Below are 144,179 nucleotides of genomic sequence, written 5' to 3'. Positions count from 1 at the left end.
CAGATTGAGGAAAGGAGGGGGAGAGAGAGAGATAGAAACATCAATGATGAGAGAGTCATTGATCGGCTGCTTAGCCCGCAACCCGGGCATGTGCCCTGACCGGGAATCGAACCGCGGTCTCCTGGCTCCTAGGTCGATGCTCAACCACTGAGCCACATCACAGGACTGTTTTTGCTACTCTATTCAACATAGTATTGGAAGTCCTAGCCAGAGTAATTAGGCAATAAATAATAAATAAATAAATAAATAAATAAATAAATAAATAAATAAAAAAATAAAAATAAAAGGCATCCAAAACACAATAGAAGAAGTAAAATTATCTCTGTCTGCAGATGACATAATCATATATTTAGAAATCCTGAAAGACCTCACTGAAAACTGGTAGAACTAACAAACAAAATTGGTAAAGTTTCAGGATGTAATATCAACATACAAAAATCATTGTACTTTTATACATGAACAACAAACTATCTGGAGAAAAAATTTAAAAAACCCACAGTTTCATTTGCAATAGCATTAAAAAGAATTACATACTCCTGTTCTTGTGCCAGTACCAGACTGTTTTGATTACAATGGCTTTGTAGTATTTGATATCCGGTAATTGTGATCCTTCTTACTTTGTTTTTCTTTCTCAAGGTTGCTATGGCTATCCAGGGTCTTTTTTGGTTTCTTACACATTTTTGTAGTATTTGTTCTAGATCTGTGAAATATGCAATTGGTATTTAAACAGGGATTGCACTGAATCTATAGATTGCTTTGGATAGTATGGACATTTTAATGATGTTAATTCTTCCAATCCATGAACACAGTATATTCTTCCATTTGTTTGTATCTTCCTCTATTTCTTTTATCAGTGTCTTGTAGTTTTCCAAGTATACACCTTTTACCTCCTTGGTTAAGTTTATTACAAGGTATTTTATTTTATTTTTGTTGCAATGGTAAATGAGATTGTTTTTTTAGTTTCTCTTTCTGAGAGTTCATTATTGGTGTATAAAAATGCCATCAATTTCTGGGTCTTAATTTTGTATCTTGCTACTTTGCCAAATTCATTTCTTAAATCTAGAAGTTTTTTGGTGGAGTCTTTAGGGATTTCTATGTACAATATCATGTCATGTGAATAATGACAGTTTCACCTCTTCTTTTCCAATTTGGATGCCTTTTATTTATTTTTCTTGTCTGAGCACTGTAGCTAGGACTTCCAGTACTATATTGAATAAAAGTGGTGAAAGTTGACATCCCTGTCTTGTTCCTATTCTTAGAGGAAATGGTTTTAGTTTTTCCCATTGAGTATGATGTTGGCTGTAGGTTTGTCATAAATGGCCTTTATTATGTTAAGGTATGATCTCTCTGTTTCCACTTTGATGAGAGGTTTTATCAAAAATGGGTGCTGGATTTTGTTAAATGTCTTTTCTGCATCTATTGATATGATCATATGACTTTTATCTTTCAATTTGTTTATGTGATGTATCATGTTTATTGATTTGCAAATACCGTACCGGCCTTGAATTCCTGGGATAAATCCCACTTGGTCCTGGTGGATAATCTTTTTACTATATTTCTGAATCTGATTTGCTAATATTTTGTTGAGGATTTTGGTATCTATGTTCATCAGGGATATTGGCCTGCAATTTTCTTTCTTTGTAGTGTTGTTATCTGGTTTTGGAATTAAGATAATGTTGGCCTCAAAAAAAGAACTTGGAAGTCTTTCTTCCTCTTGAATTTTTTGGAATAGTTTGAGGAAGATAGGTGTTAGTTCTTTGAATGTTTGGTAAAACTCCTTCATAAAGCCATCAGACCAGGGCTTTTGTTTGCAAGAAGTTTTTTCTATTACTGCTTCAATTTCATCAGTTGTTATTGGTCAATTCAGGTTTTTTGATTCTTCCTAATTGAGTTTTAGAAGATTGTATTTTTCTAGGAATTTGTCTATTTCACCCAGGTTGTCCAGTTCATTGGCATATAATTGTTTGTAATATTTTCTAAAATTTTTTGTATTTCTGTTGGGTCAGTTGTTACTTCACCTCTTTCATTTCTAATTTTATTTATTTGGGCCCTCTCTCTTTGTTTCTTGATGAGTCTGGCTAAAGGTTCATCAATCTTGTTTATCTTTTCAAAGAATCAGCTCTTGGTTTCATTGATCTTTAGTATTTTTTTTTTTTATTCTCTATGTCATTTATTTCCACTCTGATGTTTATTGTTTCCCCCCTTCTACTTACTCTGAGCTTTTCTTGTTGTTCTCTTTCTAATTCTTTTAGTTGTAGGGTTAGATAGTTTATTAGAGATTTTTCTTGTTTCTTGAGGTAGGACTATAGTGCTATGAACTTCCCTCTTAGGACTGCTTTTGCTGTGTCCCATAGATTTTGGGTTGTTGTGTGTCCATTTTCATTTGTTTGCAGGAAGTTTTTAATTTCTTCCTTGGTTTCATTGGTAATCCAGTCATTGTTTAATAACATACTATTTAGCTTCCATGAGTTTGAATGTTTTTGAGTGTTTTGACTGTAGTTGATTTCTAGCTTCATGCCATTGTGATCCAAGAAGATGCTTGATATGATTTCAGTCTTCTTGAACTTATTGAGACTTATTTTGTGTCCCAACCTGTGGTCTATCCTTGAGAATGTCCCATGTGCACTTGAGAAGTATGTATATTCTGTAGCTTTGGGGTGAAATGTTTTATAAATGTCAATTAAATCCATCTGATCTATTTTATCATTTAGGGGCATTGTTTCCTTGTTGGTTTTTTTATCTGAAGGAACTGGCACAGAACAGAGAACCCAGAAATTGACTGAAGCCATTACACTCAACTAATATATGACAAATGAAGCAAGAGCATACAATGGAGTAAAGACAGTCTCTTCAATAAATGGTGTTGGGAAAATTGGACAGGTATATGCAAAAAAAATGAAACTAGACCATCAACTTACACCATATGCAAGAATAAACTCAAAATGGATAAAAGACTTAAATGTAAGTTGTGAAACCATAAAAACCCTAGAAGAAACTTAGGCAGCAGCATCTCAGAAATCTCTTGTAGCAATATGTTTGCCGTTATATATCGTAGGGCAAGGGAAACAAAGGAAAAAATAAACAAATGGGGCTACATCAAAATAAAAAGCTTCTGCACAGCAAAAGAAACCATCAACAGCCCAGCGGTGTAACTCAGCAGTTGAGCATTGACCTAGGATCCAGGAAATTGCAGTTCGATTCCTGGTCAGGGCACATGCCTGGGTTGTGGGCTCAATTCCCAGTCAGGGGCATGCAGGAGGGACATCACTGATGTGTCTATCACTTTCTCTCCCTCTCTCTTCCTCTCTCTGAAATCAATAAAGGTATATTAAAAAAAGAAAGAAACCATCAACAAAATGAAAAGGGAGCCCACTGTGTGGGAGAACATATTTGCCAATGATACATATGATAAGAGGTTAATATCCAAAATATATAAAGAACTCATACAACTTAACAAAAAGAAGACAAACATTCCAATTAAAAAATGGGCAAAGGATCTAAATAGACACTTCTCCACAGAGGACATACAGATGGTCAAGAGACTTATGAAAACATGCTCAAAGTCACTAATTATCAGAGAGATGCAAATTAAAATAACAATGAAGTATTATTTCACACCTGCCAGAATGGCTACTATCAACAAATGAACAATTGACGAGTGCTGGCAAGGTTGTGGAGAAAAGGGAACCCTAGTACACTGTTGGTGGGAATGCAGACTGGTGCAGCCACAATGGAAAACAGTGTGGAGTTTCCTAAAAAAAAGAAAATGAAAATGCTATTTGACCCAGTGATCCCACTTCTAGGAATATATCCTAAGAATCATGAAACACCCATAAGAAAGAATATATGCACCCCTATGTTCATAGTAGCACAATTTATAATAGCTAAGATCTGGAAACAGCCCAAGTGCCCATCAGTAGATGAGTGGATAAAAAAGCTGTGGGACATTTACACCAGGGAATACTATGGAACTGTAATGAAGAAGGATCTTTTATCCTTTGGGACAGCATGGAGGGACCTGGAGAGTATTATGCTAAGTGAAATGAGCCTGTCAGAGAAAGACATGTACCACACGATCTCACTCATATGTGGAATCTAATGAACAAAATAAACTGATGAACAAAATAGATCCAGAGAAATAGAAGCATGGAACAGACTGAGGCATCTCAGACAGAAGGTGAGGGTGGGGGAGATGGTAGGGAGAGATTAATCAAAGAATTTATATGTTTATAAGCATAACCCATGGACACAGACATTGGTATGGGGAAGGCCTGGGGGTGAGGTGGATGTGGGGTGGAGGGGATCAATGGGGGAAAAAGGGGACATCTGTAATACTTTCAACAATAAAGATAAATTGAAAAATAAAAATAAAATTGATGCCAAATCTGAAGGAACTCTAATGGCCAAAACAACCTTCAAAAAGGACAAAGTTAGAGGGCTCACACATCCTGATTTCAAAACTTAATACAAAGCTACAGTAATTAAAATGGTGTGGTACTGATATAAGACAGACTTAGAGACCAACTGGAATAGATTAGAGAGCCTAGAAATAAACCCTTGACTATATGGTAAAATGATCATTGACAAGGTGCCAAGAATATAAGATGGGGGAAGGATAGACTCTTCAATATATGGTACTGGGAAAATTGTATATCCACATTGAATAGAATGAAATTTGGCTCTCGTTTTATACTATACATAAATATCAACTCAAATGGGTAAAAAACTTAAACATAAAACTTGAAACTGTAAAACTTCTAGAAGAAAACATAGGAGAAAATCTTCTTTACATTGGTCTTGGCAATAATTTATTGAATTTGACACCAAAAGCAAAAGCAACAATAGCAGAAAAAGACAAGTGCAATTACATCAAACTAAAAAGGTTCTGCATAGCAAAGGGAACAATGAAATGAAAAGTCAACCAATGGAAATGAGAGAAAACATTTGCAAACCATATACCTGATAAAGGATTAATATCCAAAGTATTGCCTGGCTGTCTGGCTCAGTTGGTTGAGCACTGTCCTGTGCACTGAAAGGTTGCCGGTTTGATTACCACTTAGGACACATGCCGCGCTTGTGGGTTTGAACCCCAGTTGGGGTGTGTACAGGAGGCACACCAACCTATGTATTTTTCTCACATTGATGTTTCTCTCTCCCTCCCTCTCCTTTTCTCTCTAAAAAATATCCAAAATATATAAGAAATCCCCAAAATTCTATAGCAAAAAACCAAATAACCCAAATTTAAAATGGGCAAAGGATCTGAATAGACATTCATTAAAAGAAGACATATAAATGGCCAACAAGTATATGAAAAGGTGCTCAACATCACTACTCATTAGGGTAATGCAAATAAAACCCACAAAGAGATATTCACCTCACACCTGTTAGGATGGCTATACAAAAACATAAATTAAAAAAAGCAAGTTTTGGTGAGGATGTGGAGGAAAGGGATCCCCTGTACACTAATGGTGGGAATGTAAATTGGTACAGCAGCTGTGGAAAACAGTATAGAGTTGCCTTAAAAAATTTAAAAATAGAATTTTTGTATGATCCAGGAATCCCACTTCTGAATATATATATCCAAAGGAAATAAAATTCATGGATGAACCTTGAGGACATTATACTAAGTAAAATAAGCCACACACACACACACACACACACACACACACACAAATACTGTATGATCCTATTTTTATGAGAGAAGTAAAATACTTAAACTTATAGAAGCAGAGAGTGGATGGTGGTTGCCAGGGGATAAGTGGAGGGGGAATAAAAATGATGTTGTCAAAAGATATACAATTTCAGTTGTGCAAGAGGAATAAGTCCCAGAGATCTATTGTACAGCGTAGTGTCTATAGTTAACAATATTGTATTGTATACTTAAAAGTTTGCTAAGAAGGTAGTTCTTATGTTAAGTATTCTTATCACACACAACAAGTTACAAATTAAAAAAACAAAATGTGTAGAGGAAACTTTTGGAGGTGATTGATATGTTTACAGTATTGATTGTGGTCATGGTTTCATGAATGTACACTTATCTACAAACTCATCAAGTTGTATGCATTTGGTATATCAATCATACCATAATAAAGTGTGTTTATTATTTTTAAAAAAACCATTAAAAACCATCTTGAACCCACAAAAAAACAAAAAATCCGGGAATTCTTCCCAGGGGAAGAAGAGCATTATTTCTCAAATGGGGCAAAATTTGACCAGAGAAAAGGTAGGAAATAATAGGAAAGCAGGACTCAGACAATGTATCTTCTCTCCTTTCTTATTTTTTGAATGTTTGGGAGAAAATCTGTCAGTTCAGGAGAATGTAATTTAATAATAACAACAACAGCAACTACAATAACAATAGCTAATATTTATTGAGCTCTTTTATGGGCTAAGCAGTTCCTAAAGACTTCAGGTACATTGTCTTATTTCTCATGAAATTTTATTACATATTCATTTATTTATTTAAAATATTTGTCTCACATTTTCTATGTGCTAGACACTGTGCTAAGTGCTAGGGAAACCATGATAAATCAAATCATTATGGTCCCTGTTCCTGGAAATCATACGGTATAGTAGGAGAAACACACATTAAACTGATAAAAATAAATATTTATTGACATGTGATAAATGACATGAAAGTGTGACAGAATAATTGGGAGGGCCCTTCTGATAGAGTGGTCTGAGAAGGTCTCTTTTAGAAGGTGACATATGTAAGCTGAGGCTTAAAGCATAAGGCGGAGCGGGGCAGGCAGGCAGAAGGGTCTTACGGCAGAAGTGAATAACTACCGCAGAGAACTCTTTCCTTGAATGGAGGAGCTGAAAGAAGATTGGGGAAGTAAATAGAGATAGTGGTGGGAGAGTGATGAGAGCTGAGGCTGGAGATGGGCCAGATCATCCAGGGCCATAGAGATGCAGTTTCATTCTGAGTGCACAGGGAAATCTTGCCATGTTTTAAGCAGACAAGTGAAAGACCTGATTTATATTAAAAATATTACTCTGGCTGTCTTTTGGAGAATGGAATAAAGGGAGATAAGAGCAAAAGTTGGGGAGAGTTGTTCAGAGTTTACTGTAGCATTCCAGGTTAGAGATGATGATGATTACATAGATATAGGGCGGTGGTTGAAGATTTGCAAAGAAGTGGATAGCTTTAAGATATATAGTTGGAAGTAGAGTCCAAAGGGCCTGATGATAGAGAAGCTGAAGTCAAACTCAGGTTCCAGGTTTGAGTAATAGGGCTGATGGATTACCCTGCTCATTTTTCAGTCTAGGAGACCAAAGCTCCAAGAGCTTAGGTAGCATGTTCCAGGAGATATATCTAATACATGATTTGAGCATGAGTCCATCCAATTCCAAAGACAACACACATAACCAACATACTGTACTCTCCCAGTGAGTCACAATTCTGCTTTCTAAAAGGAGAGACGTGCTTGTCTTCTGAATTATAGTCTCTCTGGCAACCATAACTCCATTTGCTTAGTTGCCAAAGAGAAAGTCAAAATCCAGGTATGTTATCTGAAGTATGTCTTGTCCTGGAGCAGATCAGAAAATGTTATTGGGGTCATAGGCTGCAAATGATGTTATTCCTTAAAGGTTTGACCTAGGTAAGCAGATTTAAGTCTGAAGGACTGGAAGTGATAATCCTAGATATTCAAATTCAGTTTCTAGGCAGAAACCAACCTCTATTGTCTCCCATGGGATCAGGAGATGTGTCATTGCTGACTTCCTTTGAGACCTTTCAGCAACTTAGATGATGTTGTTCAGGACAGTTGCCCTGGAAGAGATGGGTTTACTTTAATGGGAAATGAAGTAGCTTAATAAGGACCAGAGCCCCAGGCCATCTCCCATGGCTACAGAGGAGGTCTGGAGAGCACTGGAAGGCAGATAGGGATATTGATAGCAAAGGGCAGAATTACACTGAAAAACAAGTAGGCTGCCCAGCCAGGCGTGGCTCAGAGGTTGGGCGTCGACCTAGGATCCAGGAGATAGAGGTTCGATTCCCGGTCAGGGCACATGCCCAGGTTGTGGGCTCGATCCCCAGTCAGGGGCATGCAGGAGGCAGCCAATTGATGATGACTCTCTCATCATTGCTGTTTCTGTCTCTCTCTCCCTCTCCCTTCCTCTCTCTGGAATCAATAAAGACATACTTAAAAAAAATTTAAAAAATAAATAAAAACCGAGTAGGCTAAAAACTCAGATACGTGTGGTAAGAAAACTTTTTGGATCTGTTTTGGTGATGTCCTGAGCTTTTCTGTATTCTGCTGGTATTTATTCATCTGTAAAATGGCTCCTTTTACTTTATTTGCAAAGTCATAGGTCTGATGAGAGAGGTAAGAATGTAAGAACATGGGGAAATCATGGGCTTACCTGTTTGGATTGATAAACTTTGGAGTAAATTGTGGTGAGATCATTGTTTTTCACAGGTTTTGGGATATCCATTTTCTGTAAAAAGTAACCATACCCATTTGGTTCACACAGACAAAGAGATACTCATGAAAAGATATATTCCCAGGAAAAGGCAATGTGACAAAGTTCTTTAGGGGGAAGGCCAAGGAGTGTTTAACAAGAGGAGCTGGAGACCAAACACCACCAGCTCTCAAACCTGTGAAAGTTTAGTGGCATTTTCTGAGCCCCAAACAGAAGCAAGCCCCAGCAAACCAGTGGGATCAAGAACCAAAGACAGAAGGGTGACTTTCTTGGCAAGTGTTGTGGAGAAAAGGAAACATTCTTGTCCTGAACTCAACTCTACTGTCTTTTGTCTCAGATCTTAACTGGCTATAACTGGAAGGTATTGCCTGCTCTATTTTGCCCCTGTAGTTCTAACTGCCTGGTCATCAAGTCATTGGGTTCTTCTCAAGCAGGGGGAATTGGTAGAGTAGGAGAAACTTCTGATGTTAAGAGTGACTCTGCTTGGAATACAAAGTATAACAATAACAGCAGAAGTCCCCTGTGCTCAGAGGTTTTGACATTTAAACTTACTTGAGGAATATTTAGGGTACTATCAAGACCTCTGAAACTCTCCAAAGTACAATTTTATGCTAAAGAAAAAGTTAAATTTGCAGAAGATTAGTTTCTTGGTTTGTTGAGAGTGATTCATTTTGTCTTCGAGAGGAAATGGGAAAGACAATAGAAATACTGCACAAGTAAAAGTTTCCCTTCGTGTTCCCTCTCTTCACGGAGCCTGCTTTGCAAACACCTGTGAAGGGATGTATGAGGGGACCAAAGATTTCTAGCTGGACTATTGCTTTCATCGGCTGGAGAATAATGAGTGCTCTGGGCCTGTTTTTCAGATGACATAGAAGCTGGCCTCCCAAGATGTACAGTGTCCTTTAGAAATGTGCCTCTTGCAGGTGGTGGGGAATTGTTGATGCCTGGCCAAGGCCATCTGGTTATGTTGCTAAAGGGGTGGGGGTGGGATTGAGGGCTGCTCCTGCATTTACTGTCCTCTCCTATGGAAGCGCTGCAAATTCCTGCTGCTCTTCTCCTCTTGAGAGACTGTTTCTAAGCACCCCTATTTCCCCTGCTACCAAACTGTCTCCTTTGGAAACTCTCAAACTGAGTTAAACTTTGATCCACTCAACAAGTATTTACTGAGCATCATGCTAAGACATAGGGGAAGAGAGAGGAAGACATGATTTTTACTTTCAGGCAGCTTACAATTAAGCTGAAGGGACCAGACTTACTGATGCATTAAGCAGTTAGAGAACAGTGTAAATAAGGGTATGAATAAACGTTCTATTGGGGCGAGATCAGTTGGGGCTGGAATGGTCCCGCATAGAACTTTGTAGCTCCTGGAGCTGCCTTCTCTCCTTAATCGTGAACATCATTTGGATTAGTCAGATGATTGTGGTGACAGTTAGCGAATGATGATGTAAAAATAATGCTAATGATGGAGTATAAAGCTGAAAGGACTCACCGTATTGGGATGAGTGACCTGAGCATACACAGAGAGTGGATCATACTCTGAGTTCCTCTGGGTATCTGCTGGAAACACAGGAAGGCACAGCCAGTTGCAGAAGCACTCTGGGTCTGCTCTCCTACCCCAGGGGACTTCCTGGCCCTAAAGATGCAGTTGTTCAAGGCATTGCCATTCCTTAGGGTTCATTCATTTTTGACAGTCTTTGTAATTCTGGATTGAACCAGAAACTTCTCAGCCATGTGATCTGTTTCTGACCTCGTCTCTTGGAGATACATGGTCTTGAGGTACCCTAAAGTTTCAGAGTCTCCCACTGAATTCACATGTAAGCAAGGAAGCTCCTAGCACCAAATAGTGCTGTATTCATAAGAGCTAGAGAACCTCACTGGCCAGGGTAATGGAGCTGGATTATTTCATGTACATGTTATTAAACTTTTCAGAGGTCCTTAAGGTGGGTTTGATTATATTAGAGATGAGCAACTGTAGGCTCAGAAAATTCAATTGACTTGGCACAAAATTACACAGAAAGTGATCCAATAAAGAACTTAAATACATGCCTTCTCACTCTAAATCTCATGCCCTGTCCTCTACACATGACATCATATATCTCTCCCCCATGAAATGAGACTCGGTACTAACTTGAGTTCAGAGTTTGCACTGCGGTGTCTCTATCACATGTTCTCTTTTGATTGTTTTTACTCAATTCCCAAACTCTGGATGAACAGAGTGATGGGGTCAGGCAGTTTGTCTTTGGGCCTTTGATGCTCTAATCCTATCCTTGCCCTGGACTTGCTGGGTGATAATAGACAGGCTATGAGCCTTTTCACTGGCACTTAGTTTTTCCATCAGCATGGTGGGGAATGACCCTAATCCCACTCCAAGAAATTGTGTCAGTGACAGATTCACATGCTTGTAAGGGCCCCTGTAGGTCACACAGAGGACAAACTTGCACAGTCACAGGTTCTCCCCTTGTGCCATCTCGTCCATCTGAGTAAAGACATTCTGATGCCATCTTCTCTCATTCTCCAGCCCTCTGACTGGCCCTCTTCTTCAATCTGGCTCTTCCCATCCATTTAATGATTGGAAGTTAAGAATCTAGAAACTCACCAGGACTCTGAGTTTGCTGAGTAGAAAAAAAATGTAAGGAACCTGAAAAATAAAATCAAGTAAATTGAAACTTGTGACTGTAATGAGAAAATCTTCCACCCACCCACCCCCATAGATGTCTCTCTAGAGAATGTGGTGGGAGGCAACCAGAAAGGGAAGGGCAGGCAGGCCCTGAGGCTGGGTCCTACCTTTCCCAGTAGGCCACCTTTCTCAGGAAGTTAGCAGGTGTGTAATCATACCCCAGGTGTTGTCCCAGTGGACTAGCTGAACCAGTGTTGGCATCCTTCCTCTCTTTACCTGTCTTCCTAAAGACAGGTACAGGGAACCCCAGACTCTAAATCTCTGAAACCTTGGAGAAGACACAAGTAGGAAGAAAGGCTACCTGTTCCTTTCTTCTTCCTAAAACGTAAGAACACAGCGATACAGATAAAAGGAATCACTATTATAATCCATAAGAAATTCAAGTATTGATTTTTTTCGTTAAAAGCACCTGAAAAGAAAAAAAAAAGAAGTTGCACTTAGGACACATTGAGTAACGTTCAGTTTTTTTCAGAGCCTATACTTAACTTTTTCTAGGCCACTTTTGGGGGTAGGGGGTGGGGTTCCTCTATACTCAGAAGCTCTGGTGCTCTGGGCAGGATTTCTGGAAGTGGGAGACAGGGCAGGGCAGAGCCAGGAGAAGGAAGCAATTCTGATTTCCCAAGGACTTTGCTCTTGGGCTCTGAGTGTGTCGGAGGAGGGTTGGGATTGGGGTTGGGGCTGGGGTGAGGGAGGAAGATGTGACCTCTGGGGGTAGTGAGAGGCACAGAGCACCAGAGAGTGTCTGTTTTCTCCCAGGATTTTTGGCTGCCTCCTACCGGGCTGTTGTTTTGGGAATCCTGTAGGTGATGTGGTCATGCCACACCCCACGGCCGCTCAAGGCTCTTAGAGAGACCTGAGACAGACTGTTACCTTTGCAGAGACTTTGGGCAGATAAAGAGGAAGATAAATTGCTGACAGGATTCTTAGCTATGCAAGTGTAGGTCTCTTCACTGGAAATACTGCGCCAAGAGATAGTGAGGTTTGCTCCCTCTAGAGGTGGGTTTCCTGTGACCTGCCACCTAAATGAGACATGGTCATTTGGATTCTCCACAGAGCAGGCCAAGTGGCTCTCACAGGTCCCATTCTCAAAGACTTGAGTGTGGTTAGCAACTCGTATGTTCGTCAGTCGTCCTGTGTGCAGAGAAAAGACCCAGATTAAGGACAAATGGCTTGGCTCAGCCCTCTGTTAAAAATATTCTTCTCCTCAATGTTTTTGTATTCTGCCTGACACTCTGCTGTATGTTATGATCTGTATACTCTGTAAATAACTTTCTTTACATTGCCTAACTGATGGGATCAAGATATGGGGTGACCAAATGATGAGGGACATCAGTATGAGACAGAGAAGCCAGTGGGAGAAATGAAAAGTGAAAGACTGAGGTTGCCACCAGCTAGTTGGGTGATTTGGGGCTGATCACCTTGCTTTTCTGCACTTCAGTTTATTCCTGGGGTCCTTTCTAGCCTTTAGTTTCTGCCCCTTGTGTAAAAACAATTTGGAGACTAAGCTGAGGGCCAGCCCTACCTTAGCCAGGTCAGAAACCAGAACCAGGCCCAAGAGCCCCATTTCTTCCATAATCAGAATTCCCTAGCTGGGGTGGAAGATGAAAGCTTATCTTTCTTGGGGAACTGTATTTCCCACAAGTCTACAGGAATCCTGGCCCTCATTGCATCGGATGCTGGCTCCAATGGTGACAAAGAGACCCTGATGTGAAATGTCATCAAGACAGAAAGGGACATGAAAACCAAAAAAGTAGGGAAGAAAAAAGAGAAGAAACTGAGAGAGCAAGCAAGTTATTCTGGGCAGCAAAGAAGTGCAATATATTCAGGCATTTTAGAACACATTTACTGCAGAAATTTCTGACAACAGAGACCAGAAAATATTGGCTAGTGAGATGTCAATAGCTATGAATCAATGGGGACATGGGAACAGTACAGAAAAGGTCACTGACCTATACTTGGCCTAAGGTGACCCAGTAAACAACAGAATGACTCCAACTGTCTGATTAGAAGAGACAAAGTAATGCTTTAAGTTTAGTTAACTGAATAGGGCTGGTGGAACCTATTTTGCCAGAATGGAGCTTTTATGTAACAGCAAGTGTTGAATTTGGAGTTAAGACCTACATTAGAATTATTATTTTGTTATTTAATGGCTATATGACCATGGCTACATTGTTAATTGCTTCAAGCCTCTGTAAAACTGGGCATGAATACCTGCTTCTTAGGTGAATTATGATGATTAAATAAGACAGTGCCCAGCAGAGCAATGGCAAATATTGGGCATGAATGTCACATCTCCCTCAGCCTTTGTTTATGGCTGACCTCAAAAAAATGCCTTATTACCTTTTTCCACTTGATGGATATGTATCTGCCTACTTGACATTTCTACTTGGATATAACATGTATTTCAAACTCAACATGTTCAAAGGAACTCCTGTTTTTCTCTCCAAAACCTGCTCCATCTGCAGCCTTCCCCACTTTAGTCAATAATGACTTCACCCAACAGCCAAGAATATCAGAATTCAGCCACTTCTCACTACTTCCCCTGATACCATCCTGGTCCAAGCCAGCATCATCTCTTGCTTGGATTGTTGCAGTGGCCTCCTTGTTGGTCCAGTGGTTTCTACCTTTGTCCCTTACAATCTATTTGCAACAGAGCAGCCAAGTCAAATCGTATTACTTCTTTGTAAAGCTCTCCAGTGGTTCTAAATCTCACTGAGATGTAGAAGCCAAAGTTCATATGCTGGCTCTCAGAGCCTTACATGAGTGATGTGGCCCTCAATTTTCTTACTGACCCTCATTTCCTATTACTCTCTCCCCCTCTGCTCCTTGATGTTCCTTGAACATGCCAGGCACAAGAGAGTGCATGTACTGGTGTTCTTTGTCCAGATACCTTCATGGCTTACTTCCTCACCTCCAACAGGTCTTGACTCAAATGTCATCTTCCCAGTGAGGCTTAGCATGAGCACCCTCATTAAAATTGCTCCCTGCTCCCTGTGGGCACTTCTGATGCTCCTATGCTGTTCTAATCTCTCTTTTCTCCACAACACTCATGGCTTTCTTACGTACTCTGCCATTTGTTTATACATTTCATATATTGTTTATTATCTCCTCTCATTCCCAACCAAGAATGTCAGCTCCATGAAGGCAGGGATCTTGGTCTGTTTTGCTCACTGATATATTTCAGGTGCCTAAAACAGTTTCTCGTCCATCGTCCATAGTCAACAAATATTGCTGACTCAATGAATAAACTTAACATGGCTTCAACATCTTTCTTAACAATGAACTCTAGGCAGTTAATCCCAATTAATCGATCTTGGTCTGTAAGACAAAATCTTTGCCATTCCTAGCCTGGTACATGAAGTAATTGGTCAATGTTTTACAAAACCTATATAGTTCATACCTTGAAATTCCTTTGTGCTATTGTAAAACATATTGGTGTGGCTCTTTGTGTACGTGCCTTTGAAGGAGAGTTACTTTAAAAGACCCTGAGAAGGGATGGACATTGAGCCTCAGGAGTGTGGTTATTGCAGAAGTCATGTTGGTCTTCTGAATGGTGGCAGAAGTACGTTGTCTCTACAAGCGCGATGGAGTGTGACATGGGGTCTGCTCTCAGACTTTCCACTGGATATGTCTCTTCTCTCCAGGGTCCTAGTACTGCCTTGAGAATCATTGATAACCCAGAGTGATCCTGCGTGTAGTGGGTTGAATGATGACCGCCCCCCCCCCCAAATATTCTAATTCCCAGAATCTTATTTGAAAAAAAGGTCTTTGCAGATGTAACCAGATTAGATAAGATGATCCTGGGTTATCTATCTGGATGGGCCCTAAATCCAATAAATGTCCTTATGAGAGAAAAGCAGAGAGATATTTGAGACAGAGAGGAGAAAACACAGGGAAGAGGTAATGTGACCATGGTTCTCCCAGGAAGATAAGCATTCCTGTCATTCATGGCATCACTGATTGCTAGAAGGATTTTTTTTCTTTTCTGACATTGATTCATAAACTGTGTTGTTATAGTTTCCATAATTTTATGTTGAGGACATGAGCTGCTTGGGGAAATTATTGTTTTGTTAATTAAACAACCTTGATAGAAAATACATTTCTCTTTTTTAGCCCATCTTTATAGGACATTTTCTACATAGACTATTGTTCTGTACATTGAACACTGGGTCAGATGAGCCTTTGTGTAAATGCAGGCATCATAGCACCTAGTTATATGGGAAGCTCTCCAACTTGCTATTTCTGTGATTGTAGGGGGTTGATCTAACTGACATTGTGCCTCAGGGGTAAAAATGGTACCTACCTCATGGAGCTTTTGTGAGGATTACATGACAAATACATGTAATGACATGGCAACAAAATCATAGATATTTCACTTCCATTAATCCCTCTACATTTGTAGTTGAAAGGGACCATTTTATGGTGTGAGGGGGAGTGAGGTGATTTTGGGCTGGCAGTCACATGACGTAGGTTCTAGTCTCAGTTCTGTCAACTAACTGGCTGTGTGATGCTATTGAGTTGCTCTACCACTGGACCTCAGCCTGGCTCCAAATGCCATATTCTTTACCACTAGGCTATAGCGCATATTTGCAGTCACATAGAATTGAAATATGTAATATTTCTTAGTATGTACATAATTAAACCCCAAACTTTGACTCACTGAAGATCTCCAGATTGTAATTGGAAATATTTTTGGAGTTGCTTGTAGTTATCTGGGCACGGTAAGGTCCTCTGTCTGCTATTGTCAGGTTGCTGATCTGCAAGGAGTAGAACTGGGTGACTTTCAGTCGATCTTTCCGTTTTGGATCAGTCACCTGGATTTGTGCTTTATTTGCCGGTATGAAAATGATAGATGTTCCATCATGAAGCCAAGTGATAGCTTGGATCTCCTCTTCTGCAAGAAGCTCCAGGGGAAGAGTTACTGACTCCCCCAGCACCCCTTTTACCAGCAATGATTTTTCTCTGGTTTGTGAAACTGTGTTCCCTGTAAACACAGAAAGGAAACTGATGTAACTTCCCCTGCACTCTTTCCTTGCAACTCTGCCAATCTGTTAGAGCTCTCTACTGAAGCCCGGAGATATGATGAAGAGGGAAAAGGTTAGGAAAACCTTTAAATGGACTATCAGAAAGGCTCCACCCCAACAAAATGTCTGGCACTCTTGGTTAATGGGCTGTTGGCCCCGATGATCCTGGCCTAGTATACTCTCCCATACTGGCTGGTTACCCTGGGCCATTCATGCTCTCTGACCCCAGCCTCTGAATTCTTTCTCCAAGCATGAGGTGGAGGGGTACAGGGAACTACATCAACTCCCTGCTGTATATTCCAAAACCACAAGTGTTCGCTGATAATGTATAATAAAGCTCAGCATTTACTGATTTTCTATGTGTCCAACAGAGTGGGCTTGTGAGATTTAGAGGACTAATAATTTACAGTTCTTTTTATACATTACTTCATTTGAGGCTGACAATTCCTGTGAGGTAGGTAGGATGGATGTTATTATCTCTACTTATAGATAAAGGAACTGAGGCACAGAGTAGTTAACTAGTAATTTCCCCAGGGTTATAGAATGAGTCAGGATTCACACTCAACTACTTTGACCCCAACTACTTTGTGCTCTTCTCAGGATATGAGAAGTTATCTTTTCTCCTCTCAAAAAGATTATAGTCTAGTAAAAGAGATACACAATAAAGTAATAAATATCATTTCAAAGGAACATATAATGGCCATATTTTCATGAGCTTATCTCAGAACCATTAATGTTTGAGCAAAAAAGGTGAAACAGTCACAAAGATTCTTAAAGATGCTTCCAGAGCATTCTTTGCCAAATACTTAGCACTTATTACACCCTTTTGTAGCCCTCTGTTTACTTGTTCGTCTAATCAATCATGCTTTAATAGTCTTTGCATGTCAGCACTGTGCCTGACACAAAGTAGTATCTGTTTGAGTGAATCAATAAAAAAATAACTATCACCGTGACCTCAGCCTTCTTGAGATCTCTTAATTCTCAGGAGAGGATCTGAGAAAGGGAAGAAATGTCTCTTGGAATCCTGACATTCAGCTTCTGGGTAAGCTCATTCTTTCTTAAATTGTCATGTGGATGCCAGGCACATGAACATTGCCATCATCAGTCCCACCCCCACCACATCTTTCCCATCAGCACTTTAACATTCTGTTATTAGTCATCTCCATCTTTCTTCCCTCTTGCAACCACATGAGTAAACATGACAAGCAAAACCTTGAGAGAAAGAAAAAAATCCAGGTGCAAATAGAATACAATGGTGTGATTCCATTTATTTGGAGTTATAAAACAGGCAAAACAAATTTATGCCGTTAGAAGTCAAGATAGCAGTTACCTTTGAGGAGGAAGGAGGGATGGCAAATAGGAGGGAGCATAAAGGGAGAACTCGGGGGTGCTAATAATGTTCTATTTCTTGACCTGTGTCTGTATACACAGATGTATTCATTTTAGACATTGAGCTGACACTTAGGATTTGCACAGTTTTCTCTCTGTATGTTAAATTTTAGTAAAATATATTAAAACAACAACAAAAACCAAACCAAACCAAAATAATTATCATGACCTATATGGACCGAAATGCTTCTCTTTTCTACCTAATATCCCATAACTGTTCCCTGTGTTCACTTTGCTCAAACTATGTAGGCTTGGCTACTCCTTGAGATGGCTGGAGCTGGTACACTTGCAATTCTTTCTACATGGAATGTGCTTCTCCCAGGTGTCCATGTGTCCCACTCTTTTTTTTTTTTTTTTTTAGTTGTTTGTTTGTTTTCTTTATCTTTATTGTTGAGAGTATTGCAGGTGTCCCATTTCCCCCCTCAACTGACCCCCTCCACTTCTCTCCCACCCCCTCCCCAGGCCTTCACCCTGTTATTGACTGTGTCCATGGGTTATGCATATATACATATGACTTCTTTGGTTAATCTCTTCCCACCCTCCAACCCCCTTCCCTCTTTCCTCTGAAATATGATCGACTGTTGCGTGTGTCAGTGTCTCTGGATCTATTTAGTTCGTCAGATTCTTTTGTTCATTAGCTTCTTGTTAAAGAAGACCCTTCAACATTTCCTGTAGTGCTGGTCTGGTGGTGATGAACTCCTTTAGCTCTTTCTTATCTGTGAAGCTCTTTATTTGACCTTCAATTCTAAATGATAACTTTGCTGGTAAGAGCAATCTTGGTTGTAGTTCCATGTTTTTCATCACTTTGCATATTTCTTGCCACTCCCTTCTGGCCTGCAAGGTTTCTGTTGAGAAATCAGCTGACAGTTGTATGGGAGCTCCCTTGTAGGTAACTAATTGCTTTTCTCTTGCTGCTTTTAAGATTCTCTCTTTGTCTTTAACCTTTGGCATTTTAATTATGATGTGTCTTGGTGTGGGCCTCTTTGGGTTCCTCTTGTTTGGGACCCTCTGTGCTTCCTGGACTTGTAAGTCGATTTCTTTCCCCAGGCAGGGGAAGTTTTCTGTAATTATTTTTTCAAATACGTTTTCAATTTCTTGCTCTCTTTCTTCCCCTTCTGGCACCCCAATAATATAAATGTTGGGCCTCTTGAAGTTGTCCCAGAGGCTCCTTATACTATCTTCATATTTGTGGATTCTTTTTTCTTTTTGCTCTTCTGGTTGGGTGTTTTTTGTTTCCTCATGTTCCAAATTGCTGATTTGATTCTCAGCGTCCTCTACTCTACTGTTGATTCCCTGTAAATTATTCTTCATTTCAGTTCATATAGCCTTCATTTCAAATTGGTACTTTATTATGTTATCGATTTTCTCAGTTATTTCCCTAATAGTCAGCTTAAACATCCTTATAAACAAAATTCTGAACTCTGTATCTGTTATCTTGCTTGGATCTATTTCATTTAGTTCCTGTTCTAGAGATTTCTTCTGTTCTTTCCTTTGTGACATGTTTTTTTGCCTCCGCATTTTGGCTGCTTCCTGGTGTTTGTTTCTATGTATTAGGTAGAGCTGATATGTCTCCTGGAATTTGTAGAGTGGCTTTATGTAGTAGGTGTCCTGTAGGGCCCAGTGGCTCAGCCTTCCCAGTCACCTGAGCTGGGCCTTCTAGGTGCTCCCCTGTGTGGGCTGTGTGCACTGTCCTGCTGTAGTTGAGCCTTGGCTGCTGTTGGTGTCACTGGGAGGAATTGACCTCCCAGCCAATCAGCTGCAACTACAGCCAAAGAGCTGCTGTGCTGGAGACACCCCTATGGAGCAGGATTTACTTCAGTGGAGCTTCGGTTCACCAAGTGCACCCCTTGAATGTGTCACTTGTGGATGTGGTAGGGTTGTAATCCAGCATGGTCGAGTCTGACCACCAGGTGCACTGTCTCTGGGGCCTCCTGGGAGACGCAAAGTCAGCCTCTGCCAGTGCCTTGCTCAGGGCCACCCAGCATGAGCTACACAGCAAACCGTAGTTGGCTGCTACTTGTGCTGGGCTTGGAGGTGTCCAGGAGAGGCCAAGGTATGAACCAATGAAGGCTGCCGCTAGTGCCAGGCCTGAGGCCACTTATCAAGCCGTATGGGGCACGCTGCTGCTTGTTTGAGAGATTTTAGGAAAATCCTAAGCATGAGGCTGGAGAGGCCACTTGCATAGAAAAGCCCCTGGAAATGGCCTGGATGAGCTGCAGGTGGGGAGTGGCGGTGTCACTGGGAATCATGGGGCGGGGCCAGAGGTGTGAGTCTGGTGCTGGCGATTCAAATATGGCACCTGCCTGCCAGCTGTGTGTGGGGAGGACTTGCCAAAGGAGCAATGTCCTCTGCCAGCCCTTCGGCTTGGGAGGAAGGTGCCCCTCAACCTCTTGCCCCGATTCTAGGCAGGTTAGTTCCTCCCCAAGTGTCCCAGGTCCTTTCAAGCTGCTGCCTGGCGCTGGGCTCAGAGGGAGTATGTCTGAGTGAGTCTGTGCGCGGGCCCTTTGAGAGGAGAGCCTGGGGCTCCCGCAGCCTCCGTGAACCTCAGCCACAGTCCCCGCTGGTTTCACAGCCCGGAGTTCTGGGGACTTCTCTTCGTGGCCCTGGAGCCCTGGGCTGGGGGCCTGATGTGGGGCTGGGATCCCTTCCTCCTCCCTCCTCTGGGAAACCTCCCCATCGGAGATGTCCTCCTGGGTTTAACCCGAGGCACCGGTGTGTGCCTGCGGCTGCTTCTCCAGAATTGAGCCCTAATCCGCCTGTGTCTCCGCCCCTCCTACCGGTCTCGGTGCTTCCTCAGTTCCCTGGTTGTGGGGCTTCTGTTCAGTCAGATTTCAGGAGGTTCTGAGTGATGGTGGTTCTGAATTTTAGCTGTAATTCTGATGTGGTTGCCGGAGGCGGCAGGTGCAGCTGTTACCTACGCTGCCAGCTTGTTTCTCCTGTCTCACTCTTTTGTCTCCATAGATCTTTAAGGCAAATATTCCCTCTCCGAGAGGCCTTCTGAAGCCACTCTTTCATCAGCAGCCTTTACCCCATACACTTAGCTACCTTTGAATTTTTTTCCCCTCTATAATACTTACTATCTAGCATACTTTATAGTTTGTATATTTGGTTTTTGAAATTCTTTTTTCCTTACACTAGAAAGTAAGCTCCATAAAAGCAAGAATTTTTGTTTATCTTGTCCATTGTTGTGAACACTTGTAAACAGTGCTTGGCACACAGTAGGTATGCATGTGTACTTGTTGAGTAAATGGACACATCTTCATTCCTTCTTTTGAAGGTTCTCTGTCTAGGATATTAAGGACCAATACCTCTTTGTAAGGAGTCCGACATACACTGTGGCCCAAGGACTCCCCAGGAACTGTTCCTCCCTCACCTAACAAATTCCTTTAAGGTTCCTTTGTTTTTATAGATTGCAATTATTTGTTTATTTAACAAGTCATTCATTCTAGTATTTTACTCAGTTCTATGCCAATTTAGTGAGTAAAGCCTTAGAAATTACGGAATTCAGACCATATTTCTTAGATTCCTTTATGTACCAGTTTCTGGGCTGAAGACTGGGAACACAAACATGAGTAAGACATACTGGCCTTCTGGCTCAGCATGTGGTAGAGGAGCCTGACTGGTAGACAGCAGTTATGGTGCAGGGAGTTAGGCCTTGGCCTGGGACAGAGCTTCCCTCCACATTGCCCTCAAACCACTGATTGTACCCTGCACATTCACTATTCTTTCTCTTTCTTATAAATTATGAGATTGTTAGCCACTTTTCTATTCCACAATCTTGAGGGTAGGAATTATGTTTGTTATTTCTGTTTTATTAGCACTTAGCACATTTTCTAGCTCCATAAATATTGACCTGATAGAGGTATGTGCTCCATCAGAGCACACATGGTGAGAATGATGTCAGGGAGAGTTGGGGGTTGTCAGGAAACACTTCACAGAGGAGATAACATTATAGCAGGGTTTTGAACAAAAACAAGAGGTTCTCCACTGCTTGATTATTTGTGATTCTTCCAAGAACACCCTGTTCCTTCTTTGTTCTCTTGTTTTCTTTGCCTGAAACACTCTTCTTCACCTTTTCCAAGAGGTGAGCTCCTATTGATCCTTCAAGGGTGAACTCAAATATCTGCTTCCCTCTGCTTGTATTTGTGAGAGGTCTGCATTGGTACAGGGGGAGGAGATAGGAGCTTGTGGTGGGAGAGTAAGAGAAGAGGAGGGGGAGAAGAAGATGATAGAATAGTTCTCTGCAGATCTAAGAGGAAAAAAGATTTGAGCCACTATGCTTAGGGAATGTAAAGGTCAGAAATTACTTTAAATGCTCAAAAGCTCCTCTGTGAGACTTTGGACACAAGGATAGCTGCTTTGGGGTGGGGCACAGGTGATGTGGCGTGGCCCAGAGGGCACAAGGAGGCCCTTTGCTCTGCCTGGAATCAGCGCTGATGCTTTGGGAATGTCCTGGGCCAGGGTCCTTGTCATGGATATTAATATTCTAGGAGTAGGCAGGACAGTGATGTTTACTCTAAGTGGCTCTGCTGGCAGCAGGTATGACGGACTGGAACCAAAAGAAGAGATTAAGAATTGGAAGGATGCTTCATGACTGCAACTGGAGGCTGCTTAGGTGGCCCATGGGAAGCAGTCTTTTGGGGACCCTAATAAGTCACCAAGGGACCACTTGGAGCATGGAGGTGGTGTAGAGGTCCTGCCCATTTTCTGATGAGGATGTCAAGTCGGAAGACGTTTGGGGTATGTTTGTTAACATGTTTTATTCATTGAATGATGTGCTTCTGGGAACATGAATAATGTTCATCTTCTTTATTGTCCCAGAACCTGACTCAGGGAACTCAGTGGATGCTAAGCAGACAGAGATTAGTATGTGAAGTATCTTAAATGGTTACTGAATAATTTTTTGAAAGGTATGAAGAAACATGGAGTATTTTTTAGAATTGGGAACGTTTAGAAAGGAGAGGAGAAAGGTAGGACTCCAACTGGAGGCTGCTGAGTTGATTTTCAAAAAGAGAGAAAAGTCAGAGAAACTTTCGGATTTCTAATCTAGGGGACTGTCTTAGGCCTGTCTATAGGAAAGAGGGATATAGTAGACTGTTTCAGCTCAGCATGAAACAAGTTCAGAAGGAGGGTTAGGGCTGATTTTTCAAGAGATTTAATAGAAAAGGAAAGGGAAACATAGCGCAAAATCTTGAAAATGACAAATGAAAATGAAAGTACAATATACCAAAACTTAAAGAATGCAATGAAACAGTGCTTAGAGAGAGATTTATAGCTGTACGTGTCTACATTAAAAAAGAAAGGCATCTCAAATCAGCAACCTAACTGTACCTAAAGGACCAAGTAAAAGAAGAACAAAATAAACCCTTAGCCCAAAGCCCAAAAGAAAGGAAATACCAAAGACTAGAGCAGAAAAACCCAAATAGAGATTGAAAACTAATAGAGAAAATCAACAAAACCAAAATTTAGTTCTTTTTAAAAGATTAACAAATTTGACATACATTTAACTAGATTAATTAGGAAAAAATAGAGAATACTAAAATTACTAAATAAGAAATGAAAGTGTGGACATTACTGCAGACCTTACAGAAACGAATAGGGATTATAAGAAAATACTATGAAATAGACAAATTCCTAGAAACAAACAAATTACCAAGACTGACTTAAGAATAAATAGAAAATCAGAGAGGACCTGTAATAAGTAAAGAGATTGAATCAATAATCAAAGATTTACTGGCAAAGAAAAGCCCAGGACCAAATGGCTTCACTAGTGAATTTTACCAATTATTTAAGGAATAATTAACACCAAACCTTCTCAAACTCTTCCCAAAAATAGGAGAGGAGAAAACACTTTGTAATTCACCCTATGAGTTCATCATTACCAAAGCCAAAGACATCCTCCTTCCCCCCCCAAAAGAAAACTACCCACCAATATCCTTTATGAATATTGATATAAAAATCCTCAACAAAATACTAACAAAATTAATCCAGGAGCATTTAAAAAGGCTTGTACATCGTGACCAAATGTAATTTATCCCAGGAATGCAAGAGTGGTTCAATATATGAAAATCAATCAATCAATGCAATATATCACATTAATAGAATTAAAGAAAAGAGACACATGATCATCTCAATCAATATACAAAAAGTACTTAACAAAATCCAAAACATTTTACACTTCAGAATCTAGGATTAGCAGGGAACTTCTTTACCTTGATAAAAGTCATTTTGAAAACCCACACCTAATATTCTACTTAAGGCTGAAAGGCTGAAAGCCTTCCACAAAAACCTGGAACAAGGCAACAGTGCCTGCTTTCACCACTTCTGTCCAACACTGTACTGGAAGTTCTAGCTAGAGCAATAAGGCAAGAAAAAGAAATAAAAGATATCTTAATCAAAAAGGAAGAAGTGATATTATTCTTATCTTATAGATAGAAAATCCTTAAGGATCCACACACAAAAAATCATCAGAGCTAATAAATGAATTTAGCAAAGTTGAAGAATAGAAGATCAATATACAAAAATCAGCTGTAGTCCTACACACAAGCAATGAACATATGAAAAGGAAATTAAAACAATTCCATTTATAGTAGCATCCAAAAAAAAAAAAAAATCTAGAAATAATTTAACCAAGGAGAGTCAAGATTTTACACCCCAAACTGTAAAACATTTCTAAAAGAAATTAAAGAAAAAAAATAAATGTAAAGACATCTTATGTTTATGGATTAGAAGACTTAATATTAAGATAGCAATACTACTCAAAGCAATCTACAGATACAGTACAATCTCTAACAAAATTCCAATGACTTTTATTATTTTTTTTCAGAAATGGAGACGTCAGTTCTCAAATTCATATGGAATTTCAAGGGGTCTCAAATAGCCAAAGCAATACTAAAAAATAAAAATAAAATTGGAGAACTCACACTTTTCAACTTCAAAATTTACATAGCCACAGTAGTCAAAATAGTGTGATGCTGATTATAAAGAGAGGTATATAGATGTCTATATGGAATTGAATTAAGAGTCCATAAATAAACCCATAAGTTTACAGGCAATTAATTTTTGACAACAGTGGCAAGATTATTCAACGGGGAAAGAAGTTGCTTCAACAAATGGTGCTGGGACAACTAGATTATTTACATGCAAAAGAATAAAGTTGGACCCCTAAATCACACCGATATAAAAAATAACTCAAAATGTTTCAAAGACCTAAATATGAGAGCTACAATTAGAAAACTCTTAGAAGAAAACATAGGTTTAAATTTTCACATCCTTGGATTTGGCAATAGATTTTTATACATGACACCAAAAGCACGAGCAACAAAAGAAAAAATAGGTAAATTGGACTTCACCAAAATTAAAAACTTTTGTTCATCAAAGGACATTCTCAAGAAAATGAAAAGACAATCTATAGAATGGGAGAAAATGCTTGTAAATCATATATCTAAAACGGTTTTAATATTTAAATTATTTAAAGAACTCTTATAACGTAACAACAAAAAGACAAAAAAATCCAATTAAACATAAGCAAAGGCCTTGCTTGAATAGACTTTTCTCCAAAGAAGGTATAAATTCACATGTCCAATAAACCCATGCAAAGATGCTCAACATTATTAGTCATTAGAGAAATGCAAATCAAAAATACAATGAGATACCTTCCCATCCATGAAAATGGTAGTAATGATAATAATCAGAAAATAATTGTTGGTAAGGATATGGAGGAATTTAGAACACCTGTACATTGCTGGTGGAAATGTAAACTGGTATAGCCACTGTGGAAAACTATTTAGTGATTCCTCAAAAAATTAAGCATAATATGATCCAGTAATTCCACTCCTAGGTATATGCCCAGAAGAATTGAAAATAGGTACTCAAACAAATACTTGTACACAAATCTTCATAGCAGCACTATTCACATAAGTGAAAAGGTGGAAACAATACAAATGTCCATCAATAGATGAATGGATAAATGAAATGCAGTAATACATACAACTGAATATTATTCAGTAATAAAAAAGAATGACTTACTGATAGGTGATACAACATGAACAGACCCCAAAAACATTGTACTAAGTGAAAGAAGTCAGTTAGAAAACGTCACAGATTGTATGATTTCATTTATATGAAATATGCAGAACAGGTAAACCAATAGAGACAGAAAGCAGACTGGTATCTTGGGGGGTTCTGAGGGGAGGGAGAAACATGGAGTGATTGAAATATTTTGGAGCGATGTAAGTGGTGGAGGCACAGCAATGTGAATTTACTAAATGTCACTCAGTTGTACACTTTAAAATTATTATTTTGTTTTTTGAATTCCACCTTAGTGAAAAACAAAGAAAAAAAAGTCGGCATGTGGACAGACGCAACTGAAACTAGATGTGGATTGAAACGGAAAGGCATGGGAGGCTTGAGGTTACCGTGGGCACAGGTGGCAGATCCTAGGAGGTGGGAAGCAGCAGCTGTCCTTGAGGATAATGACAGAATGTGAAACAGCCCTCCCTCTGCTGAGCGAGAATAAACACCAGAAAGCACGGCTGCTTGTTAAGCCGGTAACGCCGCTCAGGGGAACGAAAGTCAGTGCATTACAATCTCTTGGTAGAAGAGCCTGCACGCTTTTGACTCAAAACCTCAGAATCATTTGGCTAGCTCACATGTATTGGCTCTGCCTCCATGTCCAACCACTCTTCTTTCCTGGACAGCAGAATACCTGCCTGTATCTGCTTCTTGCAAACAAATTCAGAGAACTAGCTACCATTTTATATATATATATATGAAGACCTCATTGGTTTCAGAGAGAGGAAGGGAGAGGGAGAGAGAAAAACATCAATGATGAGAGAGTCATTGATTGGCTGCCTCCTGCTCACCCCCAACTGCGGATCGAGCCCGCAACCTGGGCATGTGCCCTGACTGGGAATCGAACCACAATCTCCTGGACCCTAGGCTGATGCTCAACCACTGAGTCACATGGGCCGGGCAGCTAGTTCTCATCCCCCCCCCTCCCCCCCGTAGCCCCAATGTGATGTAAGTCCCATGAAATCTAGAACCTTGCTAATCAAAATGTGGTCATGGAGTAGCATTAGGGTTACCTGGAAGCTTGTTATAAATGCAGAATCTTAGCCTCCATCCCAGATCAGTATTATAGTAAGATTCCCTAGTATTTTGTATTCATCTTAACAAGCTCCCATCTAGAAAGAATAACGCAGAAACGAATGAGACTTTTTCCCCCAGGGCACAATGATGTCTGATTCCAATTACACTTATTAAGATTATTTCTCAACACTGTTTATCTTTCCAGATGAATTTTCTAAAAGAATCAGGTTATGCTGTTTGACTCATTTGAGAGAGTGTGGGCTGGTGTGAGTCATCTTCCTTTATGCTTGTTTTTGAGATTGATTTTATTAAATTCACCGTCCTCTCCATGCCTGCTTCCTCTCGCCCCAACTTTTCCACCTTCTTTGTTTATCCTGTCTGAAACTGCACTGCTCTCACCCTGCACCGTCCGCTTTCCTTCTTATAACTTATCACTATAAAATATACCATTTCACTTATTTATCTTGTTTATATTCCTTCTCCCTTGCTAAAATGTTAACTCCATGAGGGCAGAAATTGTTACCTGCTTTGTATCTCCAGAAACTAGAACAGTGCCAGGCATCCAATGAATATTTATTGGATGACTTAATGAATTCACCTTTCCCTTCATTCCCACTGCCAGTTAATTCTCCATCCGTGGTGACTCTTGTCTGTCCATTTTTCTCTTGTGCTTCTGCCATGTTTGTTTAACTGTCATTGTTTCTCAGAACTATCACAAGGGCATGCCATCTGCTACCTAATGAAATTTGGCAAGTTATTTAAATTATCATAGTTCCTAAGTTCAGGCTCATAAGACTATCATGAGGCTTATGTACGTATACAATGCATGTATAGCACTTGGCCCAGTGCCTGGAGAACAGAATAGATACTCAGCGAATATTAGCTATTTCTGTCTCCTACCAGGAGCTAGTTCCAGAGTAGCTTCCCTGTCTTGTCTCCTGCCCCATATGTCCCTTAATCCTATATTTTGGCTCCAAAGGACCACTTCTGGTTACCCAAACATGACATACAACTTTATGTTTTACATGTAATGAACAGTAAGAAACAAGAAGCAGGCAGGGTGGGCTAATTCCTTTCTCTCTGCCATATAAAGTACTGCAGGACCACCTTGCCCCTGATCTGTATCAAAGGAAGAGAGAGTTGGAGAACTCTCTCTCTCTCTCTTTTAAAAAAAAAATTTTTTTATAGCAAACAGAAACAAAGAGGACTAGCTCTAGTGTTTTTTTGTTGGGCCTAGAAATTTTGGCTAAACTGATTCATAGATTTTCAACATTTTAGATGAGAATAGTGAGGCCCAGGAAGAAGAAGTAATGTACTTGATGTTACACAGCAAGACAGCAGCTGATTGGACAAAAGGATTTATTTTTCTAGTCTTAGGGCTTCTTATTCTACAACATGCTGGTGATAAACTCCAAAGAGTCTTGTCTTAGAAAAGCTCACTTTCCATGCCCCAAGAAACAATTCCCTTAGATGCAGACACAACTTTAGTTGGTAACTGAACCATTTAACATTCTAAATTGAGATGAGGTAGCAGCTTATCAAGTAGCACTGTGAGCCCCACCCAGATCCTCGGCAGAGAGACAGACACCCATATATAGGTGATTTAGAATGACCAAGCAGCACAAAACCAGGGAGCCACTCAGTGATTACATAGGTTTGTATAGGCACTTACCCAGACCGAGGCAAGAGACAAGCATGAGGAACTGCAATAACCAGATCATGCTCTTAGCGTTGGAGACTGGTGTTGGAGATTTCACAAAGTTCATTCTGTGGTAATTCGAAAGTGCTTCTTGAAACTTCCCCTTCCTGTGAGAGATATAGTAATGTGGTAGACAGTTAGACATGAGCATAGCGAGAATGGTGGTCTAGGTACAGGTTACCGGGACAGATGCCCAGCAGATGACAACTGTAGAGTCGCCCCCAGGGTGACCTTTCCTCCCTAGAAATAACATCTAGGCCTCAGTTATGTTTCAGATTTAGACCCAGAAAAGCAGCAAAACCAGACTAGTAACACCTCCAGGACCTCAGGATCGGCTGCACTGATTAATGATCTCCCTAGTGCTGACCAGTCAATCAGTGGAGATCCTCACCCTGAAAGGACACACCTGGAAAGCCGCTGAATATTCTTTTGAGATCTTCCCCTGGGACCTGCCCTAAAATCTCCACCCTTAAATCTCTTAGGACAGGACCCAGTGCCCTCTCCCTCCCCAGAGCATGCTCAGACCTTTCACTTTTACTTCCACTTCCCCCGGCACATTACCATCAGCTTCCTCCTCCCAAGCTCCAAGGGTCCTTCCTTTGCCTCTATAACTTGTTCCTCAGCCCATTTCTTCTATGAATTAGTTCTTCTATCTCTGTGATTTTTTGTTTGTTTGTTTGTTTATTTTTGTTTAAAATATGACAAATGTCCCTTTTTCTCCCCAATGACCCATTCCACCCTGTCCCACTCCCTTCCCCAGTCCCTCTCCACACCATTATCTGTGTCCTTGGGTTGTGCATATATGCATATAAATTCTTTGGTTTCTCTCTCCCCCTCCACCGACCTGCCCTGCTCCATCCCTCTGACATTCCTCAGTCTGATCCATGCTTCCATGTCATTGAATCTATTCTGTTCATCAGTATATTAAGTTTTTTAGATTTCACTTGTAAGTGAGATCATGTGATATTTGTCTTTCTCTGCCTGGCTTAGTTCGCTTAACATAATATTTTCCAGGTCCATCCATACTGTCCCAAAGGGTACGAGGTCCTTTTTTTAAGCTGTGTAGTATTCCCCGGTGTAAATGTCCCACATCTTTTTTATCCACTCATCTACTGATGGGCACTTGGACTGTTTCCAGATCTTAGCTATTGTAAATTGCGCTGCTATGAACATAGGGGTGCATATATTCTTTTGGATTAGTGTTTCATGATTCTTAGGATATATTCCTAGAAGTGGGATCACTGGGTCAAAAGGCAGCTCCGTTTTTAATTTTTTGAGGAAACTCCATACTGTTTTCCACAGTGGCTGCTCCAGTCTGCATTTCCACCAGCAGTGTACTAGGGCTCCTCTTTCTCCACATCCTCGCCAGCACATGTCATTTGTTGATTTGTTGGTGGTAGCCATTCTGACAGGTGTGAAGTAAGACCTCATTGTGGTTTTATTTATTTATTTGTTTGTTTGTTTATTTATTTATTTGTTTATTTTCATTTTCTCCAGGGGTATATGCTATTTATTTATTATTAAAAAAAATTTATCTTTATTGTTGAAAGCACTACAGGTGTCCCATTTTTCCCCCCAATTGACCCCCTCCACCTTGCTCCCACCCCCCCCAGACCTTCCCCCCTGTCATTGTCCATGTCTGTGGGTTATGCACATATGCATATAACTTCTTTGGTCAATCTCCTCCCATCCACCCCCTTTCCCTCTTCCTTCTGAAATATGATCGTCTGTTGCATGCGCGAATGTCTCTGGATCCACTTAGTATGTGAGATTCTTCTGTTCATTAGCTTCTTCTTAAAGAGGACCCTTCAACAATTCATGTAGTACTGGTCTGGTGGAGATGAACTCCTTTAGCTTTTCCTTGTCTGAGAAGCTCTTTATCTGACCTTCAATTCTAAATGATAGTTTTGCTGGGTAGAGTAATCTTGGTTGTAGGCTCTTGTTTTTCATCACTTTGAATATTTCTTGCCACTCCCTTCTGGCCTGCAAGGCTTCTGTTGAGAAATCAGCTGACAGTCGTATGGGTGCTCCCTTGTAGGTAACTAATTTCTTTTCTCTTGCTGCTTTTAAGATTCTCTTTGTCTTTAACCTTTGGCATTTTAATTGTGATCTGTCTTGCTGTGAGCCTCTCTGAGTTCCTCTTGTTTGGGACCCTCTGTACTTTCTGGACTTGTAAGTCTATTTTTTTCCCCAGGCAGGGGAAGTTTTCTGTAATTATTTTTTCAAATAGGTTTTCAATTTCTTGGTCTCTTTCTTCCCCTTCTGGCACCCCAATAATACAAATGTTGGGCTGCTTGAAGTTGTCCCAGAGGCTCCTTACATTATCTTTATATTTCTGGATTCTTTTTTCTTTTTCTTTTTTTTTTAAAAATATATATCTTTATTGATTTCAGAGAGAGGAAAGGAGAGGGAGAGAGAGAGATAGAAACATCAATGATGAGAGAGTCATCGATTGAGCCCACAACCCGGGCATGTGCCCCGACCGGGAATCGAACCCCGATCGCCTGGATCCTAGGTCGACGCTCAACTGCTGAGCCACGCCTGGCCAGGCTGGATTCTTTTTTCTTTTTGCTCTTCTGGTTGGGTGTTTTTTGTTTCCTCATGTTCCAAATTGCTGATTTCATTCTCAGCGCCCTCTACTCTACTGTTGATTCCCTGTAAATTATTCTTCATTTCAGTTCGTGTAGCCCTCATTTCTGATAGGTATTTTATTAGGTCATCAGTGGTCTCACTTGTTTTCATAATAGTCTTACTAATATCCTTGAGAATCCTTATAATCAAAATTCTGAACTCTGTATCTGTTGGCTTGCTTGGTTCTATTTCATTTAGTTCCTTTTCTGGAGATTTCTTCTGTTCTTTCCTTTGTGACATGTTTCTTTGCCTCCACATTTTGGCTGCATCCAGGTGTTTGTTTCTATGTATTAGGTAGAGCTGCTATGTCTTCTGGAATTTGTAGAGTTGCTTTGTGTAGTAGGTGTTCTGTAGGGTCCAGTGGCTCAGCCTCTTCAGTCACCTGAGCTGGGCCTTCTAGGTGCTCCCCTGTGTGGGCTATGTGCACTGTACTGTTGTAGTTGAGCCTTGGTTACTATTGGCATCACTGGGAGGGATTGACCCCCAGGCCAGTCAGCTGTGAGGACCAGCTGCAACTACAGCCAAAGAGCTGCTGTACTGGAGGCACCCCTATGGAGCAGGATTTACTTCAGTGGAGCTTTGGTGTTCACCAAGTGCGCTCTTTGAGTGTGTCACTTGTGGATGTGGTAGGGTTGTAATCCAGCATGGTCGAGTGTGGCCACCAGGTGCACTGTCTCTGGGGCCTTCCGGGAGGTTTGAAGTCAGCCTCTGCCAGTGCCTTGCCCAGGGCCACCCAGCATGAGCTACATAGCAAACTGTAGTTGGCTGCTACTTGTGCTGGGCTTGGAGGTGTCCAGAGAAGTCAAGCTATGAACCAAGGCAGGCAGCCACTACTGCCGGGCCTGGGACCCCTTATCAAACCATATGGGGCACAATGCTGCTTGTTTTAGAGACTTTAGGAAAGTCCTAAGCATAAGGCTGGAGAGGCCACTTGCATACAAAAGCCACTGGAAATGGCTTGGATGAGCTTGCAGGCCAGGGAGGGGCAGGGCCTCTGGGAATCACCAAGGCAGGGCAGGTAATTCAAATATGGCGCCTGCCTGCTGGCTGTGTGGGGGGAGGGCTTTCCAAAGGAGCAATGGCATCCACCAGCTCCTCTGCCTGGGAGAAAGCAACCCCTCCACCTCTCGCCCCAATTTCAGGCAGGTTAGTTCCTCCCCAAGTGTCCTAGGTTCCTTTCAAACTGATGCCTGGCACTGGGCTCAGAGGGAGCCCTTCTGAGTGAGTCCCTGTGCAGGCCGTTTAAGAGGAGCTGCCTGAAACTCCCACAGCCTCTTCAACCCTCAGCAACAGTCCCCGCTGGTTTCATAGCCCGAAGTTGTGGGAACGCCTCTTCCCGGCCCTGGAGCCCTGGGCTGGGGGCCTGATGTGGGGCTGCGCCCCTCACTCCTCTGGGAAACCTCCGCTGCTGAGATGTCCCTTCCGGGTTTAACCCGAGGCATCGGGGATGTCTCCAGGTTTCAGCCCTGACCCTCCCGCGTCCCTGCCCCTCTTACCGGTCTCGTTGCTCCTTCAGTTCCCTGGTTGTAGGGCTTCTGTTCAGCTATCTTTCAGGAGGTTCTAAGTGATGGTTTTTCTGTATTTTAGTTGTAATTTTGATGTGGTTGTGGGAGGTGGCAGGTACAGCTGCTGTGTACGCCGCCAGCTTGTTTTGCTCCGCCTCATTGTGGTTTTAGTTTGCATCTCTCTCATGATTATCGATGTTGAGCATTTTCTCATGTGTCTCTTGGCCATCTGTATGCCCTCTTTGAAGAAGTGTCTATTCAGGTCCTTTGCCCATTTTTTAATTTGGTTGTTTGTCTTCTTGCTGAATAGTATGTTCTCTGTACACTTTGGAAATTAGCCCCTTATCAGATACATCCTTGGCAAATATGTTTTCCCAGACCGTGGGATTTCTTTGTATTTTGAGGCTGTTTTCTATTGTTGTGCAGAAGCTTTTTAGTATGATGTAGTCCCATATGTTTATTTTTTCTTTTGTTTCTCTTGCCCTTGGAAATGTATCAGTGAAAATTCCACTTCATGGAATGTCTGTGACTTTACTGCCTATGTTTTCTTCCAGGATTTTTATGGTTTCTTGACTTACATTTAAGTCTTTTATCCACTTTAAGTTTATTTTTGTGTATGGAGTAAGTTGGAGTCTAGTTTCATTTTTTTTGCATGTACCTGTCCAATATTCCAAGCACCACTTATTGAAGAGACTGTCTTTCCTCCATTGTATGCTCTTGCCTCCTTTGTCAAATATTAATTGACCATTATGGCATGGTTCTATTTCTGGGTTCTCTGTTCTGCTCCATTGATCTATATGCCTGTTGTTGTACCAGTACCAGGCTGTTTTGATTACAATGGCTTTGTAGTACAGTTTGATGTCCGGTAATGTGATCTCTCCCACTCTGTTCTTTTTTCTCATGACGGCTGCAGCTATTTGGGGTCTTTTTGGGTTCCATATAAATTTTCAAAATGTTTGTTCTAGATCTGTGAAATATGCTGTTGGTATTTTAATAGGAATTGCATTGAATTTATAAATTGCTTTGGGTAGTATGGACATTTTAATGATATGAATTCTTCCAATCCATGAACATGGTATATTCTTCCACTTGTTTATATCTTCCTCTATTTCTTTTTTCAGTGTCCTGTAGTTTTCTGAGTATAGGCCTTTTACATCCTTGGTTAAGTTTATTCCTAGATATCTTAATTTTTTTAGTTGCAATGGTAAATGGTATTTTTTTTTTTAGTTTCTCTCTCTGAAAGTTTATTGTTCGTGTATAAGAATGCCATTGATTTCCGGATGTTGATTTTGTATCCAGCTACCTTGCCAAATTCGTTTATCAAATCTAGTAGGACTTTGATGGAGTCATTAGGATTTTCTATGTACAATATCATGTCATCTGCAAATAATGATATATACTTCCTTTTTTCCAATTTGGACACTTTTTATATTTTCTTCCTGTATGATGGCTGTGGCAAGGACTTCCAGTACTATGTTGAATAAGAGTGGTGAAAGCGGAATCCTTGTCTTATTCCTGTTTTTAAGGGAAATGGTTTTAGTTTTTGACCGTTGAGTATGATGTTGGCTATAGGTTTGTCATATATGGCCTTTATTATGTTGAGGTATGTTCCCTCTATTCCCACTTTGCTGTGAATTTTTATCGGAAAAGGGGGCTGGATTTTGCTGAATGCTTTGTCTGCATCTATTGGTATGATCATATAATTTTTGTCGTTCATTTTGTTTATGTGATGCATCACATTTATTGATTTGTGTATGTTATACCAGCCTTGCATCCCCAGAATAAATCCCACTTGGTCGTGGTGTATGATCTTTTATTTATTTATTTATTTATTTATTTATTTATTTATTTATTTATTTATTTATTTATTTTATTTTTTATTATTATTTTAAAAAATATATCTTTATTGCTTTCAGAGAGAGGAAAGGAGAGGGGGAGAGAGAGATAGAAACATCAGTGATGAGAGAGTCATTGATCAAGCCCGAAACCGGGCATGTGCCCTGACCAGGAATCGAACCCTGATCACCTGGATCCTAGGTCGACGCTCAACCGCTGAGCCACGCCCAGCCAGGCAAGTGTCTTGCTGGATCTGGTTTGCTAGTATTTTAGTGAGGATTTTAGCATCAATGTTCATCAGGGATATTGGCCTGTAATTTTTTTCTTTGTAGTGTCTTTATCTGGTTTGGGAATTAGGATGATGCTGGCGTCATAAAAAGAGTTTGGGAATTTTCCCTCCTCTTGAATTTTCTGGAATAGTTTGAATAGAATAGGTGTTAATTCTTCTTTGAATGTTTGGTAAAACTCACCTGTAAATCCATCTGGTCCAGGAATGTTGTTTGCTGGGAGTTTTTTGATTACTCCTTCAATTTCATTAGTTGTTATCCGCCTACTCAGGTTTTCTGCCTCTTCTTGATTCAGCTTTAGAAGATTCTATGCTTCTAGGAATTTGTCCAATTCACCCATGCTGTCCAGTTTGTTGGCAAATAGTTGCTCATAGTATTTTCTTATAATCCTTTGTATTTCTGTTGGGGTGGTTGTTATATCGCCTCTTTTATTTCTGATTTTATTTATTTGGGTCCTCTCTCTTTGTTTCTCAGTGAGTCTGGCTGGGGGTGCATCAATCTTATTTATCCTTTCAAAGAACCAGCTCTTGTTTCATTGATTTTTTTTGGTAGTGTTTTTTTTTTAGACTCTACGTCATTAATTTCTGCTCTGATCTTTATTATTTTCTTCCTTCTACTTCCTCGGGGCTTTTCTTGCTGTTCTCTTTCTAGTTCTTTTAGTTGTTGTGTTAGATGGTTCATTAGAGCTTTTTCTTATTTCTTGAGATAGGCCTGTAATGCTATGGATTTTCCTCTCAGGACTGCTTTCGATGTGTCCCACAGATTTTGGGTTGTTGTCTGTACATTTTTTCCCATGAGGTGTTTGATTTCTTCCTTGATTCATTGGTAATCCATTCTTTGTTTAATAGCCTGCTATTTAGCCTCCATGTGTTTGAATATTTTTGAGTTTTTTTTATAGAGGTTGATTTTTGATTTCATGGCATTGTGATCTGAGAAGATGCTTGATATGACTTCAGTCTTCTTGAATTTGTAGAGGCTTGCCTTGTGCCCTAACATGTGGTCTATTTTTGAGAATGTTCCATGTGCACTTGAGAAAAATGTGTATTCTGCTGCTTTGCGGTGAAATGTTCTGTAAATGTCAATTAAATCCATTAGATCTAGTGAATCATTTAAGGTCTGTGTTTCCCTGTTGATTTTTTGTTTTGATGATCTGTCCAATGCTGACAGTGGGGTGTTAAAGTCCCCCACTAGGACTGTGCTGCTGTCAATCTCCCCCTTAAAGTCCCCCAAGAAATTTCTTATATATTTAGGTGCTCCTGTATTGGGTGCATAAATGTTTATAAGAGTTATTTTTGTGTGTGTTGGATTGATCCCTTTAGTATTATGTAGTGACCATCTTTGTCTCTTGGTATGGTCTTTATTTTGAAGTCTCTTTTGTCAGAAATAAGTATTGCTACTCCAGCTTTTTTCCCCTTTCCATTTGCATGGACTATTTTTTCCATCCCTTCACTTTTAGCCTGATGAATCTTTTGCTCTCCTTTGGGTCTCTTGTAGGCAGCATATATTTGGGTCCTGTTTTCTTATCCATTCAGCTACACTATGTCTTTTGATTGGACCATTTATTCCATTTACATTTAAGGTTACTATTGATATCAACTTATTTAATGCCATTTTCCCCCTTAATGCTGATGTACCTTTTTCTCACTATTTCTTCTTTTTCTTAGAGCAGTCCTTTTAGCATTTCTTGCAATGCTGGTTTGGTGGTACTGAACTCCTCTAGCCTTTTTTTTTTTTTTTTTTTTGTCTGAGAAGCTCTTTATTTCACCTTCAATTTTAAATGCTAGCCTTGCTGAATAAAACAATCTTGGTTGCATGTTCTTGCTTTTCATTACTTTGAGAACTTCATGCCACTCCCTTCTGGCCTGAAGAGTTTCTGTTGAGAGATCCGATGTCAGCCTTATGGGGGTTCCTTTGTAGGTCACTGCTTGTCTCTCTCTTGTAGCCCTTAATATTCTCTCTTTGTCCTTGACATTTGCCATTTTAATTATGATGTGTCTTGGAGTGGGTCTCTTTGGGTCCTTCTTGTTTGGAACCCTCTGTGCCTTCTGAACTTGTGTGGCTTTCTCCCTTGCCAGTGTGGGGAAGTTTTCTGTCATTATTTCCTACACCAAGTTTTCTGTCCCTTGCTCTCTTTCCTCCCCCTCAGCACTCCTATAATGCAAATGTTATTTTGCTTCATGTTGTCCCAAAGCTCCCTTAGACTGTCCTCATGCTTTTTAAGTGTTTTTTCTTTTTGCTGCTCTGATTGAGTGATTTTTTTCTACCTTATCTTCTAAGTCACTTATTTTATCCTCTGCTTCACTGACCCTGCTTTTAATTCCTTGCAGTGTATTCTCGATATCAGACACAGCATTCTTTATTTCTGTCTGATTTTTGTTTATGTTATGTATCTCTTTTGTCATATTTTCACTAAATTCTTCAATGTTACCATCAAGTGCCTTGTTTTTCTCATTAATTTCCTTGAGCATCTTTGTAATCATAATTCTGAACTCTGTTGCTGATAACTTGCTTAACTCCATCTTATCAAAGTTTTTTTCTGGTGATTTTTCTTTAATTTGGGGGTTGTTTCTTTGTCTCCCCAGTTTGGTGGCTCTTAGTGTTTGTATCTATATATTAGATATATTTGCTGTCTCCATCTTATGGGGAGGGATTTTGTATTGTGAGTTCCCTGGAGCCCAGAGGTGTATTTTCCTTATACTTCTGAGCTCTTTGCTCTAGGTGTGTCCCTTTTGTGGGTGTCCCTTTTGTAGGTTGTTTGGGATCTCCTGTTATGGTTGGGCCTAGATTGTTGTTGACCTGTCCTTAGGAGGACTCTTCTCTCAGGTTGGCTAACTGTGTGTATCAGCCTCAACCACATCATGTGAGCTGTTGTATGGGTGCTGGCAAGGCAGGAAAATACACAATTAAACTTAAGGGGTATCTTCCAAAATATCTTGACAGTCACAATAAAAACAACTCAAGTGAAAATAGAACTGGGAGAGTGAAAGGAGAACACAAATGTTAAAGCAAAAAAAAAAAAAGTAAAAAAAGAGAGAAAGAGAAGTAAAGCTTAGAGAGAGAAAAGTATATTGTTCTTAATAGTGACAAAAATTTAGAAAATAATAGTAATAAACTAAAATGTAAAACGGAGAATCTTCTGGGAGATAATAGTGGCAGAGAAAAGATTCTGAAAGAAGGGTCAGCAAAAAATTAAGGGATAGAATAGGAATAGGATAATATTTGAAAATGAAAAAATAAACATACAGTAAACAGAATAATAGAAACTAACAACCTAACAAAAAGACAGGAAGACAGAAGGGAGGAAAAAGAAAGAAAGAAATAAAGAAAAGAAAAAGAGAGAAAAAAAATTATGCCAATGGATTGAGAGGAGAGAGAGAGATAAAGCCCAGGCAGGGAGGGAGTCCAATAAGAGGTTTGGGGGAACTATATAGAAAAGCAGTAAACTTGTTGGTTATAATGATAAAGTCCCAGAAATTAAGCAGGAATATCAAGAAAGTCTTGATAGTAGAAGCAAGGGTAAAATAAAACAAAACAGAGAAAGAAGACAAAAAACAAGCTAAGCAAAACAAAATTCTTTTTTTAAAAAAAGGAAAAGAAATGAAAAAATTTAAAAATTAAAAAAAAATTATTACAAAATTTAAAAAGAACACAATTTTATTCATCTTTCTCTTCTTCCTAAGGAAAAAGGAGCAAAAAAACCAAAACTGGAAAAAAAAAAGTCAATCATGTGAGTTTCGTCTGGGCAGCTTGTGTTGCGTGCGGCTCACTGTTCTGTGTGCTGATTTCTGGTCTCCTGGGAGGTGCTTGTGTGAGGAGCTGTTTGGGTTTGGCTCTGGTGTCCTTAGGTAGATGGTTGATCTGAGGTTCTCCGTGGGCCACCTCCTCTTGTCAGCTATTTTGAAACCTTGTGGTTGCCTGGTCTTACTCCAGAGTCTTCTGTAGAGTCTTTAGGGTGCAGGGTGGCGAGTGTAGCTCAGGGTATTGCTCCCCTTACTTGACGTTTTGCTGTCAGGCGCTCACTGTGAGGGGGTTAGTCTCTGCTCCACGGCCAGCTCCTCAGTCCCTACCCTACCCTCTGATTCTAGTTCCCCAGGCTCTTTCCTGCTGCAGTTTCAGATTGATTTCAGCCTGTTGCCTTTTCTGTGTGGGCCATTTCTGCAGCCTGGGCTCAGTGGGTTCAATTAAAAAACAGCCCAGTGAGCCCTTTGCCTGCCCAGCCCCCAGTGGGGTTTTCAGCATTTCCTCCAGTCCCCCAACAACAGCCCCTGAGAGTCTTATTCTTGTAAAGTCCTCCTGTGAGCTGTTCTCCCTTCCACCTTAGGACTGTGGCCTGCGGGGGTGTCTGGGGCCTCACTGAGTGGGACCAGACCCTTTCCTGTTGGGGGTGGTGCTCCTGGCTGCAGGAGAGGCAGGCATGCTCCTCCCCTCCCTTCCTGGATCTGGTTGGCTGGTCCCACCAGGCGCGCCCCTCAAACAGTCTACTGCGCAGACCCCAATCCCAGCCTCCGCTGGTCTGCCCACCCAGTGCATGCTGGAAGGTGGCAGCCAGCTCAGCGATAAAAAACTCAAAAACACACAAAGCAACTCACAGGCAGAGAGTCTGCCCCCCAATGTCCTGCCGCCTGCGCACCAAGGCACCCAGTGAGAGGGGACCCAAAGTCAGCTCCATGCAGCTCTCACACCACTGATGTCAGCAAAGCTGGGGCTGCTCCATGGGCCACCATGGCACCCCTCAGGGCTGGTCTCAAATCCCAGCCTCTTTGCACCAGGAGCTCAGGGCAGGAGGGCTCTCCTCCCCTTACCCGCACCACACAGATTCAATGCTTTCTGGGGCTCAACACAATGCCTTACAGGGAGGCAGAGGGTCCCTGTGTGTGCCTGCTCGATGCAGCCCTCTGGTCCTTTACTACTCAGGTACCACACTCTGTGGGACAGCCTTTCCTATGGTTAGCACCCTGAGCATTAGACACCAGTTGTGGCTGCCATCAGAAGCTTTGTTTCCCTAGGAAGGTGCCATCCCCTGGTGGACTCACCACTCCCCTGGGTCTCTTTGCCCTCTGTGAGGGATGCTCCTTCCCCTCTCCTCCTCTCTGGGTGTGAGATCCCTGCTTTTGGAGGCTGGTCCACACTCCTGAGGTGAGGGAACTTTGCAGCCTTCAAGCTCGGGGCTCGGAGCCCAGCACAGGCTTCAGGGGGGCTCCCCCTTTCTATAACCCCCTCTCTTACCAAACTCTATGATGTTTCTTCAGTGCTCCCTATTCACACTATGTCCACTCGGGTATGTTTCTTTGTTTTTTTCAAGCTGGCTACGTAGTATTTTAGGAGTAAATTGAGTGCATGGCCGAGAGCAGGGGCGCTCTGCTTCTTCTCACAGTGCCACCATCTTCCTTCTTTCTCTGTGATTTTATAAATAAATGTTTTCTTATATTTTAAGTCTTGGCTCTGAATTCTTTCCTAGCCAGAATTCAAGTACCGAGGTTGCTGAACCCAGGTCTAGTCTGATCCCACCAGTCTAACACCTGGTGCTGTTCCTGCAGTCCACAACAGTAAGAAGTTCTTTCTCTAACCAGCAGTCCTAATTTTATTATTATTCTACTTACTTTTTTTCTGAGCAAGCAAAGTACAAAAATCTTAAGTGTGCAATTATGAATTGAAATTTTTACTTTCCATCTATATGCTTTTTTCATATTTTTGTATTTTTTACTTTGGGAAAAATTGAAACCATACAACAATGGGTCTGGGCTGCCTGCCACCACTTGAGCAAATTAAGCAGAGACAGGGTTGAATCATATATGAGCGTTTATTCCAATAATGACAGCAGCATGGGAGAGCAGCAGGATCCTTCCACATAAGATCTGTTCTACTGCCCCCTACCCCATAACCCAGCTGCTTATATTGAGTAGAAGGACAAAGATTCCATGGGAAAGTAGGAATTACAGGCATGGGGAAGTAGGCAAGGTATAATGCTAACAGGTTATAGGCAATGTGGGCTGGGGGTCACAAAGAGTGGGCACTTCCGGGACTCCATTGTTCCCAGAACAAGGCTCTTAATCTTCCCATGATGATAAAAGGAGTATGGACCGAGTTCCAAAGTTAACTCCTATATCCTGGGGCATACAACTCTCAGCCACATTAGAATGTGCTTTCTCTAATCGAGGGATGGGGAAACTTTTTTTCTGCCAAGGGCCATTTGGATATTTATAACATCATTTATGGGCCATACAAAATTGTCAACTTAAAAATTAGCCTGCTATATTTGGTTAAACATTTAATTAACTCACCCCTAATGTGATGGCTGGAACTGCTTCTCTTTGGTGAGGCCTTGGCAGGGCCAGACCAAATGATTTGGGCCCACGGGCCACACATTCTATACCCCTGCTCTAATCAGAACAGAACAATCACGGTTAAGAGAGCATGATTAATATTGCTGCTTCTAACAAAATAACCTAAATTACATATTGTGATCGCATAACCTAAATTTTAGTGTTTTACCTATACAATTCAGTGGCATTAATTATATTCACAGTGCTGTACAACCACCAACATTATCAACTTCCAAAGTGTTTTCATTACCTGTGATATTATGATTTATAAGAAATATATATTTGGCCATTCAGATGACCAAAATATATTTCTCAAGTATACATGGTCTTTGTCCACAGTTCCTGGCTTATAGCTCCCAAAGCCTTGGAATTTCCTAAGCCATTAGAGCAAAAGAAGCATATTTTGTTTCACTGTTTGGTCTCTTCTCCTCATTGTAACCTGCAGAAACTTCATTTCTTCAATGTGGCCTTTTCTCCTTTCTTTCCTTTTGATTTAAATTTGCCTCATCCAGTCTGATAGCACCATGACTCACCTGCCTCCCTCTTTCACAGCACACCCAATTCCTTAATCATTAAGTCCTCAGCGCATCAGATTCTGGTCAGCATCAAACAGTCTTACCACTAAAGCCTCAGGCCTTTTGACCACAGAAACAGAGTTTCAGTCAAACTAAAGATAACATGTAGGTCTCAGTTATGATTCAACTCTAGACCCAGAAAAGCAGAATGATCCCACCAACCACAGACAGAATGACAGTTGGCTGATACCAGGAAGAGATGGGGGAATGACTGAGCATAGGGATCCTGGCAGCTGATCTCTCAACTCTCTCCCCAGAGCTACCAACCCCAGACTCTCCTCATGCAGCTCTAGTTTGCTCTGCTTTCCCTCCACCGGAGCCCAGGATGAGTGGCTGTGAGTAAATTTTGTGCACTGACCCTTTAAGTGGGTGCCTGCATTTCTAGCCATCTGTCCCTGGTGGATAGAAACCCTGCTGCTTTTCGTGGCCAGATGTTATGTGGGAGCCTTTCCTGGTTCTGATGCTCTGGGATGGGGAGCCCAGCTTGGGATTTAAACCCCACACTTCTCAGGGGGAACCCCCTGCAGCTGATACATCCCTCAGGAATTTCAGCTGCTGCCTGTGAGTGCCCGGCCAGCCCTCTAGCTCCTCTGCACTTCCTACCAGTCTCCGTGTGGCCTCCTCTGTATGTCCTTGGTGATAAGGCTTCTCTACAGCTAGTCTTTAGTTGTTTATTCAGGATGATTTTTCTTATACTTTAGTTATAATTCCAGTTTGGTCCTGGGAGGAGGTGAGTATAACGTCCACCTAATATGCAGCCATCATGGATCCTATTTCAACTTCCGAGAATATTAGTAAGTTTGAACATTGCTTTGCTGGTCTTTCTCTACTGGACTCAGGGAAATTGCAGGAACTAAGATGGGTCCTTAATAACTTTGCTAGTTTGTTTGTTTGATCTCATGACTAGGGGAAACTCAATGAGAAATCTTGTTTGTTAGTTTGTTTAAAACTATATTTGTTATTTGTTGAGTCTGTGTCTCCTTTTGTGGGGAGGGAGCCAACTCTGACTACATTTCAGCAAACCTTGAAGGAATGGGCATTGGAAGCTAGACCTGGTCTAAGTCAAGGTAGCTGTTCACCTCATCTTGACTGTACTGAGCGGACTTTGCGTTTACTCCCTTTGATGGGAGAAAAACCCAAGGTCTGGGGTATAGTGGGAAGTTTGGGCCGCCCAACCCCTCTTATTGTCTTGTCTGTTGTGCCTGACTTGTTGCCAGCCAAACTTAAGGATACAAGGGTCGCTGAATTGTTAAATCCTGTAACTGTTCTCTATTTGTTCCCTTTATCAAAACTGTCTAGTCCTCAGACTTATTTAAATTTGTTCCAGTTAAAAATAAGTAATTACTTTGATTGATAATAACATTAGTAACATAGGTAATTCCATCTCTGTACCCCAATGTAGCCCTCGGGATTATATTTTACAGAACTGAGGAACATTTAGTTATGAAACTATGAACAGAAAAAGAATGATTTTTTATGCAGAGTGGCATGACCACAGTATGCCTTAAATTCAGGGGAATACTGGCCAGAAGGTGGTTGTCTAAATTACACTACCACACACTATCTTACAGCTAGAACTATTTAGTAAAAGAGAAGAGAAATGGGATGCAATCCCCTGTGTCCAGGCATTCATGTTACTATATCAGAACTGACCTCTTCAAAGAAAACATAAAATTCTGGTACAAAAGATGGGAAAGCCTATTCAGCCAGAAACACCCTCAGATGAAGAGGATGATGCTTATGGGATACGATTAAATTCCGCAATGCCTCCTGCTCCTGTGGTGCTTGCTGCTCCATCCCCGTACAGGGATAATGAAGCTGAAGTGCAGGCAACACCCCCTTTAGGAGGGGCCCGAAGACTACTGTCAGCATAAGAAACATTCAAACCTATAGAGAATTTTTGTGAGTATTTGAGCCAAACTGCCGACAATTGCTGAGAAGCAAAATCTCAACAGATTGAGAGAATGCTCCAGAGAATGGCAGTTATGTACCTTATTTTATATATTACAATCAAAAGAGGAGACACAAGTGGGTTACATGAAATCCATTGGTAATAGATTAGGGAGGCGGGAGAAAGAAAAGTGGGGAAACCTTTGGGATTGGATGAAAAGTAAAATGATAGGCACATACACATAATTCAAGTTACTAATTTTTGCAGAGAAAATACAAGAATCCCCCCCCCCTTCATTTCCCCTTAATAATTAAGAAGACTGGAAAAGGGGAGGGAAGGTCCTAATTACCAAGCAGGAAGATCTGTGGAGACTCAATAAAAGCATCAAGGGCTGTGAATGAGCTGTGGAGCCAAAGAAAGTCTTAGCTCCAATCTAAGGAATTTAGCAACATGAGAGAGCCAAGCTGGTTTTTTATTTTCTTGTTTGTTTTTTATAAACTTAAAACTTTCAGGAACTTTTATAGCCTTTACAACATTTTACAAAACTTCTTATCCATTCAGAAATAACTATCCTTAGAACAACTCATTTTTTCCCCTTTTTCCTCAAAAATGAATCTCCATATTCATTCCTTCTATTACTAAAACCATATAATTAACTTCCAACCTAATTAGCATTTCTAATTTTCAGAAACCTCAATTTTTTTTAATCCTCACTGGGGATATTTTTTCCATAGCTTTTCAGAGAGAGTGGAAGGGAGAGAAACACAGAGAGAGAAACATCGATGTGAGAGACACATTGATTGGTTGCCTTCTGCACGCACCCAGACTGGGGTAGGGGATCAAGCCTGCAACCGAGGTACGCAACCTTGGCCGGAATCGAACCCGGGACCCTTCAGTCTGAGGGTTGATGCTCTAACCACTGAACCAAACCGGTTCAGGTGAAACCTCAATTTTTAATGATAACAAAAAAAGTTAGCAACCAGCATTCCCTAGATTGACTTTTATGAGCACATTTCATAACCTTTAGAAACATAGTTTCATCTACTGGCAAACACTTTCAAGAAACACACCTCCAACACAGCACTAGGCACTTAGCAACAGCTCAGGTTTAGCCACAGCCCCTCTGCAACAGTATTTTGTTATTTCAAAATAGTTAGATATTCAATAACTTTTATCCAAGTTTACTGATTTAGAAAGGAATAGCAGAAATAAGTTAAATTGATTTACTCAGATATGGCTAAGCTTTTGTTTGTCCGTTTGTTGTTTTACCTCAACAATTGGGTTGCCACCCAAATGTTGATGATGGACTGATAAAATCCATTCACCCACTTTCGGGCTGTTTCTTCCCATTTGGGTACATTTTTTTCTAGTTCACAGACAGCACTGGCTTAGGGTTGCCTCTGAGAGCCAAAAAGGCTTGGCCACATGGAACCTGCCCATTTCCCTTGGGAATGGTGACCAGGTCTAGCTGGAGCATCCGCTAAATAATTTCCTTTTGCTTCCATGGTGGCCGCTTGACAGTGTCCTGGAATTTTGCTAATTGCCAATCATGTAAACTTCTGTATAACATCTAATAATTCCACAACCCATTTTCCATTCTTTCTGGGCTGCCTTAGAAAATTAAGAAGCCTCGCTGCTTTCGCGACATCCTGAAGCTGTGAGCTACGCCAAGGGCATGGCTACCGTCAGTGTAAATATCGGCTGTTTGATTTTGGCCAGTTCACAAGCCCGAGTCAGAACAATTAGGCTTGTTGGGAAAATTATTCAGGTAAATAAGAACCTTCAGTTATGTCCACCATGGAAGTTATTGCATATTCACCTCAGTAACATTCCTGCTTATTTTTTAAAGATCCATCTATAAACCAAATTAAGTCAGTATTGTTAAGGAGTTTCCTATAAACCATTCCTAGGAATGAGAAGGTGGTCAGTAAGCAAAACATAATCGTGAATGTCTTTACCCTCCAGAGAAAGTAGCAAAGTTGCTGGGTTAAGACTGTTACATGGAGCTTAAGTGAAATTAGTTGCAGAAGACAAGAGCCAGGCGGCTGACAGCGGGTTGAATGTGATGAGAATTCAGTGGAGATCTAAGGGAATGAGGAATATAAGCTAAGGGGACCCCATCTTTTGTTTGTTTGCATAACGCGTCTGTAGCAGAAAGGACTGCCATGCAGGGAGGGAGCCCTTTGGCTTCGGAGCCTGGTTGCTGACTGTAATAGCCTGTAGGTCTACGATGATCTATATTTTTGAGTTACAATTTCTATAATTAAGGTGTCCCAGAGTGGAACCTTTAGATAATTCTTTAGAGATTTTATAGCTTGTTTCTGTTCGGCTTGCCGAGGAGAAACGCAGGAGGCCAGATGAGAAGGGAAAGGCAAGTTTATTGGGGCATCTGAATACACGTGGGCTGAGCTCCTAGTGGCATCAGCCCCGGTGGTTGGGAGGAAGTCTCTCTATGGGGTGTCGGGAGGGAACCCTGGCTCACGCACCGGGATTTTCTGAGCGGGAATGAGAGCTATGGAATGTAAGGAACAGGCCATTGCTTGAGAAACCCTGTCATACAGGGAGTGAAAGTTGTCAAACATAAGGAACAGAATGTGACTAGCGAAATGAGTTTACCTAAAGTTTACATTCTCATGTGGGGGGAGGGGGAGCCCTCAGGAACAGGAGGCTTTTGTCCAAAACTAAGAGTTTTCCTTCCAGGTCCCACTGGATCGGATCAGGTACATATACAGGCGGGGCCATTAATGAAAAATCTGGAACCCAACTGTGACAGTGTTCAGTCAAACCCAGGAATCCTCTAAGCTGCTTTCTTGGCTTTTTTATTTATTTTTGGAAGAGGAAGAGCTAGGATTCCTTTGAGGCTTTCGGGGTTAAAAAGTAGCCCATCTTTAGGTATTAGAACCAAAGTATTTCACCTGGGGTAGACAGAATCAGAGCTTGTTCTTTGATATCCATGTTCCTTCATAGCTGGCTGTTGTAATAGGTACATTGTGTCCTTTTGGGAGTCTAATAATTTTCTAGAGCATAAAACTAAATTGCCCACATGTAGGATTAGAGTGGAATATCTAGGACATTTAACATTATTTTATTTATGTTTTAAATCCTCCCCTGAGGATATTTTTTCATTGCTTTTCAGAAAGAGTAGGGGGGGGGGGAGAGAGAAACGTCAATGTGAGAGAGATACATCGATGGGCTGCCCCGCACATGCCCTGACCAGGGCCAGGGATCGAGCCTCTCGAACCACCAAGCCAAACCGGCCAGGGCTAACATTGTTTACATCAGTGTTTAGTATCTAAGACAATAGGTCGGACTCTTCGTGTATCCCCGGGGCATTACTGTCCAAGTAAACTTGTAATCTTCCCAGGTGAAAGCAGAGAGGCATTGACTGTCTTTTCCTACTGGAATGCTGAGAAAGGCACTACGTAGATCTGTTACTGAAAAATATCGTCACAGGAATGGCTGATAAGGTATGTGGATTTGGAACGTCTGGAGGTAACTAGCTTATTTATGGCTCTGAGATTTTGTACAAAACGCCATCTTTTTCCATTTGTTTTCTTTACTGTAAGGATAGGAAATTTAAAGGGGCTCAAACATAGAATTATAAGCCCCCTGTCTTTGGTAATTTCAAAACAAACCCCCCCCCCCACGTATTTTATTTACTTTTCTTTTTTGCTCAAACCCACCACCCTCCCTCTGGAGCTGTCAGCCTGCTCCGTCTCTGAGTCGGTCTCTGTTTTGCTTGGTGGTTCAGTTTGTTCATTAGACCCCACGTCTGAGTGCGATCACACGGTGTTTGTCTTTCTCTGCCTGGCTTATTCCACTGAGCGTCATGCTCCCCAGGTCCACCCATGCTGTCCCAAAGGGTAAGATCTCCTTCCTTTCTACGGCAGAGTAGTGTTCACGGTGTGACTGTCCCACAGCTGTTTCGTCCGCTCACCTGCTGATGGGCACTTGGGCTGCTTCCAGACACTGGCTCTTGTAAAGAGCGCTGCAATGAACACAGAGGTGCATATATTCTTTTGAATTAGTGTTTTGGGTTTCTTCAGATAAACTCCCAGAAGTGGAATCGCTGGGCCATAAGGCAGCTCCATTTTTAACTTTCTGAGGTAACTGCATGCTGCTTTCCACAGCGGCTGCCCCAGTCTGCATTCCCACCGACAGCGCACGAGGGCTCCCCTTTCTCCACACCCTCGCCAGCACTTATTTGTAGATTTATTGATGGCAGCCATTCTGAGGGGTGCGAGGTGATATCTCCTTGGGATTTCAATTTGCATCTCTCATGATTAGTGACACTGAGCATTTTTTCAGGTCTACTGGCCATATGTACGTCCCTTTTGGAGAAGCGTCTATTCAAGTCCTTTCCCCATTTTTAAATTTATTATTTATTGATTTTAGAGAGAGAGGAAGGGAGAGAGGAAGAGAGAGAGAGAAACATCACCTTATTGTTCCACTTATTTATACAATCACTGGTTGATTCTTATATGTGCCCTGACTGGGGATCGAACCCACCACCGTGGTGTATCAGGATGGTGCTCTAACCAACTGAACTACTCTTTTGCCTATTTTTCAATTGGATTGTTTGTCTTCCTGGTGTTGAGTTGTACAACTTCTTTATATATTTTGGAAATTAACCCCTTATCAGATGTATCATTGGCAAATATGTTCTCCCACACAGTGCGCTCCCTTTTCATTTTGTTGATGAAACGTTTCCTTTGCTGTGCAAAAATTCTTTAGTTTGATGTAGCCCCATCTGCTGCCGGAGGAGATACATGAGAAAAAATATTGCTACGAGAAGTGTCCGAGATTTTACTGTCTATGTAAAAACCACATTTTAAATCAACTTCTTTCTTTTTCTGAGAAGCATGAGCTGCAACGTTTCCTCATTTTCTTAGTTCCGTGCGAAGCCCAAGCTCTACTCCCCTGGCTTATCGGCACTTTCCACTAGAGGGCCCTGCCCCTGAGATTTCAACTTCAAATACCTTTCACAAAACTGATACATCTTTGGTATGATACAAAACCCTGTTCCATTGAAATAATTTTTAAAAAATTTTTCTTTTTTCTGTTAATCCTCAGTCAAGGATATTTTTTCCATTTATTTTTAAAGAGTGGAGGGAGGGAAGGAGGGAGAGGGAGAGAGAGAACAAGAGAGAGAGAAACATCCATGTACGAGAGACACATCGATTGGTTCCTCCTGTGCCGCAGGTACATGCCCTTGAGCGGGAATCAAACTCACCAGCCCTTCCGTGTGTGGGCCGATGCTCTAACCACTGAGCCACACCGGCCAGGGCTGAAAGAATATTTTTATGTTATAGACCTGTTAGTCACAATCTAGTTAGTCTGGAAAGTTGTGAAAGGGAAAATAAAATCACACTCATTATATTTATTTATTTTAATTTTATTAAATTTATTGGGGCTATATTGGCTAATAAAATTATATAGCTTTCAACTATACAGTTCTATAATACATCATTTGTATATTGTATTGTGTGTTCACCACCCAAAGTCAAGTCTCCTTTCATTAACATATGTTTGCACACTCATTTTACAGAAGGAGAATCTAATAGATCAGAAGATTCACAGGAAAGAAAAAGGAAGAGATCAGAACATTGGTGGTCCTACGTCCCAAAGGCCACGTTCAGAATTCCTTTGCCTTGGTTCCACCTCAGGCTTGTTTTCCTGGGAGACCTAACAAGGTCTGGCCTCTGATTCTTCCCCTCTCCCTCCTCCCCCTCCTCCCCCTCTTCCTCCTCCTGCCCCTCCGTCTCTCTTTCCTCCCTCCCCACTGGGGCATGAGGACATTAGGGATTGGGGTGAGTGAGCACACTGGGGAGAGGCAGGGGCAGTTAGACAATGAGGATATTCAAGAGGGATCCCTCACCCCACGTAAAGATGAGGAGTGCTTTTATTTTAGGAGAAACAGCCTGTTCAGTGTCACCTCTTCATGTTCTCGTACTTTATCACCAAACCTCTTTATTTCCTCCTTCGTGTCCGTCACCACAGTGACTGCCTTTCACCTCCTCACACCTGGTTCATTGCTTCAGTTGACCTCTTGGTTGGTCTAACTCTGAAAGTCTTCTCCCTCCAAAATGCCCTTACACTGGTGATAGCCTCTGCCATTTGCATCCTGATATTTAATATTTGCCATAATTTGATTCCACCTGTTGGCTTTTATCTATCAATACTTCCAATGAGTACCTTTTTTCAACAGTATTTACTGCTCACAAGCAGGGTACAAGGCACTGTGTTGCCTGGGGGTGGACACAGAGGCGAATAAATCTGTCACCTCTTACGTTCACCTCTTCATGATCATGATGTCATGGATCTTGTCCTTACGTAATGTATAATGCAGAGGGAAACAAATAATTGTCTATCCTGTAAGGCAGGATGGAATGAGTTATAGAGACAGAAGAACCAAAGGGGGGAAAGAAAGGAGTGCAGAAAGAGCCATAATTAATTTCACTTATAATATCAGGAAGAGCTTCATAGAGGAGCCGGGCATTAGAAGATGTGTGAATGGGTAAGGGGTGGAGCACACATTCTAGCTGAGGCGCTGTGCCACACACAGGCAAGGGACTGAGAACATGCATAGTGTACCTAGGGAGGTGCCCAAGATACAGCATGCAGGTCCAGGGCTCTGTGTCTGTCTGTCTGTTATGCTTTCCTCCAGTGGATGTGCTCTGTCTCTTTCATTGTCTGCCAAATCCCATTTATCTTTCAAGGCCCAGTTTCAGTCCTGCCTCCCCCATAATGTCTTTGCTGACTGTGTTAGCTTGTGCAACTCCTGGAAGTGTGTAGTTCAGGATTTAACTGTAGTGTCTATGCTGGAATTGGTTTCTCAGCTAGCCCAGGGCAGACATTATACTCATACTTGGGGGCCTTGCAGCCCCAACACAATGCTAAAGATAGTCTGGGCTAGATGGTTCTATGGGCCCATTCACTAGGACTAACACCCTCATTCTGCCTAAATGCAGCTTATTTCTACTGTCCAGCCTGGGGTTGTTCACGGGCATTTAGGATTTAGCTAGTTATGTTTGTTAACAAATAAGGGAGGCAATTCTTTAAATACTCACTTGAATGTTCCACTCAGACATGGCAGGGGAGGGGGAAGAGCACTTAACCTAGAGCTGAGCTTTATGAATCTCTAGGCAGAGCCTTGGGAGCTGGGGTGTTTCCAGTTTCATAATCTGCATTATCTCTCAAGTTCCCTCTGGAGAATGATCTTGCTTCTCTCAAGGTCTCTTGTTTCAACAGTTGAGTTACACTTAGTTCCCCTAAAGTGCCAGGAATAGAACTTGTCAAGTCGTTTTGAATAATGGGATACTGGGTATGGCTTCTTCTTGTTGCTGAGGATGCTTGGATTGTGTAATAGTCTGGTTCTGCAAGAAACAGAACTAATGAGAAATAGTTATAGTAAGACATTGGCTCATGTAGTATGGAGATTGAGAAATCCCAAGATCTGTAGTCGGCAAGCTATAGAGGTGATGGTATATAGTTCTAGTCTGGGTCCAAAGGCCTGAGAGCCAGGAGAGCTGATGGCGTATATTCCAGTTCAAGTCCAAGTCTAAACTCAGAAGAAGATGAATGTCCCATCTTTTTTTTTTTTTTTTAAATATATATCTCTATTAATTTCAGGGAGAGGAAGGGAGAAAGAGAGAGGAGATAGAAAGATGAGAGAGTCATTTATCGGCTGAAGCCCTCAACCCGGGCATGTGCCCCAACCGGGAATCGAACCCTGATCTCCTGGATCCTAGGTCGATGCTCAACCGCTGAGCCACACCCGGCTGGGCTGAATGTCCCATCTTGAAGAAAGTCAGGTAGAGAGAGAGAGAATAAATCTCCCTTACATCACATTTTTGTCCTAGTCAAGCTTTCAATGGATTTGGTGATGCCCACCCAGGAGAAACAGGATTAATCTGCTTCACTTCGCCTGCAATGTCAAATGTTAATGTCATCTAAAAACACCCTCGCAGACACACTTTGAGTAATGTTTAACCCATGGCTCCGTCAAGTAGACACATAAAGTTAACTATCACAGAGTGATACAGAAGGAAAGCTTGGTTGGAAAGAAAATCTTATGAGGCTTTTGAAATAGAGACTGAAGAAAAATGCTCCAGCACTCTAGTGCCTACAGAAGGAGCGCTTGCCAACACACCATCTGGGGAGTGTGTCTGCACTGCTGAGAGCCACAACGCTGACAGCTTCTCATGCCATACAGTCATGGATGGTTGCACTGGTCCAGCCAGTTGGGTTGTACTATGTACAAGGGTTCCGGGGCAGAGGGGGCAAGTGGAGGCTGAAATGCAGCCCACACTCTACTCACCAAGCCATGCACTTGGGCGAGGGGCTGCATCTGCCTTAGGGAAAGGGGGCCTTTGCTTAATTTGCCTAAGCCATGCACCAGGGCTCCTCAAGTATACTGGGTGTAAGCAGAGCATGCTAGGTGGTGTGCCACGGCTTATTACAGGTGTGCAAAATGCTGATCCTCTCTGTGTTTGGAGTTGCTGAGAAGGGTCATCACCTGTAATCATGAGAAGCCTCTAGCCACAGGCAGCCTCCAGACATGATCAATCTTGACTGTTTATCCCACTGTGCTGTAAAAATATTTTCTACATGGCTGTAAGGAAGATTAGGAAGCACCCTGCCAAGGGACTTGCCTTATCATTCATCCAGAAGGCAGCCATTTCAGAAAGGACACATGTCCATCTGTCCTTCTAAGCACCAGCTATGTCCAGGAGCAGAGTACTTCCTTTTTTTTCACAGAGGGATGTGGTGATTTTCCATATTCAGGTAAGATCTGGGCAGAGAAAGTCTGAGCATAGGGTATCTGCCATTATCTATGGTTGTAGTTTAGTTTCCATGGAGATAATGCCGTCTGGCACCTTAGATCACAAATTCATAGCTTGAAGTCCCAGGAGGTTTGCTGTCCTGAGTGCTGGGTTTCTCCATCTGTGCTCAAGAGGGACATGGAAGACACGTTAACAGAAAGGTGCTGCTGGGGAATTCCCGTTCCCACGTGGGTCACCCAACTTCTTCACCCAGAAAAAAAGCAGGAGGGAATGGGGGTACTTGCATTGCTTTTGATTATAAGCTTGAAGCAACATCCAGGCGCAAGCTACTTGCCTTCCTTCCTAGTTGAGCCCTAGTTCCTCCTGTACCCCAATAACTGTGCCTTCACCTGTACACAGTGGCGAGTCACCTCTGCCAGCATCTCATGTGCTCTAGTTCAGAACACTGCAGACAACCCTCCCACCGGCTTGCGGAGTCTTTGATTTTAAATTACATACCGACCAATGAATAATTGTCATTCAACTTGTCTAGAGGATTCACTTTGAGATTTATCAATCCAGGACTCCCTGATTAATTCCTCAAATCCAGTCCTTTACAATTGTACCTCCTCTGTTTCCTCCCACTTTCCTTCAGATCTTGGCTCAAGCATTCGCGCACCCTGCCCCTCGCTTCTTGCTTTTCTTCTGTCGTTCCTTCTCCTTCCCTTCTTTCCTCACTCTTCGCCTTCTCCTTCCTCCCCTCTCATGATCACTGAGGAAAAAAAGTCTTTTGTCTCTTTCTCCAGGACACTTGGCTTATCTTTACAATCAAGCTGTCCTATGCATTAAGTTCCTTTACAACCTTCCCACTTGTCCAGCTCACAGATGCCTTATAGAATCAGCTCTTAATTCTCATTTATGGATCCATTTACATTCCGTTTCAAGTTCCCAATATATCTTCCCACCATTCATTTATTATCATTATTTTCTCACTTCTCTAGACTCCTGGGTTCAAATTTATCTTTCATGGTTAGCTTCCCGTGTATTAGCTCAGCTACTAAGCAGGAACACTCACAAAACATTTGCTTCACCAAGAGACCCCAACGCTGTCCTGACTAGCAGAAATGAGGACCATTAGATAGTGACAACCCCTCAACAGATTCCCCAAACTGAAAGTCCTGTTAAAGAACAGGGTTTGCTGTTCCTCTGAATATTCCAGAGAAGGACACTGAAGCACAGGACTTGAGATTGTCACTAGACCACTACAAATGGTTGTGCAGGTTGTATACTATAAAACTCAGCTGAGGGAGCAAGTTGGAACTGAAATTCAGCCTGGGTTCTACTTGCCAGTCTGTTCACCTGGTGTGGGCCCACAGGGAGGCACCTGTTCTCTTATTTTCACACTGTGGGCTAACAGTGGCCCTAGGTATTGTAGAGGCTGGAGTTTTCACACTATGTTCAGGGGCTTTGGGGATCCTGCACTTAAAGGGTGGGGTCAGCAACCCAAGCAGGCCAGCCTGTGAATAACCTCTGACCTCAGGAGTAGTGCTCTGTGCATGTGTGGAAGGACCTTACACCTAACCTCAGCTGTTAGTCCTGAGAAGTCTAGAGAGGAATCCCAAGGGAACCAGCTGGCCCCTTGTTGAATGAACAGGGTATAATAGCAGAACTGTTGGAACAGATGAGACAACAGGGATAAAAAATCAGGAAGGATTTACCTTATTGGAGTACTGTGCTATGGAATAAATTGTGTTTTCTGACTTCTCCTTGGTGGGGAGCACCTGCAAAACACCCATCATTCACTTAGTAAGGGAACTCAGGCACAATGAATTCCCCTTCCTACTTCTACCCCTGCCCATCACCCCTCCCTAGTAGCATTTTCACTAGGTGGACTTCTCTCCAGGCCTCAGTTCTGCTTCCACCCAGCTTTGGAGAAGATCAGGGTCAGATGAGGGTGCGGTGGGACGGTGGGTAGTATTTTGGCAAAAACCTCTAGAAGAGGGATCTGCATGGCTGAGACTGGGTTTTGCTCAGTCAGGGTTTGAGCTTTCCGTAGGCTTTATGGACCCAGCTGCCTTATCAGGTCAATCCCAGAGCTAGTTCACCAGGCAGACCTCGGTAGCCCCCTTCCCTCCTTGTAGACTTCAGGGGAGCAGGCTGGAGGAGGCACACAGGAAGGTGATAACACGCAGAATACTGATTCTGGGTGGAGGTGAGGGAGAGGCAGGCAGGTAAAAGGCAGGTGGGAGGAGAAGGTGTGAGACAGAGTGACTCTGAGGCTGATAAAAGTAAGCTGCAGACACAGCCAGATAAGGTAATTGAGTTCAAGGCCACCTTTCTCAGTTCTGTGCCCTTGGAGCTCCCTTAGCAACCTGTTCACAAGTCAGCGGCCACGGAACAGCCCTCACCTCACACCAGGGGCTCTCTTGTGGCTTGTCTCCTGTAGAGGGTGCTTCATTCCTAATCACGACTCCCATCTAACCTTGAGCCAGGCCCCCACATGGAAGCTTAGGGCCTCAACCCTGGAGGCTGCCATAGGGTGACAACTGACCACATTCCTGTCCTTATATTGAGAATCACGGCACCATATCCTGGATATGGCATTTCTCAGTCGGATCTCCAGATTCTCGGCTGTGGCTTCTGTCTTGGCAGTAGCAAACAGGGGCCTGCCACTTGTGACTCCCTCTCCTGGGGGTGCTGGTGAGGATCCCCGAGTTGCATCAGCTCACCTTGGATGGGCCAATTTCATCGTAGATTCTGGACTCTGCTGGCTGAGTATCTTTGGAAACCATGGCATATGCGTATATTGTGTTCTTTGAGACAGCGTCTGTGTCACAAACAAAGATAGAAACACAACATGCAGAAGGTGGACGACTTTTTAGAGATTGTCTATTCTAATGTTTTCTTTTTACAATGAAGGAATCAAATCCCAGAGGTTAAATGGCTCCCATCCTCTTGAGATGGATGCTCGGGTGCTGGGACCATCTCTCCCTCTTCTAGGGGTTACATGTGGTAAGGGAGGACTCTGTTCTAGAGTCCACATTAGACTAAAGAGGCTCTCCTCAATCTCTGCATGGGCAGTCAAAATGGCTCTTCTACCCAGCGTCTTCTTAGTGTTTCTGGCGCTTAGCATTGACTGCCTTGCATAGCTAGTTGCATTTTAATGAGAGGGTCTTGGTTTTTCAACTAGATTGATTCTCTCTAGTTATACACTGTGTTGGATTCTTCTGGTACATACATTATTCTTACAGCCTCAAGGTTAAGCACATAGCGGATGCTCCACAAACATTTGTGGCTTCTCAATTGACTCACACCATCAAACATTTATTAAGCTCCCTCTATGTGCCAGACTATGTGTGAGGCTGTAGAGAAGCAAAGACAGGAGAGATATGTCCCTACTCTTAATAACTTATGGGCTGGTAGAAGCATTCATCCTAGTGTACCACTTTTCTTTGCTCCTAACATGGAACATTTTAGGGCCAGGTTGAAAAGATATGCCTAGAATTTAGGGTCTTCATGTTTCAGGGCACTAACATATCCACACATAACATGTCTGAGCTGAGCAATATCAGAAGGATCCAACATTTCAGAGTTTAGTCCTATCGAGCTCCTGCCTCACACTTGGCAAGTAAGCTAAACTGAGTGCTCTCTTTTCTCACTTGCAGATGAAAAAAGAGGCCATAAAGGATTGGAGACAGATGTCTTTTTTTGAGGAGCCCTGAAGATCACCTATGGCCTGAGTAGGTTGAGTGACTTCTAATCATGAGGCCAAGCTAGGGCCTATCAAGTACAAGCATGGTAGCTAACATTTACTGAGTACTTACTAAGTCCCAGGTACCAGGCCAAGTGTAGTTCCATTTAACCCATATATGCAGCAATCCTATTATTATGCATATTTTATAATTGAGAAAATTGAGACTTACAATGATAAAATAACTGGTAGCTGATAAGCGGTCAAGCTGGGACCTTCACCCCAGACTGTTTGCAGAGCACAAGCTTAGTCTTAACCACTCTGCTTGAATTCATCTCCTCCAATCCAGAGAAACTTATAGCTGAGAACTTACCAGGTTTCTTATTGAAGATCTTCAAGTAGGTACCTGAGGAGCCAGACCAAAGGAGAGTCAAGAACATGGAAGCAGAGGGGGAGCCTCTCTACGTCCAGGCTTGTTATGATTTGAGCAAAGGGAAGATTTTGGGTGGACATGGGGTTAGGAGGAATAGGATGGTGTGTAATGATCCCCTAGGGTGCTAAGGTCGAGCTTTCTGAATTGAGACTAGCACAAATACAGAAGGACTCAGAGGGATCTAGAAGAATCTAGTGACAACCATGGAATACAAAATTAGTACATGTTCCACAATGACTCTCCAAAGGTCACAGTAAAAAATATGATGGAATTGAAAGTGACCCTGAAGACCCTCTAGTCCAAACTTTATTTCACATGTGAGAACACTGAGCCAGAGAGGTAAAGATACATGTTTAATGAAGCACAGCTTATTAATGGAAGTGCTAGGCTTGAACCTAAGCTCTGGGCCCACTAGATACTGGTGAGCCCATGAACAGATTCTGAAGATCATTCAGGGTGATAACACACAGTCAGGGCCATCAGTCTTGTAGATTGTGTGGTGGTGGGGTGGGGATTGCAGAAACGTTGATTCCCTGGAGCAAAATACCTCTCCACACCACCTTGGATAAATGACTTCAGTCCTAGGAAGAAGGAAGGTGCATTTCCACATTGGGAAAATCCTACCTTGTCCTCTCTTGCACAAAAGGAACAAAAGCACTGAAGATAGAATGGCTATAAACAGAAAGAACACAGTCAGCCCACACAGCAATCCAGCATGGCGAGTATGGAGGCCCATTGCAATATCTGAAAATGGAAGATGCAGAGAGACAACTCTCAGAAAATAGGCCCAAGATGCTGGACAAGCTTGTCCACATTCAAGGTGCAGTGTCAGAATTGGGGGCCCTCCGGGGAGTACCAAAGCTTTGAGGGAAACTGCACTTTTTGCTATTGAAAGTCAGGGTTAGAAACTGAACCAGGGAACATCCCTCAGAAGGCTTTGGACTAGTTTCCAGGGCTCCCTGGGAAGAGGTGCCCTGGGGACCTGGCCTAGCATAAGGGAGACATATTCCCCTGGAGGATGAGGCCCGCATTCAGGCCCTACAGCTCTTCAGAGTGATTTGTAGGATGCAGGAGAGATGGAGAGAGCTGGTTACCTGCACAGAGCTGCTGGGCAGAGATGGAGTCAGAACTGTTGCTGACAGGGTTCCAGGCTGTACATGTGTAAGTCAGCTCTTGGTTGTTAGGAGTCTGGAAGATTTGAAGGACACTACCCTCTTCCCCCAGGGGACTCCAACTGTATGTCACATTTTTTTCTTCTTTCTCCACAGAGCATGTTAGTGTGACATTACAGGTACTATTCACATATGTCATTAAACTCTGAGTTATTTTCGGCTTCCCAAGCCTACCTATGAGGGGAAAACACATTAGCCAGTGGTAAACGGGAGCTGGCCTATACCAGTTTATGAGAGCCAATTACTATATTTTCAAAAATTTTTCAAATGTTTATTAAACACAGCCATCATGAAAAAGCAAAGTATAAAAACTTATAACAGCCCTGCCGGGCATGGCTCAGCGGTTGAGCGTTGACCTAGGATCCAGGCGGTCAGGTTTCGATTCCCGGTCAGGGCACATGCCCGGGTTGCAGGCTCAATCCCCAGTCGGGGGCGTGCAGGAGGCAGCCGATCTATGACTCTCTCATCATTGATGTTTCTATCTCTCTCTCTCCCTCTCCTTCCCTCTGTCTGAAATCAATAAAGATATATTAAAAAACAAACAAACAAAAACTTATACCAAAATAAGTCATATTAAAAACAAACCTAATACTCAAAACTCATCACTTTTTTTTTTTTTTTACAATTTACCATTATTTATGCTCTAGACACTATTTCTATCTATGTACGTCCTTTGTAATGATGTCAAAGTCTTTCCAACTCTGCATGTCTTAAAATTATTCATTTGTGACAACATGGATGGATCTTGAAGGTATAATGCTAATAAGTCAGACAGAAAGTATAATGCTAAGTCAGAAAAAAGACAAAAACCATGACTTCACTCATATGTGGAATATAAAACAGAAAGTAACAAACTATCAAAACAAAACAAAAATAGACTCAGACACAGAAGTCAGAATGGAAGTTACCAAAGGGGAAGAAGGGGAAGAGTAGGGCAAAGGGGGTCAAATATATTACAGAAGGAAACTAGACTTTGAGTTGTGAGCACACAATATTGTATATAGATGTTGTATTATAAAGGTATACACCTGAAACTTATGTAATGTTATTAACCAATGTCACCTGAATAAATTTAACTTGAAAAGTCAGCCATGGTGGAAGTATTTATACCACAGGAATTGGCAAATGCTACAAACTTGGACTTGATTTACTGCCTCGTTGATAGTTGCTCTAGACTTAAGAAAGCAATGGAGGAGAGGTTACTAAAGCAGATTAAACTTAAAAGTGTGCCCTGTCTATAGCCTTTACATTGTAAATAGCAACAAAACAAAATAAAAAAACAAATCAAAACAAACTAGAGAATATTCTTCCAGTATTTGAAAACCACTATCTAATTCAGCAAAGAAGTTGCTCATGTCATTGACAAACAAGTCAAGTTCTGATATATATGTTTTTTGGATTGCTTTTTCTTATTAGTTGACTTAAGTGAAAATATCAACCAATATTCATGTTGGTTCATTCATTGATTGCAATTATAGGTTGGATAGCGATATAAACATTTAGCAAAAATCAGTGAAAGCATTCTGTGAGAACAATTGGCTATATGGAGTTTACAATAAAGACCGTTATATATTTTATTATCATTTATGAAATTGTGTGCCACACATCCTTTATGTGAATAAAGCTTTACACACACACACACACATACAGTATATATGCACAAACACATCATGAGGAACCAGCTGAACATTTATCAGCATACTACTACATGAAACGATCTTTAAAAAAAAAAAAGGCTTTGTTTTCTGGTGTATGTGTGTTTTCTTTAAGTTTGTTGTTTTGTTTTAAAGTGCTCATGGTGAGAAGTTTAAAAAAACCTCTTTAAAAGTTTATTTACAAAAAATGTTTTCACTAAAGCAACCAAAAGGTAAACTGTAAAAGTTGTAGGCTGGTAAAGTGTTACTAAAGAGCAGTAATATTTAAGTTGAGGCAATAGCTAGATGTGAGGCTGGCAGAAGGAAAGGGAGGATCTTTTCTTTTACCAGGAGATAAAAAGTGGCCACATTCAGTGTTTAGTCCATTCCTGTCAAAGCTGCTTTGTTGGGGTTGGTTCCTTCCTCGACAGCTGTGTGAAGAAGGAAATAGAAGAATCAGGAGGAACTGGCATGTAACTTTCTAATTACTGTGGAGTTTATAAAGACAATACACTCAACAGGGCAACTATGTGCAGGAACCACTTGTCTGTACTTAGGAAGGAGGAGACCATGAGAAGTAAGAGGCTGTAAAGATTTTTTATTTCATCTTAACCAGAAACCGTGGTCCTAAGAGTCTCTTAGAGGGATCTCTTCCAGATTAGAATTAGTGATGACTTGGCAAAAACATTTCTAAACAAGTTTGGAGTTAAGACCTTGATTAACTATAGCAGCTATAGATACAGGTATGGGCCGTGCAAAATGAACGATATTGCGTGTGTGTCTGTGTGTGTGTGTGTTTAGAAACTTGATTTACAAGAATGTTTAAGCCTCTGCTTGCTATTTGCTTGTTTTTAGAAAGACGTGTGTGTGTGTGTGTCAAGGTGAAGAACAGAAGTGAAGAAGTGGATCCCATCTCCTTTTTTTCTCAGCAGGAACAGAGATGTTACCTGCACGAAGCTGCTTGGCAGAAAAGGTGTGGAAGCCACTGGAGACCTGGGTCAGGTCCAGGCTCCACTACACTCTAATTGTAGAATGGTGGAGAAGGTATGCGTTTTCACTGAGCTTTAGTTCCTTCCACTACAACATGAGGATAACAAAGTTCTCCTGCTAGGGCTGTTGTGAGGATTAAATGAGCTATTACATACTTATAAAGACCACTCTAATATCCATCTGCCTACCATCTATCATCTATCTATCATCTATCTATCTATCTATCTATCTATCTATCTATCTATCTATCTATCTATCTATCTATCTATCTATCTATCTATCTATCATCTATCTATCTATCTATCATCTATCTATCATCTACCTATCTATCTATCTATCTATCTATCTATCTATCTATCTATCTATCTATCTATCTATCTATCTATCATCTATCTATCTATCTATCTATCTATCTATCTATCTATCTATCTATCTATCTATCTATCTATCATCTATATCTATCTATCTATCCATCTATCCATCTATCATCTATCTATCTATCTATCTATCTATCTATCTATCTATCTATCATCTATCTATCCTCTATCTATCTATCATCTATCTATCTATCATCTATCAATCATCTATCTATCATCATCTATCATCTATCTATCTATCTATCATCTATCTATCTATCTATCTATCTATCTATCTATCTATCTATCTATCATCTATCATCTATCTATCTATCATCTATCAATCATCTATCTATCATCTATCTATCTATCTATCTATCATCTATCTATCTATCATCTATCAATCATCTATCATCTATCTATCATCATCTATCATCTATCTAATCTATCTATCTATCTATCTATCTATCTATCTATCTATCATCTATCTATCTATCATCTATTATCTATCTATCTAATCATATCATCTATCAATCATCTATCAATCATCTATTATCTATCTATCTATCTATCTATCTATCTATCTATCTACCTATCATCTATCTATCATCTATCTATTTCTATCATCTATCTATCTATCTATCTATCTATCTATCTATCTATCTATCTATCATCTATCTATCATCATCATCTATCATCTATCCATCTATCTATTATCTATCTATCTATCATCTATCTATCTATCTATCTATCTATCTATCTATCTATCTATCATCTATCTATCTATCTATCTATCTATCTATCTATCTATCTATCTATCTATCATCTATCATCTATCTATCTATCATCGTCTATCTATCTATCTATCTATCTATCTATCTATCTATCTATCTATCTATCATCTATCTATCTATCTATCTATCTATCTATCTATCTATCTATCTATATCTATCTATCATCATCTATCATCTCTATCATCCATCCATCCATCCATCCATCCATCCATCCATCCATCCATCCATCCATCCATCTATCATGTATCTACAATGGTATGTACATTAATTATCATGGAAGAGACAAAATAAACTGGCAAAAGTGACTACCTCTGAGAAGGGAGAGCTGCATTTCACTGTATTATCTTTTGCTCTGTTTGTGCATATGTTGCCTAAATATGTATAATCTTTATATCTTTTTAAAAATTAGGTGGTAGAATGCCAGACACATAGTGTCCAATAAATGTCAGTTCCCTTCTCTTTACCTTCTCAGCTAACTACTCAAAAGGTACACATTTTGTTCTATGGGCAATACAGCTTTCTCTAGGACTTTATAGGGGTCTGCCCTAATTACAGATAATACAACGCCTCCCAAAGACTGAGTGGGTGAAACTAAATGTTATAAAGGGATGAAAACAAACATCTTAAAATTGAGTGCCCTCTTTATTTTCTCAACAAAAGTTCTGGAATAAAGTCAAATATTTTCTGAAGTCTCCACACTTAGGTATGGTTCTTTGACTACGTCATTCATGCCCAACTCAGAGCCTTCTTCATCTAGGAAGTCCTTCATAAATACAATTTAAAAGGGAGCTAAGGGTTAAAAAAATTAATAATGACAACTAGTTACTGAGCATCTACTTTAAGGCATGCACTGTACTAGGAGCTCAACTAGCGCTCTCTTGTTTAACTCCACCTATTATAATCTGCATTCAATAGATGAGGAAATTTAGGCCTAGAGAGGGTAAACAATTACTCAAGGTGACACAGCTGGCAAGAGGTCTAATTTCAACATTAATGTTCTTTCTACTATAGGCCTTCCATTGAGATACAATCTGCTATAGTAATAGACCACTTACAATTGTCAGGCACTGTGTAGGACCTGGGACTATTATAATTCATTCATTCTTTCATTCAACAAATACTTCTGGGGCACCTACTATGTGCCTGACAGTGTTGGTGCTGGGGATACTGTGATGAACTTCATATACAAAGGCCCTGCCTTTATGGGACTTGAATTCCAGTGGATTAACTATGTGCTTGAATTTTATCTGTAGCAACGTTAATTAGCTACATTTCTGTAGTTTTTCTGCTGTGAGGCAGACGGATAGTAAAATCCTTGAGACATGGCTCAAATATTTCTCTATGCTAGAAATTAGTGCTGCCCCATAGAAATAAAGTGTGAGTCCTTATATAATTCAAAAAATAGCAAAAGTAAAGGTGATATTAATTTTAATAATACATTTTATTTAGCCGAATATATCCAAAGTATTATTATCTTAACCTGTAACCGATATAAAATTATTAATGAGGTATTTTATGTGGGCTTTTTTTTGCTGCTAAGACTTTGAAATCAGTGTGTATTTTCTACTTAGAATACATCTCAATTTGAACACACCATATTTCAAATACTCAAGAGCCATGTATGGCTAGTGGCTACCATATTGGACAATGCAGTTCCAGATAAATGCTTCTTTAACTTGAGCACACACAGGCATAGTTCAGAGGGTGTGAAAACACAGATTCTTGAGCTGCACATCAAAAGTAAGGGGTAGAGCCTGAGAATTAGCATTTCCAACAAGTTCCCCAGGCGATGCTGATGCAGCTGGGGCGCAGACCACACTTTGAATAGCATTGTATAACACACCACACACATCTCCCAGTGAATTGTAGAAATTTTAATGATGATGATAGTTCTGGTATTTTACCTTTTAAAAACACTTTGCCTTAGCTACTATTGAGATCAAATTTAAACCAAAATGAGATATTACTACACACCCATCAGAATGGCCAAAATGAAAAACAGTGATAACACTAAATGCTGGTGAGGATGTGGAGAGACTAGATCAGTCATACATTGCTGGCGGGAGCTTAAATAATTTGACAAGTCTTTTAAAAGTAAAAATGATTCTTAAAAGTTCTGAGGTCTGGAGAGAGCTATAAAGCCATGAAAAGACATGGAGGTAACTTAAACCATAGGGATAGGAAAAGGTTAGTGGTTGCCAGGTGTTGTGCGGAGGGAGGGGTAAATAAGCAGAGCACAGAGGGCTGTTAGGGCAGCGAAGCTCTACTGTAGGATACTATAATGCTGGATACATGTCATTATATATTTGTCAAAACTCATGTAGCACCAAGAACGAACCTAATGTAAACTACGGCCTGTGGGTGATGCTGATGCATCGATGTACATTCTCTGTTGTAATGGATGCACCGCTCTGGTGGGGTGTTGCTAATGGCGGAGGCTGTGAATGGATGGGCGGGCACAGGGCACACACGGGAAGTCCCCGTACTTTCTACTTAATTATTCTAAGAACCTTAAACTGCTCTAAAAGATAGAATCTATTTAAAAGTGGGGGAAAGTTCGGAGATGAATAGCGGTGATGATTATACAACAATGTCAATGTACTTAATGCTACTTAACTGTACAATTAAAAATGGTTAAAATATTAAATATTATGCCATGTATATTTTATCACAATACACTTTTTAAAAGAAAAAATGGTTTTACCATATGATTTCGTTCTTGGGCATTTATCTCAGAGAAACAAAAACTTATTTCAGGCCCAAACTTGTATGCAAATATTCATAGCAGCTTACCGCAATAATCCCAAACTGGAAACAACTAAAATATTTCTCAACAGGGTTAAACAAACTAGTACATCTATGCCATGAAAGGCTATCCTGTAATAAAAGATATAAACTATTGGTACTTGTAATAATTAGGATGACCCTCAAAGAAATTATGCTGAATGAAAAAAGCCATTCCCAAAAGCATGCATACTGTGTGATTCCATCTATGTAAACATTTGTTAAATAACATAACTGTAGACATGAACAATGGGTGCATGTCTTCCAGAGCTTGGGAGGGGAAAGGGGCAGTGACGGGTGACTATAAAGGGACGAGCAGCTCCTCCTGGTGATGGTACAGTTGAGGATTTTGATTGTGGTAGTAACATGAAGCTACATATGTAAATAAATTGCACAGAGAGACAGAGTGACATGTATTCTCACACATAAATTAGTGCCTGTATACGTGGTGAAATATAAAGTAAGCTCTGTTTATTGTACTTTTGTCAACTTCTTGGTTTTGATATTATACTATAGTTATGTAAGATGTGACCATTGGGAGTGACTGGGTACACTCCCGTTACACCTTCCTATGCAGCTGTAATTATTTCAAAATAAAAAGGTTTTTTTTTAAAGTACTGTACTTTGCATACACTAACTCACTTGATCCTCACAATAACGAATAACGATGGGATGTGAATAATATGACTATTCACATTATTTATAGAAAAGAAAAACAAACTGCTGATAGAAGATTACATAGCTAAAAGCAAGCAAAGCCACGCCCTGTTGGAAAGTATTAATAGAGTTACGTAAGTATTTATAAGTATAAAATGATTTAGGGAACCCAATAGTCAGAAATACAGGTGTTCTTTAATAGCAAATTTGCAAAGTAAAAGTAAAAAGCAAGCCTTCTATCTTCCCACAACTTACGATAGACTTGAAGTTTGTAGCTCCTGGTAATGGTGAATATATGCTTTTCAGATTGCTTTACATTTATGTCAGCTTTGTAGATATCTGCATCTCCCATCCTCAGATTGCGGATCTCCAGATTGTAGTTCTGAGATGAGACATTTATTCGTTCATAATAATTTTGGTGGGTCACAGTAACTTGGGGTGCTGTTCCTGAGCCTGGCACTACAAGAGCAACAGATGTTTTGGAATTCATCCAAGCAATGTTGGCAATGCGCTGTACTTCTTCCACATTTAAGGGGAAAGTGGCTTGCTCCCCCAGAACCCCATTCACTGTGAGGATGTCTGCGTTGCTTTCAGCTGCTTCCAGACCTGAGGATATAAATAGAAAATTGTAGCCATTTGGCTGTTGCACCTTGTAGAGTTCCCCATCTCCCTAGGCTTGAGTCTCCCTTAAGAGCTCCCATGGATGCAGATCATCCGGTTTCTTGAGGATGCCCTTTCATTTTGGCATTCTACTCTAGATATATTTAATATGTTAGGATGGCTAAATTTTCTAAAGGATTCTCATTCAAAAACTAAGTTTCCTAGTGAATTTTCAGGGATCCATTTCATTAAAAACATGTTTATCTAGACTTAGAGACTCTTGAGAGCTAGAAGGGATTTGAGAGATGAGGACCATACGCCTCCACGAAGTCTGAGATATTGAATGTCTTTCTTTCCCAGCATCATATTTCCAAGTGGCAGAAGAGCTGGGGCAAGAGCCTGGGATGGTCTTTGCAAAAAGAAAGCTAGATTTGTGCCTGTACTCCTGGAGAATACAGTGCTTTAGAAGCTCTGGAGTAAATACTCCCCAAGTTGATGATTTTGGGGAACTTTTTTGTTAACTGCTATAGCTCCAATCCATGGAAGAGTACCTGACACACAGTGGGTGGTTAGTAAATATTTCTGGGATAAATTAATAAATAGATTTCACTTATGTGTTGCCTAGAATCTCTTGTAACAACTCTGAAGTCAAGTTCATTTATTCATTCATGCATTTTTCAATGAATGCATAACCTTCATTTATCAATGAAGCTGACCTTGAATAAGTCAAAGTCAGATTTGGTTCGGATACTATGACAGGCATTCATTATTAAGTTAATCTATAATATGAATGTTTGCTGAACAAACTACTCTTCTAAGCAAAAACTCTTCTTAGAAAAAACCCACCAAGGCCAGGAGGCAAACTGTTGATGGAAGATTAGTAACTAATGTAATCTTCTGAGCATTATGTAAGGAGTTGGGGATACAATGGTGAATAGAAATAGATATAGTTCCTGCTCTCCAGAGTGTAACAGTTAAATAAAGAGACCAATGTGGATGGACAACCATAAATGGTTAGATACAAAGTATGGAACTATTATGGTGATTGAGAGAGAACAGCAAGAGGGACTTGATCTGTTTTGGGAATCCAGGAACACTTTCTAGTAAAAGCAGAAGGATGAGTGTTTTTACAATCTAACATGAGAAAAAAATGAAAGGTTTATTTTCTTCCCCTCCATCACCTAATAAAGATAAACCGATTCAATACATAATTTGTAAAATGAAAGGCAATATAATGATAAGATCTTATTTTTCTCATCTTCTTCCTCTTCTTTGGTAATTTTGTTATTCTCACTGAGAAATAGTGTTTTGATTATATAAAAAATATTTAAAAACCAACAGACACAGGCACTGACCCATCAGTAAGGGTATCAGCCATAAACAATAACAGGGCTATTCTGCCTGTAAGCCCCAAAGAGCAGGACATAAGTTTTCCACATAAGTGAGTTCAGGCTGACCCTAAAATGTATCCAGGGCTTGGCATAAAGAGAGCAAGAAAAAGGGTCATTGAGAATATGTGTCACTTTGAAGTGTCATAAAATCAAAGGGATTTTTTAGCTGATGGTGCTGTCTTACTAAGGCCACTTCTGTCCTCCAGCTGGTAGTTCCTGAGTGAGCCCAGGGGCTGCAAATATAAAGCTCTTTTCTTTCAGACCAACCAACATTTTCCCTTAGGAAGACTATCCCAGGTAAGGCCCGATGACTTAGTTGGGGTAAGATGTGTAACAGGGCTGGGGGGGGGGGGATAAGAATACTTATCTGTAAACACTTATTAAGTGCTAACTACGTGCCAGATGGTGTGTTAGGGACTCACGGATGAATGGGACGTGGCCGCAGTCCTGGGACAGACAGACGCGTATACAAGTGAAAATAATAATGCAGTGTGACGTGTGGTAAGAGCTCAAGGAACACACCACTGCGGGACCGAGGAGAAACTAAGTGGCAAGAGCCATAGTTTACCCAAATCAATTCTCTTGAACATTAATTCTCTCCAGGTAAACTGTTCCAGTAGGCTGATGACATCTGGTAGAGGGGCACGTGGAGTGTCCGAGCCTGAAACTCTGGAAGTCTCAGATATGGGTATGTGACTCACGCGGTCACACAGCCTTGAGCTCAGAAGGACACTGAACTTGGTTTAATGATGATGTGCCACCTTGAAATTCTTCATATTAGTTGAACAAGGAGCACCATGTTTCCACGTTGTACTAGATTCTGCAAATTATACAGCTGGTCCTGGCGCCAAATCTCTCATGTCTGTCTTAAGGCTTTTTTTTTCTTCTTTTTTTTTTTAAAAGTCAGGCTCCTAGTACCTAACTGCCATTCGGCTCTTTGGATTCAGGCCCTGTGTGAGAAGAGAGATGAGGGGTGGCTCACAATTTCAGGGCTCTTTCATCAAACCCCAGGAAGTGTGTAGGCAGTTTGCTAAGGCGGAGACCTTCTTAGTATTAGAGCAGTTGGTGCGTGATGCTGCTTCTGAAATTATGTCTTATCTTCTATAGCAAGTCATTCAGGAAGTGATGCTGTGAGTCAGGATAGTGAGGCAGAGTAGGTGGCAGACAGAAGCCACTGGGGGAAGTCCTGCTGCTTTTTGTGCTACTGGTATTGATGAGAATTCTGAGCATGCTGAGAAACGGCATAGGGTCTGCACAGGCATTAGGTGAAGATTCTGCCACCTTCAGATGTTCCAAGTGTGATGTGAGAGAGGCAGCTGCAAAACCATAGCACGCAGTGGAAACATAGGGAGGCTGAAGATGTAGGTGCAAGTACTTATACCTTGAGCTGGGCAACCTTAATAAAATCACAAAGCCCTTCTGAGTCTCAGTTTCTTCACTCAGAGAATAGAAATAATAGCTATAAAATTACCCTGCTTACTTAGTGAGCAGCAAATTATATGATATAAGCAGAAATGCTTCATTAAACATCAAGGCAAAATACATGTGAGTTATTTCTGAGGTCCGTGATGGTAATGAGGATGAGAATCATCCTCATGATCTTCTTTATTATCATCTTAATAATTGGCACATGCCCTTGAAACCTTCCTTAGTCTATCCCTCTGATGGCCTTGGTGACACCAGGACCATACTGGAGAATGTGTAAACAGCCGTTATTTATTTACTTGTAAAAAATGTATCTTATTGATCTCAGAGAGAGGAAGGGAGAGGGAAAGAGAGAGAAACATCAATGATGAGAGAGTCATTGGTCGGCTGCCTCCCGCGTGCCCCCGCCCTGGGGATCGAGCCTGCAACCTGGGCATGTACCTTGACAGAGAATTGAACCATGATCTCCTGGATTCTAGGTTGATGCTCAACCACTGAGCCATGCTGGCTGGTCTAAAGAGCCATTAGTAAGGGCTAATTCAAGTAAAGCCTTGGGGTTGTTTTAGGTACCACTTTACCTGGTGGACTTATTTTTTCTCTTGAAAACTTGTTTGTTTTAAAAAAAGAATCTCCATATCAGCCAGCCCCAATATTTATTTTTCTAGATGCTGAAAGAACTTAAATATTATATTAGTGTGGGAAGGGATCTTGGGAAAACCCAGTTTCAGAGAGAACTTGTGGCACAAAAATGTCTTGAGGACTTACCATGAAATACACTATCTAGTCTGTAACCAAGATAGTTTCCCTGCCTTTTTCTGGAATTTCATATCTGCTTAGAAAGGTAACACACACACACACACACACACACACACACACACACACACGCATTAACACAACTCTACTTTGCAATATGAGGTAGTAAATGATAAATTCAAGTGAATGGTAGAGACAGTAATTGTAGTAGGAATTCAAAGAAGGTAGAGATCACTTTGAGATATAGAGGTCAGAGAAAACTTATTGAAGAAAGAATTTGAGGGGGACCTTAAAGAACAAGTATAATTTTACTGGGTAGAAAGGGAAAAAATGGGTCTCTCAGGTCCTTGGGTCCTGAATAAAAGCTTAGAAGCAAGAGAACATGTAATGTAGTTTAAATGAGTAGGAGAGATAAGGCTGGATATAAAGAGAGATAGATTCGATTTTGGACAACCTTGAGTTTAATGTCTACACCACAGAGGGAAGCTATTAAAGTTTTTGAGGATGAAGATTAAAATGATATTTTAAAATCATAGTAATATAGTGATGATGTATAGAAAAAATAAGAGATCCTGAATAATCAACTGCAACTGAAGACAAGCTGGAGAGCACCCTCATAACCAAGGAGGAAAAGTGGAGACCCCATAGAGACTGGTAGGAAGTGCAGAGGCTCGAGAGGGCTGGCTGGGCTGCCACAGGCAGCAGCTGAAGTTCTGGAGGGAGATTTCAGCTGTGGGGGGTTCCCACTGAGGACTCTGGGGCCTAAACCCCAGGCTGGGCTTCCCAGCCCAGAGCACCAGAACTGAGGAAGGTGCCCACACAATGTCTGTGAAAAGCAGTGGGGTTTCTGTCTGCCAGGGAGAAATGGCTGGAAATTCAGGCACCCTCTTAAAGGGCCAAAGCACAAAGTTTTGTGTGCAGCCAAACTGGAGAGACAAAAAACAAGCCCCAAATGAAAGAAAAAAAAAATTCTCCAGAAGAAGAGCTAAATGAAATGGAGATAAGCAATCTATCAGATATAGAGTTCAGAATACTGAGCATATGGATGCTCAACAACATGAGAAAAGAAATGGAAACTATGAAGGAAATTAAGCATGACATAGTAGAAATAAAAAAAAAATATTGGAAGGAATAAACAGCAGATTACAGGAAGCTGGGGATCGAATCAGGAAATTAGAAGACAGGGTAGAAAAAAAAATTACTCAATCAGAGAGCCAAAAAGAAAAAACAATTTAAAAATAGGAGGACAGTTTAAGGGAGCCATGAGACAGCATGAAACATAACAATATTCACACCATAAGAGTGCCAGAAGATGTAGAAAGTAAGCAAGGGTTAGAGAACCTGTTTGAGAAATAAGGGCAGAAAATTTCCCTAACCTGGTGAAGGACAAAGTTACCCAAGTTCAGGAGGCACAGAGAGTCTCAAGCAAGAAGAACCCAAAGAGGCCAATGCCCAAGAACATCATAATTAAAATGCCAAAAATTCAAGACAAAGAGAGAATCATAAAGGCAGTAAGAGAAAAGCAATCTGCTTCCTAAAAAGGAGTTCCTATAAGGCTGTCAGCTGATTTCTCATCAGAAACTCTACAGGCCAGAAGGGAATGGGCATGAAGTTTTCAAAATAATGCAAAAAAAAGGATCTGAAACCAAGAATACTCTATCCAGCAAGTCTATTATTCATAACAGATGATGAAATAAAGAGCTTCCCAGACAAAGAAAGGCTAAAGGAGTTCATCACCATCAAACCAGCATTGCAGGAAATGTTAAAGGGACTAGTGTAATAAGAAGTTGAAACAGAGAACGAGAAACATAGGCATAAAGAAATAAAATTGCGATAGATAAGTAACTGTCAACAATAACCTTAAGTATAAATGGATTAAATGCTCCAATTAAAGGACATAGAGTAGCTGAATGGATAAGAAAATAAGACCCAAATATATGCTGTCTACAAGAGACCCACCTCAGAACCAGACTCACACAAACTGAAAAAACAAAAAAAACAAAAACAAACAACTTCTGGAGGACTTTAAAGGAGAGATTGATAGCAATACAGTCACAGCAGGGGACTTTAACATGCCACTGACTTCACTGGATAGATCTTCCAGACAAAAAAATCAACAAGGAAACAGTGATTCTAAATGACACACTAGATCAGACGGATTTAATTGACATTTACAGAAATTTTGTCCCAAAGCTGCAGAATACGCATTCTCCTCAAGTGCACATGGAACATTCTCAAAGATAGACCACATGTTAGGACATAAAACAAGTATCTACAAGTTCAAGAAGATTGAAATCATATCAAGCATATTCATGGACATTTATGCCATGGACTACTATTCAGCTGTTAAAACAAAGGATCCCTTACCCTTTGAGACAGCATGGTGGAGAATATTATGCTAAGCAAAATAAGCCAGTCAGAGGAAGACAAGTATCACATGATCTTACTCATATGTGGGATCTAATGAACAAAATAAACCCACAAACAAAATAGATCCAGAGGCATAGAAGCATGTAACAGACAGATGAATATCAGAGGGAAGGCAGGGGTGGGTGCGTGGGTGGGGGAGATTAATCAAATAATTTATATGCATATATGCATAACCCATGGACACAGACAATAGTGTGGTGAAGGCCTGGGGGAAGGGGTGCAGGGTGGAGGGGATCAATAGGGAAAAAGGGGACATTTATATTACTTTCAACAATAAAGATAAATTTAAAATAAAAAATAAGAGGAGAAGCTGGGTTTAAGAGACCATTTCAGAGACTATTGTAGCCTTCTGGGCATTAACCAGAGGATAAGGGAATAGAAAAGAAGGGCTCACTTTGAGAGAGGGCACAAAGAAAGTCAAGGAATAAGAACATCTAATAGAATTCAATTGTTCAACTATATAGGGTATGCAAAACACAGAGTTTATTCTTATGTTACTATTTATTAATTATTGTATTATTTATTAGTATTATATAAACCTACTCTTGTCCACCTGTGTGTGTGTGTGTGTGTATGTATATGTATATATACTTTGCTGATCTTAGAGAGGGGAAAGTGCGGGGGGGGGAGAGAGAGAGAGAGAGAGAAACATCAATGTGGGAGAGATACCTTGATCAGTTGCTTCCCACATGGAGCCCCAACTGGGAATCAAACCCACAACCAAGGCATGTGCTCTGACTGGGAATCAAACCCGCAACCTCCTGGTGCATGGAATGGTGTTCCAGCTAACTGAGCCACACTGGTCAGGGCAACAATATATTATGAGTGTCTACTTTATGTCAATGGAAAACCAGTTCAGTTTATTTTGGAAGGAAGTAAAAAGTAGACGCAAATTCGGTGTTAGAAATATTAAATTTGAGATGATAGTGGACCATCTCAGTAAGAAGTTGGAAGAATGGAAAATGAGAGAGAATGGCCTTAAAGCATTGTTTAGGGGTGGGGCTGTAGTAGAATCTTCTAGTTGTTTTCCTATATTTGTTCTTTCAGAGCTTCATTCATAGTAACAGAATCCCTAATTTGTAGCAGGGCATAGAGTCACTCGGTGACTGTATTGCCCCACTTTCTGGTAAGTTTGGTCATATGACTAAGCTCAGGTCGTTAGGATGAAAATGGTAGTGCTGTATATGATTTCTATGTCTTTAAGAAGAGGGCACTTGGCTTTCTTTTTCTCTTTCTTGCTTCTTGAAGGCTGAATGCCAGGACAGCTGCATCTCAGACAGACATTTTGGATCAAGAAGAGGAAGCCAAGTACTAAGAATGGTGGAGTAGGAGGATTAAAAAAGTGTGGGTCCCTGATGACCTTGTGAACTATTCTACCAATGGAGCTGTCGAATCCGTATTTTTTTTTTTTTTTTTAATGAACAAGAAAGAAACTTCTTTCTTCTTTAAGCTCTTTTTATTTTTGAGTCTCTGTCACTTGCTGTCAAACTGAAATCCAAGTGGCTTAGGAATCATCCACAGAGAGGAGGTGACTGAAGGAGAGGAGGGTCATTCAGGAAAGGTATGCCTGAAGACCAAGGCTGAGCTTTGGGAGCAGTGCTCACAGTTATGGAAGAGGCACTATCACAAAACACCAAAAACTGAGTAGTACAAGTGGCAGGAGAGGCACCAATAGTGGACAGTAGCATGGAACCCAAGAAGAGGAAGAGTCTCAAAAAGGGGGTTGTTACTGATTTCTAGTAATTCAGGGTGTTCAATTGGGATAAAGACTGAAAATGAACCATAGATTTGTTCCTCAGGAGGTTACTGATGGCCTTCAAGAATAAAGTGGAAGTAAGATGTTTCAAATGAAGGCTAGAGTATAAAGGATTGAGGGAAGAGTAGGTGGTAAGGAAGTGAAGAAGACTGACCGTGAAGAAAAGGTGATAAATAGAACAGAAGCGAGAGGTCAAGTAAAACTCATTAATTTTGTTTTAAAATAGAAGAGATTGGTGGGGAAGGATTGGTAAGGAGGGAGAGTGTATAGAGATTTCCCTGGTTGGCCTTGATCTAGGTTAGGTGCTCCAACTCATTGGCTTTCTGCAGCTCTGTTTCTCTCTTATAGCACTTGCCAAATTGTGTGGTAGTCATGAACCCGCATCTGTTTCTAGGCACTGTGAGTGACTTGAGTCCAGGGACCTTGCCTTCAAATCACCTGACCAAGCCTAATGCAGGATGCAAAGGCCACTAATGCTTGTCATGAAGCTAAAAATGGAAGGGATATGGTTTTCAATCAGAGGAGGGTCATGCCTTCATCTTAAGTGGAAGGGAAAAGCAAAAGATGAGTGAAAGGGTAAGGGTATTTTGAGGTATTGTTGAGAGTGAGGATAGAAGAAAGGCCTCTTGGTGAGGTGAAGGGAACACAGGTTTGAGGCAGGTTCAGTCTCTGACATTTCCTGAGGCCCTATCTTACTTTACTAGAAGATGGAATATAATAATGCCTGCCTCATAGATTGTTGTGAGTGCAGACAGAGGGTACTTGATACATAGTAGACATTTTGGAGTAGAGTAGGTAAAATAGAAGACAGTCATGCTTGATGACCTTCATCTCTTCAGTAATGTAAGAGGTGAGAGAATACCTGGTCAGAGTGTAGAGACAAGGATAGGACTCGCTAGAAAGTAAAAAGATTAGGGGCACAGATTTTGAATATTGGTATATTTGAAACTAGCAGTGTTATCATGAGAAAATTATTGGAATTATGTGATTTTAGAGGTTCCTTACCTCTAAAACGTAGATAACTGTTAAATGCAATTATGATGATAAAGCACTTAATACAATGCCGGGCACATATAAATGGTAGTTGCTATTATGTTGATGAATGTAAAAATTTTGAGAAAATGCCACTATAGGGAACACCCTAGGAGTCTACCCAAGATTGATTAAGGGGATGAAAAGATTGCTGAGCAGCCTTGGGAGCCTGGTGGAGAGGTGACCCACATTTACATCTCCCAGTGAGTGTGGTTTCCTGACTGTTGTATGCCAGACCACGGAAGGGAAGGGTGGGAGAAAGGCAGTACTTCTCAAGGAGAAGCAAAGGCAGGAAAAGACTGGAACCCTGGAGTGTGGGCCTAAATGGAAAAATACATTCATTGTTCCCCCTAGGTAGTAAGAGGGAACCCAAGGGGAAAGATGACACCAGCTTGGACAGAGAGCACTCTAGACAGGCTGTTTACTGGAAGTGGCCTTCCCTTCCTGGAAGGAAAGTACCTTTCCCATCCTAATATATCTTTTTGTGTTTTAGGTGATAACTCCTGTTTCCCTGGATGAGCCCATGTATATGGGTGGACTATACAAATGTATAGTTCATGATAAAGTAGCTGCCAAAACCCACCGACTGGAAGAAGGCAATAGAGATTATGAGAAAAAGAAAGGTATTTGAAAAACAAAGTCAGAAACTTTTTATGGTTAGAAATATTGATGGGGTAGGAGGATTTTCATTGGCCAGAGGGAAATTCTTCAGAGGTGAGCAAGAGAAACTCACTAAAGTGTGGGATGGAATCCAAAGAGATTTCAAAACATAAAATATTTATGACAATGTAGGCCATTTAGACCTACAAGTTTATAGTTCTTAGATTCTATTAAAAACAAAGATGATATGCATGTGGGGGCGGGGGTGGTGGGGGCTCTCTGGTCTGTTACACTCTGCCATTATCTCCTAAGCTCTACTTGTTCCGGCCCCCCTTCTGCCTGCTCATCCCTCCCCTTCCCCTCTCCCTCCCTCTAACCACACTGGCTGGCTTCTTCCTTCTTCAAATGGGCCAGACACACTTGCTGTTGCTTGCCGATTTCCTTTTCTACAACGACACTCTTTGCAGCCTTCCGTCACTGTGAAACTCTGCTCCAAGGCCATCCCACCAGAGAGAGCTTTCCTGACCACCATGTGTAAAGCAGCGGTTCCCTCCCGTCGCTCTCTGTTGCCTTGCCTTTACTTTCCTTCATAGCGGTCATCACTACGAAAGCATCGAAAGCATCGTGGGCACCTATCTATTGTCTTCCCCAGCCCCCAAGTCCCACTAGGACTCTCCCATAATGCAGAGTCTTTGTCTGTTTTGGTCACTGCTATTTCCCTCGCACCTGGTGGGTGGTTAAATTTTTTTGAGAGAATGAATAATTTTTGGCTACTGACCCAATTACCCCTTTTCCAGCAATAAAAAGCAAGGTAGAAAAACTCAGAGCAAGGGAAAGAGTGAAGGCAAGAAAGGACTCTTCACTGGCTCCTCTGTCTTGGTGTCGAAGGTTCAGGGTATAAACTGATAAATAAGAAGGGGCAGTTGGCTAACTGTGACTTCTTTTCACTCTAATATTTTCATTATGTTTATAAAAATTTTTTGTGTGTAGATCCACAGGATGGGGCTTCATAGAGTGGCTAGTAAAAGTGTCCTGAACTAGGGATCAAGAAACATGCTCTAGTTAAGGCTCTGTTGCAGACTAGCTAAATGACATGGATAAGTAATTTCCATGTTAAGTCTCAGGATTCTAGTTGGTAAATGAAATAAAAAATATATGCCCTGCCACTTGAGGAGTTATGAGGATTAAATGAAATGAGTGCTCTCAAGTGTGTATACCAAGGGAGAAGAATCTAGACACCCCCAAAGAGTCTTGTCATGAGGAGCACCCTCTGTCTACCCCCATGCGAGGCACCATGACTTAGTGAGAAAGAGCCAGACTGCCCAAAGTTTGAATCTCCACACCATCAGGTACTAGCAATAAGACCTTGTGAAAATTAACAACTTCTCTATGCCTCACTTTTATCAGCTTTACAAGCAAGCTAACAGAAGCACTTACCTCATAGAAGTGTTATGAAGGTTAAATGACTTAATATTTGTAAACCTGTTAGAAAAGTGCCTCGCATATACTAGGCACTCTGTGTTTGTTACAGAAAACAAAAAAACATTGTTACAGAGATTAAAATAATACTCCCAGGCAACTGTTAAGGGACAAAAGAGAGTTGTGTTGGGGAGATGTTAGAGAAAGTAAATATGCAGACATTTTGGAGTAGAGTAGGTAAAATAGAAGTCAGTCATGCTTCCTCTTTTCCTCTACTTCTTTTCACTCAGCATGACCAGCTATAACCAACTCTCTTGAATGCCAGGGTGCAGCTATCTCTAAATTGTCCTTCCAGGCCTGCAGTATTCATGGCGGTTCCATCATCATTCATTAACTTAGGAGGCAGTGGATAAGAGGAGGGAAGATTAGCTACTGCCCCCTGCCCCTGAAAAAGAATAAAAAATGCTTATTGGAGCCCAGCCGGGCGTGGCTCAGCAGTTGAGCATTGACCTATGATCCAGAAGATCGAGGTTCAATTCCTGGTCAGGGCACATGCCCAGGTTGTGGGCTTGATCCCCAGCGGGGATGTGCAGGAGGCAGCTGATCAATGACTCTCTCATCATTGATGTTTCTATCTCTCTCTCACCCTTCTTCTCTCTGAAATCAATAAAGATATATTTTTTAAAAAAAATGCTTATTTGAAGGATCCTAAAAGAAGGAGGAAGGTTAGGTAGCTGCTGGAATGACTATGCTTTACATTCAACAGGACATCAAGACCTTGTTTATATTTAATCCTTACTTGTTTTTAAGAGGCAAATTCAAGTCAACCCAAACCATATCGATGTGAATGGTACTTGAACCATGTCTAGATACGGTCATTTCCTTGGATATTCTGCCTTGCTGGCCTCCCTAAACTTTGGCTATTGGCAAAGGCCTGCCCACCAACTCTACCCTCCTCTGCAGGTGGGTGTAGAAACAGGCCCAGTCTCTCCATGAATAATCCTGTCTTGCTGGACATAAAACACCACTCTTCACTGACAAATCCCAAAATGTGATAACAATTAGTAGTAGTGTTTTATTCCACTTCAGCATCAAAGTGGGTGAAGGCAGTATTGCTAAGTGGTTAAGTCTAAAGACACTGGAAGTCAAGCCCTACTTCCTCCACTTTTTGGCTAAATGACCTCCAGAATTCTGTGTCTCAGGTATAAACTTGAAATATTAATAGTACTCATCTCATAGGGTATTGTGAGGATTAAATAAAATGATCAATGTAGACTACTTAGGGCAATGCCAGACACGTAGTAATTGCTCCTTAAGTAGTTATTACTATTAATGATGAGAGATAGGAGAAGGGAGCAAGAGTAGGGGTTTAAGAAACGGGAAAAAGAAAGGCACACAGAAAAGGAAGAACTAAAATTGCATGAAAAACAAACAAACAAACAAACAAAATCCCATGTAGAGAGTAATGGACATGGAGCAAAAGTGGTAGACTCTCCTGTCTCCCACCCCAGAGGGAGGGTGGCTAGCGGGATACTTGGAGGGACAATCAGAGTCACAGGGTTCACAAGTCATGATGAGAAAGTTGAGATCAGAACATAAGCCTGTGAGTCTTGGCTCTTGGAGAAAAAATTTCCAACATGGAAGGGTCATGAGTTTACACACTCAGATTTATTTCAGTAATTTCAAGAGAAATATGGGGATTTCTAACTTCCTTTTTCCACTGTATCTCAGCTGCTTCAGCTGATCTGAATTTTAGGGAAGTGCAGGAAATCAGTTGATCATATCCAAGGGCCACCTCTGCCAGCAACAGCAGCAGGAAGGATTTAGGGTGTAGTTTTGCAAGCAGGAAATGTTTATGTTGTAAGGGTTTTTTCAGTTGTGTTTTCTTTTTTTTAATTTTTAAATTTAATTTTTAATTAAAAAAATTTTTTTAATCATTTTGTGGACCCTGAGTTCTAGCTATTTGCCAAATTAAGTCAGCCAATATTCCCATAACATTTACTTAATAACAGTCCCTGGACATAGTCAGATTATATTACCCCTCTTATAAATAAACAGAAGTACTATTTTTGATGTGTTCCTCTTTAGCAAATAAATAAAAATAATTTCATGGAATAATTTTTAAGCAGCAAACAGATCCATTCAGCAAAGGCAAATGGTAAGTGAAAGTACTTCTGGTGCCAATACTCTAAAACAAACCCGTGCCCTTGATTTTTATGGGTCTTTGAGAAAATGAATATCTTACATATCTTACCCCCGGTTTCCCCAGAATCCCAACAGCCCACACCTGAGCTCAGACTCTCACCACCTTTTCTCCTGCTGGTGTTGCTTGGGTCATCCCACACAGAGATGTCTTGCCCAGGATCTCTGTGCAAGAAAGCCTTGGCTCTTTCTAATACCATGTGAAAGCAAGTATGAAAAACAATGGCAGGTTTGTTGTTGTTTTTCTGTTAAGCACTTACTATATTCAGGTCCTATGGCAAATGTTGTACATGAATTATTTTGATTCTCAAAATCCCATTATAGTATCACCTGCTGGAATAAAAATGTTTTCCCCATTCTGAAGTCAAAACAAGTTGAGCTTGTCACAAAGCTAATGGATGAATGATTCACTACTAGCTGATTTGCCAACTTCAGGTGTTAGCCCTTTGAAGAGCTTCAAGGATTTAAAAAAGTAATAAGTGAGGTCAGAAAGAGTGTGGAACAGAAGGAGCTATCGCCTTGGAATTAGAAGAACCAATGTCTATTTCCAGCTTTACTAATTTTAGGTTGTGAAACTTCAGGTGAATTACTTTAATCTGAACCTTAGTTTATGTTTTTTTGCATAATAATATCTACATTTCTTATTTCAATGGTTTTAGTATTGATTACAGGAGAATTGTAGAATGCCTTACAAATTAAGTGATATCAAATGGCACCCTTCTCTGGAAGATTACGGACATCCCTAGATTTCCATTTAGGTTTTATCCAACTCTTTCCCCATCTACTTGCATTTTATACCTACCATGTAAGGGTGAGTAGCATAGGCTCCAAAAACTTGGCCTGCCTAGATGTTGCAGTCCCCGCAAAGCTCGAATGGAAGGAGTCACAATTTTAAATGATCAAGGGAACCAGAGAGACCATGGTACATTCATCCTACCTTTTCAGAATATTCTAAACCACTAGATTCTCTGTAGTCTAACTCATATAGGGAATTTGATAGTGCATTTTAGAGCTGGTAAGAGATAATATAAATAGATTAAAAATGCCAAACAGTCAATTTTTATATAAACAAGACAATTGTTTGGATTTAATTAAATAATATATGCAATGACAAAATACACCCAGAGCTATGTTTATGTTACATAGTTTTCTTTGTACTAACAACAAACAATATTCATCTGTCTTTTATAATTTACTGTTAAGCATACATAAGAAAAACAAAGTTTTTAGTTCAAGTTCTTAATTTTTTGAAAGTAACATATTTGTAAAATAGGAATAATAACCCCTTCCCATTTATTTTAGAGAGTTTTTGGAAAATAGAAGCAGACTAATAGTTCTGATTTTACAATGATAATTGTGGTCATGCACCACTTCAATCTGATAGAGCAATGAAATAAAATTGGGAAAGGTATATCTCTTTCAAAAACTACATAACGTATTACAATACCAAAAAGAAATAGCTTTTAAGTTAGTCAAGATTTTGGATTATTTATTCTTTTACTGAGCTTTTTGGCCAGGTCTTCCAAGTGCTGGCTCTTCTGAGCAGAAGGGTTTGTCTCAGCTTTTTGGAGACTGGACACAGACAAAAGTTAGAAATTCAAACTCTAAAGCTGAAAAAGAGGTTTGAATCTTAAGCTTTTCCTCAATCAGTTGGTCTCCTTTTGAGACCCAGGGTACTTGTGTTAAAACCTATCAAAAGGGCGTTTCAGTGTCTTCCTTCAGGGAAATATCTAAAACTTAATAGAAAACTAGGAGGGGATCAGCAAGGGTCAGAACTCACAGGTTTGCAGGCAAAGGAGCAAGATCCATAAATATTGCTGAGCCATCTTCTTTCAGAGTCTAAGCTATCGTGCCAGCAATGGCACTCTTCTAACAGGCATTCAGCTGCTGCACTCGAATGTCCTTGCTTTTTATAGCTGTGTTTAAAGAAAGGAAGTATGAGATAAGAGACTTCGGAAACACTGGTACATATATTATGACGCTGTTTTTTCCTATTTTATAACCTGAAGTGCCTAGCACTAATTAATTACTTATTTAACAAATATTTATTGAACGCCTACTATGTGTCAGGCACTGTTCTGGGAACTGGCAATATAAAGAATGACAAAGCAATTGGTCTCCCCGCTTGTTAGGGAGATGGACAATTGAACAGGCAATTCCAACATAGGGTGATAAGTGTTTTAGTAGAGAAAATAAGGGGAATGGAGAGGGCATCTGACCTGGGCTAGGAGAGTGTGGGGAAGGCTTTCTGAAGGAACTGACAACCAAGCTGGGACAGGTCTGAGGAATAACTTAGTAGGATTACGCCAAACGTGGTGCGGGGTAGAGAATAGGAAGATGTGTTGACATGATAGGAGCTTAATAAATGTTAGCAACTGATATTATAGAATTACAGTTATGTCTTAATATATAACACAATTCTATGTAATTAATAAAACATTATTTTATATATTTTACATAAATTTAATAATTTCCCAAATTATTTTATATAATAATATTCTATATGTTATTATATATTTTTATATTTTATATAATTCTATGTTATGTAAGTTATGTATATAATATATATAATAGAGTTAATATAGTTATATTATGAGTGAGATAGATGAAACACAGGACTATTCTTTAGTAGAGGCCTACCACTCCCTGTTAGAAGATAACACGGGCCTTGTATGTGTGTAGGGTGTCAGGGGTGGTAATAGGTATAAATATTTGGGTCCCAAAGCCAAGCAATTTTAACTGGAATCCAGCTGTTTTGGAGGAGTTCTGGGGAAGCTGAGGACTCAGCTCCTGAGACCTGGGGGGAATAAGATTAGGTACACCCTTTACCACTGAGAGGAGTCCTCAGCCAGATAGCTCATTTCTAGGCAACCTGAACCTCTGGGGTCATATACTGTACAATCCCGCTCATCATTCTCCAAATATATAATTGTTCAGTATAGCATAGTCGAGAGCCTTTATGTAGGTATAGTGAACAGGCAGCTACTTGGGACCAAAGAAGAATTGAAAATAAAAATGGAATTACCCATATTAATTACTTCATTTCACAAGATTAAACCATATTACTTTCACATTCTTAGCAAGCACGTCTTCCTAAAATATGTAATTACTACATGTGAAAAACACACACATTTACCATGTATTAGTTTCACAGAGAAGGAAGAAAGAAGAAAGACTATGAAGGTGCCAGGAGCTGCTGAAAACTTAACTTTGTCTTCTCTTTCTTCCTCTTTTCTCTGTAGGAATAATGTTCCTTCTTCTCTTGCTATTTGAAACTCTTTCTTGGTCTCATGTCTAAGTCTTTAGAAATCTTAGGTTGGTATCTTACTCAAGGATTTCTCTCCTGTTGAGCCTAGATCAGTGTCTTGTCTCTGTCTTTTGGGCTTATATGTACTGCTCATCAAGAAGGTACTAGGTTTTGAGACTTCTTTTGATATAATGTAGAAGGATGTGAAAGTTCTCCTGTGGTAACAATAAGAAAACAGAAAATAAAAGTCATACTTACCTATGGAATATGCAATGAATGGCATATGCGAAAAATCCCTTGAACTAAATTCCAGAGAGAAATGTGTCCTTTGTAGATGAGCAGGGAGCCAAATAGCTCCAGACCTGGGGCAGGATCCTGTTCTGGGGTGCACACCAATGGAAGAGAGAGGCTGCCATAAACAGAGACCTTGAGAAGGACAGAGTTGGTGAAACTTAGGTAATAGCATGGGCAGGCAAGACGGGCTGGGATCTAGAAGTTTCTGAAGCAAAAAGACAAACTGCTTGCCCAACAATTCTCATTCTTTCCAGAATTTTGCTGAGAAAGTGGCACTAGGAAGAAACTAGACAGCAGAAACAAATTGTATGGTACCACATATTTCATTATAGTTGAATTCTAGAGTTTTAATATAAAAGTAAACAAAAAATATTGAAACTACAGCCTAACCTCTTTCCACCTTAACTATTGATAAGATCTAAGGGGCAGTGGTGATGAAGGAGGTTGGGGGTTTGACTGATTACAGGTGAACTCAATCTAATTAAAGCTATGATCGTATCTCAGCTCAATTTAATTCTAAGAGAAACGTTAATGATTAGCTGTCACTCAAACTGCTAGGCAGAGGGAAGGGATTAAATTCTCAGGGAAATAAATAAAGCAAAGCAAAACAAAAAAAAAATATTATATGTGAATATATACTATTCTTTATTTTAGAATCAAATCTGTCTAATTATAGCTGCTCCAGCTTTCTTTTGGTTTCCATTTGAGTGAAATATCTTTTTCCATCCCTTCACTTTTAGTCTGTGTGTGCCCTTACATCAAATTACATGACAGAGGGGTCAATCCAACAACAGGATATAACATCTGCAATTATTTATGCACTCAAATATATAAAGCAAATATTAGCAGACCTAAAGGGAGAAATAGCCAGTAATACAATAATAGGGAACTTTAATACCCCCCCCCCCATCAATAGATATAGATCATGCAGACAGAAAATCAATAAGGAAACATCAGCCTTAAATGAGATGAACTTAACAGGTATATACAGCACATTCTATTCAAAAGCAATACAGTACATATTCTTAAGCACACATGGGACATTTTACAGGATAGATCATATGTGAGGCCACAAAACAAGTCTTAATAAATTTAAAAAGACTTAAATCATACCAAGCACCTTTTCCAACCACAATGGTATGAAAAACTAGAAATGACACAAAGAAAACTGGAAAATTCACAAATATGTGGAGATTAAACAACATGCTACTGAACAGTCAACAGGCCAAAGAATATCCCCAAACAGAAATTTAAAAATACCTTGAGATAAATGAATATGGAAATATAACATACCAAATTTGTGGGATGCAGCAAAGGCAGTTCTAAAAGGGGAGTTCATCGTGATAAACTTACCTCAGAAATAAGAAAAGTCGACAGAGCAGGAAGATGGCGGCCCCGCTCCCAGCCACGGACTCGATTTCCTCCTAAAATCCTACGTAACCAGCTGGGAGAAAACAGAGGAACCAGAGTGGACGGAGTGCGAGTGGGGAGCACTGAAGAAACACCATAGAGTCCGGTAAGGGGGGGGGGGCGTAGGAAGGGGGATCCCCCTTGAAGCCTGTGCTGGGCTCCGAGCCCCGAGGCCTGGAGGCTGCAAAGCTCCCTCCCCTCGGGAGCACGGACGGCCTCCAAAAGCGGGGACCCCACACCCGGAGCGACGAGGGGAAGGAGTGCCCTGCCCCGCGCACAGGGCAGAGGGGCCCAGGGTAGCGGGGTGCCCACCAGGAGGGGCCGGCGCCTTCCTGGGAAACAAAGCCTCTAATGGCGGCCGGTGCCTTCCTGGGAAACAAAGCCTCTAATGGCAGCTGGCGCCTTCCTGGGAAACAAACCTCCAATGGCGGCCGGCGCCTTCCTGGGAAACAAAGCCTCTAGTGGTGGCTTCGACCAGCATCTAATGCTCAGGGTGCTGACCATAGGGAAGGCTGTCCCAGGGTGTGTGGCACCCGCATACTGAGGGACCAGAGGACTGCACTGAGCAGGAGCACACAGGGACCCTCTGCCCCCCTGTAAGGCATTGGGTTGAGCCCCAGAAAGCATTTGATCTGCGTGGCGAGGGGTAGGGGAGGAGCCCTCCCACTGCCAGAGAGGGCCTGGAGCTAACTGTGGGAGGGAATTTTCCTCCAGGCCCTGAGCTGCTGGTGGGGAGGGGCTGGGATCGGTGACCAGCCCTGAGGGAGCCCTCCCACCCTGAGCTCCCAGTGTGGAGAGGCTGGGATCTGTGACCAGCCCCGAGGGGCACCGTGGTGGCGCGTGGAGCCGCCCCAGCTTTGCTGAGACCAGCGGTGTGGGGAGCTGCATGGAGCTGACTTTGGGTCCCCTCCTGCTGGGTGCTTGGTGCACAGGCCACTGGACCTCGCAGGGCGGACTCTCTGCCTGTGTGTTGCTTTGTGCGTTTGTGAGTCTGCTCACTGAACTGGCTCCCACCTTCCCAGCATGCACTGGGGGACAGACCAGCGGAGGCTGGGACTGGGGTCTGCACAGTGGACGGTCTGAGGGGCGGGCCTGGTGCGACCAGCCAACCAGAGCTGAGCAGGGAGGGGTGGAGCCCGTCGGCCTCTCCAGCAGCGGGGAGCACCACCCCCAACAGGAAAGGGGCGGACCCAGCTCACTGAAGCCCCAGACACCCACAGGGCACAGTCCTGAGGGGGAAGGGAGAGCAGCTCACTGGAGGACATTACAAGAACAAGACTCTCAGGGACTGTTGTTGGGGAACTGGAGGAAATGTGAAAACCCCTGCTGGGGGCTGGGCAGGCAAAGGGCTCACTGGAAGTCTCTTTAATCGAACCCACTGAGCTGAAACAGCCCATACAGAAGAAGCAACAGGCTGAAATCAATCTGAAGCTGCAGTAGGTCAGAGCCTGGGGAACTAGAATCAGAGGACAGGGTAGGGAATTAGGAGCTGGCGGTGGAGCAGAGACTCCTGCAGAGTGAGCGCCTGACAGTGACACCTCTAAGGGAAGTGATACCCTGGGCTACACTAGCCACCCTGCACCCTAAAGACTCTACAGAAGACTCTGGAGCAAGACCAGGCAACTACAAGGTTGCAAAATAGCTGACCAGAGGATGTGGCCCACGGAGAGCCTCAGATCAACCATCTACCTAAGGACACCAGAGCCAAACCTAGACGGCTCCTCACATTGGCTGATACACAAGCACCTCCCAGGAAAACAGAAATCAGCATACAAAACTGTGAACCACAGACCACATAAGCTGTCCAGATGAAACTCACATGGTTGCCTTTTTTTTTCCTTAGGAAAAAGAGATAGAAAAAAATTTTTTCTTTTTAAATTTTATAATTTAAAAAAATTTTAAAATTATTATTTTTAAAGAATTTTGTTTTGCTTTGCTTGTTTTTTGTTTTGTTTTGGATTTTTGCTGTGTTTTATTTTATCTTTTATTCTACTACCAAGATTTTCTTGATATTCTCTGCTTAATTGCTAGGACATTATCATTATAACCAAGAAGTTTACTGCTGTTCTCTATAGTTTCCCCCTGATCTTTTACTGGAGTCTCCCTCTGCCCTGGCTTTATCTCTCTCTCACTCTCTCTCCTCAATCCATAGGCATAAATTTTCTCTTTCTTTATTTCTTCTCTTTTTCTCCCTTCTGTCTTCCTGTCTTTTTGTTTGATTGTTAGTTTCTGTTTGTCTCTTTATTGTATTTTTATTTTTTCATTTTCAACTATTATCTGATTCCTATGCTCTATCCTTAATTTTTTGCTCACCCTTCTTTCAGAAGCTTTTCTCTGCCCCTTTTATCTCCCAGTAGCTTCTCTATTTTTTACATTTTATTTTAGTTTATTATTATATTTTCAATTTTCATTACTATTAGCAATAATATACTTTTCTCTCTCTAGCTTCATTTTTCTTTCCTTTTTTTTTTTTTTTTTGCTTTAGCATTTGTGTTCTCCCTTCACTCTCTCAGTTCTATTTTCACTTGGGTTGTTTTCATTGTGATTGTCAAGATATTTTGTAAGATACCCCTTGTTTCCTGGAAGTTTAATTGTGTATTGTCCAGCCTTGTCAGCACCCATACAACAGCTCGCATGTTGTGGTTTAGGCTGATACACACAGTTAGCAAACCTAAGAGGAGAGTCCTCTGAAGGGCAGGTCAACAACAATCTAGACCCAACCACAATTGAAGAGCCCAAAGAACCCACAAAAAGGACACCCACAAAAGGGGTACACCTAGAGCAAAGAGCTCAGAAGTATAAGGAAGACACACCTCTGGGCTCCACTGGACTCACACTACAAAATCCCACCCCACAAGACTGGGAGACAGCAAATATATCTAATATATAGATACAAACACTAAGAGCCACCAAAATGGGGAGACAAAGAAACAACCCCCAAATTAAAGAAAAGGAAAAATCACCAGAAAAAGACCTTGATGAGATGGAGTTAAGCAAATTATCAGAAATAGAGTTCAGAGTTATGATTATAAAGATGCTCAAGGAAATTAATGAGAAAAACAAGGCACTTGATGGTAAGGTCGAGGAACTTAGTGAAAACATTAAAAAAGATACATATTATAAACAAGAATCACCAGAAATAAACCATACTACATCTGATATCAAGAATACGCTGGAAGGAATTAAAAGCTGGCTTAATGAAGCATAGGATAGAATAAATGACTTAGAAGATAAGATAGAAAACACCACTCAATCAGAGCAGCAAAACAACCCACAAAAAACAAACAAACAAAAGAACACTTAAAAAGCATGAGGACAGTCTAAGGGAGCTTTGGGGCAACATAAAGCGAAACAACATTCATATTATAGGAGTGCTGAGGGGGACGAAAGAGAGCAAGGGATAGAGAATTTGGTGTAGGAAATAATGACAGAAAACTTCCCCACACTGGCAAGGGAGAAAGCCACACAAGTTCAGGAAGCACAGAGGGTTCCAAACAAGAAGGACCCAAAGAGACCCACTCCAAGACACATCATAATTAAAATGGCAAATGTCGAGGACAAAGAGAGAATATTAAGGGCTGCAAGAGAGAGGCAAGCAGTGACCTACAAGGGAACCCCCATAAAGCTGACATCGGATCTCTCAACAGAAACTCTTCAGGCCAGAAGGGAGTGGCATGAAGTCCTCAAAGTAATGAAAAGCAAGAACATGCAACCAAGATTGCTTTATTCAGCAAGGCTAGCATTTAAAATTGAAGGTGAAATAAAGAGCTTCCCAGACAAAAAAAGAAAAAAAAAAAAAGGCTAAAGGAGTTCAGTACCACCAAACCAGCATTGCAAGAAATGCTAAAAGGACTGCTCTAAGAAAAAGAATAGTGAGGAAAAGGTACATCAGCATTAAGGGGGAAAACGGCATTAAATAAGTTGATATCAATAGTAACCTTAAATGTAAATGGAATAAATGGTCCAATCAAAAGATATAGTGTAGCTGAATGGATAAGAAAACAGGACCCAAATATATGCTGTCTACAAGAGACCCAAAGGAGAGCAAAAGATTCATCAGGCTAAAAGTGAAGGGATGGAAAAAATAGTCCATGCAAATGGAAAGGGGAAAAAAGCTGGAGTAGCAATACTTATTTCTGACAAAATAGACTTCAAAATAAAGACCATACCAAGAGACAAAGATGGTCACTACATAATACTAAAGGGATCAATCCAACAGGAGGATATAACTCTTATATATGCACCCAATATAGGAGCACCTAAATATATAAGAAATTTCTTGGTGGACTTTAAGGGGGAGATTGACAGAAGCACAATCATAGTGGGGGACTTTAACACCCTACTGTCAGCATTGGACAGATCATCAAAACAAAAAATCAATAGGGAAACACAGACCTTAAGTGACACACTATAGCTAATGGATTTAATTGACATTTATAGAACATTTCACCCCAAGGCAGCAGAATACACATTTTTCTCAAGTGCACATGGAACATTCTCAAAAATAGACCACATGTTAGGGCACAAGGCAAGCCTCTACAAATTCAAGAAGATTGATATCATATCAAGCATCTTCTCGGATCACAATGCCATGAAACTAGAAATCAACCACTATAAAAAAACACAAAAACATTCTAACACATGGAGGCTAAATAGCATGTTATTAAACAATGAATGGCTTACCAATAAGATCAGGGGGGAAAAACAAACACTTCTTGGAAAAACCCCAAAATGAACAGACAACACCCTAAAATCTATTGGACACAGAAAAGGATTACTGAGGGGGAAGTTCATAGCAGTACAGGCATACCTCAAGAAACAGGAAAAAGCTCTACTAAACCATCTCACACAACAACTAAAAGAATTAGAAAGAGAACAGCAAGAAAAGCCCAGAATGAGCAGATGGAAGAAAATAATAAAGATCAGAGCAGAAATTAATGACCAAAAAAAAAAAGCACCAAAAAAAAAAAAAATTAATGAAACCAAGAGCTTTTTGTTTGAAAAGATAAATAAGACTGATGCACCTTTAGCCAGACTCACTAAGAAAAAAAGAGAGAGGACCCAAATAAATAAAATCAGAAATGAAAGAGGCGATATAACAACCAACCCAACAGAAATACAAAGGATCATAAGAAAATACTATGAGCAAATATATGCCAACAAACTGGACAACCTGGGTGAAATGGACAAATTCTTAGAAGCATACAGTCTTCCAAAGCTGAATCAGGAAAAATCATAAAACCTGAATAGGCTGATAACGACAAATGAAATTGAAGCAATAATAAAAATACTGCCAGGAAACAAAAGTCCTGGATCGGACGGATTTATAGGCAAGTTTTACCAAACATTCAAAGAAGAATTAACACCTATTCTCCTCAAACTATTCCAGAAAATTCAAGAGGAGAGAAAATTCCCAAGCTCCTTTTATGAGGCCAGCATCATCCTAATCTCAAAACCAGATAAAGACACTACAAAGAAAAAATTACAGGCCAATATCCCTGATGAACATAGATACCAAAATCCTCACTAAAATACTAGCAAACCGGATCCAGCAATACATTAAAAAGATCATACACCACAACCAGGTGAGGTTTATTCTGGGGATGCAGAATAAAGGCTAGTATAACATTCGCAAATTAATAAATGTAACACATCACAGAAACAAAATGAAAGACAAAAATCGCATGTCATATCAATAGATGCAGAAAAAGCATTCAACAAAATTCAGCACCCATTTTTGATAAAAACTCTCAGCAAAGTGGGAATAGAGGGGACATACCTCAACATAATAAGGCCATATATGACAATCCTACAGCCAACATCATACTCAATGGTCAAAAACTAAGACCATTTCCTTTATTTATTTATTTATTTATTCATTTATTTATTTATTTATTTTTAAATATATCTTTATTGATTTCAGAGAAAGGAAGGGAGAGGGAGAGAGAGATATAGAAACATCAATGATGAGAGAGTCATTGATTGGCTGCAGCCCGCAACATGGGCATGTGCCCTGACCAGGAATCGAACCCTGATCACTTGGATCCTAGGTTGATGCTCAACCGCTGAGCCAAGCCCAGCCTGGCTAAAACCATTTTCCTTAAAAACAGGAACAAGACAGGGATGTCCACTTTCGCCACTCTTATTCAACATAGTACTGGAAGTCCTTGCCACAGAAATCAGACTGGAAGAAAATATAAAAGGTATCCAAGTTGCAAAGGAAGAAGTAAAACTGTCATTATTTGCAGATGACATGATATTGTACATAGAAAACCCTAAAGACTCTACCAAAGTACTACTAGATTTGATAAATGAATTTGACAAGGTAGCTGGATACAAAATTAACATCTGGAAATTGATGACCAACAATGATGTCTCAGAAAGAGAAACTAAAAAATAAAATACCATTTACCATTGCAAATAAAAAAAAATAATATACCTAGGAATAAACTTTTTAAAATTTATTTAAATATATCTTTATTGATTTCAGAGAGAGGAAGGGAGAGAGCTAGAAACATCAATGATGAGAGAGTCATTGATCGGCTGCAGCCCACAACCCGGGCATGTGCCCTGACCGGGAATCGAACCCTCATTGCCTGGATCCTAGGTTGACGCTTAACCACTGAGCCACACCGGGCTGGGCCCTAGGAATAAACTTAACCAAGGATGTAAAAGACCTGTACTTGGAAAACTATAGGACACTGATAAAAGAAATAGAGGAAGATATAAACAAGTGGAAGAATATACCATGTTCATGGATTGGAAGAATTAATATCATTAAAATGTCCATACTACCGGAAGCAATCTACAGATTCAATGCAATTCCTATTAAAATACCAACAGCATATTTCACAGATCTAGAACCATATTCCAAAAATTTATATGGAACCAAAAAAGACTCTGAATAGCCGCAGCCATCTTGAGAAAGAACAGAGTGGGAGGGATCATTTTACTGGGTATAAAACTATACAACAAATCCATTGTAATCAAAACAGCCTGGTATTGGTACAACAAGAGACATATAGATCAATGGAACAGAACAGAAACCCCAGAAACAGAACCATGCCATTATGATCAATTAATATTTGAAAAAAGGAGGCAAGAGCATACAATGGAGGAAAGACAGTCTCTTCAATAAATGGTGCTGGGAAAATTGGACAGGTACATGCAAAAAATGAAACTAGGCCACCAAATTTCATCATACACAAGAATAAACTCCAAATGGATAAAAGACTTAAATGTAAGTCAAGAAACCATAAAAATCCTGGAAGAAAACAAGTAGTAAAGTCACAGACATCTCATGTAGTGGAATTTTCACCAATACATCTCCTAGGGCAAGAGAAACAAAAGAAAAAATAAATAGGAGCACATCAGACTAAGAAGCTTCTGCACAGCAAAAGAAACCAGTCTTAAAATACAAAAAAAGAACCACTGTCTAGGAGAACATATTTTCCAAGTATATATATGATAAGGGGCTAATTTCCAAAGTGTACAAAGAACTCATAGAACTCAACAAGAGGAAGACAAACAATCCAATTAAAAAATGTGCAAAGGACCTAAATAGACACTTCTCCAAAGAGGACACACAGAGGACCAAGAGACTTATGAAAAAGTGCTCAAGGTCACTAATCAGAGAGAGACACAAATTAAAACCACAATTAAAATCACCTCACACCTGTCAGAATGGCTCCATCAACAAATCAACAAATGACATGTGCTGGCGAGGATGTAGAGAAAGGGGAGCCCTAGTACACTGCTGGTGGGAATGCAGACTGGTGCAGCCACTATGGAAACAGTATGGAGTTTCCTCAAAAAATTAAAATCGGAACTGCCTTTTGATCCAGTGACCCCACTTCTAGGAATATATGCTAAGAATCCCGAAACACTAATCAGAAAGAATCTATGCACTCCTATGTTCATAGCAGCACAATTTACAATAGCTAAGATCTGGAAACAGCCCAAGTGCCCATCAGTAGATGAGTGGATAAAAAAGCTGTGGCACATTTACACCATGGAATACTATGCAGCTGTAAAGAAGAAGGATCCCATACTCTTTGGGACAGTATGGATGAGCCTGGAGAATATTATGCTAAGTGAAATAAGCCAGGCTGAGAAAGACAAATATCTTATGACCCCACTTGTATGTGGAATCTAAAGAACTTAATAGACTAATAAACAAAATAGATTCAGTGACATGGAAGTATGATCAGACTGACAAATCTGAGAGGGAAGGTGAGGGTGGGTGGGTGGGAGGGGAGAGATTAACCAAAGGATTTATATGCATGTATGCCTATATGTATAACCCAAGGACACAGAAAATAGGGTGGTGAAGAACTGGGGAGGGGAGTGGGTGTAGGGCGAAAGGGTTCAACGGGGAAAAAAGGGCACAGCTGTAATATTTTGAACAACAACAAAAAGATTAAAAAAACAGAAGAAAAAAATACTTTATGGAAGATATCAGCATTCTACACAGTAATAAAACTGTGTAGTACTTCAAAGATTGAAACATATTCCAAAGAGACTTAATATCCCAAATATATAGAAAAACCCTGCATATTACCAAGAACAAACAGATTATCTAGTGGGAAATGAGTCAATAATATGCATATGCAATTCATAAAAAGTGGAAACTGGAATAGCAAATAAACATCTGGAGATATGCAATATCCCTCATTAGGAAAAAGAGAAATGAAAATTATAACAACTGTGCTATGCCACATACTTGAATTGTCAAAAATATCAGATAATATCAAGTGCTGTTGAGGAAGGGGAAAAAATAAATTCTAATGTACTGCCAGTGGGAGTACAAATCATTCACAGAGTTGAATATTTGCATAATTTATGCCCCAGCAACTCCAACCTGAAAACTACTCAGAAATCACTTACATGGGTAGCAAAAGAGATATAAAAAAACAGATAGAAGGTTTGTTCATCATAGCATTGTTTGTAATGACAGAGAATTAGAAAAACTTCAATATTTATCAACAAAGGAATTGATAAATAAAATGTAGGATACTTGTAGGATGTAATAGTACAGAGTAGTCAAAAAATTTGAATTAAAGCTACAAATATCAACCTGGAAAGATCTAAAAAATACAATATTGAGTAACACACAAAAACACCGAGAAGCAGAATGTCTATATATGTAACTTGAAAACAATTCTATATATCCATCCATACCTTTAAACACCCACCCCCCACACAGAATAAATGTATAGGTAATGGGCTAAAAGGGCACATGCGAGAAAGACGAGCATGTGTCTATTCAGGGACATAGTAATGAGAAGCAGAAAGAGAACAGAGATGTGTTGTGAAGGGGGAAAATATAAGAATAAAATAAAAATAAAACATGAACCAGTTATGATCATGAACTGAGGAATACTATCGATTCATTTTTGTGCCCAAAGTCCAACTTAAAAACAAAAAAGATTGTGTATTTCTCATATCATGGAAGATAATTCCACTCTTGTCTGTTTTGGTATATTTAACATCTGAAGCAGAGTTCAGTCTTGAGCAGCAAATTTTAAAAAGCATGGACAGTTTGATCTCTGTTCCTATGAGTCTGTTTGTTTTTTAGATTCCAGATATAAGTGAAATCATATTGCATTTGTCTTTCTCAATGGATGGTTGCCAGAGGGGAAGTGTGAGGGGACGGGTGAAAAAGATCGAGGTATATAATCAATAATATAGTGATAACGTGGCACAGTGACAGATGATTACTAGACTTAGTGTGGTGATTACATTGTAAGGTATATAAATGTTGAATCACTATATTGTACACCTGAAACTAATATAATATTGTATACCAACTATACTTAAATAAGTTTGAAGAAGAGTTGACAAACCCAATTGTGTTTGGAGGAGTGCAGTCAGGATGGGGGAGGGGCATGTAAGGGGCATGTGTCATATAATAGATAACTGAAGAAAAGGAGACTTAGAAACAATAGAATTTTAGGAAAAGGAGACCTTAGAGATCATCTGGTTCACTTTCCCACCATTTCACTTAAACTAGTGAAGACATGATCTCTGGGAGTTCAATTGACTTGTTCACAACCAAAGGTCAGATAGAAATGACAGTTATTTTCATATATTTGAAAAATTGTCATGTGGAAGAAGAATTAGTCTGGCCATTCAGAGAAAAGAACCAGGATGAAAATAGACAAGTTTCAGGAAGGAGGATTTTAATGTGCAGTAACTTTCCACCTGAGGCTCTTTAACAATGGAACTTGTGAAATGACTGTGGAAGAGAATCTCAGGGAGGCTTGTAGGATGCTTAACCAGGGAGTTAGAGAAAGTGTTGGGATTTTAGGGAGGGGGAATAAATGATACCTGCTCTTCTCCTTCTGAGTTTGGAAACAATTTTGACATAGAAGTCATAACGGTGGAAAAAAGGGATTAGCTCTTTTACTGCTGAAACTGATTGGCAAATCAGCTTTGGGTGAGCTGATACATGATTAGCACTCAGGGCCATACTTGGCATGTAGCAAGCAGTCACTAAACGTTGGCTATTAGTATCATTATAATGATGATGAAGAGGGGCAGGGGGAAAGAAGAGAAGGGAGAGAAGGGGGAGAAGGAGGAGCCCTCATTGAGCTGACAATGCCAGACACATGCCCTATAAGAGAACATCATGCCCTTGTAAGCAGGAGTGAGTAGGCAAGAATGTATGCATCTGACAGACAGATTGGTACCAAGAAAGATAGCTTGGAAGGGACTGAATTGAGCTTGTTTGGTTCATTTTCCCAAATTCAAAAAATAGCTCCTGTACACTTCCTCATGAGGTAGAGTGAGGGAGGGATGGGATTTGGAGACCCATCAGAAATGTTACTGCAGCAGAAGTGCCTTCACTTGAAAGGGATGCCTACATTGGGTCAGGGGTTAGATTAAAAGAACTGGGGCCCTGGCCAGTATAGCTCAGTTGGTTAACCATTGTCCCGTACACCAAAAGGTCACCTGTTCACTTTCAGGTTAGGACACACACCTAGGTTTTGGGCTCGATGTTTCTCTCTCACATCAATGTTTCTCGCTCTCCCTCTCCCTTCCTCTCTCTCTCAAATCAATAAAGATATATGCTTTAAAAAAAAAAGAGAACTCAAGATTCCTACCACTTATGTAAGTGTTTGAAGCTATATTTCTTTTTCTTTTTTTTTAGTCTTTTAATTTTTTAAATTTCTTTTTTTAAACTTATCTTTATTGTTGAAAGTATTACTGGTGTCCCATTCCACCCCCCTCCCAATTGACCCCCTTCACCTCACTCCCACCCCCTCCCCAGGCCTTCACCCTGCTATTGACTATGTCCATGGGTTATGCATATATGCATATAACTTCTTTGGTCAATCTCCTCCCAAACCCCACCCCTTTTCCCTCTTGCCTCTGAAATATGATTGTCTGTTCCATGAGTCAATGTCTCTGGGTCTATTTAGCTCATCAGATTCTTTTGTTCATTAGCTTCTTCTTGAAGAAGACCCTTCAACTTTTCCTGTAGTGCTGGTCTGGTGGTGATGAACTCCTTTAGCTTTTTCTTGTCTGTGAAGCTCTTTATCTGACCTTCAGCTATAATGATAGCTTTGCTGGGTAGATTAATCTTGGTTGTAGTTCCATGTTTTTCATCACTTTGCATATTTCTTGCCACTCCCTTCTGGCCTGCAAAGTTTCTGTTGAGAAATCAGCTGACAGTCGTATGGGTGTTCCCTTGTAGGTAACTAACTGTTTTTCTCTTGCTGCTTTTAAGATTCTCTCTTTGTCTTTAACCTTTGGCATTTTAATTGTGATCTGTCTTGCTGTGAGCCTCTCTGGGTTCCTCTTGTTTGGGACCCTCTGTGCTTCCTGGACTTGTAAGTCTATTTCTTTCCCAGGTAGGGGAAGTTTTCTGTCATTATTTTTTCAAATAGGTTTTCAATTCTTGCTCTCTTTCTTCCCCTTCTGGCACCCAATAATACAAATGCTGGGCCACTTGAAGTTGTCCCAGAGGCTCCTTATACTATCTTTATATTTCTGGATTCTTTTTTCTTTTTGCTCTTCTGGTTGGGTGTTTTTTGTTTCCTCATGTTCCAAATTGCTGATTTGATTCTCAGCGTCCTCTACTCTACTGTTGATTCCTTGTAAATTATTCTTCATTTCAGTTCATGTAGCCTTCATTTCAAATTGCTACTTTATTATGTCATCGATGGTCTCAGTTGTTTTCATAATACTCTTACTAATATGCTTGAGCATCCTTATAACCATAATTCTGAACTCTGTATCTAGTAGCTTGCTTGGTTCTATTTCATTTAGTTCCTTTTCTAGAGATTTCTTCTGTTCTTTCCTTTGTGACATGTTTCTTTGCCTCCACATTTTGGCTGCTTCCAGGTGTTTGCTTCTATGTATTAGGTAGAGTTGCTATGTCTCCTGGAATTTGTAGAGTGGCTTTGTGTAGTAGCTGTAGTGGCTTTGTGTAGTAGGGTCCAGTGGCTCAGCTTCCCCAGTCACCTGAGCTGGGCCTTCTAGGTGCTCCCTGTGTGGGCTGTGTGCACTGTCCTGTTGTAGTTGAACCTTGGTTGCTGTTGGCATCACTGGGAGGAATTGACCCCCAGGCCACATGGCTGTGAGGACCAGCTGCAACTACAGCCAAAGAGCTGCTGTGCTGGAGACACCCCTATGGAGCAGGATTTACTTCAGTGGAGCTTTGGTGTTCACCAAGTGTGCCCCTTGAGTGTGTCACTTGTGGATGTGGTAGGGTTGTAATCCAGTGTGGTCGAGTCTGACCACCAGGTGCACTGTCTCTGGGGCCTCCTGGGAGGTGCAAAGTCAGCCTGTGCCAGTGCCTTGCCCAGGGCCACCCAGCATGAGCTACACAGCAAACTATAGTTGGCTGCTACTTGTGCTGGGCTTGGAGGTGCCCAGGAGAGGCCAAGCTATGAGCCAATGCAGCTGCCGCTAGTGCCAGGCCTGGGGCCACTTATCAAGCCCTATGGGGCCCGCTGCTGCTTGTTTGAGAGATTTTAGGAAAGTCCTAAGCATGAGGCTGGAGAGGCCACTAGCATAGAAAAGCCCCTGGAAATGGCCTGGATGAGCTGCAGGTGGGGAGGGGTGGGGCCTCTGGGAATCACGGGGCGGGGCCAAAGGTGCGAGTCAGGTGCTGGGGATTCAAACATGGCACCTGCCTGCCTGCTGTGTGTGGGGAGGACTCACCAAAGGAGCCATGGCCTCTGCCAGCTCTTCTGTCTGGGAGGAAGCTGCCCTCCACCTCTCGCCCAGATCTCAGGCAGGTTAGTCCCTCCCCGAGTGTCCCAGGTCCTTTCAAGCTGCTGCCTAGTGCTGGGCTCAGAGGGAGCACGTCCCAGTGAGTCCGTGCCGGGCCCTTTAAGAGGAGCTGCTGGGGCTCCTGCAGCCTCCCCGACCCTTAGCGACAGGCCCCCCTGGTTTTCACAGCCCGAAGCTATGGGGACGTCTCTTCCTGGCCCTGGAGCCCTGAGCTGGGGGCTGCTGTGGGGCTGGGACCCCTCCCTCCTCCGGGAAACCCAGGGCCACTGAGATTCCCTCCTGGGTTTAACTCGCTGCCCCATGTGTGGGCCCGCGGCCGCGTCTCTGGGACTCAGCCCCAATCCGCCCGTGTCTGCGCCCCTCCTCCCGCTCTTGATGCTTCTTCAGGTCCCTGGTTGTGGGGCTCCTGTTCAGCCAGATCTCAGGAGGCTCTGAGTGGCGGTGGTTCTGTGTTTTAGCTGTAATTTTGATGTGGCTGCAGGAGGTGGTGGGGACAGCTGCTACCTGTGCCGCCAGCTTGTTTCCTCTGAAGCTATATTTCTTAAAATGCACTTTCAGGCCCTGGCCAGTTTGCTCCGTGGTTAGAGCGTTGGCCTGCTGACCAAAGGGTCCCAGATTCAATTCTGGCCAAGAGCATGCACCTCAGTTGCACGCTTGGCCCCCAAGAGGGAGGCAACCACTCGACGTGCCTCTCTCACATCGATGTTTCTCTCTCTCTCCCTTCCACTCTCTCTGGACAAGCAATGGAAAAAATATCCCTGGGTAAGGATTAAAAAAATAAGGCCCCCATATTCTCCGTTTCGGTCCACCTCTGTTTTCCTTGGTTTCTCCATCACCCTTTACCACTTTACTCAGGTCTTGTTAATGGCTCGCATTCCCGGCTGACTTAAATTCAATGTGGGCTAAGAGCGCCTCTTTCCGAGACTGAATCATCCGGAGTCCCCCCTCGCCCCAGCTTGGCAGTGAAGAGTTGCTGTGATATCACACCACTGCGTCTCAGGGATCCCAGAGAGCCCACAAGGGGGCATGAAACAAAGTTCTCAGAGAGGCCTTCGTAGGTAGTGTGCAGACATGGAAGGGCACACCAAACGGGCCTTAACAATGCCACAGGCCCCTTCTGGTTCTTATTGTGGGGCAGGTGCCAAGTCCCTCTCACCCCCACTCACACACAAATACCTGGCCAAAAAAAAAATAGTAAAGACAATAAGGGGCAATTTGTTTATTATTTTAAAAAACAGGATAATTGGAGGGTGGGTTGGTGGTAGGAGAAAAGAAGAATCAATGTCTTTAAATGTTTGAAGCGTTTTCAAAAAGATGGATTGGATTTTATTCCACTTAGCTGCAGGGATAAGGACGGAGCTAGTGGAGGTGAGGGGGGGATGGGGGGCATTACAGGAAGGTGGGTATCTGCTTCCCTTCAGTAACTGTCTAACAACCAGGGATGCCCTCTGCCTCACCGAGAGGCTGTGTCCCCTCACTGCTGGAGGTGGTGAAGCGTGGGCTACAACATCAGGATGTAGGAGAGGAGAGCCACGGTTTTGGCCAAGCAATGGACTGGATTGGTTGCCTTTAAGTTTCTTCCAACCCTGACTATCCATAATCCTATGACTAGAAATGCTTGATTCATACCCCTCAATGATCTCGGGGAGGGGGGTGAGAAATGGGAAGAAGTTTTAAAAAAAGCACCACACTTCAGTTGATCTAACAACCTTTATTTAATCTTCTCTCATTTCACAAATCATCTCACATAATTCTCAAAGTTCAAGTCCAGTAGCCCTCTCTAAGTTCCCTTTCTCCTCAGCAACCTCTTTGGAATCTTCTTTCTTGCCCTCTGTGACGCCAAGGGAATCTCATTTGTGCCCTTGGCTGTGTTTTAAATTCTGCTTTTTAAATGTGAGTACGTCATTATCAGTGGCTTACTGAAGATCCTTTTGTTCCTGTTATTAGGGTGACTACACATTCTGGTTTGCCCAGCCATTGCCCTAGTGTAATTATTAATAGCACCTCCTTTTATTATCAAGTAGATCAATTCCCAGTAGGTCATGTGGTGGTTTGCCTATTATATAACATTTTAATTGCTTGTGTTCCTTGTATCTCCCAGAGGGTGACAAGCTCTAACACTTAGTAGGAACGTAATAATGATTTGTTGAATGAGTGAAACATTGAGTAGAACTAGGAGTCTTCCGTGAAATAAACTTATTGCAGTTAACTTTGATTAGAGTCTGTCATCAATCCACACTGGATTTCCTTATGTCTGAGGGGAGGGTTCAACCATCCCTCCAGCCTGTAAGTGTTGTGAACTAATGAGAATCTAGCCAGTTTCAGCAAGTCTGTGGCTAAGGTCACATCTTTAGCGGCAAGAGAAGAGGTGCTGTGGATGTATGTGGTGGGGTGGACTGAAGCATTGCTCCATCTCCCTCTTGTGGTTGTTGGGTGGAATTCTTCACAAAGTCCTTTCTGGTTATAACTATAGCCTCCAAGTTGTTGGTTCTATATAGATCTCAACCCAGATTTCATTTGGGTTTGAGGTAGGGTTCGGGCATTAGTAGTTTTTTAAAGCTATCCTGGTAACTAATATTTAGAGAACCTTGGGAATATTGGAAGGTGTTGGCCATGCTTAAGTGACCAGGTGGCCGCTTTCGAAATGTGATTTTTTTGCCCTGGCCAGGTGGTTCATTTGGTTGTAATGTCATCCCATACACCAAAAGGTTTCAGATTCGATTCCCAGTCAGGACACATGCGTAGGTTTCGTGTTTGATCCCGGGTCAGGGCAAGTAAGGGAGGCAACCAATCGATGTTGCCTTTCACATAGATGTTTCTCTCTCTCTCCCTCTTCCTTTCTCTAAACATATCTTTGAGTAAGGATTTTTAAAAATGTGATTTTTGATATCTCTACTTCTTGGTATATAGAAGTATATTTAGTCTACTCAAAGATTAGTAGGTAGCCAGTATGTTTCTAGATTTGTAGTTCTCAATCAGTGGGAAGATTTTTCCCACCAGGGAACATTTGGTAATGTCTGGAGACATTTTTTATTATCATGATCAGGGACAAGGGATGGGCTACTAGCATCTGCTAAACATACAGTGCATGGGACAGCCATGACAAACAATTACCTGGACCAAAATGTCGATGGTGCTACAGTTGAGAAACCCTGCTGTGTACTTGCTCCACAAGGGGAATCCGGAGAAGTTTGGGAAGGGCAATTACTGTGGCAGTGACAAAAATTAAACAATCCTTTCAACACAGTTCTCTTCTCCGTGTGGAGGGTGACTCCTGACTTTGGTGAAGAGGGCACAGAGCTAACCCTTGCCCATGCCCTAGAAAAGGGACAGTCTCACAGCTCATCAAATGAAATCAGCTACCTTTAGTATTTCATAACTATAGCTATAGAGACACAAGGCTATAAAGCATGTCTTACTATGTCATGAATCCTCTAGGTTACACAAGACAGGAGTACAATTTTCTTGATGAATTATCTGTATTTTTCAGGATGTAGAAACAAAAACTGCAGGGAGAGAAGTAACTTACTGTAACCAGTGGTTCCTCAGTCAGCATATGCACCCTTTACCAATCACACCCTGGTTGTTTCACTAGAGTGTCCTCAAGAGCCTTGAGACTACACCCGGCTGTATTGCAGAGCAGTCCCTTAAGACCGAAAACGAGTCTGTTCCCCCTGAGTTCTCCAGAATTCAGATGTGCTCATTCAGAAAAAAAACATTACAGAAAAAACACGGGGAAATCAGGCTTTGAAGTATCAGTTTTATTTTTTAAGTCCAAGGAAAAGGAACACCCCAGCTTGCTCACAGTGCCTTTGGGGAAAACTGAGGGGTTGGTTCTCTGCTTTCCCAGTTATTTGAAGGATGGCACAAAAGGCTCCAAAATACAGCTACCCTCCCCAATGAGGTCTTGAGCCTGGGACAGGAAATTTCGAAGGAATAGCCTCCTCTTTCCCTCTTCATTCCTGCCCTTCCATCAGGTAGAATTTAGCCACAGGAAAAACCCAAGTGCTGGGAACTGAGTTGCTGGGACAAGCTGAATTTTAGTAAAGGAGAGAGTGCTTATAACAGACTGCAAACGAGCCTAAGGTTAGACAAAGGTCACATAATGGACATTTTATTTTTTTTGCCTGACCAGCATTGAATTCCACTGCTTATCTTTGGGGAATTTTCTAACTCATAAGAGGCAGATCCCACCTACCACTATGAAAGTAGAAAATGCCAGATATTCAATTCCCAGTCTCCCTTGGAGTAGAACACGGATGTGTGACCTATGATTGGCCATTCAGCTGCAGACTTTGAATTAGAAACTAAAGATGGAGAAATGAAGAAGGGACCCTGGAGAAGTCACTTTGATTCAGACACTTTGGTTCACAGTGCCAACAGCAATAAGAGTTTCCAAGTCCAGCTGAGGTAGGGAGGGAGTGGAAGAGTCCAGAGCTAGTGCTGGGAGGACAATGGCTGAGCAACTGGCGCTCAGCATTGTCACCCCCGAGCTGGTTTTGTGATTTGGGCTGTGGTCCTAGCCACAGCCTGAATTTCCCTTTTTTTCTGCTCATTTTCAAAGCATGGTTTTACAGAACCTCCTAGCAGTTATTTGACCCAACCAATATCTTTTCAATAGATTTCTTTCCTAGATTAAAAAAAATGCAGACCAATTTCTGTTGATTGTAGCTAACAACAGTATTACCAAAACTGGTACCAGGAAATGAGTTTCACCAATCAACAGAACTGACTGGACAGAGGAGGTGCAGGTAACAAGGACCTCAGAGTTTTGAGCCGGAAAGTCGGTGACCCTCATTATAGGGTTGTAAGATAGTTGGTGCTTTCTCAAAGTGTTCACTAAGGTCATATAGGACTGATCAGAAAGAAGAGCTTCCATTGAGGAAGGTCTGTCCAAAAGCAAGAGACTAGAAAGAAAATAGGACTTTATGAAAAGAGGCTCACCTGTCTACAGCCTGCAATTCATTAAGCATTCAATTCCTTGAAATTATTGGGCTAAAGTCTGTTAATTTTCTACTTCAGGATAGATCGGGCATGAGGTATAAGGAAGCTCCTGCTGAGTTTTGTCTGAAGCTCCAGGTTTGTTGCTCAACTGAGTAAAAAGAAAACTAGAATTTTAAAATAATTTTGAGAAGTGAAAAGTCACCCTAAAACAAGTTCTGGCTGTCGCAGGTTCCTTTGTAACAGCATCACCAAAGACTTGCCGCCTTTCTTTAAATCTGAACATCATTTGCATATTCTTAAAACTATACTTTGAAGAATCTTAGATGATTTTAATTCCATTATTCAAAGCTCAGAGACCTCCAAGTCACGTTTTCAGTTTATTGACTCTTTAGCTTTTCTTTTTTTAAAAAAAAAAAAATCACAGTGTTTTACATATAATAAGGAATTAATCCTTCATTGCCCATCCAGAGAGAGAAACTGAGGCACAGAGCCTCGAGGTATCAGGTCTGCATGGTGACCGGGATCAGCTCCTGGAACCAAGTGCAGGCAGCCAGGATGTAAACTGCTCCAGCTCGCTGATGGCAGCCGTCTGAGACAGGCGCTACATGTGCTGTTCTCTGCCTTTGCTTTCATTATCCAGTCCCAGCAAAGAGCGAGACACCGGAAGGTCTAGACGCGCTGGGTTTGCATTCTCCATTTGCTCTGCTACACCACAGAGATGGAAAACCATCCTGGGCCTGTGCCCTGCAGAGCGCACTAAGTGCTTGGGACACTTCGCTTTCTTGTTCACTTCACTGATGGAGTGGAAGTGACATCACCAGGGAGTTGATCCGAGAGGAGCACAGATGTGTAGAGTGTCATAAGAACTTGAGACCTGGGGCCAAGTTCAGTGTTTAGTTTGGCTCTGCCATGTTCCTTCAGAAAGTCCCTTCCCTGGGTCTGTGGTGTCAGCTTTCTGGAAGTGTCACGCTGGCATAGACTGTGATGGAGCTTGGTTCCTGGGGGCAAAATAGGAGAAGTCTGTGAATGGAGGAAGTGACACTAGCTTCATAGGAGGAAATAGAAACAGCATTGTTTAGGAAAAGGGAGGGGTCTCAGAAAGCATGTAGCATATAGGCTTGCTCAGGGTCTGTCAAAGTCAGGCGTCGCTGGCTGGAGATCGCAATCAGGTTCCAGGCTGCCTGTCCTCCCGCAAGATGGACTGCAGCCCCCCCCAAGTGTATGCCTGCCATTGAGGAGACCGGGAGACCTGTCCCAGTGACCTGAGGACCCGAACTCAGTGCCCTCCTTCCCCCTTGCCCTCTTCCCTTCCCTTGATTTATAAGGAAAACCATTCATTTTGCTCTCATGGGGCACAGTTTGGAGAAGCTAAGAGAATTCCGAATTACTGAGCTTTAAAAAGGGTTAGTGAGACCCAAAGGGAGAGGGAAGAAGTGGTTCAGGCAAGAGAGGGGGAGGGAGAGGAAATGACGATTTGGGGCAAAGACCTTTACAGGGAGAGGAGATTTAAAAGTCTAAGAAAGAGAGACAGAAATGGGAAAATTCAGGAGGTTTTTCTATAAAATGTGAAACGTACTGTTTTTCTTTCCCAAGAAAATGTCATTATAAATTTACATCATCTTTTAAAGATTTTGAAGTCAGAGCATGTGTACAGTGGGAGCTTTGAAGAAGATGGGTAAATATAGGCATTTCTGTGGTCTTTTAATCCTCAATTGTCTCCTAAAATGCTTTCTTTAATAGAGCATAACTGGAACCAAGATTTCAGCCCAGAACTTATTTCTGTCCATTTAGTAAAAAGAGAGATTTCTGTCAAGTAAAATTAATCCAATGCGGATTTTGCAATGGGTAGAATAGGTGAGGCTCATTCTGGGCTGCACACCACATTCTCTTCTAGGCTTCATACCTATGCGGTACTTGGCCCTAAAATATTCTGATTAAATAAGCTGGATGGAGCCTAGGCACAGGTATTTTAACAAAGCACCCCTGGTTTGTGCAGCTGGACTTGAGAACCCCTAGACTCAAAATGCAATCCCCAAACTTAAATGTGCATCTGGATCACCTGGGGGATGTTGTTTTTAAATGTGTAGATGCCTGGTTACTTGCCATAGACATTCTGATTGAACAGAATCCTAGGTGGAAAACCCCAGGAATCTTTATTTTTAACAAATATACCAGATGATTCTGATGTGGTCTTTGGACAACACTCAGAGAAACACTAGTGAGCAGAGCAAGCTGTGACACCATGCGAGCAGCCATGGGGGTGTCCCAGAAGCCCTGCAACCAAGGCCACAAATGGTCCTTGCTATGTCCTTGCTAGGGTCTGACTTTTCCATTTCAGGCCTCTGTTTTATTTCTGCTCTGCACAGGTCCCACCCTTTCTCTCCTCCTACTTCCTCACTCTACAGAGAGATGCCTCACCTGAACAGGCTCTGGGACAGGCTCTGTGGCAGCAACGTAAATGGTGGTGCAGGAGTCCTGAGCTGGCAGGGGATTGGATTTCTTCTGAACAACCTATGGAGAAGCAAATAAAGCAGGAAGTTAGCTGAACAGAGAGTTACTCCTGGTCCCACAATCCCCATGGAGAAGCGCAGAATAAAAGAGCTTTGAGTTAGAAAACCCCTTAGAATAACTTGGTCCAGCCTCCTTCCCAGGTGGAAAATCTCCCCCAGACTCCCTGGAACTCAATTCTTTGGGCTTTGCTTGGGGCCCACAAGCGACCTCTTGGAGCTCACAACCTCACAAGTCATCCTTGTCCATCATTTGCGCTTCCCAGAGGCTTGCAAGGTCTTCCTCACAGGGAGCTGGAACTGGAGTGGCTCTTACTGAAACACCCGAAGAGAAGGCCATCTGCATGGTACCTGAGCCTGGCTCATCTCCTCCCCTGCATGCAGGGTTCAGTCCATCCCCGCACTCTAACACGGCTTTCCCTTACTTCTGTTTCCTGTCCAAATGTTGAACTTAATACTGACCACATATGTGTTAAAGTTTACAAAGTTCTTCACATGTCGTCTCATTTGTCTCACAACCACTCTATTTGCTAAACACTGTTGTCACTCACATTTTACAGATGAACAAGCCAAAGCCCAGAAATATTTAGTACTTCCCCAATGTACACCATGCAAGAAGTATTAAAGCCAGGAGTCTCCCCACGCACTTTGAAAGTGTAGGCTCTTTCCAGCATATCATTCTTCTTTGGTTGCCCCAAACTTATAATGACCTCTCCTTTACCCAAATTCCTCAGATATGTAAAGTCTAATTCACACACTATGGCACTTGACTGTATGCTGAATTTAACACACTCATATTTGAACATAGTTTCTCCAAACAGACTATCAATTCCTTGAGAAATAGGCTATATTTCTTTGCATGCCCCACAAATAGTGCTAGTGTCACTTTGAATGAATTAAAATCTACAGTACCAGGAGGAAGTCATTGTGGGGGTAAACTGAGACCACACACAACCCTGTAAGATGGAGATGACATAATTTATGCCAGTGAAATCATCCTTTCACCACACTTTGGGGACACTGGTGTAGGGACTGCCACTCTCCACTTTTCCTGATGTAGAGAAAGACTTGAGACCGAAGCACATGGTTTTTAATGGGAGAGAACTTAGAATCTTGTCACCTTATGGAAGGGGTAAGGAATTAGAAAAGTTTACTGAAGGAAAAAAGATTCCAGGTGGAACATGATCTTTCTCTTCATGTATTTTGAAGAATTGCTGTGTAAAAGAGAAATTAGATTTGTAATATAAGTCCTTCAGGTTTAAATCAAGGTTGGAATTTCAGGGAAATGTTTTGTTCAATGTACTCAAGATTTTCCTAATAGAAAAGGTGTTCAAATGTGGGACAATCTGCCTTGGTAGGTAGGCAGTGAATCCCTCATTACTGGAAGTGCTTGGGGTAGATCAGGGCTTCTCATACTTTTTTTTTTTTTAAATATATCTTTATTGATTTCAGAGAGAGGAAGGGAGAGGGAGAGACAGAGATAGAAACATCAATGATGAGAGAGTCATTGATTGAGCCCGCAACCCGGGCATGTGCCCTGACCGGGAATCGAACCCCGATGGCCTGGATCCTAGGTCGACTCTCAACCGCTGAGCCACGCCCAGTTGGGCAGGGCTTCTCATACTTTAATGTGCCTATGAATTACCTGGGGGTCTTGTTAGGAGGCTGGTTCTACTTCAGAATATCTAGGGTGGGCCTGGGATTCTCCATTTCTAAGAAGGTCCCAGGTGATGATGCCAATGCTTGGTCAGAGACTATATTTTAGTAAAAAGAAGCTAGCCAACCCTTTGAAAGCAATGTTGTAGAAAGTAATTCAAGCAGTAAAATTGCCTGATTCAAATAGATGACTTTCAAGGTCCCATACAATTCATAGATACTATATTTTGTAGAAATTTCGAATTTAAGGAAGAATTACTTGCAATAATGAGATGCATAAGAAGAATGTAAAACTATTTAAGAGAACTTTATCAACTGAAGAAACCCCTGCCCGTCTTACTGCCTGGAAGGACGTTACTATGACCTGACTTGGAGGCATGGGGGAGAAGGCAAATCACTTATGCTTTTCATATTTCATTAAAAAGTTTAGAAAGAAGACAAAAGTACAGAGGAAACACCATAGTTTTATCATTTTAACACAATATGGTTCATATGCCGTCAGATCTCTCTTCAGGATTTCTATCTAGGCATAGAGAATTCTTTTAAACATGGTTGTAAGAACTTAGTACCTTTGGTATCTTGGTGTCTTCAGTTAGGGCACAGCTCCAGGAAGCACTATGTGCAAGAAACTCCAGGCGCATTATACTGACATGTTCTTTATGAACGCTAACCCCTGGAACTGTGCAAGGTGCTAGCCCTGATAAGACCTAGAAGAGTCCCTAGCAGACAGCGGACATTTGGTAAATAATTTTCTATATTATTATAGACTTTTTGAAGGTATTAAATAGCCAAAGGAAATATTAATAAATGTAATTGTCCATATCATCACAGTCTTTATGTAATATCATATAGGCACTGTAAATATGAACAAAGAAAACTGTAAGGATGTGGGTAAGTTGAAATACATATTGAAAACAATAATAATTATGTCTTGTATGTTTAAAATATTTGTGAAATTAAAATAATGATCAAAAAGGCACATAAATCAAGTGGTGAAATTAAAAATGGAGTTTAAAAATAAAAAAAATAAAATAAAGGTGAAGTTAAAGTATTGTCCAAGAAGGAAATAAATATTAGACTTTGCTAAGTCAAGGATGCATTTCCTTATTTTCTAGGGTAACCAGTAAAAGAATAGAAACATTTGTTTAATTACTAACCTAAAAGGTCAATGAAATAATAATAATAAAAATTTAAACCTTCTCTCAAAGAAACCCCTGGCTCAGAGAGCTTCACCCATGAATCCTGCCAAATATTTAAGGAGAAAAAGAATAGAAATATTCTACCCAAACATATCCAGACAATAACAGCAAGGAAATACATCCTGTAATGAGTTGAACTGTGGCCCTCCAAAATAAGTTCACCCAGAACCTCAAAATGTAACCTTATTTGGAATAGGGTCTTTGTAGATATAATTACAGTAATAATTTCAAAATGAGGTCATGCTGGAGTAGGGTGGGTCTTAAATTCAGTGACAAGTGTCCTTAAAAAGACAAAAAGGAGAAGACACCGAAACAGAGAGAGAGGAAAGTTGGATGCAGAAATTGGAGTTATGTAGCTATGAGCTAACAAATGCTACACAGTGTCTGGAACCACCAGAAGCTGGAAAAAGCAAAGAAAGATTCTTCCCCAGGACCTTGGCAAGAGCAAGGCCCTAGTGACACCTTCATTTTGGACTTCAGGCCTTCAGAACTGTTAGAGAAGAAATTTTTGTTGTTTTAAGTCACCAAGCTTGTAGTAATTTGTTACGGTATCACTAGGAAACTAATACACCCCAACTTATTTTGTGAGGTTAGCATACTCTTGATATCAAAACCTCACAAGGGCATTACAAGAAAGAAAAATTAAAGGCCATTTCATTCAGAAACATAAACAGAAAGAAATCTTAAAATATTAGCAAATAAAATCCGGCAAAAAGGACCAGACTAAATTGCTTCTATTCCAGGAATACAAAGTTGGTTTAATCTTTGCAAATCAGTGTAATTCAGTAGATAAATTAAAAAGATAAATTTTTCAAAATCATAAGATTATCTCAATAGATGCAGAGTGTTGATAAAATTCAACATCAATTAATCCTTTTGTTAAATTTATTTTTATTGATTTCAGAAAGAGGAAGGAAGAGGGACAGAGAGAGAGAGAAACATTAATGATGAGAGAGAGATTCATTGATTGGCTGCCTCCTGCATGCCCCCTACTGGGGATCCAACCTAGAACTGGGGCATGTGCCCTGACAGGGAATCGAACCTTGATCTCCTGGATCACAGGTCAGTGGTCAGCCACTGAGCCATGCCGGCCAAGCTCAATTAATTCTTGACAAATGACTTAAGAAACGAAGATTGGAAGAGAATATTCTTTTTAACTTTTGAATTTTTATTAACTTTAAATTAATATTCAATGTATTCAAGTTACATCAAATGCCTTCTTAATAAATAAAGTTCAGGCTTATAAATCTTATTCTCTACAAGCAAATTTTAACAGTTATTTCTGGGGAAATTATACTCTTCAAAGGTTTTAAACAGCACTCAGAAATTTTCAGTTCTCCATTCTCTTTAGAGTACTTCAACTGTCTAACAACTTAACTCTTAGAATTTTCATTTGAAATGTCAGTGAGATTGGTTCTTCATGTCTCTCATGTTGCCGTACTTGTAAATATGAGCCTAAACCTCTTAATTACCTATTTTAGATTTAAGCACATGAATAATATTTCTCTCTCACAGGCAACATTTTTATACATTTTAATTATTTCTAATATTTAAAATAGAAAATGTACACAGATTGGTCATAAAAAATAAGTGCTGGGGTGAAACAAGCTGGCGGCATAGGTAACCTTGGTCCCCGCGGCCTCCCGCAACTACATCAAAATTACAACTAAAACGCAGAACCACCCTCACTCAGAGCCTCCTGGAATCTGGCTGAACAGAAGCCCCACAACCAGGGACCTGAAGCAGCACCGAGAAGGTAGGAGGGGCGGAGACGCGGGCGGATCGGGGCTGAATCATGGAGACCCACTCTCGGGCCCACCCCCGGTGCCGCGGGTTAAACCTGGGAGGACATCTCGGCGGCAGTGGGGGTTTCCCGGAGGAGCGAGGGGTCCCAGCCCCACAGCAGGCCCCCAGCCCAGGGCGCCAGGGCCAGGAAGAGACGTCCCCACAACTCTGGGCTGTGAAACCAGCGGGGACTGTGGCTGAGGGTCGCGGAGGCTGCGGGAGCCCAGCAGCTCCTCTAAAGGGCCCGGCACGGACTCACTCGGACGCTCCCTCAGAGCCCAGCACCGGGCAGCAGCCTGAAAGGACCCGGGACACTCGGGGAGGAACTAACCTGCCTGAGATCCGGGCGAGAGGTGGAGGGGCGGCTTCCTCCCGGGCAGAAGGGCTGGCGGAGGCCATGGCTCCTGTGGCGAGTCCTCCCCGCACACAGCCGGCAGGCGGGCGCCATGTTTGAGTCGCCAGCACCTGACTCGCACCTTTGGCCCCGCCCCGTGATTCCCGGAGGCCCCGCCCCTCCCCACCTGCAGCTCATCCAGGCCATTTCCAGGGGCTTTTCTATGCTAGTGGCCTCTCCAGCCTCATGCTTAGGACTTTCCTAAAATCTCTCAAACAAGCAGCAGTGGGCCCCATAGGGCTTGATAAGTGGCCCCAGGCCTGGCACTAGCGGCAGCTGCATTGGCTCATAGCTTGGCCTCTCCTGGGCACCGCCAAGCCCAGCACAAGTAGCAGCCAACTGCGGTTTGCTGTGTAGCTCATGCTGGGTGGCCCTGGGCAAGGCACTGGCACAGACTGACTTTGCACCTCCCAGGAGGCCCCAGAGACAGTGCACCTGGTGGTCAGACTCGACCACGCTGGATTACAACCCTCCCACATCCACGAGTGACACACTCAAGGGGTACACTTAGTGAACACCAAAGCTCCACTGAAGTAAATCCTGCTCCATAGGGGTGTCTCCAGCTCTTTGGCTGTAGTTGCAGCTGGTCCTCACAGCCATGTGGCCTGGGGGTCAATTCCTCCCAGTGATGCCAACAGCAACCAAGGTTCAACTACAACAGGACAGTGCACACAGCCCACACAGGGAGCACCTAGAAGGCCCAGCTCAGGTGACTGGGGAGACTGAGCCATTGAACCCTACAGGACACCTACTACACAAAGCCACTCTACAAATTCCAGAAGACATAGCAGCTTTACCTAATACATAGTAACAACCACCTGGATGCAGCCAAAATGTGGAGGCAAAGAAACATGTCACAAAGGAAAGAACAGAAGAAATCTCCAGAAAAGGAACTAAATGGAATAGAACCAAGCAAGATAGAGTTCAGAATTATGGTTATAAGGATGCTCAAGCATATTAGTAAGAGTATTATGAAAACAACTGAGACCATCGATGACATAATAAAGTAGCAATTTGAAATGAAGGCTACATGAACTGAAATGAAGAATAATTTACAGGGAATCAACAGTAGAGTAGAGGACACTGAGAATCAAATCAGCAATTTGGAACATGAGGAAACAAAAAACACCCAACCAGAAGAGCAAAAAGAAAAAAGAATCCACAAATATGAAGATAGTGTAAGGAGTCTGGGACAACTGCATTCATATTATTGGGGTGCCAGAAGGGGAAGAAAGAGACCAAGAAACTGAAAACCTATTTGAAAAAATAATGACAGAAAACTTCCCCTACCTGGGAAAGAAATAGACTTACAAGTCCAGGAAGCACAGAGGGTCCCAAACAAGAGGAACCCAAAGAGGCCCACACCAAGACACATCATAATTAAAATGCCAAAGGTTAAAGACAAAGAGAGAATCTTAAAAGCAGCAAGAGAAAAGCAATTAGTTACCTACAAGGGAGCACCCATAGGACTGTCAGCTGATTTCTCAACAGAAATTTTGCAGGCCAGAAGGGAGTGGCAAGAAATATGCAAAGTGATGAAAAACATGAAACTACAACCAAGATTGCTCTACCCAGCAAAGCTATCATTTAGAACTGAAGGTCAGATAAAGAGCTTCACAGACAAGAAAAAGCTAAAGGAGTTCATCACCACCAGACCAGCACTACAGGAAATGTTGAATGGTATTTTTAAAGAAGAAGCTAATGAATAAAAGAATCTGATGAACGAAATAGATCCAGAGACATTGATGTATGCAACAGATGATCATATTTCAGAGGAAAGAGGGAAGGGGGATGGAGGGTGGGAAGAGATTGACCAAAGAAGTTATATGCATATATTCATAACCCATGGACACAGTAACAGGGTGAGGGCCTGGGGAGGGGGTGGGAGCGAGGTGCAGGGGGTCAATTGGGGGGGGGGGAATGGGACACTTGTAATACTTTCAACAATAAAGATAAATTATAAAAAAATAAGTGCTTGATTTACTTTATCATTTTTTACATAGTTTGAAGAGAATATTCTTTTTTTATTATTAATCCTCACTAGAGGATATTTTTTTCCCATTGATTTTAGAGAGAATGAAGGGGAAAGAAGGAGAGAGAGAGAGAGAATGAGAGCGGAACATTGATGTGAGAGAAACACATCAATTTGTTGCCTGCCGCTTGAGCCTGACTGGGCCAGGGATCCAAACTGCAACCCAGGTATGTGCTCTTGACTGGAAATCGAACCTGAGAGCCTTTGGTGCATGAGTGATGCTCTAACCACTGAGCAACACCAGCCAGGGCAAAGAGAATATTCTTAATCAGATTAAAAGATAGCTACAAAAAATGTTCAGCAAAAATCACATTTAATGGTAAGATATTGAAAGGTTTTCTTTTGAGTTTGGAACCATGTAAGGATACCACTATTACCACTTCTATTTTCCATTGTGTGGAATGTCTCAGCCACAAAAATAGGGCAAGAAAGAAAAGAGAAGTTATGTGAATTAAAAATAAAAAAATAAAACTAATTTTTTACAAATGATACAAATGTGTACCGAAAAAATCCAAAATTATTTATAGATAAATGCCTGCAGTTTATAAATGAGTTTAGCAATGTTGCAAATATAAGGTTAATATATAAAATTTAATTGTACTCCTATATATCAGTAATAAACAGAACCTAAAAAAAAAAATATTTAAAGATAACATTGTGGATAATATCCCAAAATACCCAATTTTCAAATGCCAAGTAATACATTATGAAGAATCTACAAGTCCTCTTATGCAAAAAAAAAAAATTATAAAACATCACTTAGAGAAATTAAAGATCTAAATAAAGAAAAGTCTATGTCACTTTTTGGAAAGACTTAGCACTATAAATATAACGTATGGTCTCCTCTAATTGATCAATGCAATTGTAATGAAAATTCCAGCTGGATTCTTAAGTGGAACTTGACAAACTGAATTGAAAATATGTATGAAAGAAGGTGAAGGAATTAACCAAAAAACATACATAACACATAGACACAGACTACAGTATGGTGATGGCCGCGGAAAGGGGTTGGGAGCAGGTGGAGGTAGGCAAAGGGGCCGGGGCAATGGGCATGGAAAGAGGCTTTGCTTGGGGCAGCGGATGCATGATGCAGTGTGCGGATGTTTTTTATTGAGCTGTATACTTGAAACCTGTATGGCTTTGTGAACCAATGTCACCCCAATAAATTCAATTAAAAAATTAAATAAACAGTAATACAAAAGACCAAAAATGGCCAAGAACTCTTGAAGAAGGACAGGAACAAGTGAGGAAACTAATCTTACCAGATATCAAACTTATAATAAATTTGTAATCACAGATTTGTAAAGATGGCGTAGTACTTGTGCAAATATAAACACGTAGACCAATGGAGCAGAACAGAGAACCTCAGAATAGATCCACACATATGTGGCCCTGGATGTATGATGAAGGTGGCACTGCAGTGGGCAAGGGCAATGTATTCAATAAATGGTCAATAGGTTATCTATATGGGAAAAAAGTTGACTCATCAAGCATCATACTCCAAAAATCATTTTCAGGTACATAACAGATATAAATGAGAAAGATAAACCATACACTTTTAAGAAGATGATAGAATATCTTCATTACCTGGAAGTAGAGAAATTTTTCTCAAACAGAACATAAAAAGTGCTGTCTTTAAAGAAAGAGATTACTAAGTTGTTCTACACTGAAAGAAAGAAGAAAGAAAGAAAGAAAGAAAGAAAGAAAGAAAGAAAGAAAGAAAGAAAGAAAGAAAGAAATTGTCTTTATTAAAAGGTATCTCTGAGAAACTGCAAAAGCAAGCCACAGAATGGGTGAAGGTATTTGCTAATATATAACTGCCAAAAAGGTAAAAATATTTAAGAGCTTATACTAATCCATAAGAAAAACCCAAAACTCAAAGGAAAATGGACTAGAGATTTAATAGGCACTTTAAGAAAGAAGGAATTATTAATATGGTCAATAAACATATGGAAAATTGTTGAACTTCCTTAATAATTAGGGGAATACAAAATAAAACTATAAAAAACCACATCAACAGAATGACTAAAATTTAAAAGACTAATAATACTAAGTTTTGATTAGAATCTGTAGCTACTAAAACTCTTATATGCATCTGGTAGAAAAGTAAATTGTTATACCCACTTTGAAAAACAGTTTAGCCTAGTGAATTTGAGGATATGCATACTCTATGATTCAGCAATTCTATTTCTAGGTATATACCCTACAAAAATATGTGCACGTCTACCAAGAGAGAGATGTACGATTAATGTTCATAGTGCAAGTTTTATAATAGCCTCAAGTTGGAAATAATCCAACTGTCCATCAATAGTCAACTGGATAAATAAACTCTAGTATAGTCATACATTGACATCTATAAAACAAGGAAACTGAATGTACTATATCTAAACTCAAAGACATGTATGAATATCATAAAGGTAATATTGAGCAAAAGAAATCAGACACAAGAGGAAAAATACTGTAGGATTCCATTTTTATAAAGTCAAGAAAAAAAGAGAGAAAGCTAAATTATATTTTTAGAAGTCAGGATAGTGGTATCTTAGGGGAGGAATGAGAGGATAGTGATTGGGAGGGGCACAAGGAGGTCTGGGGGTTGCTGGCAATGTTCTGTTCCTTTACTGAGTAATAGTTTTACTGTATTAGGAGACTCAACACTGCAAGCTGTAATTTCTCCTCAAATAGGTCTGTAGATTCAATGCAATCCTACTAGGATTTTTGTGTGTGTGTGATACTGGAGAAGCTGATTCTAAAATAGATATGAAAGTACAAAGTGTCAAGAACTGTCAAAAACTCTTAAAGAAAAACAAGGTAGGAAGATTTGCTTTACTAGCTGTTAAGATGGGGTAATTCATTGAGCTGACGCATATGTTGTGCACTTTTGGTATATATGTCATACTTTACAGTGAAGAGAGGGGTGCTTACTGCATGGAATGGGTAGGGAAGGCGCTATGATAAAGCTGAACCTGGTTACCTAAATGTGTAAATGCAAGGGTGGAGGCTGCCCTTGGGACTCTAATATATTTAAATGGAACTTGGTTCTCAGTGGCTGTCATTGCCTGTGTAATAACCCTCCAGGCCACTAGAGGACAGCAGAAATAAGAGCTTTGTCCAAAAGTTCATGTCTGATAAAATTTCCCAATGTGCTAACCAAAGCTCTCTTTACCTTTACATCCTTTATTCCAGAACTTGCTTTATCATACCCTCTGAGTGGCCAGATTCTGGCCTATCGCCTAAAATTGTCTTCATGTCTGAAAAACTATATCAGCATAACTAATCATAATCCCTTTAGCCTCTCTCTTAACACCTGCTCGACTTCATCATAACTCTAGTTTCCTTTAGCCCTCTCTGCTGTCTCAGTGCAACCACCACAGTTTTGCTTTCTTTCATTTTCATCCTACGTTATCATCTTCCATCCCTTCAACTGCTCTCTATCCAGAATTCTCAAGATCCTCCTTCCTTGTCTTATTGGCACTTTGCAAACTTCTAAACTTGGACCAGACCAACATGTCACACAATAGCTTTTATAAACCTTTCCCCTCTCTCCTCAAACCTGCGCCTTTTTCCCTAGAGAAGGAGAGAGTTTTATAACATGGAACTGTAGACACTTAGAATGCCAGAGCTGGGAGGAGTCACATATCATGTTTTTCTAACTTCCTTTTTTTCCCCCCCTATGAATAAACAGATGACCAGAAGATTACCCAGTGTTTTCTGTTATTTCACTAACAAATAGTCCCATCTGACACTGACTCTTAATATACAGGGCTTTTGTTCTTGACTTCTGCTCCCCTAACTTCCCCTGCTTCAGAACCCACGTAGGACTGTGAATGTCAGAAACGCATGGTGAACTGGCAGGAATCTATAGGAAACACCCCCAAAAAACAAAGTATAGAACTTACACCTGATTTCTGGACTTGGGCATAGATTGTAAGGCTTTTTCCTTCCACTGTCGGCTGGTAATGGTCTGATTTACCTGGAGAAAAGAAACCACAAAGTTATCTCTTTCTGGTCCCCAGCATGAACTTTCTGCTCAGACCTGTTTGGTTCTCTAGACCTGTTTGCGTACCGACCTTCCCCAAGAGTACCATAGGAACAAAGCACTGAGTCCCCCCTACCCCCTACACATTTGTCATATGACATTAGGTTAGTTACTTGAACTCCCTGGGCCTATTTTCCTATCTGTGAAATGGGTTGAAATACCTTCCTCACGGGGCTGTTGTGATGATTACATGAGACATTACTTGTAAAGTGTTTACAATAGTGCCTGGCACATAGTAAATACCCAATACATGTTAAGCGTAATCAATTATTTTAATCTTTATTTTTTGATGTGCATATCTGGTCTTTTAATAGGATTCTAAGTTTTTGAAGGGCAGGGCAAGTTATTTATACCCCTTTTGTATTCTTCATCTCATAACCGTTTGCTCACTCACAGCTTTCTCGCCCCTGTTTCACTGGGACTTGATGTGTATGTGAAGGGATGAGGGAGCATAAGAAGGGTAATCCACCCGAGACTACTTGCAAAATAAAGCTACAGTGTCACTGTATTGCCCACCAACAGGAAATTGGGTTCAGAGCCTAGAGTCTCTGGAAAGCAGTTAGTTGCAAAGCATTTTAATTTTTAACCAATTTTATAATTTTTTAAATTATAGAAATAATTCACTCTTGTTACAAAATTAAAAATTACATAGCGTAAAAAGTATGGTCTTCTCCCCCATTAGCCTATGCAATGTCAGTCTCAGAAGTAATCGCTTTGAGCAGTTTGATTTCTACCCCTCCAGCCCAGCTCTGTGCAATAGAACTTTCTGCGATGCTGAAAATGTTCTATGTCTGCAGCCTGATACCGTAGCCACGAACCACAGGTGGCTACTGAGCACTCGAACTGTGACTAGTGCAACCGAGGGACTGAATTATAAATTTAACTTTATTTTAATTAATTTAAAATTAAAAAGCCACATCTGGCTAGTGACTATCATCTGAGACAGTGCAGTCCTGGACATTCGCTGGATTTAGACAGATATATTTTTATGCAAATGGGGTCATTCCAGACACACTTCTCTGTAACTCGGCCTTTTCACTTACAATGTGTTAAGGACATTTCCCACATGCCTCTTTCTTTCTGCTGTTTCATGGTATTCTTTAAATGCACCATGTAGTGGTGAGAGGGATGAAGGGAAAGTAACACACTAAAACACGGAGGTCTGTTTGGGGGCTATTACAAAGTCCAGATAGAGGCGATGGAGACCTGACCTAGAGGAAATGACACAAAATCTTTAGGGTACACTTATTTTAACACCAATGAATTTATTCCCTTAAAAAGCTAGGAGCAGGTCTCTGATGGAATTCCACTTAGGAGAGGTATATTTTTCTCTGGAAGCGAAAGTGGGTGTGATCCTTGGGGAGGAACTGATGGGCAGCCACTGGGGAAGCTCAAAGAATTCAAAGAATGTCAATGTATGATTTTCTCGTGTGAGTGTGGGCATGGAGCGCTTGGTGGTTCCAGCTTCACTGTTTGGTCAGGGTTGATGCTGGCTGAAGAGTGTGTGTGTGCAGAACAGAGCGTAGGTGTTGAGGTGACCAGAGGAAGTAACAAAAGAGGTGCAAGTTAGTTTTCTGAAATATATCCTTTTAGCTCAAATCCATGAGTGTGTGTAAAGTTAGAAGTACCCGCCCAGCACTGTCCTAGGTGCTGTAGGAGAACAGACAAAAAACAGACAAAAAACAGACCTCAGTTTTTAAGGACTTTCAGTTCTACAGGTCAGCTCAGGCTGAAATTTAGAATTGTGGGACAGTCCTAAATGGTCAGATGGAAAAAGTAAGGTTGAATGTTACTTCTCAAAAAGACCACTGGGTCAAGATCATTTCGTCTCATATTTTGTTCCCAGTGCAAGAACATGTTTTCGGAGCCAGCTCAAAGTCAACAAAGCCTTCAGGTCTAAGGAAAAAGGCCTGACTTACTGTCTGCATCCTAGCCCTCCTTAGCTGTGCGGCATTGAACGAAACATGTTATCTAAATGGGCCTCTTCTGTTACCATGCCGGAAGGTGAAGAGGTAGACTGTCTAATGTCCCTTTAAGATCTCACCTGAAGAAAAGCTACCATGACTTCAAGCACTTTAGATCTTGAAAACTACGCACTGTTCCCAGATGCTCCCTGTGCTGCCCTCTGCTGGCCATAAGACTTAAACATAGATGTGTTAACTCACAAAGAGATTTGTCCATGTATGTGTGTATGTATGTATGTATGTATGTATGATCTACCTACCATCTATCCACGGAAGCCACTGTATCCTGTGATTCCTGCGTATGAACTCACAGACCCCCACAACAGTACCATGAAGTACATAATATTGTCCTTAGTTTGCATAGGAGAGGTTAGATCATTTGTCTGGTCAGTGTCAAAGTCTGCATTTGAATGTAAGTTTGTTTCATGTCAAAGGCCATGTTCTTAATCAGTGTATTCTGGATATGAAACAGCCAGAGCCCAGCTGCATTCTGGGATGGCACCATCAGGAACTGCCAACAGAACCTCTTGGGCAGAGTCTTTAGGAGGGTCCAGCAATTAAGAACAGGTTTTCCCACAGGTTTGAGGCAGGGTTTTTGTGTTTCTGGCGACTGGGTATGAGGATGGATGTGTGTTGGGGGGGGGGTTGGAGGGAGCTGTAGAAGCACGTGAGCAGAACACAGCTAAGGAAAGGACGTGGGTGAGACCCCAGCCCCTTCTCTAACTAGGTTGGCCTGGGTGTGCTCCTCTGTTCTCTCGGCCGGCCGGGGTCTCACTGTTTCCGTATTGTCCAAGCCAAAGGGGGCTGCCCCGCCCCATTCCCTTGGGCTGCCCCCCAGATTTCCATCTGAGCCACCCCTCCCCCACCTCCTCCTGCGCTAACCTAGATGGAGGAAATGAGACAAAAGTAGGCGGCTGCGCTGTGATCTAGATTTTGTTATATAAGCAAAATCAACACCGGAGTGCTGAGGTAAGGGCTTTTCCGAGGTTACATGTGGACAACACAGATCCACTTGAGAATGAGATCAGCCGTCAGCTGGATGGCATGAAGATAAGTTCTCTCCTCACCATGGGAAAGCCAGCGGGGTGGGGTAGGGGCTGGGGGGAGATCTGTCCTGGTCTTGGGGCAGGGCCTCTGCCTCCGGTGTGCGTGGGTGAGGGAAGTGTGGTGGAGGGGAGCACACTGCCTTGAGACACTGAATCATAGGACAGTTTGGAGGACAAGCCAGGAGAAACAACTTCTAGGCACGTAAACTGCAAGGGAATAATTGCCCTTAATGGTTTTAGTGTACCATGGGTGACTATTTTTCAGTTTGGCTTTAAGCAACTTCACAAATTGCACACTTTCTCAAGGTGAGTGGGAATTTGTGCTAAAATCTTAGTAAAGAGGGATCCCTCTGCTATATTCTGATGACCTGTGGGCCTTCCCAGTGGAATGCACCCTGGTAGTTGGGAGACATCGTTACAGTTCTCATTTCCTCACCGACCAGCTGGGTGACCTTGGGCAAGTCACTTAGCCTCTCTGTGCCTCTGTTAGCTCATTGCTAAGTCACATAGAAACAACTACCCTACTTCTCTCAGAGGAATGTCATAAGAATAAAGAGAAATTATAGAAAGATTTTAACCCTTGAGCGAAAACATCTTATTATAATGTCCTTTCATTGGTCAGGAATTACAACTTTTTTGGAATGAAATCCAAGAGTCCTCTGAATTCTGCTCCTAGTGATACTGTTAAACCTCTTATCTGGGCCCCTTTAGCAGCATTTGTCATATTGGATTTAAAATAAGTGTGCATAATGTCTCTCATGTTAGATACCTATGGCTCATCTCTCTTTTTATCCCCATGGTCTAGTATAGGGGGTCAAGACGGTTTGAATTAGACTGAACAGAACAAGGTCCAGGATATGTTTGTTCAGTGTTTTTGCAGAGGTTCTCCCTGAACGCTAAAGGGAAGAAAGCAAGTTGGTGTTTGAGGTGAGAGGTCCCCTGCTCACCACAGAGACTCTGATAAGCATCTCTTTATTGTTAGACACCTACCTTTTCTTCTCAGCAGTAGCGTTACCACAAGGAGAATCATGACACCAACGATGCCCAGTAAGCACAGCCCAGCATACAGTCCCCATTGTCTTGATTCTGAAAAAAAGTCAAAGGGCATCTCAAATGTACTGTGAGTGTCAAAACATCCTACAGAGCAGTGGGGAGGGTTAGCATGAGCCTCGTGTTCTACGATCCCTCCCAAGGAAGGCATTTGTTTCCTGGGTTTCAGAGATCAGCTTTAGACCACTGAAGATTTCTCTATGTGTTCTCTTATCCTCACCTCTCTTATTATATTTCAGTTTCATACTCCAGATTTCAGTAATGAGTTTTCTATTCAAATGCTCTCTTTTTACTTCAACTACCACATTACATGTCTAAAATCAAACTTGTCTTCATTTCTCTTAAGTCAACATTACTGCCCAGTTTATCTATTCTAAATCTCTAGATTTTGAGAAAGAGAACATGATTGCTCCATGTGCTGTCCCCACACCATTCTCATGATAACGCTGAGCGGAAGAAAGATCTACTTTTGTTTTAAAAAAAGAAACATAGTAGTGCTATTATTGTTCTATGCAAATAACTGCATTGAACCCATTAGACCTGAACTTAAAGAAAAGCAAGCACTTTTCCTCCCCATCATTCCCATGTTGAATATTTGCCCTAGAGTACCAATCACTCAGGTTCAAAATCAGAGAGCCAATTTTTATTGCATTCTCTCCTTTACCCATGTTACCAAACCCTTCTGAACCAGAAGCAGCATTTTGGAAAATAGTGATTGAGACGTATTGCCTCAGTAAACAAGACATTTAGCTCAATAAGATAACAGATGATTCTGAGCATTTACAACAGGCTAGGCATTTTTTTTAGTGCATCATATGTATTGATGTATTTAATCCTCACAATAATCCTACAAGGTAGGTACTCTCTTTACTTTCATTTTGTGGATAAGAAAGCAGGTGTGGAGATCCTCAAGAATTAGAGCTTGGTCCAGGAGTAGAAACATGGCTGCATACTGAATATATATTTCTTGGAGAGTCAAAGAGAGTTATGGGCTTGGGGTAAGTAACACCAAGGTAACGGACAATGGGGACCAACTTGAAGCACTGGGGTTCTACATAAAGCAACAGCATTAAGGTTCTAAATAGTCTACTACCAGGTGTTGACATTAATGGGTAAGGGTAACCTCTCAGGATGATTATGGAATAAGCCTGTTGTTGAACCTGCGCTGAATTTGTTGGGAAGAAGTTGAAAGGAAGGAATAGTTAGATAACAAATGAGCAGAGTGCTTGCGGATACAATTCAGATGTCTACAGAGTTGACCAAAGATACAGACTGAGGTCTCAATGACTTGAAAAAAGGCATTCCACTGAGATCAGGTGGGCCTTCAGCCTGATCGCTAACCAGAAGTTGCCTCCTGGTTTTGAAAAGATTCTCTGTTTTTCTTCCTAGGCCTTTCGGACATCGAGTCATCCCAAGGAATTTCGTTGAACTGGCTTTGTAAACATCTTGATTATGGATTCTCTTCCCCAAATTAAATATGTTTTAACCCTTCCAGATACCAACTTTAAGCACAGACTTGATGAAAAAGCTAGGGGACAAATAGAGTTGCAGTAAGATTTCCAAGTTTCTATGAAGCATGAAACTTAAGCGTGAAATCACTTCTGAGGCTGTTTCTCTGTGAGCTGCTCCACCCTGATGGACCTTATGGTTACTGAGAACCCTCTGTGCATGCAGGTGTGTGTGTGTGTGTGTGTGTGAGGGGGGGAGAGAGAGAGAGAGAGAGAGAGAGAGAGACAGGGAGAGGGGGAGAGGGAGAGAGAATGAATGAGAGACTGGTTATTCAGGGCTTATGTTGCCAACACCAGGGGCCTGTGGGGAAACCTCCCCGATCCTGTGGTAAGAAGCGGAGGCGGCCCCCTCAGCACCGCCACGTCCCCTCGGCCCACGGAGCTGCCCAGCAAATTGTCATAGTAGCCCTTCCTATTTCTAGACTCTTTCCTCTTTGATTTTCCCTCATGTATTTGGGGACCTTCTAAAACAACAGTTGATTTAAGAATAAACACTAACCATTTAAATCATTTAAAAAGATAATATTTCTTTCAAATTTCATTTGAGATAAAAATAACAAAACAAACAAGGTGGTGCCTCTAAAACCAGAAAATAGCGGGTGGCAAAACTGCATCACTAACACCTGTGGACTGAGCCTTTTTCCTGTCCCCTGGGGCCGTTGCTAACAGCTCTTTCTTTTTCAGGGTCTCACGGGGATGAAAGGTATCCGCTGCCCTTGTCCTATGACATAAATGACCAGCTTCTGCCAGTCCAGCCAGATATGAAAGGCAACCTGGCTCTAGTCCTGAAAGAGATTTCCTAAGTCTTCATTTTTCTCCTAGTCTTTAGATACAGACATTACAGGTCCATAGACTTTCGTAACCTTAAAGGAGCTACAGTGCTTATCTCACCCAACCCACTAATTTTGTGTTGAGAAAACTGAGACTCAGACAAGTGTACCTAGATTCACAGAGGAAGTTGATGGCATTGCTCTGTGAGATGAGACCTAGAGTTTTGGTTTGTGTTTTAGCAGCAGCAGGCTGGGATGCCTGGGGGAACTCCTGAGTCAGAAGCTCTCTGAGGTGCCAACATCCCTTCACCATCTTCCAACCAACACCTGCCCACTCCTGGCCCCCAGGGCCCTGCTCCGGCCTCTGCGCCTGCTGCACCTTCAGCTGCCTACCAGGCCTGCCCAGCCTTGACTTCCAGGCCAATCTTACTTTCTCTGTGCCACTTTACCTGACCCCTCTAGCTCCTATGTTCCCCTTACTTCGCCTCTGCAGCACCTTGGTTTATGTCATGCACCTTAGAACCTGAGTGGTGACATTATCTTTGCTGTGGAGGCAATTTTCAGTGAAAGGCATTTGGAGCCAAACATGAATTGGATTCTGGGTCTACCGCTTCATAGCTCTGCAGCCTCGGATAGGCTGCTCACACTCTCTGGGGCCTCAGTTTCCTCATCTGCAAAACTCTCATAACAAAATTCAGTTCACAGAAATGTTCTAATAAACCCAGAGCAACAACTGGCATTCAGCATGCGGTGAATAAATGTTAAGTCCTTCCACCAGCCTTAATTCCCCAAACTGCTGCTAGGTCCTTGGAGGCCAGAGAAGTAAAACCTCAATATAACAGACTAATTCGGGCAAGGGCATATCCGTTAAAGCAGAAAGTCCGTTATATAATAAAGTAGGTTTTCCAAATGCGTAAGTTAAAAAATTGACAAATCAACGTTGACCTGTTTTCACTTACGTAGACATGTTTGTGTAATTAAAATTAAGTGTGTATGAAAAATCTAATGCGACAGAAAAGTTTTCTATATGTATTTCTGTAATTTTAAATTTATACTGAATAAGTCTGGTAAATTGGCGCATTTACCAGTCACCACGAGTAAACAGATGCACATGGCGGGGGTGTGGCTTAGCCCACCTGGAACAGCGGCCTGCACTGGGCACTGGCACTGGTTCAAACTGCTGCAGGAAGTCACGCCAGGTGACAACAGAACCAATTACCTCCGGAGATGCAGTGTGACCGCGGGCTAGTCATTCACCGAACGTTGCTAGCTAGCAGTGACTCTTGGATTTAAATATGTAGACTATCGCTGTAGATATGTAACATTTATTTTTGTTGGTGAAATTACTACAGTATTTTTTTCCAACTTATGGTTTCCTTGCTAAAATTTGTTAAGAATAATAGTGAATGAATAACAAAACAAAACAAAAAATCCCTGTTAATTTAATTATAAGCAAATCTTAGTTAAAAGCATTTTAACATTAACAGGGTGTTAATTTTCACAGATGATGTATGGACTGGACACTTTGTCCATTAAATCTGAAGTCTGCAAAATTGAGGGTTTACTGTAATTCTTCTGCAACTCTCTTAGTACTTGGCACATATAGGTACTCGGGAAATTCTTGCTGGTTGATTAAAAACAAGGAGAGGGTTTGGTTTCAAGTCTAGGGGAGTTCCTTTACTGATGTCCAGAGAGGCTTCAGCCCCATCCACTTGTTTGCTTAGGACTTAATTTCCTGACCTGTCCTGCAGGCCCTTGGTGCCCATCTATTTGATACTAGTATCTAATTCTGCTATTTAAACGGAAACGAAATGTCAGGGACTCAGACTCTGCCCTCAGCAATTTGAATGAAGATAGATAAAATGCTATTTTAATTGCTTGTCGTGGTCAAGCTGCCTAAATTTCTGTTATTTCTGGCAATAACTTCCTTGTGGTTTTCTAAGTCTTCCCTTCTGCAGCTCCGCATGCTCTAGTCTAAGCTCTTCTGGATGCTAGGCTCAGGGCCTTCATTAGGTTCACACACACACACACACACACACTCCAAAACCCAAACGAAAACAAAAACCAAAACCCTACACTAAGAATTTTGTGGGTTTGAATCTTCTGCTGCAGCTTTGAAGGGTCACAGGAAGCAGACTCCATTGTGGACCAGGCAGCTTTCCCCCACTGGACAGGCTCAGGCCTTTCCTTTCTCTTTCTATATCTACATCAGCAATGCCTTGCCCCTTTCTTGTACCAAACCATCTAACCGACCTCCATACTCTTGAGGGTGGGGTTAGCCTCACCTAGCATTTATTAAGGTACTATCCCAACAAACACTGATCTCTTCCAAAGAGGAATTCTAGTAGCAGTTTCTTTAATATGATAATATTTTTCTACCTAGTAAGCTACAGAAGTCCCACCTAGACTGTCAATTACTGGAAAATAGACCCCGTACCTTATGCTTTGTTTACATTCTCTGTTCCGCCTGATATAATGTAGGGCAGGGAGCACTCAGTATACATGTGATGAGCTACATTACAATAGAGGCCACAGAAAGGAGCCGGGAGAAGGCTGTCATGCACCTTTTTATTAAGAATTATCAGAGTGCTGAATATAAGAAAGTCCCTGGAAGGATGCAGTGTCACCTCCTGAATGGCCCAGGGCAGAAACAGGAGGGAACAAGCAGTGACCTACTTGGGATGTGCTTGATAATAACCACATCGGACCAGGAGGAAAGTGTGTCTGTGGTGTCAGCACCACCTGCGTTCCCATTTTCAAACCACCGTTTCCTGTGGCAGAAGCTCCAGCTCTCCCTCTTTTTGCTTAGAAATGGAGTGAGGCCTCTCAGGATGTTGATGCTCAGAAATCAGACCAAGGTGGTTCTAGGGTCCACACGTCTCATTCTTCACTCACAAAGAAACCCTATTCAAAATTCCTAAACAGCAGGCCCGGGGCACTCCCTGCACACACCGTCCCTGCCAGCCTCTTGGAGGGAGCTGCGCAGGCCGCCTGAGAGCCCCGGTGCCTGAAGGGTGCTTTGCATGAGCCCCCACCTTTTGCTGCTCTACTCTCCTGGCTGTGACTTAAACATGATAGCTTGGCCTGTAGCCATGCCTCCAAGAAAACGCTGGAGGGCCTTTTGTCAATCTCTGCTCCGCTGCCACAGAAACACAAAAGCTCCCCTCTCTCCTCACATCTCCAAACTGTAATCTTTCAGGGAGATAAAGAAAACAAAAACGAATCTGAGACACAAGTGTAGCTTGCAGTTCACCCCGGGAGATGCTGAGAGGCTAATGTAACGGTCTGAGAATGCCAGATCCCTTTCCTGCCTTTCATGTGGTTCTGTCAGCAAGGCTGCGTGCACCATGCTCATCTACTCAAAGAAGTCAGCCATCCTCAAGAGATACCTTCTGGTCGGTGGCAGTTTCCACTCAGAACTGGGGGTGGGGGGAGGATGCTTACAAACCGTATACTAATTTAAGGTCTGACACCTTCCAAATAGAAATTTTTACAGAATTCACAGCTTTCAGAAAAATCCCTTACACCCGCCTATCCCACCCAGCGTTGCGTTGTGGAGGCCACTAGTTGTACCCCAAGTGCCTTTCCCCCGTTCTTCCAGGGACAAGTCTTGCCTAGTCACACGGCTGCCCAGCTGAGGACTACATTTCTCAGCTTCCCTTCTAGCAGGTGTGGCCATGTGACAAGGCTCTGGGGTCCACCCTTCCACCACTGTTGTCCTGGTTGCTGGATCGGGAATAACGTGAAGGACCTGCCCCTGTGCATGAGACACCTAGGTGACCCTGTAACCATGAGGGCTGTCTGTTTGAAGAAATGGCCTTGGGAGAAAGGGAGAGCCCTGGGAGCTCACTGGCAGGTGTCACCTTTTTCTTCCACTGCACTAACCTTAGGCTTGCTGAGCCAGCTTTTTGCCAACCTACAGAAAAGGGTCATCGTATCAAGATGAGCTTCCAGGGGCATTTCCTTCCAGTTGAATTAGTTAAGGTTTTGTTATTTGCGTTAGCGTAGACGTAGCTATGTCAGAACACAGTCATGAAGGACGGCAGCGAGCCACACCCGCCCAGGCTGACCCACGTCCACATGCTTTGTGTGGCGCAGAGAGTGCTTTGCGACACCCCAGGGGTTGGACTTTGCAATAAAGACACTTCATAATGAGTGACATTAAGAAGTTTCTTACTGTAAAACACTGAGATGGCAACTGGAATAGGATGAATATACGACTGAGCGCCTGGACAAATGTCTTTGGGAAAAAAGATTCCGAGGAACAAATATGTTCTCTGCAGTTTGGTTTGAGTGCGGACATTACATCACATTTGGCCTCATCACACTATTAACCACTTTCAGTTTTTCAGTATTAAAAGTGGGAAATGCCTTAAAATTACTGTACTCATTATAGACGGTGAAGTGACCCTCACACCCCCTCGCTTCCTCCCAGGCCTGAAGTCTTGGGTACACTGGCCGGCTCTGGCTCAGGCCGCGTCCCGCCTTGCGGGGCTACTGCAGCTAGGCCTCTCCCCCATAACAAACATCTCTTTCTTTCCCCCTTCCCTGACCCGTCTCCTCTCCACACCACCGAATTTTCCCTCTGGAAGGCAAAGCTGATCAGGTTGCTCCTCTCTATCTAAAACTCTTTACTAGTTCCCACCCCTTACAGGGTAATTCAGAACAAGGCCCAGCTGTATCTGCTTTCCCTTCTGCCTGAAACATCTTTCTTTTATCTGCTTGGGTAATTTCTATTTATTTTTCAACACCAATTTACCACATCCCCTGTGGTGCTCGTTCTGTTTCCCTGAGACAGCACCAATCATTCCCTCCTCTTTGTTACCTTGCACAAACCTCTGTTTTGCACCTATCACACTACACAGTCTAGGATGAGTTACTTACAGAACTATCTCCTTCCTTAAGGGGAAAAAAAATGCACCTAGCACAACGTTGGAACATAGTAGTTGGAACAATAAATGTTTTGTCAAACTAAGCACAGTATTTTTAAGAATTAGTAGTATTCATTTGCAAACACAATATTTTAAGAATCAGTAGTATTAATTTGCAAACCAATGAATTAATAAAACTTTTTTTGGTATTAGTCAACCTGGTACGTTGGGAACAGCATTCCACAAACCAGATGTGGGAGCTGGTTTTGACATGCTGTGCTGTAGTTTCCCATCCCTAAAGGCAGGGGAGGGGACCTCTACTTCTGTTATGGGTTGAGTTGTGTTTCCCCAAAAGCGCACATGGTGACAATCTTAAAATGTGACTTTATTTGGAGATATAGTCTTTACAGAAGTAATCAAGTTAAAATGATGTCATTAAGATGGTGTTATGTGCTGAACTGTGTCCCCTAAATCTTGTATGTTGAAGCCCTAGCCCCCAGTACCTCAGAATGTGACTGTATTTGGAGACAGGGTCTTGAAAGAGGCGATTAAGTTCAGATGAGGTTATTAGGGTGGGCCCTAATCCAATCTTACAGTGTTCTTATAAGAAGAGGAATCTGGACATGCAGAGAGAGACCGGGGATGTGCAAGCACAGAGGAAAGGCCATGGGAAGGCAAAGCAAGAAGTTGGCCATCTGGGATCCAAGAAGAGGGGCCTCAGGAAAAATCAACCTTGCTGACACCTTGGTCTTGGACTTCTAGCCTCTAGAATTATGAGAAAATAAATTTCTGTTATTTAGGCCCCCCAGTCTGTGATATTTAGCTATAGCAGCGCTAGAAACCTAATTGCAGGTGGGTCCTAATCCAATATGACTAACGTCCTTATAAGAAGGGGAAATTAGAACAGAGACATGCATGGAAGTAAGATAGGGTACAGAGGCATAGCAGACAGCCAGCTACAAGCCGAGCAGAGAGCTCTGCAACGGATCCTTCCCAAAGGCCCTCGGGAGCAACCAACTGTGCCAACACCTTGATCTCGGACTTCCAGCCTCTAGAACTGTGAGACCACGCATTCTGACACGTAAGTCACCAGTCTGTGGTACATTGTTACGGCAGCCCTAGCAAACTAATACACCTTCACCTTTGTAACCCTTTCTTAGCATTTATTATTAATGTACATACCGGCTGGATTAGAATATCAACTCTAGAAACACCTTCACTAGCTCACCCTTTACATTTTACAGATGATAAAACAGAGCCTAAGAAGTGAAATGCTGCACCGTGCTGGGTAGTTCTCAACGGCTGAGCTGGGGTCCTGCAGGGTTTCTTCATAGCACCCTGTTTCTGCTACGCCTATCTCTCCATAGCTTCCGGGAGCCTGCTTCAAACTCAATAACTCTGGTTCAGCTAAGTGCATACTTGGTCCTCAAAGCAGCTTGGTAAGAGCATCTTCACGTTTCTTTGGAGGGCCCTGAGTCAAGTGCCCAAGCAAAAGCTTCATGGCCTGCCAAGACTTTGGGATGCACTAAAGAAACTCCTGTTAAACCGCACTGAGAGCGTGAAGACAGTTCTCCCTCTCTTTTGAGACAGGCCAGGGTAAGACATTGGGTGCCCTGCCTTAACTCTGAGAGGGCTGCTGTGATCAAGGTTAAGAGCCACTGCTTCCTCAGCCCCAAGGGAAAAAACAACAACACATTTTTACTGTGATTTATAAAGCATTTTAAGTGTGTGATCTCTTCCACTAGTACCTATGAGGATCCCAGGGTCAGACAAGGTCAGACAGCTCAGCTCTGTCACTTGCCCTGTGTGATCTTTTTACATTTTATTTCCCCATCTATAAAGTGGGGATGCTAACACTCCTTGGTTGCTGTAAGGATCTCGTGAGATGCTACGTAACTGGCGTAAACAATGGAGACCTGTCAGTTATTATTTTTGAGAAAGAATCTAAGTCTTAGGTTTGTAAGTATCTTTGTAAGTAAAAAGGGCAGGATTGGATCTAGGACCTCTGGAGCCACGCTCTGTAAACTCTACACTATGCAACATCACTTCCTTGGTCCCACCGGCACAATCTGAACGACTGTGGGCAGGGAGAGAGGTCTGAACTGGGGGACAGCCTCTGAATGGAGTTTGGGTGCAGGACGGGCAAGCAGCCAGCAGGTGGACAGATGATGAACTCTGCCACGAATGGCTGGGGAGGTTCACGGAGGAGCTCTCAGATGCAGACTGGAGGCCAGGTGGGATTTTCCCAGCAGTTCATCTGGGAAATCCTCAGGGGAGCCTCTAACTAGAGATGCTATGTGAAGGGCATAAGCTGGCTGGCTTTCCCTGTCCCCCCATCCCTGGTCATCTGGATATTTTTCCATATAAACACCAAGTCTGCTGTGGGCAGGAGTCTCCTTGGAGACTCCCAGTGGGTGCACAGAGGAGAATGTTAGGGCCAGTACTCTGCCTTGCAAAGCCAGCACCCTGGTCCTCTGTCCCTGAGACAGGGACACAAAATATGTTGGAGAAAAGAGCCAGTGTTTCCAGCTTCAAGTGGTTAGGGGGGCCTACTTAATCAGCCCTCCATTCCTTTTGAAAACAAGATAATGGTGCATTTCTTTCTAGTGAAAGGGCAGTCAGAAGATCTTCTAGTGAAAGAGAAGTCAGACTCTACCATTTATAAGTTGAAGAAATTTGAGAAAGTTCATTAAATAACGTGAGCTTCAAGTTTCTCTGCAAAATGAGGATGATGCCGACAAGGTTACGGTGAGGATCAGAGAGATTGTATAATTGAAAGTGCTTTGTCAATAATAAAGTGCTGTACCATTTCTCTCTATTCCCAGACTCCCCAGCCCAGGTCTTAGTCAGAGAGCTGACTCCCTGGGTCCTCTCACCTGCTGTGGGCTCCACAGTCAATTCCATAAAAGTGGCCCTTCATTATATCCCGCTTTTCATTATTGAGCAAATGTTTGATGTCTTATCTTTACAACACATTGCTGGAGAACAGATCACATGTCATATCTATTCCTAGTCTCCTACAGCCCAGAAGATCGCTCAATACTTACTGATGGCGTAGAGCGCTCTCCCACCATTAGTGGAACAGGGATGTGGGAGTCAGTGCCTGCCCCCCGCACCCCCTCCCCCAGCCACCCCGCTGACTGGAGCTCAAGCAAGAGGAGAGAAGGTGAGACCTGGGCTCTGGGTCTGCCTCCATCATCTTATTGGTTTCATCACCTGTGAACTGAGCGTAATAATGCCACCCCGGTCATTATGAGTAGAGAGCACTCCCTGAATACACATGGGAGGCCTTTCTAAACTATAGAGAAAATGTAGTGCTGCTACCGAGGTAAGGCCATGGCTATAAGAGCAGAGTGATTGGTCCCGGTGAGACTGAGCCCATATCATTAACGTGGCACACAAGCCACCACTCACCTGGGGAATGGGACCTGCATCTAGACCACGGGATGAAGGTCTGGGAACGGTTGCTGATGGGGTTGGTCGCTGTGCAGCTGTAGATGTCGTCAGCATGCTGAGGGCCAAGGGTGAGGGACAGGAGGTGGGAGCCATTTGCTGTACTCAGTGACTGGATGCCTGCCTCCTTGCTCCAGCTGTAAGCCACGTGGTCCCCCTTCTCCACCACGCAGGCCAGCATCAAGCTGCAGTTTCCATTCTTCTGAGTTGAGTTCAACACCTTAATTTCTGGAGTGGAGACCCCCTCTGTCATGAGGGGGAGAAAGGGAGCCATCACTGACATGAACCCCTTGGAATTCTGACTTGGCCTTTTTGTTAGAAGAAAACGCAGCCTAGTGGCACTTTCCCTCCCAGTGGGATTTCTTTCTAATAGCGACCTACTGCTCTGTACCATCCCTCTCTCCTCACTTACTCCTTTCCAAGACTCCCTTGCGATAAAATAGAGAAGAAAAAAGTCTTTTAATTCCCTCCTACCAACACTGTTAGGGATCCCCTTGCCTTCCCTGATGTCCCTGATCTAAGCTGTTCTCCTGTATTCTATCTGTGGAGTTTGCTGTCAACAAATCCCTCATAGGTTTAATTGTCGTTGGCTAAAGTGTCACCTCCGAGACCTAAAAGAATGACTTTAAAAAAAATTCTTTTTAATCCTCACTAGAGGGTATTTTTTCCATTGCTTTTCAGATAGATAGATAGATAGAGAGAGAGAGAGAGAGAGAGAGAAACATCAATGTGAGAGAGACACATCGATTGGTTGCCTCCTGCACTCACCCCAACTGGGGCCAGGGATTGAGCCTGCAACCGACGTATGTGCCCTTGATTGGAATTGAACCCGAGACCCTTCAGTCTGCGGGCTGATGCTCTAACCACTGAGCAAAACCCACTAGGGCAAAAATTACTTTTTAATGGTAGAATTTTATCCCATGTGCGTGCGTGCATATGTGTGTCCAGTGCTTTAAAATGTCTGAAGCAGGGATAGCCACAGGCCTTACTGATTTATCTTACTCTAATGCCATAAAAATGGCAAGGGAAAGGAATAGGTTTTATTTATTTAGCAACTACTATAGGACAGGCACAATGCTGGAATTTTACATTCTTTAATCTTCTTAAAAACTTTAACAATTACAACCCTAGTTATAATTATCCCCATTTTATAGATTAGGAAGCTGAGTCCCAGAGAAGTGGAGTAGCTTACATAATGTCACTCATTTTATAGGCAGCCAAGCTGAGATCTGAACCTAGGTCTGTCTGACTCAAAAATCCAGCCTCTTCCTTTGACAAGAAGAATACCATGGTTGCAGAGATCATATTTTCCAAGGTCAGAATTTGATCACAAAATGTGACAAGATGTCACAAAGGCAGTGTAAACTGTTCTGGAACATGCATAATGCAGTCTCCATGCTCACGGCAGCCTGTGCCAGGGCCAGCATGAGAGTGATCGGGACTCTCTGGTACCTGCTGGAGGGCTGGAGGAAAGGGAATTCTAGGGGCAGGGGAAGGGTGGGGAGAGTGTTGCTGTCCACCCTGTAGGTGCCTGAGGAATTTCAAAGAAATGCTGAGGAGTGAGTGGGGCTCCCTGTCCCTGTCCTATCCTCAGAGATAAGGAAGCCACTGTGAAGAAGCAGGACAGCCCACATAGCGGTCAGGATCCCTGGGAGATCAAGGGAACCCCTGATCCTAACAGATACAAACTGGGTGCCTTCAAGAGGGACTGGCATTAAAAAGGCTCAATAAAGCACTGGCCTTGGATTCAGGTGAACCTAGGCCCTAGTTTAATTCTGCAGCTAAGGGACTTTATAACCAGAGCCTTTGCTTAAATGAGAAAAAGTTGTCTCTTCCCCCAGGAAGATGCAATGCTACACCGGGGCGAGGGGCTTGGAGAGCGGCCCGTGGGCTGTTTCAGTTCTCCTCCCAGGACCCCTTCTGCAGTGAACCACCCACACAGATGTGTGAAAGTCTGTACAGCCACTTCTCTGGATTTCAGGCCTCCTCTGTGAAAGAGAGGTGGGGATTGATCAGTGGTATTCAAGCTTTTAAAAATCAGAAAAAAACACACCTTTTTCCCCAGCAAAATCTTATTTGCAAATCAAGACTCTCGGGCTCCAGGCTCTCTAGCCCACAGGCAGCTGTGCTCATTTCCTTTGGGAAAGTGAGGTAAAGGTGACTAATGCTAATCAGCTACCACCGATGTATGATTTGGACAAAAAAGATCTGTGAACCTCTAACACTCCCTCCTAAAGCGCAGTTTAAATACCCCCAGACTAGGTGATCTTTCAAGCTGCTCCCACTTCTGAATACTCTTGGCTTCCGTGAGAGGCCTTAGTTCTTAGGCAAGGGACGGCCTTGGCCCTGCGGTGTGGAGAAGTGACCGTCATTACCATAGAGCTTCAGCTGCAGGCAAAAGTGCTGGACTGAATCATTTCCCTCCAGGGTCATATGGTACCAGCCCTCATTCTCCTTTTTGCTTTCCAAGATCCCCAGGTTTTCCAGATCGAACGTGTAGCCATCTTCCAAATAGTGCGCAGAGCCCCCTTCTGGCAGATCATGAGACACAATTTTCTTTTTCGACCAGTCCCCCGGTGATTTTGCCTTTGTGATGACGATGCGGATGCTCTTGTTCACGCTCTTGCTTATCCTTTCGGGTGTCAGGGGCAGCAGCACGTTGCTTCCCAACTGCCCAAGGATTGTTGGGCAATTTATCAAGCCCTCGCCTGTGGGAGGAAGGAGAACACAGTCCTTTTTTATGGGGCCTTTGAATGTCACGTGGTGGTCAGGATCCCTGGGAATTCAAGGGAACCCCTGACCCTAATAGATACAAACCCGGTGCCTTCAAGAAGGGCTGGCATTAAAAAGGCTCAATAAAGCACTGGCCTTGGATTCAGATAAACCTAGGTTCTAGTTTAATTCTGCAGCTAAGGGACTTTATAACCAGAGCCTTTGCTTAAATGAGAAAAAGTTGCCTCTTCCCCCAGGAAGATACAGCGCTATGCCGGGGCTTGGGGCATGGAGAGAGGTGCCTGGGCCAGGAATGACAGACCAGAGGCTCCCCCTCTTCCTCTTGGGCCATCCCAGGCCTTAGCGGTCGATAAGGACTGTCATGAGGGCCCTACTGCATTCTCAATATTCCAATGGAAAATTTAAAGTTACTTACTATAGAGCTGTATAGACTAACTAGGGCACTGGGTTTCTTTGACCTGGTATGGAATTCTATCAGTTGAGATTTATAGTTAAGGCACCTAAGACATAGAGAAGTTAAATGACTTCCTCAAAGTCACAGAACTAGTAACTGAGCCAGAATCCAGGCCTGCTAATTCCTCAACCAGACTTCTCACCACTGTCTGCTGTGAAGGTTGGAGAGCAACTGAAAGTGATTCTGAGCTCGTGAGCCCAGGAGATCAAGGTACAAGAACATAATTCTAGACAATGAGGAAAGAGAAAAGTCTAAGGAATGTGGAATCAGGGAGGTTTTGATTCCAGTGTTCAAACTGTGGGATTCTAGCCTTTCAAAAACCCGTAAGATAGTTAATCATGTTGAGGATGAGAAATTATTTTCTTTTTCTTTTTTCAAAATAGCAGAGCCATCCTGGCCAGTGTTGCTCAGTGGTTAGACCCTCCTCCCACTGGAGGGTCGGTCGTAGGCTACATTCCCAGTCAAGGGCACATACCGGGTTGCAGGTTCGATCCCTGTCCTCGTCAGGGAACATGTGAGAGGCAACCTATCAAAGAGTCTCTCTCACATCGATGTTTCTCTCTCTCTCTCTCTCTCTGCCTCCCTCCCTTCTACTCTCTCTGAAAAAAAAAAAAAAATCAATGGGAAAAAATATCCTTGGGTAAGGATTAACAACTGTAAAAAATGAAAAACCTTTCAAACCAATGTAAGAGATCCTACTACTGACTATTTACACTTCCTCTCTCCTCAAACCCAAGACCTAGCTGATGGCCGTTTCCCATTTCACTGACTAAGCAGAAGAAACAGAGAGAGCTTCCATTAGTGATCACCACCAAGTCAGCCTGTCTACTTGGACGGGCCGTCCCTGCTCCCATTTAAGGCTCGCTTCTCCCTTCATGGAGCCTCACCTACTTCGAGGCTTTGCTCCTACAACTGCCCCACCCCTTACGTCATCAGCTTGCTTATGGTTTGATGAGTTGTGGGTTATTTCCACTAACCCACAACATACTAACATGTAATCTTGTTCATCTTAAAAAGTCCTCCCCTGATCCCAGGTCTGTCCCCAGCCACCTCCCCATTTCTCTGTTTATCATGATCACAAAGTCCTTTAATATGTGTTTCTATTTTCTGTCTCCGTCTCCTAACCCATTTTTTCTTGTACCCACTCCAAACAGGCATTCCTCCCTCCTGCTTGCTGGAATCACTCTTGTCAAGGTGACTGTATATTCCATGATACCAAATCGATTCTCCATCCCCACCTTGCTGACTCAGGAGCACTGGACGTAGTACGTCACTCCTTCTTTGATGAAGCACTGTCTTTATTTGGCCCCTGGAACACCACACTCTCCTGACTTTCTTTCTATTTTATTGGCTGCTCCTTCTCAGTGTTCTTGACTGGGACCTTCTGCTCTTAAAAACCTCTAAGTATTGGAGCATCCCAGGACTCATACTCAGACCTCTTCTCCTCCCCAGCCACACTCATCCAGTTGCACAGTTCAACGTATTTCTGACATGCTTGCAGAGATGCGTCTCTCACCCAAGCCCTTCACTGTGCTCCTCAGTATCTGGATGTCTAAAGGGCATCTCTAACTTAGCAAATGAACTTTTGATTCCATAACCCCTTCTTCAAACAACTTCACAATTCCCTCAAGTTCTCAGGCCAAAACACTGGAATCATCCTTCACTCCTTTGTTTCTCACGCTCCACATTCAATCTATCAGCAATTCCTGTTGGCTCTGCCTTCAAAATATGGTTGGCACCCCAGCAATTCAGACCTCAACCGTTTCTAACACCATTATCATGGGCCTGGGCACTGCCATTGTCTTCCGACTAATCTGAATCCATACAACGGACAGGGTAATCTTTTAACACTATGTCCAATTTTGTTTCTACTGCTTTTAAACTTCCAGGGCTTTCTAGCACCCGTAGAATAAAAATCTATAGTCCTTGTTTTGGCTTCAAAGACTGAAAAACCCAGCCTTTGGCACTGCTCCAACTCCATCTCCTTCCCTCCCTCTCTGCTCTCTGCACTATGGAAATACTGACTCTGGCTATTTCTTTTCTTTTTTATATATATATCTTTATTGATTTCAGAGAGAGGAAGGGAGAGGGAGAGAGAGAGTCAGAAACATCAATGATGAGAGAGTCATTGATCGAGCCCGCAACCCGGGCATGTGCCCTGACCGGGAATCGAACGCCGATCGCCTGGATCCTAGGTCGACGCTCAACCGCTGAGCCACGCCCGGCCGGGCTCTGGCTGTTTCTTTACTCAAGAACATTTCCACTTTGGGACTTTTGCACCACCACTTCTCTCCTTCTCTCTCCTCCTCTCCCCCCCCCTTCTCTGGAAATTCTTCTTTTCTATAGCTGGATAGCTCATTCCCTCACTTTATTTTAGGTTTCTGCTAAAAAATTATCTTCTCTGTGAGGCCTGCTCTGACCGTCCTCCCTAAAATAGCACTAAAATAGCATCCCCTTCTGGTACTTATCGCTGTTCTAAGTATTGCTCTATATCAACTCTGAAAACAGAATGCTCTCCTTGTTGCTTAATTGATGTTATATTGTATATTTGTTTTTATTTTTGTCTTCCCCACTAGAATGCAAACTCCTCAAGAGGAAGAGTTTTATTTGGTTCCTTGTTTTGTCCCTAGGACTTACAACAGTGGCTGGCCCTTAGTAGGCTTTTAATAAGTATCTGTTCAATTTATGAATGCCAAAAGCCATATTACCTAACTAAAATGTCTCTTATTTAGCTTTGCCCAATATATAACTGATCTTAATAACGTAACCATAAGCGAATGTTCACAAAAGAAGGAACCCATGACTCAGAGCGAGCATAGATTGTTCTAGTTGATAAGAAAGTCAGAAGAGAAAAATAAAGCTGCTTAAGTAATACAGCCACCTAGAAAAGACAAAATTAACTTATGATTAAGATAGTTATTGGAGAATTGGGACAAACTGGACAAAATGTCCTTGATACCAAAATATCTTGAAATCTTAATGCTGTCCAGTAAAGGGCCCAGCTAGTATCAGACAGGAGATGCAGAGACTGGGGGGAAAAGAAAGCCATCTACCTGGGCTTACGTCAGGTTAGAGTAGCTGAGACTCAGAATTATTAAGGAAAGGTGAGAAAGGCAGATAGGCATTTGTTTTTAAAAAATATTGCTAATATATCAACTCTGAAAACAGAATGCTGTCCTTGTTGCTTAACTGATCAGATGAGGAATGCTGGTGCTGGTGTTGGTGTTTTTACAAAGATAATTTGGGAAGCATGCTGCAAGCACACTAGTGAATGTGCCTGACTGTCCAGATAACATGGCAGGCACAGTACCCAAGAGAGTAACCTCTTGCATCCTGAACTTAAACTTCTGCATATAAAAGGATGGCAGAAAATTAGAATCATATATGCAAGAGGAAATGCCCTGTGGTGCAAGAGCCCCCCTGAAATTGTGCACAAAAAGTTGTGCAGATAAGCACATGGACATTTTTTTGGGAACACGTCCATAAATGTCATCTCTCAAAGGGGTCTGAGGTTCAAAACAAGATTAAAAATCACTATCACAATCATATTGTCTATATTTTTAGGCCAGTTTTGAAATAGAGAGGAAAAAAATGGAAATAATTCCCGCTCTCACACCATAACCCTCTCCGCTCCCATGCATCTCCCATGTGCCCCCACCCCCACCTAACCCAACACCCCTGCACCACGATTGCATTAAAAACTCAGAATTGGTGAAGAGTGGGGAGAAGAGGGGACATAGGATGAGAAATGGAGTTAAAAAAAAAAAAAATCAAAGAAAAAAAGTCAAAGGAAGAAAGTAGGAGGGGAGAGAGGAAAGGAAAAGAGGGGGCAGGTGAGAAAGAGGCTGAGTGCCCTGCGCACACCCAGTCATGGGAAACGGAATGAAACTCGGCCAGGGAGAGACCCTCCACCCCCCAGCCACGTAAGAACCATGAGGCAGCAACTCCGCGGTGAGTGGCTGGGGGATTGAAAGCATCACCACCTAAGCATGAGTGGAAAGTAAGTGGGGACTTGAAAGAGGTTCGTGAACCCTTCCAGTGGCGTCCCTGCTCCTGAAACGTGCTGCGTCTGACGAGTGTGTTCCGGTGTGTCTGTGATTCAGTCACTCCTGTTTACTAAAAGGTCTGGAAGGAACATTTGCAGCCGTTAGCACCAACTCACTTTCCTTCAGGGGTAATTCCACTTAGAAAGGAGAGTGAATCACACGGGCCATGGACAGTTTCCTGAAATCAGTAGCATGTAGCCAACCCTTTCACAGGATGGGATTCTACCTGCCGACAGTGGCGCTCCCCCTCCCACCACCAGGTAGTTCACATGTGCACATGTGCTCGCAGGGTCCCGCTACAGCCCTTCAGGGAGAGAAGAGGCCTCACAGTTCTTACGGCAAATCTAGGGCCAGAAAGAAAGGATACTGGTCTAAGGCTGCTTTGAATTTATTTTATTTTATTTTATTTTATTTTATTTTATTTTATTTTATATATATCTTTATTGATTTCAGAGAGAGGAAGGAAGAGGGAGAGAGAAACATCAATGATGAGAGTCATTGATCAGCTGCCTCCTGCACGCCCCTGACTGGGAATCGAGCCTGCAACCCAGGCATGTGCCCTGACTGGGGATCGAACCATGATCTCCTGGATCCTAGGCCGATGCTCAACCGCTGAGCCACAGCCGACTGGGCCTAAGGCTGCTTTTTAAACTGCAGCCCGGCCAGCCATCCTCCTGTTCCCATTCCTCGATGCTGCTGGGTCTTTCTATCTCAGAGAACTAGTACTCACCATTCCCCAGCCTGAAAGCCTGTTACCGCCCTTTCCTTGCCTGGCTGGCTCCCTTCACCCTGCACGTCTCTGCCCCTGCCACTGACCCCAGGTTTTCCTGCCGCGTGCTTTCAGTGCACCCTACATCTCTCCTTCACAACATTTATCATGCTTTCAACTGTGGTTCAATGCCTGTCATCTTCACTCAGTGATAAGCTTCCAAGAATAGGGACTGTGACTGTTGTGTTCACTGCCGTAATCCTCACACTCGCCGGGGACATAGTACGAACTCAATAAACCCTTGGAGCCCAAGAGAATGAAGCAACTGAAGGAGACAAATGGATGGATAAATGACCAAATGACAGCACAGAGTCTAAGTTCCCCTCTCTCCAAAATCAGAATATCTTCTGCTTCATCTTTATAACACCCCTAGGAGATATAACATGGAGAGAAATGATGAGGGCCCTTCTCCCCACTTGCCAGGTGAGGAGACGGAAGGGCCTTAGCTATAAACTTAGGTTTTCAGGTACAACAGACCATTTGCCATTTTCTCTGAACACGCACAACGCTTCGCTTCTACATTTGGGCCTCATCTAGAGTACTCTTTTCAAGAGCCATAAAAATCCAACTGACCAGATAGATATATTTGGAAGGGCAGGAAGAAACTGATAATAGTAGTTGCCTCCAGCGAGGGGTAGGGAAGGGAGATTTGTCCCCATTTTGTACCGTTTCGTATTGTTGAAGCTTTATAAAGGTATGTATGATACTCTTTCAATAACCAAGCTAGTTAACAAAAATATTAAATGAAAAACTTACACGATGGAAGAAGTTTCTGTCCACTTTCCAAATTGTAGATCAAATACGTCCATATGCTCTCTACTTTCTTCTATGAGTTTATCAACTTCTCTCATCTTTTGAAAATTCTTATACTTCGATTCATTTCAATTCAATTAAAATCAACTCATAAGCTTCAATTATAGATAGCACATTGTGATTTTTACCAGGGGACCTGGATACACATTTTAACATTTCCCCCGCCTCCCTAAACATAAGCTAGTCCATTTTTATTCATTGAGGCTTCTGGAGTCAGGCCGTGTGACCACAGAGAAACTGTGCTAAACGACTCTGAGCCTCTCTCCTTTCCCCTTTTATAAAGTTATAATGGTAGCAATAATTAAAACATATCTCTTAAGGTTGGCCTGAGAATTAGATGAGTAATACGCATGAAGCACTCAGCACAGTGCCTGGCATGTGGTAAGTATGCTGTACATACTGTCTTTACTTACTCAACAGCCATTTGTGGAAGAGCTCTCACACTGTGCCAGATGCTGGGCAGAGGCTGTGTTCATTCTGTTCCCTGCACACCCCTCACAGTGCCTGCCACATCGCGTGTCCCAATTACATAGCTGCTGAATGGGATGGCCCAAGGTCAATCTATGATAAAAGAAATAGCCCTGATGCTTTGATTTCCAGCCCAGCACTGGAGACAGAGATGGTGGTGGCATTATTAAAGCTTCTGAGAAATAAAAGTGCCCAGATCTGCATCCTGAGATAAAACAAGCCCAAGTCTATTATATACACATGGTTGGGACAAGTCTAGAACCCACACAACTTACTTGTCCCTCACTTCTCCCCATGTGTGCAAAGGAGGTGGAGAGGACCTACATGAAGGAATCAAAAATACCATTTGGGTAGGTTCATCAGTGGTAACAGATGTGCCACTCTGGTGGGGGACGCTGATAATCAGGGAGGCTGCGCATGTGTGGGGGTAGGTAGGAGGACATCTGTTCTTCCCCCTCATTTTTTCTGTGAACCGAAAACTACTCTAAAAATAAAGTCTATTTTTAAAAAGTTCCATTGGGGAAGTGGAGAACTCACTTTATTGAGGGAAGGGGCACGTGAACTTTTTGATTTTTACAATTCTGACTGGAATTGGAAGATGAGCTGAGTGGAAATGGGAAGGGCAGAGGGTACTGATTTTATAAGAATTGGGCTCCTTGGTTGGGTAAATCTGTCATGGCTGACCTGTCCCACTTGCAAAACACTTCTGCCTGGGTTTTATTGGGGTTTCACAAAATGATGTGCATTTAAAAAGAAAAACACTGTAAAATTTTGGCGTATATTTCAGAGAAGACAGAATGGCAGGAAGGGAGCCGCTGCCGATTGGGCAGACACGCCCTGTGGGGCCGGGCTGGGACCCGCTAGCTAGTGGCCTCCACAGTCCTCAGGGGAGCAGCTGTCAGCAGCACCCGGGACGCCACAGGCCAGGAGACAAGCAAGCGCCAAGAGGAAAGAGTCCAGCACACTGTTCAACCCACCACTCCCGACAGCCACTGAGAGGTATTCTAGAAATGGAGGAGTCAAAAGTAGGGTGCACCAGGAAGTCCTGGCTCTCCCTGTGATGGCTTCAAGTGGTTCAGCTTGGCTTTCTGAGCCTTGCGCTTAGTGACTCCTCTCCCAGACACTGGGCAGAAGAGCCATGGGTCTGCCTGATTCCGAGGGAAAGTGGGCCCAGGAAGGGTCTTTCCACCTGGGAGTCTGGCAAAAGACAGGTCATGTGCAGACCCTCAGATATCCTTAGCGTATCTCTGGGATTTTCCTGGAAAAGTCCATAATGGGCTTACGTCTTGAAAACCCCAAGCACAAGACACCTGGAGCCTCAGGACCCCCCTTTCCCCCCACTGCAGTCCCCAAAACACACACCCCCCCAGGCTGCCTCCCACACTCTAACCAAAGTCTCAAGGCGTTTAAGCTGAAATAAGACTCTCGCCCCAATTACCCAGTAAACCCAAAGTTCACTTCTTGCGTGACTTTTTCTTTCTCAAATACCTTTTTCACAGCCATGATCCTACCAGAGAACATCAGGTTGCCTTCGGGAGACAAGAAAGACAGGAGCAGAGGCCAGCTCCAAATGCTCTGTTGTGCTTCTGCCTTATGCTCAAGCTGCCTGACCCTGAAGGCTCCCACTTGCATTTCCCACTTACCGCAACTAGCCCTGGGCTCCAGAAATCTTAGCCTTTCCCCTTTTGCTGCCTTGGAACTTCCTCTTCCAGGAAAGTAGCCACCAGAACCGCCACTCTGTGGCCACTCTCTGTTCTTAACTGAATGCCTGGGCTGTTTCACTTCTACCCTCTCTTTCACTTACAGACCTTGTCGCTGGACCATGTTTCTGATCCCCTTCCAAGGCAAGGGTATGGGGAGTCATTTTCTCCCAGAGCTCCATCTCCCCATCCCAGTCTCTTAGCCTGGGTCTTTGCCAGAAGGAGATCCACACAAAAGCAACCACTCAACCAGGACTGACTGGAGCCTGTCACCCTGAGAGGCTGGTCTAGAAGGTGACCTGTGCCTTTGGCTCACAGTTCCTGGTTTCCTTGGAAATGAGGATCGGTGGGGCTGTTCCTTGGAACCCAGGGGCACAGGAACTCACAGTGTTCCTTCCTCTTTGAAAGAGGCAGGCGAAACTCAGAGTCAGTCCCTAAGGAACCGGTAGCTGAACCACAGCCCCTAGCCCCTGCGTCTTCTGTCACTCCACGGCAAGTAATCACAGGACTCAAACCCTCAAACACACGAACACTCACCTGTTCCACAGCTCCATTCAAAAGCCAGGGAGAAAAACAGCAGGAAATTCACCGGGAGAAGCCCCTTGGGATCCATCAGCTGTGAAGAGAAGGAAGGGAGCTTGGAGAGGAGCCCGGCAGGTTCTCTTAAAGGAAACAGCAGAGGCAAACTCTATCAGGCAGTCCTGCCTCTGCTGTCTAGTTTATGCATCAGGAACCAGCAGGCTTCCTGTCTTACGGGACTTTTTGTGTCTTGAGAATTGCTCATCTCCTTTCAGGCCTTAAATCACTTTGTGCTTCCCAAGAAGTTCGAGTCAGGCGCTTAGACCACTAGAGCCGGGAAGGGAGCTGGGTGTGTGGTCATGTTGGCAAAACCCCTTCCGTGGGCAGAAATGTGCTCCCCTTGTTAGCTGTCTCCAGGAAAGGGACACCAAGTTATCTGGGCAGCTCTATCCGGTAACTTGTCTTAGAGTTCAAAGAAAGGGTGAAGTTTCGTCAGATCGCTGACAAATTTGAATTAGGTCAAAGTGGAACTTGGATGACTGAACTTTAATGAATTAATGGACCTCTTATTTCTCATTTGTTCCATAATTTCAAAGAACACCTCTCCATGCAGTCAGGTCCTGGTGCCAGAATCACAGAGAGATGGGTGGGCAAGTGCAGGTCAGTTGTAAGAAACCCAGCTTTCCTGCTGGAGACAATGTGGTAGGATTTGGTGAGCTCTGTGGTGTGTTTGGAGGGACCGCTTTTATTTTCGAGCTTGTGTCTAAAATATTTTTGAGGAGAAAGGACTAGAATTAACAGAAAAAGGACCATGTGCTTTTCCACGAGTTATGATATTAAAATGAAACACTGGAAAGATGTTATTACTGTGGTATGTGCCCTTGGCCGGAATGGAACCCAGGACCCTTCAGTCCTCAGGCTGGTGCTCTAACCACTGAGAAAAATTGGCTAGGGCTCACACAGAGACTTTAAAAGACCAGACTAGTGTTTTTTAAGTCCATTTTAACAGGTCAAGCTCACTCTCCAATGGGCCTCCTTAAGGAGATCAGGGTAATAAGATAAATAAAGACTTTCTTAGACAAAAACTGAGAGAATTTGTTGCCAGTAGTTCTGACTTGCAAGAAATGTTAAAAGTTCTTTAGGGAGAAGGCAAATAATACGTCAGAAACTCAGATCTATATAAACAAAAGAAAAGCATCAGAGAAGGAATAAGTGAAGGTAAAATAAAAACTTTTATTTATCTTACTCTTAATTGATCTAACAGATAACACATTGTTTAAAATAATAGCAATAATGTATTCAATTATGTGTGCTTATGTAATATCTTATGTATATATACATATGCTTATATGTGTTTGTATGTAAGTGAAATATATAGCAGTATAAAAAACAAGAGGGAGGAATTAGAATTTTTTTCCCTGTAAATTACTCACACTACCAATGAAGCAGTAAGTGAGCTTGAATTAGTTATAAATGTGTATTGCAAAATCGAAGTCAACTACTAAAAATAGAAAAAAAGATGTATAACTGATTTACTAAGAAAAGAGACAAAATAAAATTATATAAAGTGCTCAACTAAAATCACTAAAGGCAGAAAAAGAGTTGAGGGCAATAATAGCAACAAAGAGCAAGGTTAACAAACAGAAAATAGTAACAAATATGATAAATATTAATTCAACTATATCAATAATTGCTTTGAATATCAATGGTCTAAATGAACCAACTAAAAGACAGAGATTGTTAGAGTGGATTAAAAACAAGACTCAACCATATGTTATCAACAAGAAACCCACTTTAAGTGTAAAGACACATAGATGAAAAGTAAATGGATGGAGAAAGAAAAAACATGCGAGCACCAATCAAAAGAAAGCAAAGTAGCTATATTAATTTCAGACAGAGCAGACATCAAAGCAAGGGAAGTTATCAGAGAAAAAGAGGGACCGTACACTATAACAAAGGAATCAGTTCTCCAGGAAGACATAATAATCCTTAACATGTATGTGCCTAACAACAGAGCTTCAAATATGTGAGGCAAAACCTGATAGAACTGTAAGGAGAAGTTGATAAATCCACTATTAAAACTCATGATTTCAACACCCCTCTATCAGAAATGGACAGATCCAACAGGCAGAAAATTAGTGAGGACAGAGTGGAGCTCAACGCCACCACCAACCAACTGGGTATAATGAACATCTATTTATAAACTACTTCATCCAACAATAGCAAAATACATACTTTTTCTCAAACTCACAGGGAACATTCACCAAAAAGAAGCACCTGTAAAAAACCCATTAATATATTTAAAAGAATAGAAGCCATACAATGTCTGCTCTCAGACCATAGTGGAATTAAACTAGAAATCAATAACAGAAAAATAACTGGAGACTCCAAAATATATGGAGATTAAACAACACACTTCTAAAAAACATGTGGGTTAAAGAAAGAAATCCCAACAGAAATTTTTAAATATTTGGACACAATGAAAATGAAAACACAAATTATCAAAATTTGTGGAATCCAGAAAAAGTAGTATTTAGAGAGAAATTTATAGCATTGAATGCATAGATTTAGAAAACAAAGACCTAAAAATCAATAATCTAAGCTTCCACTTTAGGAAACTAGAAAAAGAAGAGCAAATTAAATCCAAAGTAAGTAGAAAAAAAAAGAAATAATAAAAATCAGAGCAGAAAGCAATGAAATTGAAAACAACAGAGAAAAATCAATGAACTTTGAGGGATCAACAAAATTGAAAAAACCTCTAGCCAGACTAAAATCTAGAAAAAGACAAAGGAAACAAATTACTAATATCAGAAATGAAAGAAGAGACATCACTACGAAGCCCATGGACATTCAAATGATAATAAAGAAATACTACGAACAACTTTATGCCCATAAATTTGATAACCTAGATGAAATTAACCAATACCTTGAAAGACACAATCTGCTAAAACTTGCACAAGATGAAATACACAATCTGAATAGCCATGTAATTTATGAAAGGAATTAATAAATTACATGCCCATTAATAACCTTC

General features: G+C 41.8%; 3 protein-coding genes across 3 annotated transcripts; all 3 read right to left on the bottom strand.

Moving 5' to 3' along the window:
- Positions 1-6,348: 6,348 nt before the first annotated feature.
- SLAMF6 (SLAM family member 6) lies at positions 6,349-28,404 on the bottom strand. The gene is made up of 8 exons (XM_081121083.1): positions 28,277-28,404; positions 15,762-16,085; positions 11,972-12,232; positions 11,403-11,510; positions 11,021-11,062; positions 9,914-9,981; positions 8,365-8,439; positions 6,349-7,771 (listed from the first exon to the last, which is right to left on the bottom strand). The coding sequence occupies exons 1-8, from the start codon at positions 28,368-28,370 to the stop codon at positions 7,736-7,738; spliced, it is 1,008 nt and encodes a 335-aa protein (XP_080977209.1). The 5' UTR covers positions 28,371-28,404; the 3' UTR covers positions 6,349-7,735.
- A 22,554-nt stretch (positions 28,405-50,958) lies between these two features.
- CD84 (CD84 molecule) lies at positions 50,959-80,130 on the bottom strand. Its single transcript, XM_081120966.1, has 8 exons — positions 80,016-80,130; positions 64,883-65,233; positions 57,335-57,586; positions 56,865-56,984; positions 56,181-56,213; positions 54,846-54,943; positions 53,835-53,897; positions 50,959-52,297 (listed from the first exon to the last, which is right to left on the bottom strand). The coding sequence occupies exons 1-8, from the start codon at positions 80,059-80,061 to the stop codon at positions 52,232-52,234; spliced, it is 1,029 nt and encodes a 342-aa protein (XP_080977092.1). The 5' UTR covers positions 80,062-80,130; the 3' UTR covers positions 50,959-52,231.
- Positions 80,131-101,731: 21,601 nt separating this feature from the next.
- Positions 101,732-141,583, bottom strand: SLAMF1 (signaling lymphocytic activation molecule family member 1). Its single transcript, XM_081121929.1, has 7 exons — positions 141,164-141,583; positions 132,019-132,351; positions 129,605-129,889; positions 118,982-119,077; positions 114,842-114,915; positions 103,791-103,883; positions 101,732-102,370 (listed from the first exon to the last, which is right to left on the bottom strand). Exons 1-7 carry the CDS (start codon positions 141,237-141,239, stop codon positions 102,320-102,322), a joined length of 1,008 nt encoding a protein of 335 aa, XP_080978055.1. The 5' UTR covers positions 141,240-141,583; the 3' UTR covers positions 101,732-102,319.
- Positions 141,584-144,179: the final 2,596 nt, after the last annotated feature.

The sequence above is a fragment of the Miniopterus schreibersii genome, assembly GCF_964146895.1.
Source record: "Miniopterus schreibersii genome assembly, chromosome: 19".
Lineage (NCBI taxonomy): Eukaryota > Metazoa > Chordata > Mammalia > Chiroptera > Miniopteridae > Miniopterus > Miniopterus schreibersii.
This window is presented reverse-complemented; position numbering and strand designations above follow the sequence as displayed.

Coding starts and splice junctions, on each gene's coding strand:
- SLAMF6 (XM_081121083.1), bottom strand. CDS start 28,370: ATGAACTTTGTGAAATCTCCAACACCAGTCTCCAACGCTAAGAGCATG. Junction 16,086..28,276: donor TGTCTCTTGCCTCGGTCTGG/GTAAGTGCCTAT, acceptor CTGTGTTTACAG/GGAACACAGTTTCACAAACC. Junction 11,511..11,971: donor TGCCCAAAGTCTCTGCAAAG/GTAACAGTCTGT, acceptor TTTTCTTTTCAG/GTGCTTTTAACGAAAAAAAT.
- CD84 (XM_081120966.1), bottom strand. CDS start 80,061: ATGGCTCAGCAATATTTATGGATCTTGCTCCTTTGCCTGCAAACCT. Junction 57,587..64,882: donor CTACAAACTTCAAGTCTATC/GTAAGTTGTGGG, acceptor TTCCCCTCATAG/GTAGGCTTGGGAAGCCGAAA. Junction 53,898..54,845: donor ATGAAATTGGCCCATCCAAG/GTGAGCTGATGC, acceptor GGTGTTTTGCAG/GTGCTCCCCACCAAGGAGAA.
- SLAMF1 (XM_081121929.1), bottom strand. CDS start 141,239: ATGGATCCCAAGGGGCTTCTCCCGGTGAATTTCCTGCTGTTTTTCTCC. Junction 129,890..132,018: donor CCTGCAGCTGAAGCTCTATG/GTAATGACGGTC, acceptor CCCTCATGACAG/AGGGGGTCTCCACTCCAGAA. Junction 102,371..103,790: donor CTGTCCCAGAGCCTGTTCAG/GTGAGGCATCTC, acceptor TTTTGCCCCCAG/GAACCAAGCTCCATCACAGT.